Source organism: Triturus cristatus, chromosome 4_2 (genome assembly GCF_964204655.1).
Source record: "Triturus cristatus chromosome 4_2, aTriCri1.1, whole genome shotgun sequence".
Lineage (NCBI taxonomy): Eukaryota > Metazoa > Chordata > Amphibia > Caudata > Salamandridae > Triturus > Triturus cristatus.
In genome coordinates, this window is record NC_140586.1 from 801,385,149 (window position 1) to 801,510,595 (window position 125,447).

At 45.2% G+C, this 125,447-nt stretch overlaps 1 protein-coding gene across 2 annotated transcripts; it reads right to left on the reverse strand.

Annotated features, from left to right (window-relative positions):
• Positions 1 to 11,355: 11,355 nt before the first annotated feature.
• NSUN4 (NOP2/Sun RNA methyltransferase 4) lies at positions 11,356 to 116,375 on the reverse strand. 2 transcript variants are annotated; one of them, XM_085602749.1, is made up of 7 exons: positions 116,250 to 116,375; positions 80,126 to 80,456; positions 78,989 to 79,058; positions 68,601 to 68,755; positions 68,186 to 68,346; positions 21,152 to 21,276; positions 11,356 to 11,873 (listed from the first exon to the last, which is right to left on the reverse strand). In XM_085602749.1, the coding sequence occupies exons 1-7, from the start codon at positions 116,334 to 116,336 to the stop codon at positions 11,597 to 11,599; spliced, it is 1,206 nt and encodes a 401-aa protein (XP_085458875.1). In that variant the 5' UTR covers positions 116,337 to 116,375; the 3' UTR covers positions 11,356 to 11,596. The 2 variants fall into 2 exon arrangements, with proteins under 2 accessions (XP_085458875.1, XP_085458874.1); XM_085602748.1 differs by lacking the exon at positions 78,989 to 79,058 and having other exon boundaries at positions 80,014 to 80,456.
• Positions 116,376 to 125,447: the final 9,072 nt, after the last annotated feature.

Consider the following 125,447-nt stretch of genomic DNA (forward strand, 5'->3'; position numbering starts at 1 on the left):
CCTGGTGGGTTCGTTTGTATTTTGAAAAACGTAACTAACAACATTGAAACAATGTCCATTTCTTTCCAATTTTTAAAGAGGCAGTGAGTACTTTATCTAAAAGTTTGTTTTTATGTAGCAAAGGTGAGTACAACATTTCGTTTTTCATCAGGTTGAATCCTTAGAACAACAGTCTTCATTAAATCCATGTTCCCTTTGTTGCAGCATTAGTTTGTCGTTTTCTATGCGGTAAAAAAACACAAATCCCATAATGCTATGTAACTGCCGCTTTACTTCCTTAATGGCATTCAATGTTGGATTTTGGCAAAACCACCCTTATTTCACTGTGCACCGCTTGCAAACATTGCTTTATATATATATATATATATATATATATATATATATATATATATATATATATATATATATATGTGATGCTCAGCTGCCGGCAAGCAGCAAGGACCAGCACTCGCGTTGATTTTAAACTCAGTTAGGATTTATTCGTGCACAAAGAAATGAAATGACAGACGCGTTTCAGCCTCAGCTTTCGCCAGTGTCAATATATATATATATATATATATATATATATATATATATATATATATATATATATACACAAAGCATGGGTTAAGGCTCAACACCTGTTGGTCAAGGAACAACTAACAAGTCACCAAGTTATTTTAAGGCACACTGGGTTGCCCTTATACCCTTACCGTTAATAGATTAATAGACATGATGCACAAGAGGATATACTCGAGCAAATATCTTACTCTGACTTTTTAAATTAATGGAAACATTCTCCAAATTAATGTAAAGTCAAAAAACTGTCTAATTATTAGAATAGACCACAGTCGCATGCATGGTTACTATTTCAGAAAGAAACAAAATTCCAACCATTTGTAGTGTGGCCTCAGCAACTACAAGACTGGATGACAAGTGAAAGAGCGGCCATTATCCAATCCACTAGACTAACCAACAGTATCTGCATAAAGGAAGACTATAAGGGCAAATACATATTAAAATCAGTAACTAAATGTACAATTGTGTACAAAAGAGCGGGTCTAGCTAGAGTAAGAACTGCAGAGACCTGATATCACAGTTACGATTTCCTTGCAAGTCAAGTACAGCCATGTCACCAAACTCGCCTGGACCGGCTACACCATTGTTCCAATTTTGTTTTTGTGAACAACTTCTGTTGCGGTTTGCACATCAATAACTAATAGCCATGCCGTTCTATGAAATTATACATTGTATTAGATTGTGCTGATATTTCCAAAGGTATTCAATTATCTCACTTCGCTCCCACTCCTCCCTCCTCATGGGATGCCATTGTTCACTTTACCCTCACCAGAGACTCATGCACCACCACCAAGACCACCAAGGTCCACCCACTGCAGCTGGAGCAAAATGACGGAGACCCAATGGAAGGACGCCCTCAACACCACCCATCCCGGTCTCGCAACCACCCTCGAACAGGCCGTCAATAACCTCTCCACCTAGATCACCAAATGCGCTGACAGTCGGCCCTATCAAGCCCTCCAAGACCAGTAGATCCACTAAACAAGTCAACTGGTACACACCAGAACTCAGGACCACGAAATTGCAACTGCAAACGTCTAGAGAAACAATGGCGCACATGCAAAGATCCCAAAGACTGAGCCACCTTTAAATCAGCCCTCAACAAATCGCATCAACGGTTAAAAGACACAAAAAATATGTGCCCTGGCAGACTGCATTGAAGCCTGCTCCAATCACTGCAAGGAACTCTTCACATTGTCAGAGAGTTCTCCTGCCTGTCAGCCACCAAGAAAACAATCTCTCAATTCAAGGAACTTTGCAAAACCCTGGCAGACTACTTCCTTAACAAGATATCCACCATCTACAGTAACTTCAACCCCCTAACCACCGACCTCTACAGCCTCCACAGCTGATGCCACCGAAAACCCTACACTCACCGCATCAGAACAGCTCACCACATATCGCACATATTATCATGAACTCCATCCACTCTGGAGCACCCAGGGGATCCCTGCGCCCACCACTTCTTCAACCTCGGGAGTAAAGAAATCAGCGGCGAACTTGCCTCCATTCTCAATGCATTCACCACCACAGTCACCATCTCTGATCAATGGAAACAAGTATAGGTCAGACCTCCTCCTCAAGAAACCAGACGCCGACCCTAGCAACCTCAAGAGCTGAAGCCCCCATCTCTCTGCTCCCCTTCTTGAGTCCTTGAGAAGGCCATCAACCGACAACTCACCATACACCTGGAGAACAACCACATGCTGGACACCGCCCAGACGGACTTCCGCGTCAACCACAGGTCAAAGACCGCCCTGAACGCTGCCACTGATGACATCAGAACCCTCCTCGACTGGGGAGGCACAGCATTAGACAACGTATCCCACCACACCCTTATGAAGAGACTCCACCACATTGGGATCCAGGGAGACACCCTCAAATAGATCAAATCCTTCCTCACAGGATGAACCCAGAGAATCTGCCTACCCACTTCACATTTTAACCCAAAAGTATCAACTACGGCGTCCCACAAGGTGCCTCCATCAGCCGCACCCTGTTCAAAACCTACATGACACCCCTGGCCAACATAGTCAGTACCCATGGCCACAACATCTTTTTCTACGTAGATGACAACAAGCTTATCCTCTCGCCCTCAGAAGCCCCCTCCACCACACAGACCATGACGAGCGTCGCTGACTGGATGAAGGCCAACTGCCAGAAGCTCAAAAAGGATAAGACTCAAGTGTTGATCTTTGGAAACAACATCTCCTGTAGGGTGAAACCTGGTGGCCCTCCAATCTTTGACCCACACCGACAGACCACGCCCATAACCTTGGCACCTTCCTGGACAGCAAACTCACCATGAAATGCCAGATCAATTCAGTCACATCCGCATGCTTTCACCCCCTTTGCATGCTCTGAAAGATCTTCAGATGGCTCCCAGTCGATACCAGGAAAACCGTCATTCAAGCCCTAGTCACCGCCGACTCCACTACAGCAATACGCTCTATGCAGGAATCACCAAACCCAACTCCTGAAGAGACCTCAGACGATACAGAACTCAGCTGCCAGACTCGTCCTCAATATCCCCAAACAGACCCACATCACCCCCCACCTCAGGAACCCCCTTTGGCTACCCGTCCAGAAAAGATACCAATTTAAGATGCTGATAGCCACCTACAAGGCCCTCCACGACCAAGTATGGTCATATCAACCACCACCTGAACTACCACCAACCCTCCAGACACCTGCGCTCCGCCTCCCTCGCCCACACTCTTCGCACCTGCCAAAGCTACAGCGGCAGACACTCCTCCTAGCTTACCACCAAATCCTGGAACAACCTTCCCTTACACGTCAGAACAGCATCCTCTCTCACGGAAGTCAGAAAGGGATTTGAGGCCTGGCTTTTCGACTGATCACAGCAGGGTCATAGGGCCTGGATACCCTCATGGGTGATTAGTCACGTTCTACAAATCCCGATTGATTTCCATAGTGAAGAGGACTAAATTCCATTTCTGAATGGGCAAAACTCGTGTTTTTATTCTAACCTCAGTTACGAATCACTTCTGTAGTTCCATGTTTACAACCTAATTCTGAAATGGGATTCCAGTCTATTGAAGAAATATATAATCCCACGGATGGCAGATGAATTTGTCAAACAAGGATCATTGATCTTCTGAGACTGCCTGCCTTCCAGTTTACTGTTCGTAGATGGCAGTGCTTTGGTTATGCACATTGCATATATTTCTTGACTCAAGTATTTGAATTTTAATCTAGAAGTTATATTTTGTTTCATCACGTGTTCAGTGTCTACTGGCCAGGTGTTTATGGATCCAGAGGGATTGTGTTTAAACTGTTCCAAAAATTGAATACATCACCTTTGCAAATGTTTTTAAGAACAGGACTAAATAACTTAGTATTTCAGTGTGAAAGAATGCACGCTAAACTGCTTTCCACAACCGAATTTGCGGTCCTTCGGAGCCTGTCCCCATCACGTTGCTCTGTACAGGACAGTTTGGGGTTTTCTTTTAAAGGGTTAATCCATTATCATCAAAGCAGCGCGTGGGCGCAGCTTCTCTCTCAAAAAGTGAAAGGCTTTCCTTTGCTCTGGGTGATGAACACAGCTGGAAAACCTATTATCCCCACAACGCAGTAAGGACGGGCCTCTCTTAGGATCCGGGACAGAGGAACAAATGGGGAGGCAGTGGCTTAACAGAGAACTTTACCTAGCTTTTTGCCCCTAGCTCTGCTCTCAGGGCAGCACTTTCTCCAATTTAAAAATCACTTTTTTCAACCCTTTCTCAAAGTCTGGCTTCTTCAGAGGTAAGTTTGTGTGTGTTTGTGGAGATGCAAAACTGGGTGAATACAAATCAGTCAACGGGTGGAGGCACTGATGGAAGGTGAGTGCATGGACGGGCTATTGACTGAGTGCTCAAAGGATGAAGGGCTCAGAGACCGTGCCTATATGTGAATGCATGAGCAACCTTCTGCCACAAACAGGACCAGGATCACCCCAGCACCATACCATCAGCCATCCACACACGCATTGATTCATTCATTACCTTTGCAGATTCATACACTCCCCAGGCATCTGTGCACTCGATTACTTAACCAGCCATTCGTCCATTTAGTCACTCAAATGTATCCATCCATGCACTCGTCCATGTAGGACGCTCGCACCATGACACAACTCGTCTCCATTCATGCACTCACCAGTCATTCCTTTCATTCCATCCGCCTTTTGACTCATTCTCGCTTTAACCAACTCACCAATCTGTACCACCACACGTGCAATCAATGAAGTTTAACTTGCAAAAATAAAAAGACCAGTCCTTGGTTTTTCGATCTGTTTATCTTTTTAATACCGGGTACACGAGTTCACGTATCACCGGTTGATGTTTCTTCTTTTCTTAGAAACAGATGAGGATCGGTCAGACTGCACCGTGCTAGGACATTTAATTCTGCTCTGCAAAAAGAACACACTTGGGTACATCGTCACTTAATACATACTCTTTGAGCCTGAGCTGGTTAATGGGCAACACAGGTATCAGCAGTGCACGCTCTACTCTTTGACACGGGGTTTGGAACACTCCGATCCACTGCCCACATCACAGACAGACAGACAGACAGACAGACAGACAGACAGACAGACAGACAGACAGACAGACAGACAGACAGACAGACAGACAGACAGACAGACAGACAGACAGACAGACAGACAGACAGACAGACAGACAGACAGACAGACAGACAGACAGACAGACAGACAGACAGACAGACAGACAGACAGACAGACAGACAGACAGACAGACAGACAGACAGACAGACAGACAGACAGACAGACAGACAGACAGACAGACAGACAGACAGACAGACAGACAGACAGACAGACAGACAGACAGACAGACAGACAGACAGACAGACAGACAGACAGACAGACAGACAGACAGACAGACAGACAGACAGACAGACAGACAGACAGACAGACAGACAGACAGACAGACAGACAGACAGACAGACAGACAGACAGACAGACAGACAGACAGACAGACAGACAGACAGACAGACAGACAGACAGACAGACAGACAGACAGACAGACAGACAGACAGACAGACAGACAGACAGACAGACAGACAGACAGACAGACAGACAGACAGACAGACAGACAGACAGACAGACAGACAGACAGACAGACAGACAGACAGACAGACAGACAGACAGACAGACAGACAGACAGACAGACAGACAGACAGACAGACAGACAGACAGACAGACAGACAGACAGACAGACAGACAGACAGACAGACAGACAGACAGACAGACAGACAGACAGACAGACAGACAGACAGACAGACAGACAGACAGACAGACAGACAGACAGACAGACAGACAGACAGACAGACAGACAGACAGACAGACAGACAGACAGACAGACAGACAGACAGACAGACAGACAGACAGACAGACAGACACACACACACACACACACACGGCAGGCTGCAGACACAGAAGCACCTTGAGCAAGCAAGACTAGTGGCATTTGGATGCCGCCCCCTAAAAATTGAGTAAATAGTGAGCTGAATGGTGGAACTTGAATCAAATAGCTGAGAAACAACAAGCACCGGCAAAGCCAAATAGGTCTAGCCTATGCAAGAGCTATTGGCCTTGCCAATGTGTTTTAGCCATGTTATATACCTGCGTGGCTGCCGTTCAGCATGGTTAATTGTTAGTGGCATAGAGACGAGTGGGGTGTCAGACGGGAGGGGAGTGTTGTAGAGTGGAGTGTCGTGTCATGGAGTAGAGTGGAGTAAAGTGTGGTGGCGTAGAGTGTCATGGAGTAGAGCGGTGTACAGTGGCATAAAGTGGAGTAGCGTAGTGTTGTCGAGTGTCATGGAGTATAATGGTGTAAAATGGCATACAGTGAACAGGAATGGAGTGGCAGTGTTGTAGAGTAGTGTCATGGAGTAGAGTGGAGCAGCAAAGACTGTCCTAGAGTGGAGGGTCATAGAGTGGAATAAATTGGCATAGATAGGAGTGGCAGAGTGTGGTGGAGTGGCATAGTGAAGTGATGTAGAATGGAGGGGCGTAGGATTAAGTAAAGTGTTGTAGAATGGAGTGGCATATAATGGAGTGCCATGGAGTAGAGGGGCTTAGATTTGAGCGGCGTTCAGTGGTGCAGAGTGGAGTGGAATAGAATAGAATGTGGTAGTGTGTCAGAGTGGAGTGACGTAGAGTTGAGTGGGGTAAAGTGGCACAGTGTTGAGTGTCGTGGAGTAAAGTATCCGAATGGAGTATTGAGGAGTGGTATAGTATGGAATGTCAGAGTGGAGTGTCACAGAGTAGCGTAAAGTGTCAGAGTGGCGTAGTGTAGAGCTTCATAGAGTAAGGTTGCTTGGAGTGCAATAGAGTGGAGTGTTGTGGAGTGAAGTGACAGAGTGGAGCAGGGTGGAGTGGAGCAGGGCAGAGTGGAGCAGGGCGGCACAGAGTGGAGCGACAGAGTGCCATAGAGTGGAGCATGCATGGTGTGGTAATGCACTCCCATTACAGACAACAGTTTCAATTGAAATTACCATTACATTTGGATAGACATTATTTTACTGATAACTATGTAGCCCACAAACGATAATGTATGGAAATGGCATCACCTAGGGTATTGCTTTTTTTGATCGAAATAAAATACTTTCCACCCACTGACAGAATAACAAAAAATGTACTTCATTGCGCTTTCCTAATTCAGATATTTTCTGAAATATTTGTACAGTTCATTTACAGGCATTTACATTTTGTTGTGTGCTAAAAAAAAAAAAATATATCATTTCGCACACCCAGATTGTTAGATACAAAGGTTGAAGTATGAGAAAGAAAAGCAAACACCAAGCTACCTCAGAAGACACAGCTTGACAGTTGAACTCAGTTTTTGAAAGCACAGCAAGCGTGGCAAAATAATAATATTTAAAGGCCTGTTTCCAGAAAGCAAGAACTTGTGGAAGAATACAGTAAAATAGGCAATGCTTCAAGGAGGGACACAGACATTCTGAACAGCCTAAAAAAAAGTAAGCAAATAGAAAGCAAGCACATGAGTGTTACAAACCACAAAGCCAGTCAATAGTAAGCTATAGGAAGAAGACATTCCTATGCCAGCTTTCAGAATGTCCCCCAGAAGTCTTCAGCAACAAGACAGCTGCGCTGTCTGGTGGGCTGCGACCTAAAAAGGTACAACCTCTAGCTCAAACAAATTGGGTATGCAACTTGACATGGCAGATAATAGTTTGTTCATGTTTTGTAGCCCCTTATTAGCCCTTCAGAGCAGGGCCTATGCCCATGTTCCCTTGGAAGAATCGAAAGAAATGCTGTCACCAATGATGAACAGGCGTGGGAAGTTGAGGTCTTAATGTGGACATGTGTACCATGCATGCCACAAGTGTAGCACCCCTCAATAACCACAAGTACAGTACCCCTGCTTAATGTTTAGACATTTGTAGAACTGCAAATAAATAAGTTTGCGCTAATAAAATAGATAGCGTACCTCACCCCTTTATTGGTAAAAATACAGGAATGTTGGTGCTGACAGCATTCTCTTAGAAGGGTAAACAAGTAGGGGGGCACATTTTGGGCAATAAGGCTAGCCCACAGCCAGTCTGTATTCATAAAATATACACTCTCGCAGAGGGACCACACTCCTAAGCCACAGTGACGCCAAGGGGTATAGACTAGTGTGTTTAGAATTACACCTAGAATCCCTATGTTCTGCATAACGCTAGGCTAATCACTTCTGGTCTCTGTGCTTCCTCTCTATTATGAGCTCCCACAAAAGCTAGAAAAAAATGTAGCTCATGGTTTCAGGTGGGTGGTGCAGGCTTGTGAGAGTAAGGTGAGAGTTGACAAACCATTCCCTTTCAGGGATGATATTTGGGACTGGATTGCAAAGGTTCCGTCCCTGCAGGTTGCTGGCAGATCGCCAGGACAAACTATCATCTCCTAGGGGCAATGGCATGGTTACCCAGCGAAGTGAGGTCGAGTCCTCGTACAAGACAGGTGAGCGCAAACTATTTCTATTCTTTCTATTTTTGCCATAATAATAGGCATTTAAGTCAGTGGGGTTGATAGTGGATATACCCTAATGCATACCTCCTTTCTGTGGACCCTGTATGTGTTCCAGTTGGAGTACTATAATGCTGTGTTTTTTCACAGGTACCATCTATATCCCGTCAATACTGAGGATTCGTTATTGGTACATAAGGTTGTATTGACTCCAACCTTCTTTTCATGTTGCGTTTTCACTGTTTAGCCACTTTCTTTTTAATGCAGTAGCAATAACAATTGTAGACAGGTCCTGAAGAAAGCCAGGGACTATCAGTCCTGAAGGCTGAAACAGGTCGACCTCATTTATAAGCAGCTATTTTTGAAAACTGCTTCTTGCACTGGGTTTTTAACAAGGACCATAAGAGATCTCAATAAAAGTTTTTTCTCTCTTATAGATCCTTTTTTAGATTGCACTTCCACATTGCACTCATTACTCCCACACACTAGCTGTGATCACATCTAGGCACATTAAGAACCTGTTCTATTTCGTTTCTTTGCTCCTCCAACATGACCCGTGCATAATATTATCCACTAGAAATTAGTCTATGATCAAGAGGCACAGTGGATGGTAGGAAGGATACCCAGGTGATGATACTGATCACGTTGGTGCGTGATGGGAATCCGGCTGCTCTCAAGGGTCTTCTTATCCTTTAATTCTTTGCTGTAGTACTCCTGTTGCTATACATGTTCCGAGGTTCTCCCTCAGCGAGGGTCCGGTTTTAAGAGATCTCGGATTTATTGTTTAGTTTTTATTGGCCAAGCATACCCACTGGTTTGGAGGCCTCATGTGGTAACCAATGGTAATTTAAGTGTTGGCTTCGAGTATGTGAGTGGTCCAAAGACCCAGTGGAACACCAACCATAGGCTCCAGACCAGTCTCCTGCCAACTTATATCAATCCCTGGAATTGCAAAATGTATGAACATCTTCCGAGGCTTGTCTTCTCTCCCCTTCGAACCACACCCCTCACGCTCCCACTTGGCCAGTTCCATTCTTTACTCTGTGCACACTGTCATCATGCAGCCTACAACTCTACATGTGAGTCTGCGAGCTATAATACGAAAGTTACAGGGTAAGTAACTGAGGATGTAACCATAATGCATATGCTCATCTGCTTGCATTAACAGGATTTTGTTTTAATACCTGCCTAAAGCACTACCAAAGCATATGCATGATTGCACACTGGAGCACATTTTAAATTAACTTCCATCTTGTATTGCATTGTTGTACAGTGCTCATTTAGCATGACCATTCAAGTAAGTGTAGCCTTGTTCTGAAGCTGGCATAACCAAGGGAGAACTTCAGATTCAGGTAAGTCAGCTTCTTACCCTAGCTTATTGCATCTCAAGGCCTTCTCACATTGTTCAGACAAGAATAGCTAGGCCCCCCATTTGTTAGTATCTACCTTTAGTTTCAATTTGATCATATTCTGTACTCTTTTCTGAAAAAAATGCATAAAAGCAGATGAAAAGGTATAGTATTTAGCATTATCTGCTCCATTTCAACAGAGAAGCCATCGACAATGTGAACAAAACGTAAGCATTTTCTTCATGCTTGCCAGCGCATTTTTGCATTAAACATATGTTCGACATCTCTCAGCTTCCCAGAATGTTGGTTTTCTTTCACACTTACAAGTACAAATCGCAGCCCTCGATACATCTTTTTGTTAGCCATCCTTCTATTGCCAACCAAAATTGGAGGCCACCTTTTTGGTGCTCTACATGATACATCAACTGGAGTCGGACTTATATCCAGTGGCCCAAATGCTATCTGGCTATTGCATAGGTTTACAAATGAGAGGTCATGTATATCTCCGCATCCAGGGAAGTGACGATCGGCATCCTAGATGTTAACTATCGACTTTTATGATCCCCGCCACTCACCTTTAAAGGATCTAGAAAGGGTGGTCCTGATGAAGGTGGACATAATTTGCAAATTCCACTGAAACGTGCGTTGACCTGGTTACAGGGAAATACCAGCTGACAACACAATCACGGATATTCATGAAGGGTTCTCTCTGTGATTCCAACAGTGTATGCTGATAAAGGCTGGGAAGTTTATGCATGTGATGTGTGCGATAGTGTGGTGTTGTGTGATAGGTCAGGATGAGAGTGTGGTTGAATTATGGGGACACACTATATGTTTCAAAGTGCATGCAAATTTTACTGAGGGGAGACAGTCAAACAAACATGACATGTCTGTTGAAATTGCATAATTGCACATTTGCACTTTAAAAATGTTTGGTGGTTACACCAATATGTTTTTAACTTTTGTACAATTGGAAGTAAAAAATATAAAAGTTTTCACAGATGAAAGTTAAGAATGAATTGAATAATATTATAAAATGAACAAAAATATAAATAAATGTTTGACTTGTCTGCACAGCAGTGGGTAGCGCAAAGAGCTAGTACTAGCCTACAGTAAAAGTAGGCAGGTCGGGTGGGAGCTCTTTTCTATATAGTTTATATATTTCCCCCTTGCTCCCAGACATATATATAAACCTTAGATGTGCCAAGAACCAACACAAAAAACCATACTGCACCTCGCCATGCACATTTATTTGCTCATTTTTGGCCCGGCCCACCTACCGATTACACTCAACTTGTCAAACCTGATTAGATCAGTTCTTCTGGCCTTTTATCTTCAAATGTACTAGACTAAATAAAGAGATGCATGTGAAAGTATTTTAAGCTGAATACACCGGTGAATGTAGGTCAAATGAGGACAGGACCATCCAAATGGTATAGGAACATAAAGTCACATATTCTTCAATTTAAGTACACTATTACACTGTTTATTTTATGACTCATGTATTGTACAGTAAGGATTTTCAAGTCAACATGCGAGACGTAACAAAGTCATAATACATTTTTTTTTTAAAGTAATCTCCTGTAATACGAGTGAGTCCTATCAGAATTGTCATCTCTGGTTACCCTGAAGGAGTCTTGTAATAACAGTCTAAAGAATGAGGTTGCCTTCATAAAGTTACTGATCACGCTCTATACCAATAGTTCTACTTTATTCTGCGTAATTTACAGAAATACATGGGCCCGAAGTTTGCTGTGAGGTGAGGCAGGATGAGCTCCCCCACCCTGCTTGTGCTGTGGAAACGAAACGTGTTGCAGTACAGTTTGCGGAAGTGGCTCAGGTCCTCTAGTCCAACATGGACGCCATGGTCGGTGGCTGCCAGCTCTGCAGCTCTCTCGACCACAGACTCGTTCTGCAGCTGGGAAAGGGAGCACGTAGAATAGACAACGCTGCCACCAGGCTTCACAGAGCGGATTCCGGACCTGAAAGTGGAATACAGTAGAAACGGTTAGAAGAATCATTGATAAAACCTTATTAATTGGGATTTTTTTTGTAGCTACATGCACAATTTTGACTTTCAATTACCGGCATTTGACTGAGAAGGAAATGAAGTGTCCCATAAATTAGTGCCTCAGTGTAGAAGATTTGCAGAAAACAAACATTACATTCGTCATCAAGTTTGGTTTTCTTCTGAGTGTGTTCCGGCCCCTTTACAGTTCTTTTCCACAAGCCTGCAGTAACGTGCACTCACAAACACCTAGATATTAAATTGTGAGCCTGCGTTGAGGGTACAGAAGCATACAGAGGACAGAGACGTGTCATGACACTTTTTTTTACCCTCAACTGTCCAGTGTGTCTGCCATAGAATGCTTCCTGCTGGAAAGGACAGGCATTGCCATCCAAAAGCTAGAGTAGTGCGACAGCCCTAATAACTGAACATAATGTTTTATCCTGCCAGCACCTCACAAGCAACTCATCTAAGAGGGATCATGCATACTGCATATCACTGCCTTCAGCCAAGGTGCAGGAAGCAAACTGATAACTAACTCATCAACTTATTCCAAAAGCACTCACTGTCACCCTCATGCCACTGTGGGACTTCAGCACAAATTACAAGGCTTGGTCGAAACAATGTTAAGAAGAAAATACTGACCTCTTGGAGACAACCTCAACAACAAACATGAGCCATTTTGAAAGAGGTCTAATCCTATAGATACATAAATCCCCTTCAACAACTTCTACACCTGTAGAACATACACTAAAGGGGAAAACTATTTGAAATACAACACGGCAGCCTGAAGGTCATAAAGCGCACTTCCAACTGAGAGAACCTTGGCACTAGCCGCTCCAAAAGCAACAAAACACAACCTGGAAATTATCAGAAGACGGTGGTTCGCAACCGCTATTAAAATTGACCAAAGTGAGCCTAAGGAAAGTACAGATGAAAAGGTTCGAGTTACCCTCAACAATTCGCCTTACAGAACATATAAAGTGACTATCACCTGTTCTCTAGGCTTCATCATAAGGCTACCAAACATACGAAGAGCACTTCTCATCTACAAAGTCACTGTGCACTCCATAAACATTCATACATTTGTAATGGAGGTAAACGGATTCTCCTGGAAAAAAGGCAGCACCCCTAGCCAGGGGGAGAACCTGAGCATGTTCTTACTATCGTCAAAGGAAAGCCAAGAAGACAACAAGCAGGATTTTATGACCACAGTATTTTCTTGCAGTCCAGGAAAAGAGTTTTGGTAAATCAAGAATATTTATTACAACGAGGGAGCAGGCTAGCATCTCCACTGTCTCTCTTACTCTTTGTTTTATAAGCTGAACTATTAGTGTGCAAGCTAAGGTAGAAAGAGTGAACCCATCCATTCACATTTGACACACACACTGAGAAGATAACTGCATTGCTACCAACTAACTGTATAACATGAATCTGTGTTTTTTCAATATTTTGGGGGATAAAATTAACAAGGACACGATTAAGTATGTTGAAATAATTGTTCAGAAAGTGGAAAAAAATTGCCCATATCAATCGGGAAAAAAATTAGGAGGTAAAACCTTTGTTTGTAAAGTAGAGGGGCAATTCTCTCATCCTTTTTTGGTAAGGTAAATATACAGAACATTATCTTTTTTCAAGTATGGCTTTATTTTTACACCATTAGACTAAGTTTTGATAAACAGGAAGTATAGAAGCTGCGATAAACACATTTATGTGGTGTGGTGTGGTGTGGTAAGGCCAATCAGTTGGCTTTGAAGCTGAGTCACTCTTTGAAAAAGAGCAAGTGGGCATTACCAAAGTTTCAGCTATACTGTTTGGCCTTTACAGGCAAGCAGGCGAGGTCACTTATTGCGTATTGGAGCAGACAGGACCGATGGACTGGCTTGAGGACATAACTGCACCGGCATCTGGCGGGGTGTTTCATACAAGCGTCATACAAGTATGTGGCACCTGAATATGGTTTAAAATTTCAAGATGAAGGTGCTGCATGCAGCTGCAAAGATCTGGAGGTAGTGACAAAGTTGATATGCATTCCATATCTTTCTACATAGCAATCAATATGGACATCACAGGGCACTCTGGAGAATCTAAATCACAGATTAAGAAGCACGCAAGAAAATGCTGGCATACGCTCGATTGCTGATTTTTTTTAGTACACGGACATTTAAATCTTGGGAGGACTTGAAAGAGCTGTAATGTAGGAGGTTCTCAAGTTTAAAATATTACCAGCTCATTTGACAACAAAAAAAAATCAAAGATTTTTTTAAAACTTCTTAAAACGTAATTAAATGGAAGTAATCTCTGGTGACCAAATTAAAATTTTAAGGCGGCATCAACAGCTTCACCAAATGTGGAATCTGATTAACTTGATGAAATATGGATGGAGAGCTTGCCAAGGCTGAAGAAACAAATATAAGACATGTATACATTACATAAGGTGGAGCAACCAATGGCATGGAAGAGAAGCCAGTTTTTCGTCTAGCAGATTGTATTGGTAACCGCATAAACTTAAGTTCTGCACAAGATTCCCTGTTTAGTGTTTCAAATGTAGCTTGGAGGAAGCGGGTGACATTGACATGTTTTGCAGTTACCTTGAATATACTAGCCAGCAGTAAGTAGGAGGGTGAAATCTGAATCAAATTTCAGGTACAAGAAAATAAAGCAAGGCTTGAAAATGAAAAAATGAAATCTATTCTACATGTACATACTACTACTAGCTTCAGCCCACATTTCTAAGTAGTGGGAGGATGGAAAAAAAAAAACCTTTTAATGAATTGATGTTAGCTCTTTATATAGTGATTATAGTAAACAGGTAAATGGCTTCTGCGACTCCTGGAAATCTAAGGAAATTGTATCCAACATGGCATCAAGAGATCTTTTTTTCAAATACTCCAATGATTATATGGCTACTGCGATCATAAGGGGCGAGGTTGTCTCAGGTGCTTTCTACTTACTGTATATGCCAGACAATAATCCAAAGATGTATTGGTCAGGCTTATAATTCCAGACCAGGCAAATATGAGCATAAAAAAAGCTAGCCAGGATACTCGCTCTGCATGGAAGACATGAAAAGGTGCAATGGGATACAAAGAAGGTATTCAAGAACTGGACATGTACACAATAAAGAAAAAAATCTTTTGTACATTGCTAGCAGAGTACCATTTTGAACCACTGGATGCTCATGAACAACATAAAATGTGATCACCAGGAAAAGGTTATGGAATCTATCCATCTTTAACGGTTGAGCATATCTCGAGTACATACATGATAAACTAGGACGACATACATGTGACAAAATTGATGAAGGGTTTTAATTTTACACTGACGGAGTAAAAGGCAGCTACTAAGGCTCCACAGTGGGAGACACGAGAAGAAGAGTTCAATGTTAGAGTTGAAACCAAGAAAATAGGCCTATGCCCGATCATCACCATGTAAACAGATCTGCTTTCCTCCAGGTAGGTATACGTTTTAGCAGATTCTTACCTTAGATGTACCCGCATACTAAGCACTCTGAGGCTATCGCAAGGCTGCATGCAGTTTAGAATAACTTTAAATAAAATAAGATTAATACAAATGCAAACACTGATGTTTCAATTGTCAGCAGTCCTGAAGGTAAACGGCACAGTGGATGATGAAACCAAGCCTACGCTTCAGTAGGTCACAGTGAGGCAGGCAGAATTAATAAATGTCTTCTACAGGCTGGAAGAAGCAGAAGACCGAATAGGCAGGATGGAAGTTGATTCAGTGAGCATCCCTTATTTGTGCCCAAACATCTTAACAAGCAGCGAGCCAGGCTCTGGTGAGGTTTCCAAATAGAACGATATCCAATTTGCTAAAAATGTAATTCCACTCTTGGCTAGAGCTTCAAAGAGCACGCAAAAGCATTGTTTGGGTCAATTAGGATATTAGATGCTTTCTGTGGTGCAGTCAATTAAGGTAAGGTCTCCTGCAGCATTATCTATTGCTTAAGGAAGGGAACAAATTATTTGCACTTGAGACCCATCAGTACAATGGCAAAGATGAAGGTTTTTTGGGGGAGATGTGCACCAGGAGTTGCAGGACAGGAGATCTGGCATATTTAAACCATGCAGAGTACTGCTAACTAAAGTTCAAAACGTTTGAAAACCAAAACATTCTGTGAACTGGAAGAGGTGGATTAAATTATTACTCCGCATGAACAAAGATTTGAAGACTCTGAAAATTGTTTTGCTTAACTTGACTGGTGTCAATCAATCTGTTAAGCTGAAATCGAGGCTACTATATTTAAAAATGTATAAACAAGGTGACGCATTACTGCAAGGAACACACATATTAAGCAAATATGCTAATTTACTGAAAAGCAATTTGATAGAGATTGGAAACATAGGGTAAAGCGAATGGAAAGAAATGTGCAGTGTCTGATCTGAACACTCAAAGAAAATGTCAGAGAGTACATCGATAGTCACAAATATGCATGTCCAAAAACAGACTCTAGCTCTGGTAAGATATACTACTCAATGCTAACAATTTTACCCTTTACTCTGATCTCAATAGGTTGTCGATTAAGATAGGCATTGCATAACAATTAGAGACTGGTATGTAATGTTGCATGTCTTCTAGACAGATCAAGAAGAGTGAAAGTAGGACACTACAAGGCTATGAATGTTCAGAGACGCAATTAAGGAAAATTATTTTATAGAATCATGGAAAACAGGACAACCTACTGAATGGGATGAAACAGATTACGATTATGTGTTTTTAGTATCTACACAGGGATGAAACACCTTTCCCTATCCAACATATTACTCAAGATCAGAAATGGAATGTAAAGGGCAGGAAGCATAGCCAACTATGAAGTGACATACGTAAAATTGAATATGTAAAGGGCCACCCAAAACAAAACTACAGGGACTAAGTTTACTCAAGAACCATGCATGTATGACTAGGCTGTGGAAACTATAAAAGAATATGCTAAACTTAAAAGCAGGTTGGTTCAAGAAATTGTATGTACAAAGCATTTACGAAAGACAACATTACACGCAATGTAGCTATAGGGAAAAACGAGGAAAGGCTGTTCTAATTATTAACAGAATAATTGATGAAGGACTTTAATACACAGGAAGCTAGCACAGTCTCTTCAGATGTTACAAGGACCAACTGAATAAAAACTACTAGGTCGCTAAAATAGTCACAAATGAAAGTGTCATCAGTAAAAATAAACCTATCCCTAGCAGAGGACACATCTTTTATAAGGTTATGGAATTAGCTTTACACGTTTGTCCAATTGCACCCAAGCAGGGAAGGATTATTTATGGGGCCAGTAAACAGGAAAATGTGTTCAACAGTGTTCGGTGTCTATTATTTTGAGTTACTGCAAATAAATTAACACTGGCACGTCAATGACTGACATGGCAGATATAACAAATCTGATAGAAGTTCTTGCAGGGGATCCCTATGATGTTTAGTACAGTCATACTACCCTACCGCTTGGCTGGACCGAATGTACTGGCAGAAAATGTGAACACTGAGCCTAAATTATTGCTTGAATTCAAAAACTGTTTTTAAACTTTGAACTGACAGTGGTGATCCATTGCTCACTTGTCTCTAAATAAGCAGTCCTTCTATGCAATACCATGATTTATGTATGTATGATCATATCTTACTGGCCCTAGTTTCTGTTGATACCTAAAAGGCCTTTCATCAAATACATCAGATCACCTTTCTCAAAAAACCAAGACCTCTGGCATCAACAGAGCTCTTAGTAGTGACTATTCTTCGCATCAAGACACCCACTTCAGAAAGAAGACCATACTAAAGCAGTCCTCTCAGCAAATGCATCACAAATAAGGAAAGCTCTCATACTAAACTTGACCCTCCTTCAACATCTTAAAAAGTAAGCCAAAAATTCACCTACCAGGTGTGCCCTTTCCCCATCACACAGCCTCTATCGCTCGTTCTTAAGTGAGGCTATAGGTCACTCAGTTTTGACATCACACATCTCCCTCCATCTTCTCCCCTATCTTTAATTGCCTATCATCTCCCCGATCTCATTTGCTAAACGTTCCTTCTTCCTATGCTCATTTTCCTGACCTCTACATGATGTACTTTGATGCTCCTGTCCTGCCTTTTCTCTTGCTTCTTGTGATCTCGTATTTAAATGGAAACATATTTCTTGTGTAAATAAATTAGTTATTTTGTGAATAGGTGCTATTTCCACTATTTTTATTTTCACCGATTACATTACATTATTGCAACTCACACCTGCAAATGGAAGATGTTTAATTCCCTATCTTGTTCATACATGATCATCACTTCTAGCACTGACAGGCTTGCCTTGATTAAGACAACACCAAGTTAAGGGGTAAGAAATAAAATAACATCATGGACTGATCTAGATTTGTACTGAAGTTACTTAATGGGAATCTACTAGATACAGGGAGAGGTAAGGTAATGCTGGCCCGTGCAATCAGGGGGAACAAATCCAAGCCGCGGAACATAAGTTCACCAGTATCCTTTAACATTAGAATTCAGTGGTACGAGGGTGAAGGGGCATAGTTAGGGCTGAAAGGAAGGGAAAGCATGGGATCTGTACATTTGTCTGCTTAAACTACTTGAATGGCGAATATGTAATAACGATGTAATGTATATATTGTATTGAATTTTAATTGCATTTATATAGTGCTTACTACCCCTGACGAGGCGTCAAAGTGCTTTTTCGGCGAGTAGCACGCTACTCCGGAACCCATAAAGGATAAGTGGCGAATTAGTATGGTTAAACACAGAAGTAATTTGAGTGGTGGTATGACTCCATCATTAAAACAAGCATTGGCATAGCCAATAGGTCTCGCCTTTAGGACCTTATAAGTGTTTAGCCACGCAGCACATTATTCTGGGTGTTGTGCCACCAGTGATTAAATAGCTATACAATGAGGTCAAAAACCAGTGTGGAATGAAACAAAGCTAGCTTGAGCAATTGGATGACCAGGAATGCCAAATAATGAGCCAACAGTAGCTAGATAGTAATAGAATGCAGGGGAGAAAGCGAGATACCGCAGGCAGCGAAGGTAGACAGAAGAGGCTGAGACAGGGACAATAGATGCTTTTTAGAACTCAGAGAGGGATGGTTACAGGGATACAAGGTGGAGCTGCATAGAGGAAAAAGGCAGGGCATGCCTTTGGTGGGGAAGTCTGACAATGCAATAGGTCTCGCATTTGCGAGAGTTTAAGCTATTGGCATTGTAAGTGACAATGCCTTTTATTTATCGTTTTTTATAATTAACATAAATAAAAAGCATTGTCATTTACAATGCCAATAGCTCAAACCTTTGCTTAGAGTTCTAAAACACACAAATAGCTTTTACGTGTCGATTGGTTTTAATAATATCTGATTGTAAAAGCATGTTTTGTGTACCAATGTTAGCCACATGTTGTGCCATTATCTGCCATGAACAGAAGCATCCAATAACTAGATCCATGGCAAGAATTGCAATCTAAATTGATTTTGCTCTTTGGAAACCCTCTTTATTTTCTTCCAGTGATAAAAAAAATGTGCCTTGCATTCAAGGAGCTGTTCTGCGTAACTAGAAATAAAGGCAGTTGTCTTTAAAGCCCTGATTGTACATTTGTGGAACCGTTTCTGCAGTCAGCATTATTACAGTGCTAAGTGGTGTGTTCGAAAGCATATCTTATACATGTGACCAGATCATGAGCCTCCTTTTCAATCTTTTTATGAAACATGCATTGCTAACTAAAATGTCATCAGAGTGTAACTTTACTACTCACTATCAGCTTGAAGTGTGAAATTATATTGCAACCGCTCAGTCACAAAAGATTGATGTAGATCACAAGTTGAAACGTTGGCATCATTATCAGGCATTATAAAAGCGTGATAAACAACGGCTGCGAATAGGAATCTTTTGAAAAGGCAAAAAAGTATTATAAAAAGTTTTTATTCGGAGCTATATGAAACCAAATTTGGCAAAACCACTACATTTTCTTCTAATGAAATTAACCTTGAAACTGTAAAGTTCTATACTCTTGTTGTACGCTTAGGCACTACCTTTGGTTAAAAAACAAAGCAGGCTACTCCACTGCTATCCGGAGTTGGAGAAGACAAGCGGTCGGGTGGAGTGTTAACTCCCAGTCAATGCCAATCGCTGCAAACAATCCAGACTTTGTTTAAGAAACTGTAACAAGCAGTTAAGATATTTTCACCGGGATCGAAACTATTTCAGTAACTAGAGAAGTTCAAAAGAAGTTGACAAGATATGTAATTTTTGTTTAGTTTGGTTAGAAAAAGGCAACGTGGGGGGGGTGGGGTTCTCTTAAGTTAGGAGTGAAAGGTTACGTCAGCATTCTCGGGAACTTCTCGAACCGCTCTGGTTTTTGGCAGTGAAGTGGTCTTGGCTGTCTTCCACTCTCCCTATTTGTACTTACATGTTTGAGGCTGGCAGAACTCAACACCGGTCAAGACAGTCAAGAGCAGTTTTCCCAACGTACGCTCTAGTCGCCGTTAGGCAGTTAGTTTCTACGGGCGGGTCTGCGAGATGCTGACGTGAGCAGGAAAGAGTGCAGTTTGAGGCGGATATAGAAGAACCATTTGCAATGCAATAGGCCCTCGCAGAGCAGGTAACGCATGCGCGATGCAACGCCAGGCGAGACCTAAAAAAATGAGTGGGGGACAAAGATACTAGGGAAGGGAGAAACTAAAAGCAAAGTTGGGATGCTGGGAAAACTCTGGGTAATCGAGCAGGAAACAAAGTACATTGAAAGGTGGTAGGTGTGAACCAAAAGGAGTGAGAGACTTAAAACTTGCAGGTAGTGATACCAAAGAACCATCTTTGTGCCTGATGCACCAAAGAGCTTATTCGAATCAGTCTGTGTTTATAGTAGGTATATTCATTAACAATCTTGTGACTGGGAGCGGGAAACAGTGCAGAAGCCCTCACATTCACAATGATTCTACACTGATAGAAGATAGTTCTATGTTGGGCAGTTGACAGTAGATGCTTATCTCTCGAATAAGATAAGGTGTGTAATGAAACTACTTAAAACAGAATTATGGCCTTATCTACACATTACTTACAACATTCGGTTGTGTAAGCAAGATGCAGGAATTCTAACTTTAAGAGACTAACTTATGCACTCTTTGCTCAAGAACCATATATTGCTGTTGAAAGTAGAGAGAGAAAGGTATTTAATAGCTTTCAGTGCCACCATACATGCTGATCCTGGCTTTGTTCAAATTAACACCATATAAATTGCCATACTTACACAAGCAACTCAACCTGAAGTAATGGCAACATCTGCCGCTCTTTCGTTCTCAACTTGTGGAAAATGTTATTGTCTTCTTCCATGAGGGAGTGTCTGTCATTGGTACAAGGGACATCAACCAGCACCTGTGAAACAGGGCAAAAGGGACGTTGTTACACTTTCTATATACATTAGGAAACTCATAAATAAGCTTAATGAGGTAGAAAGAATGACCGTACTATTTCATAGTCATTGCTAGGGCGATGGTCCAGAAGACCCAGGCCAGTCCACACTTTTGACTGGTCAACAAACCTTCAGTGTTTATTTAAACTATCCTAAACATTGGCACACTTCAGAATCCAATGCTTTAAATGTCACTTGTTGCCTCAGGAATTCAGTATCAAAAGAACTGGTACCCACACAACCGGTTTTTGTTCCATTTACAAATATCAACATTTAACATAGCGGTAATGAGAAAACAATCAGTAGACCGCCTTTTACTAATCTTTAACTAAACCTATAAAAAGCTGTAGCACATCAAATGCTTGTGCTCTTTAGCCACTGTCTATCCAGCACAAACCTTGCATATTATTATTTTCCCCCTTTTCGCTCATATTTAATATTTGCAGAAAGTCCTACTAGATCCATCCAGTTATTGCTGTTCATACATGCAGCATTAAACAGAACCCTCCCACTTCCATGCATCCTTTAAGCCTGTGTCAGGGGCTCAAAGTGCCATGAACACGAGAGTCATCCTATATAAATGAACAACCTTCAAAGATGCTTTTCCCTTGGGCAACTCTGCGATTGTGAACTGATCTAATTTCCCCAGATAATTGGACTTTAACAAATGTCTTCTTCCCCTTATGAGAAATCCTGTGAATGTATACATCATGCTGGCTGGTAAATGTATTCTGCAAGTGACATGAGTATGTACCCTGCTGCAATGAAAGACTTGAGTGAGAAGCTTTACATAAATCATTCAAGGAATTGCTAACCAATTATGTTTTCTCAGTTGTTGGATCAGCAACAGGCTCATGGTAAAGACATCCAAAAGTGAAGTCAGGGAGCAAATGCGCATTCCTCCCATGCACCATGAATTTTCACACTATGTTCCCGTACAACCACCATCAGTAGTCTGGGGTGGAACTGCATGTATAGTCAGTGGGACAGAAGTAATGCAGAAAGCAAAGAGCTAATGGAAGATATATTTCTCAGAGAACAGCAAGTTGGTTGTATACAAGTTGGAAGTCAGTCCCGCTAAAAACATTTCACCTTGATAAACAGGATACTTTCTGGGAAAAAATCTCCAGGAAGGCATGCTGTGTGTCAAAAAAATCTAAGGAGAAAATTACAGCGAATTTGAAACCTATCAGGCTCCCCCTTTTTCAGTGAGTTTGCAGGTCCTCAGTAGAAGGTTTTCAGGGGCTCCAGCATACATTTTTCAGCTGTAGTGGGTCCAATAACACAGCTTTCAGTTCAACAAGAAACAACCAGTACAAAGTGGTAAGACTGAATCCTTCCGGGTGAGGGTGCTTTGTCTCAGGACCCGATATGTGGCCTGACATCTGGAAGGATGTTCCACACGGGCAAGTAGGCTACATTAGACCTCAGCCCACTTTAGGTCAGCAGAAGATGGTCATTTGCACTGTAGAAAAATGCTGGAAGCAGAGGTTCATGCAGAGCTGGAGGGAACTCACATTATCTCTGGCAGGAAGGCAGAAATTCTTCGGATTATCAGCCAAAGGATCCAGGCAGCTTTCGCTTCTCAGAGATCATCAAACTGAGCTTTTAAAAAGGCTACACCATTTGGTCAGTGGTTGAGGGATTTAGTAAATTTTTTCTGAAATTTCCCAAGTTCTTACTCCTAGGTGTTCACTAACGCAGTGCACTTCATGACTGGAGCACATGAAATATGGAATGGTGATTTGTCTTCACTGTGCAGAGCTGATCCATGCATTAGAATTCCATTATCAGTCCCCCACTGGAAGTTCTTAGCTTAGGCTTATGGCATGGTAGGCTTCGACGGATTCTCAGGGGCTTCACTTCTGAACAGGAAAGAGACTACAGATTCTATTTAAACAAGTGCTTTCCAAACGTTTTAGAACCACAACCCACTTTTTAGAACAAACTTTTGTGACCCACCCAGCTGTAATGGCCATGAGACTGGCAATTTTTTAACGTAACTAACGCATCTTGTGGCAGCACACTATCAGTTACAGGCAGCACATTTTCTATTGAAATGACAACTAAATGTGCACAGACACAGTTTTGCGTATACACATGATAATATGTGGAAATTGTGTTTCAATTAACATTTATCGTTCGTGCAGCACCACGCAATGTGCCTTGCTCCTATTCAAATCTTTCTTTCCAGCACACTTAGGAAAGCAAAAATTAAGCAAATTTCTGTAATTCTGAACTGCTGAATGTGAACAGTTCATTTACAGGTATTTACATTTTGTGTGTTACGAAAAAATGACATTCTGCGGACTTTCCGTTCACACTCACTGCACCCCCCCCTCAAGATTGCCACATAATCCACTTTACTTTTCTGTCTCTGCCTGCAAAGTGAGAGGAGTTTATAAACACTAATTCCTGTGTTAAAAAAAACATATAATTGTTTGGTTGGATAGATGCACAGCAGATTTGTTGTACCTTTGGTTATGTTAGGTTTAGTTGATTTTTATGGTGCACCAAAAGGTGGCGCCGAGGGTCCAACGGCGTCTAGAACATAAGTTGAAAAAGTGATACTAGAGGTTCTCTAGAGTCATCCCTTTATGGTCACACATTTTGTTGTCTTTTCCACAGAAAGAAAGACTTCCACTCTGTTAATTCAATGGTTTGCATGTAATTTATTTCATTAGCAATTTAGCTTAATTTCGAGCATAATTTGTTATCCTTTCACATATTCTCAAACGTTTTTATCCCAGGCAATGTCATCATCATTTATCCTATCCAATGCATTTCGGGCATTAGGGTCATGCCTTTCATCAGGGAGTTGACACTGTAAAACGGAATGGGATACCGTAAATGTAGTATGAAACAATTTGTATCATAAGTAATATCATTGTGGTGTGACATCATGCAAATTAAATAAGGCAATACGAGCAAAAAACGTGAGCAAGCTTACAAGCAGACATGATAATGGTGTACACTCAAGGTGAACATTGACATGAGAATGAAAACGTCACTTACATGCCTTTCTGTGTGTTGTTTTTAAGATCTGTAAAAGAATGGTAGGGTTCGGTTAAACTATGGGTGTTGGGAGCTACGGCATTGCGCTGAATAAATATGGGTCTATCCTAGCTGATGGACTAACCTGAAAAGGAACTCGAACGTGCTCGAGTCTGTTACTCGTCTTCCGTAGCGACGGCACGAAGATTATAAGCCGCGCTTTGCTATTTTGAAATGATTCCGATCATGTGGTATGTCACATGACCATTGACGGGAAAGAAAGACTACAGCTAATCGGTATTCTACGGCCGGTGGGTCAAACTTAATTGCGGGAATCACCCGTTAGATGAGAAAGTGGACACATTAAACAGGTGGAGGGTATGTGAAATTAATTTGAGTGGTCATCTGCTTCCAAAAAAAAAAAAAAAAAAAGGTGGTATGAAAATAAAGGAAACGAAAAGATGAAAAGGTGTTGAGAACCCATATCTACACAGGTTCTCGCCCCGATGGGTTTTGGAAGCAGATGACCACTCAAATTAATTTCACATACCCTCCACCTGTTTAATGTGTCCACTTTCTCATCTAACGGGTGATTCCCGCAATTAAGTTTGACCCCCCGGCCGTAGAATACAGATTAGCTGTAGTCTTTCTTTCCCGTCAATGGTCATGTGACATACCACATGATCGGAATCATTTCAAAATGGCAAAGCGCGGCTGATAATCTTCGTGCCGTCGCTACGGAAGACGAGTAACGGACTCGAGCACGTTCGAGTTCCTTTTCAGGTTAGTCCATCAGCTAGGATAGACCCATATTTATTCAGCGCAATGCCGTAGCTCCCAACACCCATAGTTTAACCGAACCCTACCATTCTTTTACAGATCTTAAAAACAACACACAGAAAGGCATGGAAGTGACGTTTTCATTCTCATGTCAATGTTCACCTTGAGTGTACACCATTATCATGTCTGCTTGTAAGCTTGCTCACGTTTTTTGCTCGTATTGCCTTATTTAATTTTCATGATGTCACACCACAATGATATTACTTATGATACAAATTGTTTCATACTACATTTACGGTATCCCATTCCGTTTTACAGTGTCAACTCCCTGATGAAGGGCATGACCCTAATGCCCGAAATGCATTGGATAGGATAAATGATGATGACATTGCCTGGGATAAAAACGTTTGAGAATATGTGAAAGGATAACAAATTATGCTCGAAATTAAGCTAAATTGCTAATGAAATAAATTACCTGCAAACCATTGAATTAACAGAGTGGAAGTCTTTCTTTCTGTGGAAAAGACAACAAAATGTGTGACCATAAAGGGATGACTCTAGAGAACCTCTAGTATCACTTTTTCAACTTAAAAAAAACATAAGCAGCACTGACAATTTCCCGGTCTTTGAAGCGCAGCAAACGTGACACGTTAAATACTAATTCATGGACATCTTTTTTATTTCTTGCACGTTCCCGTCCCATCAAAAGTCGCAACCACCAGTCTGAGAAACTCTGAATTTGGCACAAATGTTCACTTGGTAGACTCCAGGGGATTCCTCCCTCTCTTTTTGGTCAATGGATAAGGAATCCTTTAAAGTAGCCGCGGGGGAGTAGGGCCATCAAACAATAACAAGATTGATTCTAGGCAAAAGTGTACATTATAGCAATGTGATGAGTTCAAGCAAAATACATTTCAACTCATAACTTATGTAAAGGAATTGAACTAACTGGAATTTGAATTCACCACTGAGCTTTTCAACACACTCTACCTAGGCACTAAGTGTTAAATGTTTTGCGGGAACATGGTGTCACCCACAACTGCCTACTGTTTCTAAACAACACCGAGATTTGGTAGGTGTACGAAAATCTAACTTTTGGCTTAAACTTGCTGGCACATTCTACATGCTTGCATTCTGACTCCTTAACATTCTGAACTGGTTAACCTTAACTAGTATAGGTGACCACAGTAATATGGCACAAAACGTGGGCCGCAGTGTGCTGTAAACCCCCCCCCCCACCCACACACACACACAGGAGTACATATTTAAAAAAAACATGGGTTCAGCACAGCCGCAGCACCCCGGGAGTATTGTAGCTAAAATCTACTATTCGCACATGCCAGCGTAAACCCTTTTGACATGTTGTAAAACCTACTTTTAACATTTGCAAAGTTATTTATAAGTAGACCTTGGAGTACACAAACCCTGGATTCAAAACATACCAGTAAGGCATGCGAAGATTGAAATTAGAATGCCTCCACACGCATTTCCCCACTGTGAAGGCTAGGTCAAGATTCAGAGTAATTTTCTAAAAATTGGCTTTTGGATTAGAAAAATAAGTCATCTGTGCTCTGCTGGAATACTCAAAAAAATGTAATTCAATAACAAGCATGTATTTTGATAAACATGCCCTATAGAGGATTCTAAAAAGCTGTACATCTCTGCAGAACCTCGGACTGGTTTCAATAGGATCCCTCTCCTACTCTGAAAATAATTAGATTTTCCGAGCAGGGCATAGTTGGGAAGTGGTTCCCATCAGACAATAAAGGCCCTCTGAGCAGGTGGCATGACAGCAGATCTCTGGCAGGAAGGTAGGGTGAGTGAATTGTTAGCTGTGCACCCCTTCTTATCTTTAATGGGAGGATATGAGTGAACAAGTAGACCAAGAACAGACAAGAACACTTTCCGAAATTGGGCTATTGCTTTAAACTAGTCTTTGATGATGGCCTACTACCAAACATGCTGACTCATCACACCAAGCAGTGGCGTGACCAAAGAACCGTCCGGAGATAGTTTGTGCCATCATAAGAGGAGTTTTTCCTCATTTTAGTACAAAACCCCCTGGATGAGAATAGGGAGCTTCAAAGAGTAGCACTAGGAAATACCATTGTATAAGACCCCAAGAATACCTCCTGCGAGGGCAGTTTTACATTCAGTCCAAGGAAGAGCTTCAAACGCTTCCTAGGAGCTAGTGTAGGAACGTTTCGGGATAGGCTGAAAGCCCACTGTTGTAGCTTAAAGCGGCCTCAGAAGGTCAGCTGATAGAATACTATGGCATGAACTCCGGTGGATCCTGGAGTCATCTGAAACCAGCTGGCCTCTGGAAAGCACAGAGAGCCTGCTTCAATAAAGTATGAAGAAATCTCCATGGGGCTCCAACCCATTACTACTATGGCCTCAGAAGACGATTTCCTGAGGCCAGACAAGCTGAAGGAGGCTCGAATAGTGCTACAAGAACCCCCAAATTACTGCAACTCCCTTCTAAACTGCGCTGCCGCAAAATATCCTCAGCCACTTCTCTCCACCTGTGAGTCTGTGACACAACATAAGTCAACTTCAGGAGCTTTTGTTTGCTGACATTTGGCTAGCTTTTTCACCCGACAAAAACTGTGTACGAGCTGTTTACACGTACAGGGTTTTCTTTTCTCAAGCACCTCTCTGAGGCAAAAGCGGGTGTGGAATATTCATGATAAACACCACTGAAAGAGCGTAACTTAACAAACCATATGTACTTAACCCGCAGTGAACTTCTCCTATGCTTTTCATCACGTCTACTTGTGCGCATAGCTCATAATAAGTACACAAAACGTATCTCTTCTCTAACTGGCAAAACATTGTTTCACCTCCTTCTGAGAACACCTATCGGATCTGATAATGCACTGCTCACTCTGCAATGACAACATATTCCTAGGCGGTTTCAACTTGCACTGGAATGATGAGAATGACACACGTATCCAATCCTTAAAAGATCTCCTGTTCAGCAACAACTTCATCCAGCACTGCAAAGGTCAAACACACCAGAGGCGCAACCATAGATGCCATCATAGCACTCAAAGACGCAGTAAGCATCGATAACATCCTGACTGGTTGGACCACCACATTATCCTCTTCCATATCAATCAGTAGGAACTACAACCCACTCGCACTCAAAATAACATACAAGGGTCCCACAGCTTGAGTCAGATTCCCCTCAACAATCTGAAAGACAAAATGAGGTCTACTTCATTCCCCTACCAACCTCTCTACAGATGATCTTACTCGCTACTATAACTCTACAATCTCTTTCATCCTAGACCAACTAGAGCCTCAGAAACTTTAAAAATAAATCAGAGACACTCACTCGAGAGGCTGGTTCAACACAGACGTCAACAGAGAAAGAAGAAAACTGAGAGCGACAGACTCTGGAGAATAAACCCCTTCTCCACCAACAACTTAGAATGGACCACAGACAATATAAAAAACACATTGTAAAGGAAAACGGCACATTCTTCCACAAAGCGCTTAATAAAGCAAAAAAACACCCCAAAAAACTTTTCAATATCATAATACAGAAAACTTCAAAATCAGCTAAACCTAATCCCCAATTCCCCAAAGAACAATGTGACAAATTCGCAAACTTCTTCGATAACCAAATCTTAAACATCAAACTCTCCATAGACCCCACACTTCACCTCCCACTGGAAACTGCCCCTCAGAATGGAGGAAAACGACTCTGGTCACTCTCGCCTCCCAAGGAGTGGCCACCCACCCGACCCCTCTGGATGCAATATATAACCAGGATCCCCCCTCAACTCTCAAGAGCTAAAGGACATTTAGCCTGCTCACGGAGGAAAACATATCAAAGATGATTGTAAATTCGAAGCTCACCTCGCAACTAGCAGATACTCTTCAAGCCACCCTAACGAAGAACCTCAAACACGCCCTAACATCCCTCTAGACGAAAATAATAAACAACTCCCTGAACAAAAAACACATCGACTCCAACAATCTTGACTTTTTTCAATCGCGTTTTAGAAACAGATGTAGCGTGGAAACAGCCCTACTTAACATAGCTGATGACATCCACAAGTTGCTGGATTCCGAAAAATGCTGCCTACTCTTCCTCCTTGACCTAATTGGTGGCCTAAAACACGGTCGATCACAAGATGCTTCTTGAATCCCTTCAAAAGCGAATTGGAGCGAATGCCTGGTCTTGAAATGGTTCACGTCATATCTTCATAATCGTTCCCAACAAATAAAAATAAACAACTCAACCTCTGACACATCCACTATAACCAAGGGTGTCTCCCAAGGATCAGTCCTGTCACCTGTTCTCTTCAATATTTACATGGAACCCCTCACTACTATACTGAAACAAGCAAACAACCTCTACCGCCTCTATGCAGAGGACACCCAACTCTACCTAGAAGTTTCCTCACTACAAGATGTACAACAAATGAACTCAACCCTCAAAAAAGTCGAAAACTGGCTTTCCCAACCACCTGAAACTCAACCAAGATAAAAGGTAAATCCTGCTCCTAACCAAAAATGGACAGACAACAGCCAGGGATGTTGAATTCCTATAGCCCGACGCCCGGGACCTATTGTTTGGGGTCAATCACTCAGTCAATCAATCAATCAGGGGTTTATAGTGCACGCTACTCACCCGTGAGGGTCTCAAGGCGCCAAGGGTGGGGAGGGGCAGCTCCGGATCAGTCGAAGAGCAAGGTCTTGAGGTCCTTCCTGAACGTGTGCAGGGTCGGGCAGAGTCATGTTCACAGGGAGCTCGTTCCAGGTCTTGGCTGCGATGTAGGAAAAGGCTCTCCCGCCTGTTCTGTTTCTGCGGATGTGGGGGACCTTTGCCAGGGCGAGGTCGGCAGAGGTTCCTCTTGGGTACATGGAAGGATACTCTTTCGTTGAGGTATTTGGGTCCGATGTTGAGGGATTTGTAGGCATGGGTGAGGAGTTTGAAAGTGATTCTCTTCTTAACCGGGAGCCAGTGGAGGTCTCTTAGGTGTTGGGTCATGTGTTCGTGATGCAGTGTCCCGAGGACGAGTCTGGCTGCGGCGTTCTGGATGATTTGTAGTTTGTGTAGAAGGGTTCTGTTGATTCCGGCGTATAGGGCGATGCCGTAGTCCAGTCTGCTGGTTAGGAGCGTGTGGGTGATGGTCCTTCTGCAGTCGGGGGGGATCCTTTGAAGGCCTTGCAGAGGATGCGCAGGCAGTTGAAACTGGTGGAGGCGAAGGCGTTGATCTGGCGGTTCATGGAGAGGGAGGAGTCTAGGATGATGCCGAGGTTTTGTGCGTGGTCTGTAGGGGTGAGTGGGTTCCCGAGGACAGAGGGCCACCAGGTGTTGTCCCAGGCGGAGGTGCAGGGTCAGAGGATGAGGACCTCGGTCTTCTCTGAGTTGAGTTTCAAACAGCTGTCTTTCATCCAGTCTGCCACATTCTTCATTCCTTCCTGGAAGCAGAGTCTGGTGTCTTCGGGATTTTTCATGAGTGAGAGGATGAGATGGGTGTCGTCGGCGTAGGATACAATGCTGAGCCCACGCTGTCTGACGATGGCGGCGAGGGGGCCATGTAGATGTTGAAGAGCATGGGGCTGAGCATTGATCCTTGGGGTACTCCTCAGTTAATATCGGTGGGTTGGGAGAGGAAGGGAGGGAGTCTGATTCTCTGGGTTCGACTGGAGAGAAAAGATTGGATCCAGTCAAGGGCGGCTCCTTGTATCCCCACGTCATGAAGTCTGGCTGCGAGTGTGCGATGTGAAATGGTGTCCCTGGTCGAGTAGCATGCGGATGTCGTCAGTGGTGCCGAGGAGGGCAGTCTCGGTGCTGTGGTTGCTGCGGAATCCAGACTGGGAGGCGTCCAGGATGGAGTTCTCTTCGATGAAGGCTGTCAGTTGGGCGTTTACGAGTCTCTTGGTGACTTTGGCCGCAAAAGGGAGGAGAGAGATGGGCCGGTAGTTTTTCAGGTCTGTTGGGCTGTTGGTTTCTTGAGGAGGGGTTTTACCTCCGCCCGCTTCCAGTCATCTGGGAAGATGCCGGACATGAAGGAGGCGTTGATGATCCATCCTAGTTTGGGTGCGATGGCGGCGGCAGCCCTGTGGAATATGTGCAGTGGGCAGGGGTCCGTTGGGGCTCCTGAGTGGGTTTTCCTCATGGTCACGGTGATGTGTTCTACGGTGGTGGGATTCCAGGTCTTGATGGTTGGTTTATTGGCGTGGGGTGGGGGGTGGTGTCTGGCGTCAGTTCACTGAAGTGGTCGTAGAGGACCTTGATCTTCAGATGGAAGTAGGAGCTGAGCTTGTCGCAGAGTTCCTGGGAAGGTGTGCCGTCCGTGGATTCGCTAGGGGGTTTTGTGAACTACTGTATGATGTTGAACAGTTCCTTGGCGTTGGTCGCGATGGTCTGGACTTTGACTCTTATGAAGGTCCGTTTTGGGTCTCTTATGCGCTGGTGGTAGTCCTTCAGGGCGTCCCTGTTGTTGTTCCGTGCTTCCGTGAATTTATGGTTTCGCCAAGTTTTCTCTAGACGTCTGCAGGAGCGTCTGGCTTCTTGTAGTTCTGTGGTGAACCAGGCGGCCTTCAGAGAGTTGTTTGGCGGGGAGGCGGAGGGGTGCTAGCTTGTCGGCGCAGTGGGAGATCCAGTGGTGAAATTCCATAGCTGCGGAATTGGTGACGGGCCTGGCGTGGGGGGGGGGGGGGGCTTGGAGGAGGGTGGTGTTGAGGTGTTCCTCTGTGACCTTGCTCCAGTTCCTTCGTGGCAGGCGCGGGTGCAGTGTTGGTGTTGAAGGTGAAGTGGACGCAGTGGCGGTCCGTCCAGAGAGGCTGGGTGGTGTGGCTGAAGCGGATATTGGTTCCTCCCGCAAAGAATGGGTCGAGGGTGTGTTCATCTTTGTGGGTGGGCATGTTGACCAGCTGCTTCAGTCCTAGTTTGGCAAGGTTGTCGATGAGAGTGGTGGAGTCGGGGTCGTCGCAGTTGTCGAGGTGGAAGTTCAGGTCCCCGAGTAATATGTAGTCAGTGGAGGTGATGGCGTGTGGTGCGGCGAGCTCGGCATGGTGGAAGCAGACTGGGTGCGAGGTCCCGGCGGTCTGTAGATGAGGGTGCAATGTAGCGTGGTCCTGGGGCTGGTCTGGATCTGGAAGTTGAGGTGTTCTGTGTTGGAGTGGGGGGGTCGCTCGTGCTGGATGTGGAGAGTCGGATGGGGGTTTTGTGTGCGATAGAGAGTCCTCCACCTGGGCGGTCCTTTCTCTGGATCTTGTATCCATCGGGGATGGCAGTGGCGATGTCTGGGACGGAGGTGGCATTGGTCTAGGTTTGCATGAAGAAGGCGATGTCGGGCGAGAGGGTGTCGATCCTGTCCCAGATCTCTACGGCGTGTCGGTGCAGGGAGTGCATGTTGAGGAGAATGCATGTCAGGGTTTCGGCGATGCGTGCATCAGGCGGGCCATCGGAGGTAGTGGTGGTATTTTAGATTGTGAAAGATCTGTAGCAGCGTCTGCACGAGAACTTTCCATGGGTGGTGTTAGGCGAGGATCTTTCGCAGTCGGTGCGTCTTCCTGGGTTGAGTGCGTGGAATGTTGCAGGGTTTATCGGCGGGGCTGAGTCGGGGGCAGGGCCGCAGGGGCAGCAGCGGCGGGAAAGAAATGAACAAGTATATGAACTTCGGAAGAAAACTAAAAGATGATCTCCTCAGTCGACACCCCAACCCTCTGGACTCTATCACCTATCTTACTATTTACTGTAGGCTCGCTCCTCTACAGACCTTCTGTGAACCAACGCTGAACAAGTCTGATTTCTGCAACTCATGTTTCCAGAAAACTGTTTCGATCAGGTATGTCAAGTGCTCCGATACCCCTAGGTCATGCCAGCGCTATATAAAACTCTTTAAATAAAATAAGCATCACATCCTGCTGTTTTTAAAGCAACAGTGCCATCCAGTGGATTTCCCTGCAATATTTCAACCTCCTACAACAATACTTAAAAGTATACACAACGCTTCAACCAGATTAAATTAATTGCAATCTGGAAGCAAACAAATCTACAAAGGAAGGCAAAATAACATTTTATTCTATTTCAACCTCAGTCTGTCAAACACTGAGCAATGGCCTCCTCCTCACAAGCAATAATTATCCCGCCTACCTTCCTCGAACATTCTCGTGTACCTATATTATATTTTTGTTTGGAGTTATATTTCTTCTTTGCCCGTTACCTCCTATTAGTGGTTAAAATTATTGTTTTTGTATGTCCAAAGTATAGCTTTATGTGATAGTTTTAACTTTATATGTAATATGTACCTGCAGTTTATAGAGACATGTTTAATGTTTTTGGTTTATCAGAAAGGGAGATATTTTGTAGCTTTAATCTGACTCAGAAGGTCAGCTAATAGAATGTTATGGCATGAACTCCGGTGGTTCCTGGAGAAAGCTGAAACCAGCTGGCCTCTGGGAAGCAAAGAGAGCCTGCCTTCAATAAAGTCTGAAGAAATCTCCATCTGACTCCAGCGTGTTATTACTACACCCACGATCATGCCTTTTCCATAAAGTGAAGACATATATATGCACACATATTACAGTATTTTACACACTAGGGGTGTTTTACTGTACACTTCAAAGTCATGTTTTTCTAGTGTATTTCTAGAACAACCATCTCTAAAACCTATTTTCCATTTTTGCGGTGATGCCTGATATCGCAATGATGTTGGTCATAGCGATCCCCGCGGTTACTTCGCGAAAACAAAAGCAGGAATTCAATGGCCACCAACACATCCCAAAATTATAACTATATAATTAATTCTAACCATCACAGTAGATAACTCACTATATAAATAACTCTATAAAACAAGCATTGGCATAGCCAATAGGTCTCGCCTTTGGGACCTTATAAGTGTTTAGCCATGCAACAGTTGATTCTGTTGTACAATGATATTGTGCTGCATAACTAAATACTTATAAGGTCCCAAAGGCGAGACCTATTGGCTATGCAAATGTTTGTTATAATAGGTTGGTATAACTTGGACAAGGAGACGCATTGCTGACAATTTAGAAACACAGAGAAGTAGGCTTGGCGTTCCTTGCTACACAGTAATCTTTGTGTTTCATTAATCATTCCATCATTGAAGTTTAATGCGGTCATGTCAGTATCAGTCTAACAACTAACAAGGGGCACAAAACGTCACATGAAAGAGTGTTATACATGGCTCTGTGGCATCTCAGGACAAACCCAATAGTTGTAGGGTGTTTCAGAATATGGAAACGTCAGTTGTAATGGAAGATTTTTTTAAATTGTAATTACACTTAAAGTGTTTACTACCCCTGACGATGTGTTTAATCTCTTCTTCAATGAAGTATGCCAGTTGGACCTCTTGGCTTTGAGAGCACAGACCCACAGCATTGTTAGTGAGTAGTGACCTATTACCTCCTAAAAGTAGCAGAAGTCGCCTGTCTCCATTGAAAGTCACTGAATTATGCGGTTTAGATCAGAGGTTTTGTAAAGAACTCAAACAGCCAGCCGGCTCATCAATGCTGTCCCCAAACTACAGTCACAGGATCTTAACTTTATACTTGCTGTCAACCATGCAAAGGGACGCTTCGTGGCTTCGACAGAAGAGTGAAGCGTTAAATTATAACATACAGTGATTAACACAGCCCAGGATCAGTTTACTGCCCGCATGCCACTTTCTAAAGTCCTACACGCACCACAAGGAATGCCGCTCTAACACGGACGGTGTGCGGGAATAAGACGACAAGTGCCTGAATAACCCACATGCACTACTTCAATGAACTACAGCTGTGCCCAGTCCTTTGTTTACCCGGTTCCCTGCCCACCCCTGTCCTTACACTGTGATGCGGGTGGCATAGCGGTGCTGCCCGTGCCCAGGCAGAGATGGTAGCAGAGAAGCAGAAGGAGGCCTGGGCTGTGGGGCAGCAGCAGCAAAGCCCATGGGCCGGAGAGTCCTTGCATCTCCAAGGCCAGGAGCACTCACACTGGGCTACATCCCCCTGTCTGTAAACACGGGCAGCTAAGGACAACAAATTCCCCCCAGGAAGCAGTAGCGACAGAACAGTACTGCTTCCTGTCTTCTGTCAGGCACAGAGGAACACAGCAGCCCAGCAGAGATGACAGGCAGGCGAGGAGGAGGGGCTACGGAATTAGAAAGAAGGAACTAGAGGTACAGAGCAAGAGTAGAGCAGTACAGCAGGAGACAGCGAGGTTGGCAGGGCTTTAAGTGGTCCGGGTTTTGTGCTCCCCACGCGGTAGAGAGCGAGGTACAGAACCAAGAGCGAGGGGGTGGCGGGGGAGGAGAGCGAGGGGGGGGGAAGAAATAGGGGGGGGAGGCACAGAAAGGATGCGTGTGGGGGAGAAGGACGCAGAGAGGAGCCGCGGCGGAGGAGGAGTACTCTAATCATGTTATCTAAATGCTTTCTAAATGATTAACACTGAAAGAAAAGGCAAAGCAGAAGTGCAGGATTTTCCTCTTTCAACACCTATATGTTCAAGTCAGAATATGTGTAAATGAAGACTACGCCTTCATTTTGTGCTGGAACAAATAATTGAATAAGGAGCCGTGCATGACTGAATAACTAATGATAATATTTTAAAGCACACCCAAAATAAAAGCCAAGCAGGAGTGAATAACTAATGCTGATTTTTTTAAAGCACACGCCACACACGTGCTTGTAAAAGTTAAAGAAAAACACACTGCTGGGACTGCAATCATAAGGGTGCCCGCGAGCGATGCGCTTCATGAGCCATGACGAGAGAGGAAAGCCAGATGGCGCCTGTGCGGGTAACAGTGCGCGTAACCGCACGCTTTAGGTCAAACAAAAAGCGTGTGGTCAGCTTTTTCAAGCCCCCTTACTAAAAGTCTCGCCAGAGCAGCACATGCGCTGGCTCAGGCGAGACCTAAACCTTTAGCAAGATCTCAATATCTCTTAAACAAGCATTTACAATGCAATGGTCTCGGCATTGGTAAAGTTAGAGCTATTGGCAATGCTCATGACATTATTTTTGTTTATGTTTTTGTTTTTTAAAAATGTAAAGAAACGGCATTGTCCTGAGCAATGCCAATAGCTCTAACTATACCAATGCCGAGACCATTGCATTGTAAATGCTTGTTTTAAGGGTATTATCAGTACCACTGCAAATTCGTTCACACTGTGCTGACTGTTCGAGGTGCGTTTTTCGTACCCGAGCGTTGGCGTAGTAATGTAAAACATGTTTTAAGACTGCTCCGATGATCTGTTTTGATCAGAATTAAAGAGACAGAAAGTGGACTTCCGCCTCAGACTACATAAGAATAAAGCAGCCATCTTGCAAATGGCATTCTTCAAACATATCACAATTGGAAAAAAGACTTTGGACTCAAATCGATCAAAAAAACACAGTCAAATACTATTGAAAATATGTCCCATTTTTGCCTTTTATGCAAGATTATAAAACATTATTAAATACTGTATCTATAAGTTTGTATAATATTCTGGGGGGAAAATAACAAAGCACCCGTATTTACTCTTAGCCTGCATAGGTCTGATAAAATGAGCGTTTCATTTCGATTTAGCCTTCGCATTTGCAAGAGTTCTGTTATACATAAAGATGTGACTTTGCATTTAACAGGAAGTAATCTCTAACTGAGCACTTGAAAATGTACCCCTCTGTCCATTGCAAAAGAAATGGCAATAGCTCTAACTTTAACAATGCAGAGACCGTTGCATTGTAAATGCTTGTTGAAAGGTGGCTCTGTAACGTCCCAAGTGCACCAATGATGCCTCCACATACATACAAACACAGTGCAGCGACAGCCATTGAAGAACATCCCTCTGTCACAGACGAGCCGAGTCAGTCAGGCGGCAGCAGCATCCAGACACACATACATGCAGATGTAGCGCTAGTCTATCCTGAATGCAGATCGAGTGTATAATGAGTGTGTTTTGTCTAATAATGGCTCATCGAGGGGAGAGGGTCAGAGTTCCCTACCTCACGTGCCTAATGAGGGAGGTGACGGGCAGCGAAGCAATTCACACTTGGCTGATTTGCTCGCCGTCAGCAAGTTCCGCGAACCCACCAGCAGGCCTTTAAGGGGAAGCCACGAAAATAATAAATACGGACTGGCTCTTCAGGCCTGAAGAAGTTATCACTAGAATGGAAGTCTGGGGTGTTGATCCCCTAGGAAATTAAAACACAAAGAGTCACTCCGAAGCGTGCGGATTTGCTCGCCGTCAGCAAGTTCCGCGAACCCACCAGCAGGCCTTTAAGGGGAAGCCACGAAAATAATAAATACGGACTGGCTCTTCAGGCCTGAAGAAGTTATCACTAGAATGGAAGTCTGGGGTGTTGATCCCCTAGGAAATTAAAACACAAAGAGTCACTCCGAAGCGGCGCTAGCAGTGCGCCTTTCTCCGAGGCAGAGCAGAAATACCTCGGAGAAAGGCAGCGTCGTTTTCGGATTCGGGGGCGTGTTTTGCTGTTGTCTCCTCCTTGAGACTTCTTGCAAAAAACACGCCCCCCCGATCCGAAAAGGACGGGGCCTAATCTGAATGACTGACCTCTTCTCCAATGGCTGGCCAGCATTCAAGAGGCCAGCCAATGGAGAACAGGGGAGAAGAGGGGCGGGTTCAAGCCCCTCTTCTCCAAGTCATTAAATCTCGGAGCGAGACTGCGCAAGCGCAGCCTTCGCAGCCGAGACCTAAAAATGTGTATTAATGATTCACAGATCAATTTTATTATATATTCATTAATATTTAAGACAATGTCCCCACGACGGAACACAGGGGTTGAGCTGAGATTTGCTGCCTCGTCGTAAATATCACACGCAATAAGAAAAATCTATTTTGGACTAATAACTTGTGTCACTAACACCTATATTTCTCAACCATGGGGTCAGAGTATCTCCACCCTGACCCCTTATGTGGGCTTTTAGCACAGACTCCCAGCCCCGGGAAAAGTTCCCGATAGATAAAATGGTAGCCGCAACTTTCTGTTCAGGTTACGTTCAGCCAATCAGAGCATTCCCGTTGGCACGTGCATTTGTGATTCATCGCCAAACCACCACGAAATATCCGCGGCCAGGGATACCACTATCATTTTCGGCTTGAAATCTCAAAAACTACTGAACTGATTTACACCAAATAAGCAGAAGGCACTTCCTTGACCCAACGTCTGCCTCCATGACAAATTTGGTTTAAGTCTGTTCAGCGGTTCAGGCTGTAGGTGTGGCTAAAGGTTCCTATGGGAATTAACATTACAAATGCAACCTTATTTTGAGCCCTAAATTCTTGGTCTCCACTGCACAGATCACCCCCAAACTTTCCATGACAACCAGAACCTACCTTGACACTTTTGGGAAAACGTCATGAAAATTGGTGAAACAAAGCCAAAGTTATAGCCAGGTCAAAAAATGCTTTGGCTGTGGAAACTAGGTCTAAACTATAACTACCTACTGACAACTACCAGTAGGAAGGATAGAAAATATATATATATATATATATATATATATATATATATATATATATATATATATATATATATACACACACACACACACACACACACACACACACACACACACATACACACACACATCAGAAATGGCCCCAATTTTTTTTTTTTTTTTTAAACAGTTAAAATCACATTGTGTGTTCAAAAAACAAGATAAAAAGTGTTTAGAAAGGCAAAAAAAAATAAGCCTGAAATCCATCAGTTAATGTTTACTGGGCTAACTATAACTTTGCATACCCACCATGCACTGGTTATGACCACACATATTGAATTTTCTTATTTTTAAACCCCTTCGGTAGTGGGGGGCTTGAAAGGGGGCCTGGCCCGTGGCCCTTCCGTGCGCCAACCCCACTGTGGCATCCCAACCCATGCTGTGTATGGCCCCCACCTGCAAAGACTGCTGCTCACCAGGGGGTTCAACCCAGGGCCTGGCTTGTGGCCAGTCCCTGCTCCTTACTTCCTGCCTTCCAAGCAAAGCCAGGCACTTATTCAAGTTTTTTGCATTTATAAAAAAAAAAATTTAAAAAGAATTTAAACACTGCTTAAAACTCGCAAGTCGCTTCAAGTACCAAATCGCTACCTGCAAGTCGACTCCTGCACGAGTCATACACTGGTCAATTGCCATTCAGGTCACCACAGCAGATAACAGGGGGCAATGGGTCAATCCAGTTTAGTCAATGCTTATCTTGTATTGTCATGCGCAGCCGAAAGCCAACAGATAACAGAATCAAGATCATTTTAATGACTGTTGAATAGGGCTTTGCCCTGGATAGGAGGAACTCATCTCATACAGTGAATCTAAGGAACTGTCTGTGGGTCTAACAGATGGGAATATTAAAGTAAGTGCCCCCCAGAGCGGTGTCAACTGTTGATCTAGGCTGTTGCCAACACCTGAGCCAGGATTTGCATTCTTCTGAAGATGGAGAAACTGGTTAATATTGTATAAACAAATTGTAATGTTATAGCCATGTTCTTTTTGAATGTCGGAATAGACTGTCCAGCCTCTCAGAGAAGGAACCACTTCCTTCCCTACAGAATTTCACTTCAGACGGATTGAGGCAGTGTCTGCCTTGTGGTTGAAGTTGAGGAAGCTATAGAGCATTGTAGTTTCAAGAGAGTGGATGTAGAGGATAAATTGATAGAGGTGAATGGTGAGAAATCGGGTAGTGCGTTGGAATGAGTAGTAGAATGAGGTTTGAGAGGAGTCCAAGTTGAGGTAGAGGATATATTGAGAGCGGTACAGGCTGAGAAATCAGGTAGTACATTGGATTTGTTGAATTAGAAGAAAAGTAATAAATATATAGAATCATAAGAACATGGAAGATATAGATACACACACACACACACACACATAAGAAAGGTAGTATATGTATAGTTGGACCCCTGTTTCCTGGATTTGAAGATACAACAAAGCCAACAAGAGTGCAATGCACCTACAGGAGACGGAAGAAGCCACTGTCTGAAAACAGAACGGAGCACCACTAAATTGTGTGAAGTGCCAAGGAAATCTCTGCAGAAGTGATGTAAATTCTCCACTGAGCCTTCTTAACTGAACCATAAACTCAACCAAACCAGGGTCAACTAGGTAAAGACCAGGGAAAGGGGTGATTGCACATGCACCTGGATCAAATCCAACTGAGAAAAGAACACATTGAGAGACTATGCAGTACATAGTGACCATGTTGTGCATTTCTAATACCCTCAACTTTGATTTCCAGACCCGCCAAACTCACATGCACCTATCTATTGCCTTTGCCCTTTCCGATGGAAAGTATGCCCAGCTGATGATATGTACAGTTAAGAGTGTTACCAACTATGTTCAGGAATTGCAGATGGGACTTGCATATACTAAGGGAAACACTCAGTAATGAGTGAACCTTATCAAGATAAACTGTGTGAACAATGATATTCAGAAAAATGTAACTTGCATGTCTTTATACATAAAAAGTCTTTGTACCAAACCAAAGAAAAGATGCTTTTTTTTTTTTTAGTCAAGTCAATCCATTGGCGCTACTGTCTGAAAGCCATGCAATATCAGTAGCTGAGTTCTTGGAAAGACTGTGGTTTGCTTTAAAATGGAAGGCATAATTTACTCCTTTTGCGTATGCAGGAAGGGTAGGCCTGACTCAATCAAAAAGCAAGGGTTGACTTGTTCCATTTAAATAAAAGGCTAGGGGAAGAATATTTTGACAGTCGTTAGGGTCAGGCCTCTGACATTTTACACTAATCTTACTTGTCCTGTTTACAGTCAACGTCGTCGGGCATCCAGTACTACTGGTCGACAATGGAACAGCAGAAATTCTAATATCCACTGTGTGTAACAAGGTGGAATCTGACTACATGTTTTCCCCCACTTTTTTTCTAGTGTTTTGATGTTTTTTGACTAGTCTGGCTGGGATCCTGCTATCCAGGACCCCAGCCTATCTGCTTACTCTCTTAAATGACATGGAGTGCATATTAGATGCACTAGTAATTGGATACTGTGGTACCTTATGAGCCCCTAGTATATGGTACCGTAGGTACCAAGGGCATAGGTACTTCACAGGCCTACCAGGGGCTGTGGCATGTAATATGCCACCCCTGGGAACCAGACTAAATCGGACACCTCAGGCCTGCTACTGCAGCCTGGGTGAGGTAGTGTTAGCACTCCTCACTGAGGTATAGGTTCCCTATATCTCACCTTACACACACATATAAACCTATCAGTCACCCCTAAGGCAGGCCCTAACAATTCTGAGGGCAGGGTGCTTGGTTTCCATATGAGGGGGTGCCTCTGCCTGAGCGGGGCCCCTCTGCAGCTCTCAGAGTCCATTCTCTGGGGCTGTTTGTGAATGCGGTCAAACCATATACTCTTAAGTGCATTATAACCTCGCAAAAAATGCTAACTCTGGGATGGCTGCATCGAAACATGTTGTGGTTGGTGTCAAATGCTTTGGAATCATACCCTCACACCAGTAACTGGTGTGGGAGTATGATCCCACCTTTCTAGAGGGATAGACATGTACCCACTGTGGAAACACGGTAGAATCCTGAAGAGCCCTGGCATCACAAAATGGATGCCACAGTCACATGCACTGGGCTGCCCTCCTGCTGCTGACCGAAACTCGCAGTGGAGGAGGCCCAACAATAGGCATCCTGTCACAGGGAGGTGTGGTCACCTCCCAGACAGAGTTTAGTGTATTGGGGCTGGGTGGGTGCACTCCTAGAGTGCTTTGAAGTCCTGCACTGGGGGAGCAGTAGGCTCCTCTGTGCATATGCCAGCTCAAACCGGTTCAGGGGCTACCAGCCCCTGCTCTGGCACGAAACTGGACAAAGGGAAGTGGGTGTAGCCACCCACTCCCCTGACCCTCCCATAGGTGGGGTCATAGAGTTAGTCCCTCCCTTCCTTCTAGTATAAGTTAGGGAACCATTGCCATTGCAAACTAGATATCCCTGGATGACGCTCTGAAGAAGAATCCTGGACCTTCGATGTTCCACTACCTCTGGAAGACTGAAGAATCTCCCTTGGAGTCAAGGAGTGACTCCCCTGCTTGGCAGGCACTGAAACTTTGAATCAACGGTCGCAAAATTTCCCGCTCCCACCGGAGTCCGAAGTCCCTGCAGTCGCGGAAGTGGATTTCCTGACTTCTCCAAGGCCATCGTGAGTCCCCAGAGACGCTGAGGCAAGTGGACCCCACAAGTGACGAGGAACCGCAATACCTGGGTACCGGGCACTATTTTCAAGTGCAACCCCTTCACGATGTTCTACGAAGTTGTGCACTGGACCACGTGTGGTCCAAGCCTCCAGCAGGATTTCCTCCGAAGATCAGAGGCCTACCTCGTCCCGAGTGACCGTGGGCCTCTGGTGAGCGAATCCTCCCGAGGCGTCTTCGCGATCCCTTGCCGGCTGGCTTGAGGTCCCCAGAAGACTTTTCTACGAAACCAAAGAGCTCCCCTGGTTGCTCCAGGCCTGCCCTGACTTACCCTCGCTGGGTGAGTCCCTTAGACCTTGCTGGTCTGCAACGCTGACTTTTTACACTTTACGCAAGACTTGCTGTTGCCAAGGCTTGCTGGCTCCAATCTGGTTGCCGACACCTCATTAAGCTGCAGACTTCGTGGGACATGCCGAATCCAGCTCCTGGTCATCGTCAACACCTCCTGGACCTCGTGGCTGAAGAGTCAAGACACCCGTGATCACCTGAAATCACCAAACGACTGTGGGCATCCATCTTCCTTGCCCCGGGTCACTGCCAAGTGACTTTGAACACTGACCCCTCTGCTTTCAGGTCTTCCTTCTTCTGAATCCAGCCTTGGATTCCACCGGACACTTCTCCTGTCTTCACAAGCAGCAAGTCTTCTTTGGCTCCCATTGAAAACGACGCCGCGACCCGACACCAAAAGACATCTATGCATCCGGCTTCCCAGGGTGAGGTAACTCCACACTATGGTGCTCCTGAGTGTGTTGGCTCTAGAACTACTTACCCTGTAAGTGACTTGCTTGTAGACTCTCCCGAAGTATCCTAAAACTTTAAAATTCCAACCACGACTTGCTCCATTTAAGTCAATTGGGATCCGCGGCTGTGTTCTCACACTGCATGCGTCTCCCGTGGGTCCTTTACTTACCTGCCTAGGGTGGATTAGTGAGGCCCCAGCGCTTCTGAAGGCCCTAGGCCTTGTCCCCTCGCAAGTCGATATTCCTAAGTCTCTTTTTTAGTATATGGTCTGGTACGCTCCTAGGGCCCCAGCCATATAAGTGCTTAATTTGTTGTGAAACGTTGATTTGTGCATATGTTCCTGACTTCTAATCTCATAAAAAGATTAGTAGAGTGTGTTAGGAATAAATACATATATATATATATATATATTCACTGAAAAAACCATAGGTTTCACACACGTTATAGTTAGGAATTAGCATTTAAAAAACCTTGCAAATTCACTGAAAAAACCATAGGTTTCACACATGTTATAGTTAGCGGAAATTTTACTGATAAAAAACCAATGAAATTCCCCCGTTATAGTTAGTGCAGGCAACTATAACTCACGCGACCGCAATCCTCTGCTGATGCTAATACTGTATTTAGACACTTATTTGCCCATGTCTTCTTCCATACATTTTTAGCTATACATATATTACAAATATTTTTTTTTCATAAAGACACATATGTCATCAGCAGAAGATTGCGGTCGCGTGAGTTATAGTTGCCTGCACTAACTATAACGGGGGAATTTCATTGGTTTTTTATCAGTAAAATTTCCGCTAACTATAACATGTGTGAAACCTATGGTTTTTTCAGTGAATTTGCAAGGTTTTTTAAATGCTAATTCCTAACTATAACGTGTGTGAAACCTATGGTTTTTTCAGTGAATTTGTACGGTTTTTTAAATGCTAAGTTACTTTACGCCATTCGTGGCGTGCGCGCCCACTTAACGCAGTTCGTTCCCTGCGCGCACGGTGCGCTTCGCGCACCGCGCGCCCACTTTACGCAGTTAGTGCCGTGCACGCACGGTGGGCACGCGGTGCGATGACAAAGCAAGAAAGCACGTCAACAAATCTGTTTCTGCTTTCCTCCGTGACTATGGTATGGGTGCCATTTACCACAACAACTTGCGTTATGACATGCAAGACATTTATAGAGGAGATGGTGTGCACTTCAATGATGAAGGGAACAGAGTCTTCCTCTTGAACCTTAGACTCTGCATCGGTACTTACTTGTAGGTACCACTAAAAAATCATTTCATAAACAACGGCTCTTTTTAAACCCCCTAATATCTAAACACTTAAATCTGAATTTCATTTATTTTTTTATTTTTTTTTCTACCGTACGCTTACCGTAAGCTTACCGTACGCGTACCCCGTGATTTTTTTTAAAATCAATAAATGTTTTCTTTGTACTTTACAGTCCTTCTTTGACCCCCTCACAAATGTAAGGGGGTCTGTAACTCTCCTCATTGCCCCCTTTTCTTGTTTTCACTCTTTTTTTTCTGAGTGAAACACACAAAATGGCGGCCGCCGCTTCCTGGTTTCGGCCGATTCGAATGTTTACTAAGATCTAACAGCCAATCAGAATCGCGCTCGCGCACGCCACCGTACGCGTACCGTAAGCTTACCGTAAGCGTACGGTAAGCGTACCGTAAGCGGGCTCAGATATATATATTGATTTAAAGGCTATTTTCTCAGAATCTACTGAACAGATTTACACCAAACCTACAAAAGGCACTTCCTTGACATAGGGACTACCTCTCTGCCAAATTTCTAGTAATTCTGTTCAGCCGTTCGGGCTGTAGCTCGTTCTAAAGGTCCTATGGAAAAATGCATGGGAAAAACGCGTTTTGGGACCCCCCTTTTATCTCAGCCCCCGCTTGACGTATCCCCCCGAGACTTTCAGGGTAGGAGCGGAGCGTAGCGCCCCACCTATTTTGAGAAATTCGCGAGGATTCTTCAACCGGCGCCAAAGTTATTCAAAATAGAATGTTGCGGATTTCCTATGGAAAAGGGGTCCTAACTATAACTACCTACTGGCGACCGCCAGTAGGTAATATACACACACACACATATATATATATATATATATATATATAAACACACACACACACACACACACACCTGTGTGGTGTCCTTTCATTTAGTAATTCAAGAGATTAGAAGGTAAAACCAGCTGCTTTACATTCCTCTAAAGACTTAGCCTGAAGGCTGCTCTCCACAGCTACCACTAGGATAGCTTTCTTTAAAAGGTTGTCTTAAACCTATCTACCATAAGAGTCGAATTGTACTGGTGCAAGGTGGCCACTTTAACTAGTGACCAGCTTATACCAGGCCAACTTATCACACACTGTTAGGACAATGCAGGTTTACAAATCACTGAAGGAAGAAAAGTTCAAGGAAGCATGGAAGTCTCGGCTGTATGACGTTACAACGCATGCCATTACCCCGCATGCCGTTGCAATGCAAATCTTTATCCCAACTTGTTGTCGGGAGGTGTGCTGAAAGTTGGAATAGTTTAATTTACTATTCCAACTCCAGTGTGTGCAATAGTAGGGAAGGTGTTGGAGTTAAAACCAACACCTTCTACCCCCTGCTATACACCTTTCGGGATGCAACGGCATGCGGGGTAATGGCATGCGTTGTAACGCTTATGATGTTCTCACATAGACAAATTTCATTTGACGATATGAACCAATAATGCCCTTCTGCACATTAGCCTGCACCTCATGCTGCACAGGTTCCCTATCAGTGTTGGAAACTGTACAGTAATGTTAGTAGGTCTGCTGACCTAATGAGAAAATGTGTCCTTCAGCGTATAGGGCAGTCAGCATGCTCTGTGTGTTTCTGTGTATGCACACTAAACAAATGTAAGCATATTGGATGTGTCTAGTGTCAAACTTTAATTATTCGTTTAATGTTTATTAAAATGTTGCTCAGTATACAAGAAGCGTGAATACTTTTACATCCAGCAAGTGACTGCATTTTAGAGCATAACCACATACATAGGACTGTCACCATGAAGCATGAAAGGACAGTGTCGTAGCAGGCCATACCTGCACTTAGCGTTAGAATTTCTATGTCTCAAATCTCGAGGAATGGGATTTAAACACCTCACCTCACCCCACCCTATCCCTCATCCGCCTCTCTATATCCACGCCAACCATCCAATATTTTCTCCCACTTCTTAGGGCTTCCTTTACTCTGGTAGACCAACTGCTCGGTTCTCTGACATCAGTCTGCATCTGTCTCTCAATCTAAAAACTTTAACAGCTAAGCTGTAAGGGAAGAGGATGTAGCCTTACAGCTAGAGCAGTCAACCTTGAAGCTGGGGAACCGGGTTCGAGTCTCGGCAACGACGCTCAACATCCTGTGAGTTTGGGCAAATCACTTAATCTTCCCAGGCCTAACAAAAATGAATGTGTCCAGCTATAACAAAACTGGTGCTCATGTAAAGCGTGCTGATATTTTCGGTCCAAGTTCACACTATATATAAATATAATTTTTTTTTGTTTTTAAAAAGACACCAGTGTACCCAAGTAGGTCAGTCACTGAATATTACAACAGGTTGGCGTTTAAGTGGCCACCACAAGCTGAACCCTCACCTGTACTGCTTTTGCTTGTATCCTAGGAAGGACAGTCCTAGTTTGGTTACCAGTAGTCCTATTTTGGCGTTTTACAAAAAAGTGCTGTAAAGATGAAGTGCATTGTTCGGTGTCACCGCTGACAGAGAGGCCACTTGACCAACTGTTTGAACGGGACAGCGTGTTTCTCTTTGGTGTGGTATAGACAGCCCAGGAATAGCTTGTACAGGTCTGCTCTGTGCACACCAAGGCTCACATATTATGCGTCACATGGAGAGAACTACATTTGTCATTAAAGAAATACTGGTCTTCCCAAAAAGTAGATCAGTGAACTGGGGAATATAATGAACGATTGATGAAAACAAAATATGGTGAAGAGCAGAATTTTGGATTAGGTTTTGGCGTGTCCTGACCTCAGTCAACCGCTAGAATGTACAGGAGAGACTGGGCCAAAAATATGTTTACCCACAAAAAAGTAGTTCGGATGGTACATAGTACATGTTTGGAACATCTGTGACTAATGTATTTTAAATCCTGCTGGGCATATGTCACAAACATTTCTAAACAACAGACAAGTCTACAATATCGCATAAAGTAACAACTAACTCCTTACTTTTCCTTTTGACATGTGTCATGGAATGGCAAGGAGGGAGAAAGATGGTGGCTATTGTGTTAACGTTCCACTGTTAAGGCGGGGAAAAGTGACTGAAGAAACATTCTGACATTTTACAGTGCAGGGGAATCCCATAAATGTGTTTGGTCAAACTTCTCTTTTTAAAATCAACAAAAACTGCACCTTGGAGGTGTCAAAACCTAATACTCTGTTTAAATATTGTCTTTTTGCAACTGTAACCTATCACAATAATGAACAAAAACTCTCTCCACTACAGTTACAAAGAACTGGTTTCATCAGAAAAAAAATGTTCATGAAAATAAATCTACACCGACTCTTTAATGAACTCTAGTAATGTTATGCCTACAAATGTGTTTCAATGCAAGTGGAAAAAAATGCAAACCACAATCTCCAGCAATTTTTTCAAAGTTTTTCTTATACAATCTAGAAAAAATACATTCAAATAAATACATTAGCCCTGTCAAAAAAGACCATCAGTGCACCAGTACAATGGCAAACCATTCAGTGTGTCCTTATGGCTTCCCCTTGCATGTGACTTTTTGTTCCATGCGTTCCGCTTGTCTACATGCCTTTTCTGAATGATTTCACCTGAAAGGTTACACTGAATGCTGAATTTCCTAGAGGAGCTCCTAAAAGAACAATGGAACAAAGACACCAAGAGATAATGTGTTCGTCCCAACATCACAAGATGGATAAGTGGAGGAAGCCAGGATTAAAAATAAGTAATCGTAGGCTGAAGTCTGCATTTCAGCTAAACCAGTGAAAGCTAGCTACCAAATGCATCAGGGCTCTGCCCTTCCTATTTTTAGCATCATGCTACTTGCATTAAATTGCCAGGAGCCAGGACCCCTGGCTCTTCCAAGGTAAAAAAAATAGGACCATTCACCGCCGTTTTTACTCCGCATCGTCCGCACAGGGCGAAAATGTACGCAGTGCCGAAGCGGTTAATATATAGCCCCCCTGGGTCTAAGACCCACTTTAGTCAACAGCTGGTGGAAAAGATAGCCACATATGTCCTACCCTCAAAGAAATTACTTCTCCTTGGCGATTTTAATTTCCATGGGGAACACCTCGCCAACCTGGAAGTAACGAAATTACTAACGGACCTAGAGACTCTAGGACTCTCCCAAAGAATTAGAGGTCCCACTCACACCGCTGGCCACACACTTGATCTACTATTCTCCAACTTTGATGGTTTGGACTGTAAGGCTCCACTACCTCTCACGTTGACAGATCATTAATCCTTTTTGATGTACTGTCCTCTCATCCCCGGTCTAATACCAGGAACAGTAGACTAGCATGTGACACCTATAGGCCATGGCATAAACTCCATCTGAACCTGAAACAAAATAATAAAACTGTCACGGAGCTATAGGAGTCTTTTAACTCTGCTCTGACGGCTGCATTAGATATAACCGTCCCTCATAAAACCTGCCGTTCCACCCATCATCGACCCTCGGCCCCCTGGCACACACCAGAATTAAAAACAGAAAAAATCTAAATGCAAGAATCTAGAGCGGTGCTGGCATAAGAGCAAGAGCCCCCGAGACAGGGATTTGTACAGACACACAATGACCTGCTACCACCACAACATCAAAACAGCCAGGCGTGGCTTTATTATCAAGCAAATCGATCTGGCGGGTAACTCTTCCAAAGCCCTTTTTAATATGGTCCATGACTTTCTCGCCCCCGGCGTGCTCCCAGTATTTGCCCAAATCCAAGAATTTCTACGACTCGTTGGCCAATTTCTTTCAGGACAAAAATTTCCAATATTTATTCAAAACTTCATATTGTCCCTCATCAAGACCCAGGGACCTCTACTTTTAAGCCTAAGCAGCCAACAACTACCTCTCACACTTTAGAGAGTTTTGAGCCTTTCTCACTGGAAGAAATCTATAGCTCCTTGGTATCTGCGAAGTCTGGTTCCCCGTTGGATACCTGTCCACCCAAAACAATGTCTTTGTTGGCCACTCTTTGTGCCCCAGGAATCTCAGAGATTTTTAACAGTTCAATCAAAACAGGTACCATCCCGCCAGAATGGAAGACGGCCTGCGTACGTCCCATTCTAAAAAAAACTTCATTGGATCATAAACCGCTAAGCAACTATCGCCCTATATCCTTATTACCTCTTTTGGGTAAACAGCTCGAAGGTCTTATTAATTAGCAACTCAGCGCTTATCTTAAACTTTACCATATCCTTGACCCTTCCCAATTTGGCTTCCGTCCATGCCACAGCACCGAGACAGTGCTCCTGGCAGTAATTGATTCTCTGCGTTGGGGAGTGGATGCAGGAAACCCAATGATACTTGTATTATTCGACCTCTCCTCAGCCTTTGACACAATTTCTCATATGAGGCTGATGGATAGGCTACTAGAAATTGGCATTCAGGGTCTGGCATTAAAATGGCTCCAAACATTTCCTGACTGATAGACATCAAACTGTAATCTTGGGTCCTTATTTCTCACGAAAAGTAATCCTAGATAAGGGCGTACCACAGGGCTCATGTCTGAGCGCCACCTTGTTTAATATCTCTATGGCTCCTTTGGGTGGGATCGCAGAGCGCTTTGGCTTGGATATCCTCTCATACGCAGACGATACCCAGCTGTTTACGCCGGGCCACGACTTGGTGGCAGAAAAAGAATGGTTTTCCTCATGCATGGTAGCCATCTCAGACTGGATGAATGAGAACTATCTCCAGCTGAATGTAGAGAAGACCGAGATCATGCTGTTCAGTAAAGCCCCTTCCATCTGGGCTGATGATTGGTGGCCACAGCAACTGGGTGCCTCCCCTGTGCCCAATCAAGCAGTAAAGAATCTGGGGATAAATTTGGACCATGCCTTAACTATGAGAGAGCACATTCTGGCCACCACCGGTTTATGCTACCATTACCAACACCTATTGCGCAGAATCTTCCCTCACCTTCCTATCTCCACCCGGAGAACGTTGGTTCAGGCCATAGGAACAAGCAGACTGGATTATGGCAGCACCCTGATAGCAAATGTCAGTGAAACACGGATCTCTGAACTTCAGGTTGTTAAAAATGCGGCAGCAAGGCGTGTGCTCAACTGCCCTTCTGGCACCTCTTCAGCGCCTCTGCTGAAAGAACTACACTGGTTGCCTCTGAAGAAACACTTTTTTTTATTTTTTTTTTTAAACAATTTTTATTAGTTTTTCCCAACGTAGAACAACATGAAGTCCACATTACATTCAGTATTCCTGTGAAGGATAACCAGGCCAGTGGGAACAATAACAAAGACAATAAGCTCGCAACAAAACCAGTCTAAACCCCCCACCCCACTCCCTCTCTACCCCCACCCCCCCTTGCCAGTGTGCCCGCCACGGGTTCTCCATCCAGTGGGGTGTAAGGTGCCCCACGCAACTAGGGAGCTAAACGCGGAATCAGAGGGCGAACCCCACCCACGTTTCCAAAAGTACCAAAGGCTGTACTCTACCCCTCACATGCATACCACCCCGAAGCCGGACCACCGTGCACAACATGATAAATTTGCACAAATAGCGATAGCCCCCGTGGAATATTCAGGCAGTCCCCTCCTGGGCAGTCTCCCCGGGAGTCCCAGCAGGTCCCTCCACACTCCTCCCAGGCCGGGCCGCGCCCGCCTGGCCCTCACCCCCCTCCTCTCGGTCCCCCAGGCGGCGAAGCTCCTCCACCAGCGCCCCCCACGCCCCGGCAGCCTCTTGCGCTTTGTCATTGGAAGTACGTCTAGCCAGCTGTAGGCGAAGCGTCCCTTCAGTCCCCGCCCAGGCCAGGAAGCTCACCCTCCACCTCCGAACACTCGGCCCCGTTCTTGCCTTCCAGTGCATGGTAAGCTCCCTCTTCGCCATTATCAGCCCCAGATCGATAAATTTGCTCGTGATTTTTGTACGGGGGGTATGTGGGAACCAAAGCAGAAGGCAAGTTCCCATGTCCACTGTCAACACTCGGTCAGTCACGCGATTCAGGCACGCCACCACATCCGTCCAGTAAGAGCCCAACCCCGGGCAGGACCAGAACATATGGCCGAAATCAGCCCCCTCCGCGTGGCACCGGGGGCAGCCCGACGAGGAGCCCCCAAAATATTGCAGAATCTTCACCGGGGTTAAGTAGGCCCTGTGAAGAGTATAGAATTGAACCAATTGAAATCTAGCGTTGCGTGTGCCCTTCCAAGGTCGTTGCAGCAACTGCGACCACGTCGTCTCCGAGATAGGCCTGGCAAGGTCTCCCTCCCACCGCTCCCGCAGGGTCGTCAGGGGCGCGAGCCTCTCCGTGGACAGCCGCCCATAGAGGCAGGTGATGGCCTTCACGGTACCCGCCGCCATGTTATGTTATGTTATGTTATATAATTTTATATAGCGCACGGATGCCGCAGCAAAGTGGCGTCCCGGCGCTTTGGAGAATAGTAAACACAACACAACAGAAAAAATGGAAAAGATGGGCCTAGATTGTGGTGAAAAGGAAAGTTTTAAGTGCCTTTCTAAAAGGAAGCAACTCAGAGATGGAACGCAAAGGGGCAGGCAGAGAATTCCACAGAGTAGCCGCCAGCACTGAGAAAGAGCGTCCGCCCATCCTAGATTTTTGGAAACGTGGCACAATGGCCAAATTAGATCCAGCAGAGCGAAGAGCTCTGGCAGGAACATAGTGCTGGATAGTCTGTGCAAGGATGGGAGGGGAGGCTGCTTTGAGAATCTTAAAAGTTAATCAGAGAGCTTTAAACTTAATTCTCTGCCCCACCGGCAACCAATGAAGATCCTGAATAGTCCGACGGGCCGAGACAAACTTCGGAAGGCCAACAAGCATCCTAGCTGCCGCATTCTGAACTCTCTGGAGACGAGATAACTCGGCCTGATTAAGACCCAGAAACAGGGAGCTAGCATAATCTAGTCTGGTGAGAACCAGGGCTTGGACAATAATCTGTCTGGTCTCCGCATCAAAGAACTTGAAAATTGGTCGGAGACACTGCAGGGTACCAAAACAGGTACCGGCCACACGTTTTGTGTGGGAAGTAAAAGAAAGCTTATGGTCGAACCACACCCCAAGGTTTCTAACCTCAGTTACAGGGGAGGGAACGGGGCCAAGATCGGAAGGCCACCACTGATCTCCCCATAATTCACTATCCCTACCAAAAATAATAACCTCGGTCTTAGAGGCATTCAGTTGGAGTCGATTGTTCGCCATCCAGCCAGCCACAGCTTTTAGAGCTGACTGAAAGGTGGGGGCATCCATGTTGTGGTCACCATCACGACGTACTGGCATCCCAGGGACGTCGGGGGTTCCGACAGCCCCGTCCGCCAGTGTTTCCGAATCCCAGCCACCAGAGCCGAGTGGAGGAGATAATCCCCCCTGGGCAAATCAAAATCCCTCTACAACTCGTGGAACGGCAACAAAGCTCCGTCACAATAGAGATCGCCAAGCATGTGAACCCCTCGGTCCTCCCAACCTGCCAACGCCGACCAGTCTCCGCCATGAGGGAGAGCCGTGCACATGCCCAACGGAATCTCCGGGGCATATGGGGTCGCAAAGCCCGCTCGTCTCTGGCTACGGAGCCAGCAGAGCCGAAGCGTGCGCTCCTCTAGCGTGAGTTGATCCAACCGGAGCCTTTGCTGCAATAGTATGAATGACAGTACATGCCGAGGGATAATCCTACCCTGCGGGCCCTCCGGGCCTCTGAACTCGCGTGCCACAGCCTGTGTGAGGCACTGCAATTGCGCCGCCAGGTAGTACCATTCGAAGTCCGGGACCGCCAGCCCCCCCTCCACCCTCGGTCTCATCAAGGTGTTCAACGCCACCCGACGTCTGCCCGCGCCCCAAAGAAACCCCGTTATCAGCGCCCGAAGCGTCTTAAAAAAAGGAGGCCGGGATCCAGATCGGCAAGGTGCGGAAGAAATAGAGCAATCGCGGTAGCGCCACCATTTTCAGCAGCGCTATTCGGCCGGCCACCGACAACGGGAGGGTGCTCCAAAACGCCATACTCCCCTTGAGTCCCCTTAGCGCTCCACCCACATTGCCATCGAAGAGATCAGCAGGAGCGTGAAAGATGCGGACACCCAGGTAAGGCAGGCAAGCAGGTTCCCAGCGGAGGTCCGCAAGGGCCGCAGGGGCCCGGGTCCCAGGAGACAGAGGAAACAGGCAAGTCTTGGCCCAATTAACACGCAGCCCTGAAAAGGAGCCGAACTCCCGAAGCAGGAGTCTGGCGCCACGCAGAGAACCCCGCGCATCCGCCAAATACAGCAAGAGGTCATCCGCGTATAAGGAGATGTAGTGTGGCTCTCCACGCAACTGAACCCCCTCGTAAGACCGCCCCTGACGGGCATGCGCTGCCAAGGGCTCTATCGCCAGGGCAAACAAAAGAGGGGATAACGAACAGCCCTGCCGAGTGCCTCTCTCCACCCGACAGGCAGCCGAGATGGTACGCCCCGTGCGGACTCTAGCCACGGCAGATCGGTATAACAATCTGGTCCAGCGCACGAAGTGGTCCCCCAGGCCGAACCCCCTCAGCACCCGAAACAGATACGGCCACTCCACGCTATCGAATGCCTTTTCGATATCCACCGACAGTACCACGGCGTCCGAAGAGCCCTCCCCCTGGTCACCCATGATCCGCACTAGCCTGCGAATACCCGCCGTGGTGTTCCTCGCGGGGATAAAACCAGATTGGTCCGGGTGCACCAGCGCGCCCATGTGGACCATGAGTCGTGTGGCCAAGATCTTACTAAGGATCTTATAATCCACCGAGAGCATTGAAAGCGGACGGTACGCCGATCTGGAGGTTGGGGCCCCACCTTTCTTCAGTAACGGTACTATGATCGCCTCCCTCAAGGTACCCGGCAGCTCGCACACGTCCCACGCCTCCCTGTACATCGCCTGCAGCCGCGGAGCCAAGACGTCCAAGTAAGCAGCATAGAACTCCACTGGGAGACCGTCCGCCCCCGGGGTCTTCTTCCGGGCCATGTGCTTAACCGCCACTCTGATCTCTCCAAGGGAGATCTCCGCCCCCAGCGCCGATCCCTGTTCTGGGTCCAATTGTGGCAACCCAGCAGCTTCTAAATAGGCGTCCAGCCCATCAGGCAGGTCCCGCATTCTGCTCCGATATAACTGCGAGTAATAGTCCCAGAATTGGCCATTGATCTCCCGTTGGGAATAAACCAAGTCCCCCGCGGGGGTAGCTAACGACAATATAGGGGTGCCCCTAAGAGCCGGATTTGCCAACCAGGCTAATAAGGACCCAACCTTATCTCGCTCAGCGTGCGCACGGACCAAATACTCTTTATAGTCATAGCAGCGAAGCCGCTCCACCTGTGCGGCCACCTCCTCCCGCGCCGCCAAGACCTCTCCCTGATAGTCCCCGGCAGCGTGACCGGCAAGTTCCGCCCGGCGTAGTCGCGTCTCCGCTCGGTCAACGTCCCGCGACAGCACCTGGCGTGTCCCAGCGACAGCCGAGATACAAATCCCCCGTACCACCGCCTTGAGCGCATCCCATTCGAGGGCCCTGCTTGTCGCCGTCCCCGCATTACCCGCAAAGTAGCGCTCCACACCCTCCCCAAGCTCCGCATGAAACACAGGATCCTCCAGCAGCGCCTGACTCAAACGCCAAGTCGGGATCGCCTGCCGCTGCCGGGACCAGAGGACCGATATCAAGCAGGGGTTATGGTCCGAGAGTGTCCTTGCCAAATATTCGCTATGACACGTCAGCTCCAGGGCTCCCGGGGTGCACAAGAAGCCATCCAGCCGAACATGGAGGTCGTGCGGCACAGAATAGAAGGAATAATCCCTATCCGACGGGTGGTGCACCCGCCACGCATCCACAAGTCCCCAGGCTGCCTGCCAATCGCGCCTCGCCTTGGCCACCCTGTGTACCGCCGATTGAGCTAGCGGGGGATGAGAGCGATCTAAGTCCACATCAGTGAGCGAGTTAAAGTCCCCCCCTAGAAACACCGTGCCCACCAGAAAGGACGCCAGCTTCCCAGATAGTCGCGCAAAGAAAGCAGTGTAGTCAGAGTTCGGGGCGTAAATACTGCAGAAGGTCACATCTCTGCCGTCCAGTCGACCAGACACCGCCACAAACCTCCCCTCCGGGTCCACCAGCGTGGTCGTGGGTTGAAAAGGAACCCCGGATCAGACCCAGATCAAAGCCCCCCTAGCAAAAGCCGAAAAGGTAGTGTAAAACAGCTGTCCCCTCCATCGCTTCTGCAGCGCCAGCCCCTCAGCCCGATCCACATGTGTTTCCTGCAAGAAGGCCACCTGGATCCCCCTGCGAACCAAGTATGCATGTACCTTATAGCGTTTTCTCATGGAGTTCAGCCCCCGCACATTCCAAGTGATGCACTTCAATTCAGGGCGGGTCGCCATAGGAACATATACCATAAGTAACATCCCAAGGCAACCGAGCGGGCACACCGACACAACCCCCCCAAATTAACCACCCCCAACAAACCCAAATCCCTCCCAACCCCAGAACAGGCTCTAAACCACAGTTACCCATCCAAACAGCCCCTGAACAAAAGGAAAAGCACCCTGGTAGCCACCAGAGTCTCACAATACTTGTGAGAAAGAGGGGGTGACCCAACACCAGCACGGGCCGGACAGCAGTCCAAAAGGCCAGTCCGTGTATCGGCATCAGGAATCAGAGTCCCCTCCGTCCGGCAGCGCCCCACCCCCAGCGGCTCCCCCAAAGCAAAGCGCCCCAGCCTCACACGGATCCCAGGAGCGACACCCCACAGCAATAGGAACAGAACCATACTCGCCCCTCACTGGTCCACAAGGCAGCTCCAGGCACGCCACTCGGCACAGCACACAGTTTCCAGGGGGGCTGTCTCAAGCGTCCAGCATTCCATCCGCCGTGGCCGGGGTGACCACCGGCAAGTGTCCACCGGCACTCTCCAAGTTCACCGACTCCTCCGACGTCCCCGACTCCTCCGCCGCAGAACCCCGCCGGGACCCCGAATCCGCAGGCGAGGCCGCAGCTGCCGCTCCAGAGATGACGGAGACCGCCTTCAGAGCCGCCTGTCTCTCCAACTCCGTCTGTGAGCGCGGGGGAGATCGGTGATCCCCCACACGCCTCCTGTGGCGGCGGACCCGACGGGGCCCCGGCGAGGTCCGGGTCTCCGAGTCCCGCCCTCCGGCACCACTCCGGCCCCCGCGGTGCCGCTCTAGCCAGCTCCATGCGTCATCGGGTGCATCGAAGAAATGAGCAGTCCCGTCCACCATCACCTTCAAGCGGGCCGGGAAGAACAGGGCATACTGGATCCCCTCCGCTCGAAGGGCCTTCTTAACTGCCATGAAAGAAAAGCGATTCCGCTGGACCTCCTGAGAATAATCGGGGTAAAGCAAGACGAGGGCATTGTCAACCTTGTACGGGCCAGATGTCCTGGCCTTCCGCAGAATGAGGTCGCGATCTTTGAAATGAAGCAGGCGTGCGACCACCGGTCGTGGGGGGCGACCTGCAGCCGGTGGGCGGGCCGGCACCCGGTGGGCCCTCTCAAGGGTGTAAAACTGCGACAGGCCCTCCGGTGCCACCACCTCCCGCATCCACTTTTCAAGGTAGCCGATCATGTCGTCCCCTTCAATTCTCTCGGGCAGGCCTACCACCCGAACATTGTTGCGTCTGTTGCGCCCTTCTGCCTCCTCGGCCCTCCTCTCGAGTAGGTGTACTCTACGCGATAAATCCCCCAGCGATGCCTCCGTCGCCTTCTGGGCCGGCTCCAACGCGACCAGCTTGAGTTCCGCGGATTCAACGCGGTCGGACAACTTGCCGTGGTCCGCTCGCAGGAGCCCGAGGCTAGTGGACACCTGCGCTATGTCCCGGCGTAGCGCCTCCCCCGAATCAGAAATGGCCTGGAGGATCCGGTCCATCTGCTGCTGTCGCAGTCCCGCCGCAAGTGCTCCAGCCGGGTCCTGGTCCTGCGGGTCCGGCGAGGGCTCCGCTCGTTCCAGCGGGGCCGCCCCCCCCGCCGCGCCGCGGCTTCCCCATGCTTCAACCACCAGAGCACGCCCCGGTCGCGAGGAGCCTCTCACGTCGGCCTCGCGGGAGCCACCAGCCGTCCGCCTCAGTCAGGTCTCGGGCACCGCCACACCACTAGTAGTCGCCTCACCGGGCGCGCCTCGGTCCCCCACCAGGGCCCGTCGCCTCCACAGAGGAATCCAGCCAGCACCCAAATACCTTGCTCAGTGTTCTCCGTCGGGCAGCAGCACGGCCGGGGGACAGCCCTCACCCCGCCTCCAGAAAAGTCGCGGCGTCCCCGGGGTAGGCAGCACAGGGCACTCCGCAGGGGCCGGTCCCGCAAAGAAACGCGGGCCAGATGTCCCGTGATGCAAGATCCCCCGCAGCAGCACACTCTCCAGCGCCAAATCGTTTCACAGCCAGGTCTCCTCCGAGGCCAGAACATCAGGAGCAGGGGGGCGAGGAGGGAGAAGCCCACAGAGCAGGAGCCCAGGCGCGCCCGCCGAGTACCTCCTGCGCCGGTCCCACAGCAGGCCGCCGTCCGCTCACCAGGGCAATCGGGCTTCCGCAGCCGGCACACGTAGCGGTGCCAGCAGTCCGCCAGCAGCTCCCACCGGCCTCAGGCGTCCACCTCGGTCACTCCGCCGGTCTCCGCAGTTGGGCACCGCAGCGCGGGCCGGGCTCCATCACAGCCGGGGTAATGGTCACCCCCACCGGTGTACGCAAGGCCGCGGCGTGCAGGCCTCACACAGGCCCAAAGCAAGATGGCCGGGTCTCTCCCAGCCGGACCCGCCTCCAGCGCCGATCGATTCCGCTTCCCGGGGCCGACACCCCGCGCGATCCGCAGGCGGGCGACCCACAGGCACATAGGAGCCGCCGCGGAGTCCTCAGCGCCGCCGGGGAGGAAGAAATACAGGAGAAATACCGAGGCCGACACGGAGCTCTCAGCTCACGCGTCCATGCTCGGCCGAGTCCAAGCCACGCCCCCGCCTCTGAAGAAACACTTATTTTAAAATCTGCTTTCTCACATATAATGCCTTAAAGGGCAAAGGCCCACTTTATCATCAGAAAAGTATAAAAGCGTATGCACCCTGCCGTAATCGAAGATCTCGCTCGAAAGCACTGCTGTGTGTCCCTCGCATCTGTCTAACACGCAGCAGTGGAAAGGCTTTTTCCTATCTCGCCCCGTGTACTGGAACAAGCTCCCTCTTCACGTACGTTCTTGCCCAAACTACCGTAAATTTAGGAAACAACTCAAAGCCCACCTATTTTAAAACACCCTCATTGATTCCTGTCTTTGATCCCCAAGCAGCGCCGAGATGCACTAGGGTGATTTGTGCGCTATATCAAGTCGATTTAACATAACACATAACATCTTTAACACAAACTAGCAATGGTACTTTTGTAATTGTTATATTGAAATAGAGTGGTGTACTGCTATGTCAGTCCCTGGCTTGCTGGTGCTCTGACCCCCCGAGGATCAGGCAGCCAGGCCCGTTTGACAAGCAAATCTGCACTTGTGCACAGGTTTGCTTTTGTGTAGTCTTGATAAGCCAAGGGTTCACTCTATTCAAGGGTTTTCGTCAGGGATCACGGAGTATCATCACTTTCTGACGCAGCCCCAGGCACTTTGGGCTCAAGCCCTGCACTGCCAAGGGCTGCATGCCAATTTTAGAGGCTTCTACACCACCACCACATCTTTCCAAATCGTCATTTGGTGAGTTAAGGGGTCAGCAAACCTTGCAGACCTCAACGAGTTGTGAAAGAATGGGATTTTAGAAGCAGGTGTTTGTGAGCATGTGAACAGAGCTTAATACTGCACGCATAGAATTCTATGTCAGGACCGGAGGCTCAGATTATGCTTTACTCTTCCTTTACTTTCCCGCTCAGCAGCCTTATCAACATAACAGATGCAAAAGACTACAAATCCCATGAGTCTTTGAACTAGAAACAGCAAGAACCATAGAGGCAGCAAGAACCATAGAGGCAGCCCCATAAAAACAATAGCAAGGAACAGCACTTCCTTCTTTCTTCGCTGCTCAGCAGCCAATTAAGTGCCTTTCCTTGCTACTGCTTATTTCTGTATGTGTGTATTTCTTGCCTACCTTGTTGGACGGTGTTAGTTGGGGCCGTTTTATCACATAAGTGCTATCTCTGCTAATGCGGTATTCTACTCTGTCGCGCGATGGAGAGAGGAATCCCTGACATTCTTTGGCGTTTCGCAGGGCTGCTTCCGCCTTCTGCGGTGACCGCACATCAGAGGCAGCATAATTTTCATTGTTCTCAGTGTTTTATCATTGCCATTAAGGCACCTAGTGACCTCATCGGCTCCAGAGGGCGGTTCTTCTGCGGAACGTTATTCTTTTTTAGTCCAGCCCCCACATGTAGTGAGTGTGCATACACCTCCCCAAACAAGCTTTAGCTAGTCCAAGGGGTTTTAGCTACATTTCTCCTGTCCGGTGCTCAATATCTCTCTTCCTTTACATAACCTGACCCCCGTGGATGAGGAGCATTCCCCGCTCCCTTTCCATGTGGAACTTGTGGATGTGTTTGATGCATCCCTAACGAGGGCGGTCTCCTCGGCACTTGAACCCTTGAGCCGAAGTATTAATGAACTTACAGTCAAGAGAACCGTGGTACCTTCGCCGGAGGGAACCCCCTTATGGCACAAGAGGCCCCTCCAAGGAATGGGCAAAGTATGTGCCGAAGCTCCCAAGACCGCCTCTTCCCTAGATGCTTTTGATAGGCTGCGCCAGGACTTCCTAAAGAGGCGCCATGATGATGCTTTTGAGGATTCCCATCCGGGCAATACCCCCGCTCCGGACGAAGATTCCTACCCCCAGGATAAGGCAGAGGACAATAGCGGTGTTGATACAGACCCAAATGGTGACTCGGACAATGAGCCAGGTCCGAGCAGATCCTGGTGCCCGGAAGGGGATGCCAAGAAACCCCGGCTCGAGGCACCTCAAACTAACAACACCCCAGATACATCAGGGATGCCGATTTCGGAGGACATCTATCATCCCCACTCTGCGGAATGGGTACCGGGGCTCTCGGTGGCATGTTACGCGGCCAGCCGCATCAGAAAGCCTATGGATCTAGAGGTCCGCGGCCGACTGAAGGCAGAGTGTACTCGACCCGCCCTAGCGGATAAATTGGCTCTCACCCCAGAAATGTAAGCCAGAATGGCAACATTTGTTACGAAGTTTATCAAAGACCCTAAAAAGGGTCTAGACTGCTCTTGGCGGTCTTGCCAAGATAAGGTGCTGGACGTCCTGGGGCCAATTCTGGACATGATGGAGCATGCCAGAGAGACTAGCCACTTGATTGATCCAGTGATTCTCGCGGGTTGGGCCCAAAGAGACCTTTGTTTCCTTGCAAACGCAAATTGTGAGCTATCAACAGAGCATAGACGTTCTCTTTGATAATGATTGAGCCCAGCCACCACGGAGGCTGGCCCGATGGCGAATGGAGGACTTTCTCCTCTCTAGATAAGGCACAGCAGTCTAGCAAGTAAGTTTTCAGTCCAAAACTTTTTTGACGGGCCAGAAGAGGTATGGGGCGCTCATCTAGCCGTGCATTCAATTCCAACCCCTACAGACTCCAGTCTAAACGTCCCATGCAGTGGCAGGACCAGAAGAAGTTCGGGGATGTCTACCCCTCGAGAGGCCGCAGCAATGGACATGGCAGAAAGGGTGACTTCCGCATAGCCAACAATGCACCTGGTGGTGTCACTGGTAAGGAATACCCCTTTTTTCCTACCAAAGGTGGGGGGACGGCAGCAGTGGTTCAGGCAAAGGCGGACAGCGGTTACACAGGATACTTGGGTACTATAGACTGTCACCGGGTTTCACATAGAATTCCACGGTACACTGGATCAACTGTCCCGACCACGACCACTGGTCATCTCATGGGAAGGAGTGCAGGTGGTAGACAGGGAGGTAGCAGATCTCCAAGAATAGGACATCGCACCCATATCTCTTCATCCCAGAGGCTTCATCAGGAACCTCTTCCTGGTCGAAAAGAAAGACAAAGGGTTAAGGCAGTTGGGTGGTGAGATAGGACTTGGGCTCTGCTGTCTGGGGGGTGAGGTGTCATGATATGTCTGTTCCGGAGTCTGCGTACTGCCAGGCGCCCACTCGCGCCTCTCACACCGAACGGCTGCCCGCACCATAGGTGTATTTGGTTGTTTTTTCTTTTCTTCTTTCATCTCTCTCCTTTCTTGTTTTTAATTTGCTGTTATCTGTGAACACTGCCTGTGCGTTGTTTCCTTTGCAGGTCTTGCTTCTCCATTGCCAGAGACGTACGTTTTCCCTAATTTGCTACTTTCCGTTTGTACCACCGTTTGTTTTGTTCAGGTTGGTAGAAAAAGGGATTTTGAGGTTAAACGAAAATCGAAATTCGTTATAATGTTGCTTACAGTGCCTTGATTCTATCTGGTTTTTGTTGCTGATATGTATGTCCATCACTGTACTGTCATTGACTTGCTGATTTGAATAAACAAATTAAAAAAAAAAAAAGGGGGTTAAGGCCAGTGATCAACATTTGGGATTTCAATCGATGGGTGGTTTACCACCACTTTAAAATGGAGGGTGTACACCTTCTCAGAGATGTCCTACTACCAGGCGACTGGATGGTACAGCTCGGCCTGAAAGACGCCTACCTGAAAGTACCAATATTCACCCCCCCCCCCACCCCTTGCCCCCCCACAGGCGCTTTCTTCAATTTCAGTGGAACAGGCTTTTATGGGTTCACCAGTCTACCGTTCAGCATGTCCTCAGCACCCTGGTGATTAACAAAGCTATTGAGACCAGTCATGGTATGGCTCCAACCACTGGGTGTACGCCTCATAGTCTAACTGGAAGACATACTTCTGATGCACGAAGAAAAGGAGGTGTTACTTACCCAACTTCAATTGACTCAAGCCCTTCTGAAAGACCTAGGGTTTATCTGGAGTAACCTGAAATCGATGTACAAATGGGTGCATTGCATGACGTTCCTGAGGTTCGAAGTGGATACCATGCAGCAATGCCTGTGATTACCTCAGCTGAATAAATGCTTGATTCGCAGGGCACTGCGCTGTACGTTGGCAAAGGAAATGTTCTCCCTGTGGCACTTGGCTTGGATTTTCGGCCTCTTGTCGTCCTCGATCCAGGTTATTTTCCCTAGCCCTTTTCATTTTCAAGCTTTACAACGCCTAAAAACGCAGCACCTACATCAGGGTCTGACATATACCCAACCGATTGCCCTTCTCCGGAGGCCCGCTCAGAACTGCTTTGGTGGCTAGCTCAAATATAAGCCTGGGACAGGAGAACCATCGTCGGCTCGGCTCTGGAACTAGTGATCGGTCGGATGACAATCGCCTCGACTGGGGAGCCCAATGCGGGGACATTACCACGGGCGGGCACTAGTCAGAGCACGAGGAGTCTCTCCATAGCAATTGTTTGGAGTTCCTGGCCAGTTCTTTAGTGATTCAGAGTCTGGCGCTACAAAGTATCCTGCGGCATCCTACTGAAGATGGACAATATCTCCGCAGTGAGATCTCAATCGTCAGGGGGCATGAGATCCAAGGTTCTGGTGGACCTAGCCAAATATTTCTGGAACTATTGCTTCAGTCAAATCCTGTCCGACACAGTGGAATATCTTCCGGGGAGTCTCAGACAGCGACTGGCACTCCAGACACCGGCAGAATTTCAGAGCCTGGAAGTTGGATCCCTTGATCTTTCAGAGCCTCATGGTAACATTGGAGTCCCTGTCAGGTGGACCTCTTTGCCTTGCTTCTCAATTACCAACCACCTTGTTTCTTCAGCTGGAGACCAGATCCACTCATGGAAGCGACTGATGCATTCCTGCAGGACTGGTCTCCATTTCAGGGGTATGCGTTTCCACCCTTCCCCATGATTCCCAGGCTCAGTGCATTAATCAGGCGGCAGAAAGTGGAAGTGATTCCTCGGATTTTCCAGACTACCCCAGACTCCTCCTCTGTTGACTAACTCAAGCGGCAAGTTGCACCCTCTGAGTCAATAGGGAACACTCATGGCCTGGAGGATTACAGGAGTCATTGGGAAATCCCAGGCCTTTTGTCGGGGGCTTCCTCTTATCAGAAAGGCATGGGCAGACTCTACAGTCAAACGTACAAATCAGCATGGCGAAGGTGGTCACGTTGTTGTCTGCGACAGGGTTTGGATCCTGTGGGGTCAGATATAGTTCACATAGTGAATTACTTGATAATTGATAGATAAGGGCCTAGCCTACTGGTCAATTAACGCCAGTCGTTCTGCAATCTCGACAGGGCATGTTCCCATTCATGAGATCCAGGCGGGGGAACATCCCCCGATTTGTAAATTGATGAGGGTTATTCAGTTGTCTCTTCCCCCACGTTCAAAATATTCTCCTCAGACTGCTTCAATCTGACAGGATAACCGTTATCTTTCACGAAAGGAGCTAACAGGAAAACTAGGCATACTTCTGTGCCTGATCCCTTGTAAACGAGTATCAGATGTATGAGCGCTGGAAATCTCTTCTCATATCTTTACGCCAGAAGGTGTGTCTTTTAGGAGTGGCCGAAGTCCATTACCAGGGTAGTTCATTTTCCGGCATTCCCGGATCACCCAAAGTTGTGTGTGGTACATGGTCTCAGGGCTCATGAGTCAATGATGGAAGAGTATCATCCCCCTGGTACCTCACAACATTTTCTGTCATTAAGTCAACCTTTCAATCCTATCTCGTCCACTATGATCGCCCGATGGATGAGATGGATACTTCAAGAAGCAGGGGTGGATGCCTCAACCTTTGGCGCACACTCCACCAGGATGCCATGGCTTTGAAAGCTTTTCACTAGGGTGTCATCTAAAGGACATGCTTAGAGCAGCAGATTGGTCCTCGAACTCTACTTTTAAGGCCTTCTGTTTCAAGCATATCTCGAGCATGGCCTCGCTAGTGGTCGTTCAGCTTTGAACTAGCATAATCTGATCCTCCAGTCCTGACATACAATATTACATTTCCTAGTTGTCTTGAAGAACAGTTTCAATTCTATTAAGGACGTGGAGGTGAGGATAATCCCCCTAGTTGGTCATACATGTTTGTACCCTCCCTGGATGTACACACCATTAGCTGTTGGATAAGTAGAACTGCTTTTCTAAAGTTAATCATGTTGAGGTCTGTCATTTACCGTGGTACATTGATAAATCTATGAGTTATTGGATGTGTTTCTTCGAAACATTTTTCACTAAAGTATATTCTAGTCTTATAAGTAGTGTGGTTTGACGTTTTATTTGATGTTAGTTTTACCTGATACGGGTTCCCTTTGTTCTTCGAAGGGTCGTATCAGAAGAAAGACTATTAAACTAAAAGTGGGATACCATCTGTTTCACCCGAAGAAAGAGGAAGTTCTGTTAGGACTCACTGTGAGCACACAACCAGCGGCACAATGGGCACACAAAACATGCTGTGAGAAGATGGTGTGTGTGTTTAGGGCATCTAAAGAGCTCCCAATCACGTTCTGTTTATTGAAAAGAAATTTAAGATGCTTCTTGTCACATGGACACATGGTGTTTACAATGGAAAGAGGGCCCTTCAGCTGTATGCCCTGTGTATCCTATACAGAGACCCTTGTGCCCTACAAATGCAAGCATGCTATTCTGAATGGAGACAACCTATTCTCTCATACACAAAAGTTATGTAGGAACTTCATATGCTCTTCCATTCATACACACTCCTCCAATGTGAGCATCTGCGGTGCTCTTTCAAAGCAAACATCCCCAATTCTAAAACATTTCGGCCCACTTTCTTTGTGTACCCACACACAATTCCCAGATCAGAGAACCTTTTGTTCTTTTTCCCAGTACCCCATTTTAATACCTTAGAGAAGCCCCTGTTTCATGCATGTATGCAATGTTTCTCATACAGCAAATGGCAAGTACAATACTCTATAAATATGGTTTGTGGAAACAGGGAAAAATGTGGGCACCGGAATGTATTTCTTTGTTTTACAAATGAAACATTGGTGCTGTTAAGCCGCGGGCCGACTCTCGACCCGCAGCGCTACCAGTTCGCCGGCCGTGGTGCAACCTGCGGAACCCATCCCTCCTCTTCGGGGGTGCCGTGGTACAGCATAGCAGGCGGTGTGGCTATGTCAACAGCATTGCGGAAAGCACCCTCGACGCATGTTGGTTTTCGGGCATGCCGCATACTTGCGCCGCAGTCCATCCGCTTACTGAGGCACTGTTGGACATTACACTCATCTGATGTGGGCGTCTGGTGATCCACCTTCCTTGGGGGCCATATTGCTGCTCTCCTCTTCACCTTGCCCCCAGAAGGCACTAGGGGAGGGTTACTTACCTTCCTAACATGGCGATTTTTCTGTAATGCACTTCACTCTTTTCCCTATCCAAGATGGCGACACCTCTCCTTCCTGTTTTGTCACTTTCTGTTCCTGTATGTCACTTCTTGTTTTTCTGTATATAAGGGATCAGAACCTTTCCTTCCTTGCGTTGTAACACTCCTTGTTCCTGCTGGTGTGTCTTCGCTCCTGTTGGTTCCATGGCTCCTCTTTCGGCGATTCCTTCCATCAGCATTTTTTTCCCCCCTGTGCCTTCTGCTCCAGCTTGTCTTCCAGTCTTCTCCTGGTTCCTTTTCGGCTCCTGGTCTTCCAGTGTTTTCTGGCTCCTGGTCTTCTCCTTCATTTCTGGAATTTCATAATCACATCAGAGGTTTTTACCCTCCGGGGTTTTCCTCTTGGGACTCCTTCTGGAGGGCACCAGCTGTTTTGGCTTTCATTGTCGGTAGAACCGTGGCTACCGGAAGGGGTCGCCCCTATCTCAGCCAAACCAGTACTTACAAGAACCGAAGCCGGGAACCGTCCAAACACCTAAAGACTGGTAAGAAAGACCCTAAAACCGACTGGTGCATTCTAAACTAAACTATTTCAAGGTGGTCTATCAATCCCAACTTCCCCTATTGACCAAATTTCTTGATCGTAGGCAACGGTCTCATTGAACTGTGCCCCTTAGTCCTTGATCATTACAACAGATGTGATGATAAAGGACAAACGTACAGGAAATTAAGGTAACTGCCTATGATCAGATAATTTGAAGATTAGGACAAAGAAGCAAAGTTAGAAAAAGAAAATTGCCTCGGATCACACAATTTAGTCAAGAGGGGAAGCACGAATAAATCACATATTTCCTGGTTTCACATTGTGGAATTCAGACACTAGATGTGCATTTTTAAACATAAAAATATTCATGACCCTCGTTGTCCACATATTTCCACACAAAGTTGTGCATAGAAGTTAGAAATACAAGTCACCACCTCAGCTGTGAGTTAGAAGTCTCACAAAGTATCGCAATGTAATGGTAGGCACAATGTAATCCAACACGTTTTATCAACTGACATTTGCCTGGAGTGTGTATGGAAGAGCAGAAGACAACATTATTCTTCAGGGCATTTTGGATGGCTATACCAATGAATAAGTAATGTACCTTTGGTAATTATCTTTCTGGTGGCTAAATAATTCACCTCCAGATTTATCACCTCATAAATCTCCTCAGACAGGGGTCGGGATACAGAACGGTTTACGTAACTCTACAGCACAGACGTGATGCCCAAAACTCCGATCGGTTCTAGTGCCTCGACATCCCTCCCGCCCCACACCAGATGTAATATTGCAAAATCGTATATTGCGCTATTCCATTGCTCAGGCGTCAGTTCCTATAATTTTTTCGATGACCTTAAAAGCAGGGATGAGACCGACAAAACAGTATGAATGTAGTGGAGAAAACTAACTTGAACAAAATTAAATGTGTAACCCCACTCCTCAGACCGGGGAGGCAGGGGATCAGCAAGGAACCTTCTTCAGATGGATACTTTTACGTGCACATTCCTCACCTCATGAATCAATGCCAAAGCAGTACTCCTAGGAGGTAGGTCTGCGGCGATAATGCAAAGCATCGGCTTAGCTATAACCAATCATCAAGAGTCTCTCTCTGCAGCCCATGCGCACAGAATCTGGTAAGGGTGTGAACCAAGTCCTGTGTTAACGTCTGACCACATTTGTGCCAATAACCCTCCTAGATATTGCCAAAGAAAGAGCCTTTGCTCCGGTGACATGGGTCAAAATTCCCCATAAGCAATGTACACTTTTTTTTATTGAAAAGTACGCACCAGGATAACAATGTAAAACCAAGTAAAAGATATAGGAGTAGAGGGAGCCCACTACAGGACAGTCAGCATGACAAAACGAATGAACAATGACACTGAGCAGAGAGCAACTCCAGATCCACGTGAAATAAAAAGGAATGGATTTCAGAGAGCCAGGGTGGCCATATACGGGCTCTGTGACAGCACACCCGTGCAATACCAGAGTCAAGCTGGATTCATAACTCCACGTCTGCGCAAGAAAGATATTTTAACTTTTCCAAATACATTCTGCCACCAGGGCAGATTCATGAGGTGAGGAATCTGTAAATATAAGTATCTATACAATGCACGATGAGAGCACATGGATGTTCTGCTAAGGGTTTGAGCGTTCTACAAAGTAAAATAGAAAGGCCATACCGAACAAAGGCAACAGGTCTCTCATAAGTGAATGCACCAAGTCCGACACAGAGAGCCCGTATCCCTGCCAGGAGTGCGATGGCGCCGCCATAGACAATACGAGTATCTGTGTGAAGGGAACATTTTATCCATCTGACAGACCATGCATGATCATTTGACAGACCTAGGAAAGCCTGCTAGCAGACCATCATTTATTTCTAGTGCGCACAGGTGACAAATTATAATCTGAAAAGTACATATAGAACGTTTTCCAAAAACATTTGTTCTTTGATCACTGCAAGTGAGAGAATAGTCAGAACTTAAGTGGAGGAGAGACCAAAGAGTCGCTTTGCACTGGATTTAAACTTGCTGTGGTCAAGTCAACCGATGTAGCCCGCTGTTTTAGTATAAACAACACAGACACTTGTATAAATTAGTGACCGGTTTTCTTAAATGCAATGCAGTACATACCTTGTCATATCGGCTACTCTCGACTTCACCAATCCTTCTCCCATCCCATGAAGTAATGCGGACACTCTCTGAATTGCTGTAGTTTTCGGGGATGTAGCTGTGGAGAACTCTTTGGAGTCGTGAGGTGCGGGAAGCAGAGATGTCATTGGCTGCAAGGTAATCTGCCAAGTCAATATAATTAGAGCTCTAAAATGTGTGGAGGGAGGTTCCAGTAACACTAACGATAACAAGAATGATAAGCATAACAACAATGGCCGCGGATAAACATCTGAGAAGAACAAACTAAGACATCATTCAGTTGGAACACAAACCTATAAACTAAGTTAATCTACTTTACTAGATTAATACTGGATAAAATGTGTCATTGCACATGTAGAATTTCTGTCATAGACTATGCACAAATATCTTAACTTACAACACATAAGAGTCTGAAGAAGGGCGAGTGTTTTTCCGCCTGGTGCTGCACACATGTCCAGGACAACATCACCTGGTCGCACACCAAGAGCCAAGACAGGCATGACCGATGCAGCATCCATCAGATAATATGAAAGAATTCCAGTAATATCTGGTCTAGAAGGAATAAAAAATAAGATGATAATGGTAATATGTTAAACACAAACAACTGTAAAATGAAAGAACTTCTATGTCGAGGTTTGCTGAATACATTTGCTATTTATTCAGCCTTAATTCACATATTTGGATTCCAACAAATGTATGTACCTTTTAGCCCTTTGAAAAAGTATACTTTAAACCCCTGCTGTAGTTCTGGACAAACCGATGCACTCTCACACATTCAAAGCTCCTGTTATTTTTAAGCAACGCAGAATGTGCCTCACTAATAGCTTGGTTATGCTGTCTGGTTCTCATTCAAGTGCATAACAAGATATACTTTATAATTAAATGTTTTCTTATAACAGTCAATCATGCAGTCTATATTACTCCACTTCCTGGTACCCAATTTCTCAACCTAGGAAAGATGAACGGTAAACTGAGAATGTGAGAATTAGAGTTTGCAACGTGCATGTTACACCAGGTATCCGTAACAAGAGCCCCACCCCCATCAGCTAATCAGCAGTTAGTTCATAAATCGTATAACATTTTAGTACATGAGGCAAACAGCTACAAACTTCAAATAAAACGTGTATTTGCAGACAAGGTATATATTTCTCATAGTAAACTGAGGCAGATTCCAGGAGTCATGGCAGTGTCACAGTTGGACATTTAAGAGTCATGGGTAATTATTTGACTGTGGGGATCTATCTGGAAACATAGCTCAATGTCAAGCAGAAACAGGAGTGCTTGAAGGAGCAACTGCTCAAGTAAATGGAAGAAGTTACGGGAATCTCTGGTGAAGAAATTTCAGACGGATGGGAACAAAAGCACCCAATGGGTGATACAAATGAAATAATCAGACAGAGGAGTAGGATAAAAGCGGAGTTGGGTACTGAGAAGGAGGCTAGACCAAAGGACGCAAGAGCATATTAGCCTATGGGGCAACAATCACAAGGCCAAAAAGTGCATAGTCAACAGATTCAGGCGGCAGCAGCAGGAGTAAGGAATACATAAAGACAACTATCACATAATACTACAGAAGAGGCTGCTGTGCAATCCCATCCTTCACGCCACAGATTGTTCAAGCAGCGGAGCTGAATCTCCAAGTGAGTCCGAGCCCGATCGTGAAACGTCTTTAAGGTGCCCAATACAAGGAAAGGGAACAATCTCAGCTAAGATGAAAGACAGGAGGAGGCAGTCACAGGAGAAACAGCCACATTATTTAAAATTAAAAAAAAAAACTTTTTATTGAAACCATGCTCATCATATAGTGTATACTGTCAAGAAATGCCGAATATTGTGGTACATACATGGCAGTTAAGAAGGGACAACATCCAAAAATAGAACATGAAACACAGTCAGTAGGGGTGCTTTTATGGTCCATCACACTTTATACGGCAGCTGTCCACCTCCCATCAACAGCCACATTCTTAACCATGGAGAAGACAACCTCCTTGAACCATAGGAAGAGCGAGGCACAGCTAACAACTTGGCCTCTTGTTTAACAGAAGAAAGTTCAACATTCATAGCATACATAGCAGTAGGAGAAGTGGTAATGAAAAGGGCGAAGACAAATATAAATAAAGCTGTTCCACAGTCGCTAAATAACGTAGACAAGAGTAGCACAGCTGCAAGCGTTTGCAATACAGTGTGAATCAATGTTACATTGAAAGAATGCGATTATTTTGAGGTTACAATAATAAGTCAATAGGGAATAATACCAACCTCATGGACTTGGGGGCAGGGTCATTGAGACCCATGTAGGATGGCATACCGGCCCACCAGATCAGACTATTGCCACTGTTCTTCCAGCAGACGGCGGACTGTCGTATTTGCAGACCTGTACTTATGTAATGATGCAATATTCTAGAATGTGTGGATGGTTGCTATGATGGAATTACAGATGTGGGGATTCTTACTCAGTTGGATGTGGCTGGGGCCTCTGTTACCTATATCCTAATAAAATAGTTTACTACAATCCATTTGACAAAATGCAAGCTTTCTTCAGGGAACATAACTCTGGCAACAAGCTGCCTGCAAGGTTATATGCTGATGAAGCTGAAGAGATCCATTCCCAGACCCCACCACTACGATCTATACAATACTTCAATTTCAGGTGACTGGCACCCGCAATTCAAGTCTTAAGGAGGGGTTCCTAAATGCAAGGTGGTATTTTTAAACTTTTTGGGCTGTTTTTGTCTACACGGCCGCGGCCCCTCGCGCTATCCCATGGTTGCCTGGTGGCTTGAGCATCTGGGAAGCTCAAGAGTGCACCATGTGACACTGCAGAGAAGGGTGAGTGATGTCTCCAGGCAACCGAACGAAACAATGCGCGCCTTGGTAGGAATAAGATTGCACCAGGAAGCAGTTACACGCTGCAGCGGCAAGGCCTGTGTGGAATGCCTCGACGTTGCTAGGCAATGCCCCGTCAGCACAGAGAAAGCATTGGCGTTGCTGGGCAATGTTATATGCACACCAGGAAACAATCAAACGTGCTGGTGTTGCTGCGTCATGCCATGTACCAAGTTGCACACCCTCAGTGGTGCGTCAGGGCGGATGGATACGGCATAATTGTTTGAAACTTGACATTGTGCACCAGGAAATGGTTGCTCTTCCTCAGGGCGCTTCCTCAGCGACATATGGAGTGGTAGAGGCGCAAAAAACTCTCCTCTCCAACATCGCATTCGCCATACAAGTAGAGCACAGTGATTCAGCCTTCTCCTTTCATCTACAGCAATTAAGCGGTATTTACAGATCTTGTGTGTTGTGCTAGGTGTGGGGAAAGACGGCAACATTTTCACATTGAAAGCACGGACACCTATGACGTGTAACTTGTTAAATAAGTACTGCATTGGGTTTCAATTTATTGGTTATTTTGGATATCTATATTTCAGGTATGGAGGGGGACTACCGATGTTCCTCACTGAAAGTGATCACATTTTGTGCTATTGCTTACTTTATGTGTATTTTCTTGCCCTTTTGCTGTGGTCACACTGTTTGAATGATAATGTATAATGCAAAATGTTTCTGCAACACCATTTTTCCTTAGGACACCTCCCATACAATGGCAAAAATTGAGGAAGGTTTTCAGTCACTATGCAAGGCTTTAGGGCATTTCCCTTGGGGTGTAGCAGAAAATGTCCTTATTGATGCACTGTTTAGGGCCTGAAGGTCAGGAGGTATTTGATCATCTCCGTGACCTATCCGACAGGGATTCTATGAATCTGAAGGCGTTTGAAATTTGCCTAGAAAAACTGGACTTGCATTATCTTCCCAAAAAAAGCACTGTTCTTGTGCACTACCACTTTAGGACAAGAATGCAATGTCAAGGGGAATCTGAGGAACAATACATCACTGCACTGCGTAAATTGGCCTCCACTTGCAGTTCTGGTGTCCCTACTGAGGAACGGGTGAGGGTCCAATTGAAGATGGGATGCGTATGAGATATGGCCAGGGAAAGCTTGTGGCAGAAGGATAATCCAGCCTTACAGGAGGTGCTCACGACAGCCAAGACACACAAGCATTCTAAAGCAGGTGTAGAAGTTATTTGCAAAGATGAGCAGCTTGCTGATGTTAATATGGAAAACGATGTTTACATCGATGGGAATCAAATATCATCTTTATTAACAGATTTGTCCGTTGTGAACTCTAACTACATATTTGCGAGTGGAGGTTGATGTAGACAGACCCAGAGAGCTAGGCCCGGGAATTGCTGAGTGATAGGTCGCAGGTGGGAGGGTGCACAGCTGGCAGGCAAACACTCCGGCAGGAAGCTCTTTCACAATCCCATATAGGCGCAGTGACATTACAATGGTCAGGGCAGATTGTCCCAATAAAGCAAACATGGCCGTGGAGGGGTTACGTGCGCTTCTAAAAGCACCATAAAGTCAGACACCACATGAGTTAGGAACACAACCAATCAGGACCTAGCACACGCAGTGATCACGCGCTCTCTGTGCCAGACATCTGGACACATTCCCCATTGGCAACACTGTCCATGCGAGGTCGAGACCCACCTGTAGTAACCATTGACCATTAATTTATGACTCCAAAGGCAGCAACCAACATTCCTCACCATATATGGTATGCCAGAAACTTTTCATTACTGGTTGCAATTTGGTATAAGAAGGACACAAACCAAATATTGATTGAGACAGTCCTCAGACCTAGCGTCTGAAACTGTTCTCCCTGCCAAACTGTTTAATTAAACAAACTGTTCCTGTTTTGCCAAACGCCTCTTGTATTCTGTTTTTTTATAAGGGATTGTAACTTGAGGAACATTTTAAGTGAGCCAGAAAGGAGGATTGGGACCTCCTGCCCGACTGCAGCCGAAGGAAGGAGACCCAGCCCGGAAGGATTCATGTTTGCGCAACGAGAAATGTGGGCAGACACTGCAATTGATTGGAAGTTCTGCTGAATCCCCTGGGCGGAGGTCTGTTTTGAAGCAGCCGTCACCAATGGGTAAGAGACTACATCTGAACCTCAAACACAGTCTAAAGTATCTGTAGCATTGTAAACTAGGGAGAAGCATAAAACGATAACCTGAGCGCACTGATAGGGTCTGGCATATTACAAATGTTATATGCCCCAATGTTATCAGTTGCGAAGCAGCCTTGGAGGCGTTCCCGCAGAGGTCACCTTTGTTCGATAGCCTGATAGCCAGCTGCTAGTTAGGGTGAATATAGTGTATATTGTGTATAGCCCTTGATAGCTCGCAGGACGCTGATTGTTGAGGCATATATTTATCCTGATTGGGTGGAGCAGACACCCCAGTCTCAGTTTTTTAGTTCAATGGTTTCCCACTGATAAAGAGGTTTCTTAACACCCATAGTATCTGGAAGGAGCATGGGAGGCGCATCTCTAGCTTAACCCAGAGCATTACAGGGCAGAATTCGGATAGGGAAAAACTGGACCCAGGAAACTGGGCACAACGCGTGTTTGGCCAAGAGGGGTTGGTGTTTCCAGAGTTATTACTAAATGATAACCACCTTTGTCTAGGAGCGGATAATGGCCAACTATCCAGTTCACTTTGGAACCTATTCCTCGCTAATATTCTCTTTCTAGAGGATAATATGGGATGACAGTAATAGATTTTTGACAAAGTCTTTTCTGTCAATCTTTGAACTCAATACTGCAAACAATTTTTAACTGGTCAGAAGAGAAACAGCCACCGAAAGGGCACAGATGACTCCCAGGGGGGCCCATACCTCGCAATACAGTACCACGACAAACATTATGTATATTTCTGTGGTTATGTATGCTCTGCCTACTATGGGTAGTCCCAAACTGGAGTACTGCAGAGAAACTGCCAGGCCAACAGAGATTCCCTAATGGGGAGCTACAGCACCTGCAAAGTGACCGCTCGTACGTCACCTACAATTACACTAAACAGAACACCTGCATCCCACATTTACTGCACAGTGACCTTTTACATACATAACACATGGTCTCAGAACACTACTATAGTCAGCTCCCAATCATCAGCCAGGTCATGTGATTTCTGCACATCGATCCCACATGTGGAAGACTATTTGTCCCAAGAAGTAGGCAATTAGAAAGTAGAATGCACTATACACCTCTACCTATGTAGGATAAGGACCAAGATCCAACCCGACAAGATAGGACCACAGAGGGTACTTGTAAACATAACCCAATACAACACCAACCCAACAGCGCCAAACATCTTCCCTGAACCCCCAGTTATCCAAAACTGAGCTGGACAACATGGATAGGAAGGGTACCATAGGGGAGGATATCACCTGGCCCGAGATTTTCCAGAGAAGAGATTTTTTGAGGGAGCCAAAACCCCAAATCAGTGCACAAACACGTCCACTCCAGCATCCACCTGTGGACAGAGTGTGGCTCTTAGTGTGTCCGGGGCAGTTTTCTTAAAACAAGTGGTCTCCGGACATGGAATTCCTGTATAGGGTCATCCAAATTGGGGATAAAAAGTGGAATGGGTCGCATGGGGGAGGGTCTAAAGAAAGTAGGACTAACTCATGTCAGGAAATCTGGGACACTGAAGTGGGTGGATACAGTTGGATAGAAGGGAAAGGTCAAGCCCTGATTGTACGGAAACTTACACAGTATTCCTTGTTTTTCCGGCAGGGATGAATACTAACTGCGGACTGATACAACATATTACGGATATGCAGTGGGGCACCTCCTAGCTCAGAGATTTTTATTGGCAGTGCGGCGAACATGCCTATACTCCGCTGGTTCACGGATAGAGAGGACTGTGTTCCCTGGTCACTCTGCACAGCCCGACCCTGGTCATTCCTGGAGAACAGACTTATACCTGCACCCGGTAAAGAAAAATTACCATGATGCATCAAGCTTGTGAAAGGAGAGTGGCAGACTATTTGGCTGGGCTCAGTTCAAAGACATTCCAGAATAATTTATGCTGTTCACAAAAGCACAGAGAGGGGGGGGACCCTTATTAACTAGACTTAATGACCACAATGGATGGTGGGGTATGTGCCAAGATCTCCAGAGCCTGCGGTAGGTTCATCCCAGGGAATGACATGGACAATGGAACACAGACGCTTGCCATTCATCATCATCATCATATCTCTTTATTTCGGTTATACACCATAAAAGAACAAGCACAGGTATATACAAAACAAGCTAAAACAGTTAAAAAAAGATTAAAACAATTTAAATTGAAGATGATGCTTGAGTTAAAAACAATGAGGAGGTCGATCACATTGCCATTCAAGCACTGCATAATCTACAAAGAAGCATGCATGAAGAGGGAGGTGCAAATATGTAGTTAGACAGGCCCTGAGACCTAGGCCCGGGAATTGTTGATTGATGGGTCACAGGTGGGAGGGCGCATTGCCAGGAGCAAACACTCAGGCAGGAAACTCTTGATCAATCCAACAGACAGGCGCAGCAACATTACAATGGTATGGAGTGATTGCCCCAATAAAGCACACATGGCCGGAGGGGCTACGTGCACTCATAAAAATACCATAAAGTCAGATACCCAATGAGTTAGGAACACATAGCCAACCAGGATCTAGCACACGTAGTGATCACATGCTCCCCATGCCAGACATCTGGACACATACACCACTGGCCACACTGAGCCCACGCGAGGTTGAGACCCACCTGCAGTAACCATGGACCATTCATTTAGGACTCCAAAGGCAGCAACCAACATTACTCACCATATATGGTACGCCAGAAACTTTTTGCATTTTGTGTAGAAGGACACAAACCAAATATTAATCGAGACAGGTCTTCAGACCTAGTGTCTGTAACTGTTCTCCCGGACTAACTGTTTATTTAAACAAGCTGTTCCTGTTTTGCCCAACGCCTCTGGTCTTCTGTTTTCACTAAGAAATTCTAACTCAAGCAACACTGAGAAAGGAGAAACCACAACTGTTACAGTAATACAAGACAAATCAGTCTGTGATAAGCCCTCATCAAATACCAAAGCTGATACCACTATGAAGCCTTTTCAGGAAAAATGCTTCCGTTGTGGCAACTTGGGTCATATAGCAAATAAAGATGGTCTGAGGTGGAAATGGTTTGCAAGAACTGTGGACGCAAGGGTGACTTTGCAAAGTGTTGTAGGTCTAAGGGAGATGGAGTGTGATGATGAGGACACCATTGAGGAAGTCATGATTCTTCAGGTGAAAGAGCGTTCCTCAGAGGGCCCTTTGGAGGTGGTTCAGGTTAATGATGAACCCATCAAAAAGCTGGTTGACTCTGGTGCCAAGGTGACACTCGTACCAAAAGACTTTTATGAACAGCATTTAAAGGGGAAGGTGAAGTTATTGAGATCTGACATAAGGCTTAAGGGTTACGGTGGAGAACCCATTGGAGCGGCTTGTATAGTTGAGAAGCACCATTGATTTAAAGACAGGACTATACAGGGTAAAATGTGTGTCTCCAAAAAGGGATTCGCTCTTCAGCTGGTTCCCTCAATGGGTTCGGTGTGTGAATATTTAGATCCCAATGAGAATCACCCTGTACGAGTTAAGGAGAGGCAGTCTGTTAGAAGCATCCTAGGTGGGTGTTGTGAATTGATGAAGGAATTCCCTGAGGTATTAGCAAATAAGGTGGGGTGTCTTAAAGATTACCTGCATTTAATTAGACTCAAATCTGATGTGCAACCCAAGGTGAGGAAGGTTCCTTTGATAGTAAAGAACAGTAGGAGACTTGAATTGAACAAGCTAATAATGGCAGAATACAGGAGGTGGAGGATACAGAGTGGTTGGCCCCCGCATTTACAGCCCGAAAAAGCCAATGAGAATGCCAGGCTTTGTGTGAAGCCAAGAGAACTCAACAAAGCAGTGGTGGTGGATTGTTTTACACTGCGAAACATCAATGAAATGTTGAGTTCTCTTAATGGTGCCAAACACTGTTCCTCACTTGACCTAACTTCTGCATACCATCAGATAAAGTTGTATCCCTCAAGTCAAGAATTGACAACCTTTGTTACGCCCTTTGGCACCATCAAGTTTTAGAGGATGCCCTTTGCACTAATCTGTGGTTTTTCAAAGGGCAATGGAGAAGATTCTTAAGGGGACTGAAGGTGGCACGGTCTACAAGGACAATGTGTGGGTGTTCAGGTCTCATCTGGATGCAGGTCTCATCTGGATGAACACAGGGGTAGACTACAGGAGGTTCTGACACCACTGCAAGGTACTGGACTGACTTTGAAGTAAAAAAATGTAAATTCAACGTGATCAAAATAGAATATTTCGGTCATTTGGTTACAGCATCTGGTATCAAGCCTTAAACTGGTTTAGTGAAGGCTATCAAGAATCTGTGTTCCCTTTAAAATAATGAGGTGCTGGTAAACTTTCTGGGCCTGGCTGAGTTTTATAATAGGTTTGTGCCACAGTTCACTGAGAAAACAATGTACGAGAAGCTTGCTGACAAAGGGCAGAGAGTTTCTCTGGTGGCAGTTGTGTGAGAAGGAATTTGAAAGTTTGAAGACCTGTATAGATAAGGCTTCAAATTTGGGACGTTTTGAGCCCAGGGAAGAAACTTATGTGATGACCGATGCCAGCTCAAAAGGACTGGGAACAGTTTGAATGCAGAGATCCAAGGGGCAGGACAGGACTATATTGTTTATATCAAGAGAGTTGAGAGGAGCACAGCTTAACTACTCCGTAATAGAGAAAGAGGCATTAGGAGTCTTCTAGGCGGTGAGAAAGTTAAAGAATTATCTTTGGGGGTGCAGGTTCGAGATTAAGGCAGATCACAAGCCCCTCAGAGAGGTATTGTGGAAGAAAGGAGTGGATTTTATAACCTGTTGGATTCCCAAATGGGTGGTTGACCTATAAGAATTTGGCACATTTTATGTGCCTGGTGCCAATAATGTGTTGGCAGATTGCTTTTCAAGGTTGTGTGACACCAAGGATGAGAATCGAGAGAAAGGAGATTTATCTGGTGGTGAGGAGTATGAAGAAAAGGTAAATGTTGGTCTAATTACTGATAGGATTATTCATGAAGCAGGGTTGAGTAAACAATTAATGGATGGCATGGTGTTGCAGGAAATTACTAGGATGATTTCTGGAGGTTAGTGTGATAAGAATTTGTGAGCAAGCTCTTAAATTATTTTGGCAAATTACGGATGCTCCAGTTGTTGATGAGAGGAAATAAACTGGCACCCTCAAAAAATCTGAGGAAGTAGTTGGTGGATAATGCACATGGCAGTCATATTGATATAGCCAGTTCCAAAGAAAGGATCAGAGAGGGCTATTGGTAGCCGGCGATAGGTTTGATTAACGAGAGGGAGGTGAGGAAATGCATAGAGTGTTGGTGCAGTGATAAGTTGTTAAAGTGCAGGACCTAACCCATGGTCTTGAGAGAACAAGCTTCTGGTCAATGGGTAGATAGAGAGTTGGACATTCTTAGTCCTATGAAGATCATAAATTGGGACAGTCACATCCTGGTCTGCATTGACATGTTATCACAGTGGCCTGAAATAAAAATGGTGAACTATGTGGAACCTGGGGTAGTGATACATTTTCCGGAAGAGTTTTTTGAGAGGGGGTGTTTGCCTTCGATGCTCCTTCTAGCTGATGGAGTGCAGTTCACTTCCAGTGTGGTGGAGGAGTTCTTGAAGTCAAGGAGCATAAATCACAAAAAAGCAGTGCTGAACCTCCCCGAGAGTAATGGTGTTGGTGAACGGTTTATAAAAGTGTTAAAGGAGAGTTTGCAACAAGTTGTGGAGAAGGGTGTGAATTGGGAGAGTGAACTCAGGAAGGAGCTTTGTGAATATCGCCTCACCTCACACTCTTCAACAGGGGTTTCACCTTTTCAACTGTTATGGGGTTGGTTTCCCATTGGTGACGTGGTCCTAGTGTGGGTGAATGAGAAAAAAGCAGAGGTTGATGATCAAGTAGGCAGGGCGGAAGGAGAGATAATGAGAGAAAATGGTGAAAAGGAAAAATCTTTATGATTTGCGAAAAGCAGTCAAATGAACAATTGTGCAGGTTGGTGACTGAATAAAAGTATAATCTCTAAGAAAGGAGAGCAAGTTCTCCAAGTTTAGCCAGCCCTCAAAAGTTATGAAACTGTTTATAACTCTGTGAAAATGAGTGATCATAGAATGTGGGACCTGAAAAGAGTGGCCAAATATCATCCGGGGGTGGTGTGTGTCCTCGTGATGCACAATGAGGGGGAAATTGTATGACGAGACCACAACACATCAAGAGGGTGCCTCTTAGGCTACATGTCTGTTTAAAGCTTTGAGTCTGTTTGTTCTTGAGCCTGTATACTAACTATGTATATTCCCTTTGTATTATTGTTACATTTGAATTTTAGACTTGGTTTCCATTCTGCTGTGTAACGTTGGGTGAGGAGGTGATGGGGAGTTCTGTACTTATGTAATGATGTCATGTTCTGGATTGTGTAGATGGTTGCTATGATAGAATTACAGGACTGGGGATTCTTACTCAGCTGGCTGTAGTCTCTGTTACCTATATCCTAATAAAATAGTTTACTACAATCTATTTGAAGACCTGCAAGCTTTCTGCAGTGGGTCCATTGAAGACACTACATTTTGCAGAGCAGGCACCATGAAGAAAGTGGGAGAGAGAGAAAGAGGAAAAGAGAGAAAGAAAAACATCCACAGCTGGATGTTGAGGTTAGAAACACTATATCAAATATTATGTAGATGGGATCACAGGTTACAACGCTGACTGCAGAGCAAGTAGGTTTGAAAACAGCAATGACGTCAACATATATACACAAATGTTATGCATTACTACAAATACTAATAAAATTGCAGATCCGTCTAAGCTATACTGCACCTTGCAGGAGGAAATCGGCTGATGTCTCCTTTGGCAAAAGTATAACATTTGATGTTTGAAAAGTTGTATAAGAGATTAGGGTCAAATGATTGCTCCTGGGAAGGGGTCTCACCATCTGAAGACCTTTCCACAGCTACCTGTCTGCCTGGTGCACCAAGGAGTTCAGCGGACGTCCGTTCTGCTTGGGAACTCACACTTTCATCTGGCTCAGAGTTTTGGATTTTCTTGTGAGACTCATAGATGAAATCTTGTGTATTAAGAAGCTCCATCTCCTGCATCACCTTTTCTGCCTCTCCAAAATTGTTGACAAGTGCTCCATATTTCATTTCCGATAAGAGACCGATCCGAATGGAGGGCCACTGGTCTCCAAACTGGACACTGTAGTTCATGTCAAAGTTCTGTAGCGCCATTTTAGTGCATGGAATCTTCGGCATGGTGGCAGCCTGTAACGGATGAAAAAAATCAAAAAGTGCTTGATTCTGTTTGAGTATTTACACACACTGATCCATTTGTAGTCACTTTTAATGGTCACCAAAGAAGAGGTGTCAGACAGTGGATTAATAATTTAGGAAGGCCGTGCCCCAACCAACGTAATATGCACAATCTTGTCAGGCTAAAACACAGTTCTTAAAAATCTTTGCTCAACCCCTGGTAGCAATGGCTCACTAAGCAGCCAATTCCCTGGAGAAATGAGTGATAAGTTCAATAAGTATCAAAAATGTTAATCTCAAGAAAACAAATAAATGTGAAATCCAATACAGAAAATAGGAAAAAAATGTAGTGAGCTAATTGACACCAAAACAATTACAATTTGGTAGTGGGAACCAGAAAGGATATTTTTAAAGCTTTAAAGCAAACTGTGCCTCTAAAAAAACAACAACAAATACTATGATCTGATGGAGTGAAAGTTGGATACACCACGTGGGAAATCCTGATCAAAGTTTTTACCTTGGGACTGTGCCATGCCTTTGGTGCTCACGGTCAAGTGTGTAGTGGTCAAGTGCCAGCCTTATCCTGTACACTACACAGTAATTTTAGAATGTCCCACACCCAATCTTGTCTATGTTCTACCCCAATGCCCACCTCATTCTTCAGCACTTCCTCCTCACTTTAATGTGAAAATTCCAAAGCCCTAAATCCATAAATATGTAACCCATTTTTAAGTCGAGCCTAGCGCAGCGCACATGCGTTAGGAGATGACCTTTCGGAATTGGTCTGCACTTTTGTCACACTCGTGCGTGTGGCGGCCTCCACCTTGCGGGAGCAAGCAGCGTCGCGCAGGGGCCATCTGTTTCGAATTAGCGTGGCCGCAGTCACTTTCACTTTCTTGCCTGTCTCGCGGTCGCTTTCACTTTCCTGTTCCCTCCGGTCGCTTTCACTTTCCTGTTCCCTCCACTCTTTTTTTATACACGCAACACTTTAAACAAAACAACATTTGCAAGTTAAGAGTGCTTTAAATGGGCCGTTAACGGCATTTTCTTTTATTCTGCGAGGGAGTGTACCTGCATTTATCAAGAAAAACGTAATAGTTTTAATTGGAGAGTACCGGCACGTCTCAAAACAAGCAGGTACTCTGGTACAGCAGTTCTATTTTTCCATTTCAAGCATTGCCCGCGGGCATGCACACCAATGTCTACTCGTGCACGCGCTTTCCTTGAACACGCACACTTTTCCTCGAGCTGGCTGTTCTTGATACTGTAAACTGCTCCCACGCGCGCACAGTGCACTGGTTTGTATTTCTACAATCATTTGTGCAGACAACACATGCAAAGCCAAGTGCATTTCAAGTTGTGTGATTCAAGGATATTTTGATTGTAGCAACGGACAAATGCTTTACTTACATTTATTCCAGTGGAAAGAACACGAAATCATCGATTTGACAAAAATTGTAACAGTTCTATATATGACAACGAGTCTGCTTGTGCCAAAGCAAACGTGCGAGTTGAGGGTCCCGAACCAGTTTCTTAATTAAATCTCCTTAATCCTTATGTAAGCTGAACACAAGACAGGGTTTTTTTACGTTTCTAGTGCTACGTGTACCTTTAACACCAACCCAGTTTCCTTGCATGGAGCCCACGCTATACAAACACAACACGGGCACTCCATCCCGGATAACTTACAAATCCATTTGAAACTAGTTTGAGCTGGTATGAGGCCTAGTTCCGGGAACCAGCGTGCTCGAACCGGGAGGAGGACGGGGAGGAAGGAGGGTTGCGCTCAGTCCTGGCTGCCCGGCAGAAAAGGGGACACGCTGTCGTACTTTAATATTCGGGACCGCGTAGGGGACAGGGCCCTACCCCTGTCTATCTTGGTATTAGCAAACCGCAAATGGTAAATGCGGCATGTACGAGTGCTTTATATATCGTTCTAGCTATAAATGCACTGTGTACACGTTATTCTGCTTCACTACGCGGGTTCCATTTTGTCATTGCCCTCACATAGGCTATAATGGAGTAAATACGGGCCTCACAGTACATGGGCTTCTCCTCTGACTTCTCTGTGACCTGGGCAGCTGGCTCTGCTGCCCCAGGTCAAACCGGTCTCACGAGCTCCCCTTCCTCAGTCCACCTGTGATTAGCATCAGGGCTTGACCCGTCATAAAACCCTTTCATTCTACACAATCCTCCGGCTAATCTCTTCCACACCTGCTTGTTCCTGCTTTATGACTTGTTTCCCAAAACAGGAGATGCTCATGTTTATTGGGGGGTCTATTGACATCAAATGTGGGATCTGAACCTTACTGTATAAATCATTGTGGGCTGGCCGAACTGGAATGTGGGATGGTCATCATGACTCTGCTTTTTCGTTTGTAATGTATACTTATAATGGCCATATCGTAAACCAAGGAATGTGTGCCTGGAGCATGATATTTTGTACTTAAGGAGAAGCCCGTTCCTATGATTTTCAGCAGTCTCCTGAGAACATACACGCTGTTGTACTTCTAGGATACCTGTCATTGGTCTGCAGCCAATAAACGAATCTTTGACTTCACCCAGAAGACTGTGTGTTTCTGTAGGTCCGGAACAGGGTGAAACCCAGAAGTCATAGGGTGTGTGCCCCTGCACCGCTGGGACTAAAATACCCAGTACTTCAATTTGGCGCCCAACTCGGGACGATTTCAGCGGTACCAGTCCAAGCCAGAGGTTCGTGAGGAGCTTCGTGTGGAAATTCCGGAGGAAGGCCGCCACTTCATCGACCCCTGCATGTCGACGTGGTCCGAAAGTCTTTTCTGCGAGGTTCTCCGCGTCCCGACGGCTACGAAGGACTGCTGCCCTGATTAATCGACCTGTTTTGGACCCTTGACGAATCTGAGAGAGCGAAACAATCGAGAGAGTCTTCTGGTGACGCCATCGATCAACAATACTCAGTTAAGTATAAGTGGAGCGTCTCCTATTTGTTTTTGGTATCCTTCGGGATCGTTTGATTTGGTAATTTGGTACTTTGGAGTTTGCAAACGCCAAAGCCAGAGGACTCGTGTATTCACGAGACTATCGTAATCGATAATCCTTTGACGGTTGGATCTAGACTAGTGAGCAAAGATGCCTGGTTCTGGACTATTTGGTAGATTATTCTGTTTGGGTTGTGGAAAAGATTTCCAGCTAGAGGAATCATGTCCGGTTCCTCCGGTTGGAACTCCAACTTATGAGCTCTATGTAAAACATGGCGTAGGCCCCATTGCATACAACGAAGTATGGATCCACTACACCAGGAAAGATGGGGTTTTAAAATGGCCCCAAAATGGTCGTTTTGATACCGATATTTTAGATAATTTGGAAATTAAATTGTTTAAGAAGAAAGCCCGGCCGGCGATGTTTGACTCTTTCCGCTTATGGCGAAAGGAAGCCAAACAAAAGGAAATTAAGTTAGCGAAAAAGAATAAGAGAGAGAAAGGTATGACAGTAATGCAAGCAGCTGTACAATTTAAAGACAATGAGGAGGAGCAGATGAGTGAGCAATTGCATAGGCAGCGCAAGTTAGGGATTGACAAATGTTACCCAGCTTTACCACATTCTAAGCAGAATGAGTTAGAAGAAAAGGAGAAAGATCCCCTGATGTCACATTTGTTGAGTTCGCCACCCCCGTATGCTCAAAATGCCACGGCGCCTCCCCAGCTTGTAAATATGCCACCTCCAGTGAATATACTGCAAGCCTTGCCGCTACCGCCAGCTGCTTTGCAGCCGGTTCCTATCCCTGTAGCGCAGCCCTCTCAAGGGCCGCCAGTTGTGCTTCCAACTGCCCCCGCACTTCCTGCGACTTTGCCTAATACAGCAGCTGCCTCCCCTGACACTCTTCCTTCCACCACTCCAGTACCTGTCTCTACATCCTCTTTTCTTCCCTCTGTTTTTCCCCCTGTTCTCGTCTCAGCTTCTCCTTCAGCGCGACAGCGCTTAGCTAATGTGGTTACTACATTAATGTCGCCCCTCTTTGAGTCATCTGGTGCGACTCCTGGTTTACAGCGTAAGCAATTGCGTAGCCAATTGCCTAACCCCGATGAGAAAAAGGTCATAGATAACATGGCGCGTAGATGGATTGTTTTCCCTTCACTGTACGATGTGGAATCAGTTGTCAACGTTTTCCATCAATGGGATGCCCCAAAACAGAGATATGTGTTTGAGAAAATGTGCGAAATTCTCTGTGAAGAATTGGAGGATAGTGGTAAAAATCCGAACCCGCAAGAATTGTGTAGAGTGAGATTCGATTTTGGAACTGGTATAATTGTGGACCGTGGAGTAGATAAAGCAGTTGCGGTTGTATTGTCCTTTAGGAATGATGATTGCCAACAATCATTGTTTGAACAAGATGTCCTTGTGGGGAAAAAGGTAAAAGCGCGACAATACCCTATGAGAGAAGTTCCCCCGGTATGGAAGGAAGCGGTTGCAGCTGCCGGTGGTAACCCCGCTGTGGCAGCGCATTTCCAGCATGTTTGGGTGCATGTTCCATGGAAGCGCTCTGAGGTGTTAGCGCTTAAGCAGTCCTTGCCTGATCCCCGTAAAAACCCAGCAGGTTATTATAAAGAGTTGTCGCAGACGGCAGGGTCATGCGTTATGAATCTGGCCGACATAGACATGTTGTTTGGTAATGTTGTTCCACAGCCTCTATGGGGGTCAATTCGTAATGTAGATCACAATGCAGAACTAGGGGATACATGGGCTAACATTGTTGCTGCTGATGCTAGACAAACTGGTGGTGCGAAACCAGAACCTTTAGTAGCTGAACTGCCTGGTAGAATCATCACGTATATGAAGACGATAATGCCTGCGATGCGCGTAAATTGGGACAAGTTATCTGCATGCAAGCAGAAGAAAGATGAGACAGTGTCAGACTTCTTTACTAGGTTTGAAGAAACGTTTATTGATCACAGTGGGCAGGATATGAGTACTGAGGGTGGCCAACGGCTGTTTGTGGATAAGTTTGTGCAGAATTTACTTCCTGACCTGTGTAAAAAGTTAAAAGATTCAGAAAGTTCTTGGGCTGTTTCTTCTTCAGCGCAAATACTGGCTACTGCACAGTATTATGAAAATAGAGATAAAGACGAGAAAGATAGAACAGAAAAGAAAACGAAGGAACTAAAGACAAAGGTCCTTTTACAGCAGGCCTATCCGCCACGTGGAGGTCAGAATAATTATAGGCAACCCCAAGGTGTCTATCACCAACCCCAACAGTTTCAGAACAACCAGCAAATGAACGGGTATTATCAACCACGTGTCCCTGTAGGTCCCAACCAATGTTCATACTGCAAAGAGGAAGGTCATTTTAAATACAGTTGCCCTAAATTGCTGCAGCGTAACGGCAATATGTATGGCGCCAGAGGAAGGGGTGGTCAGCAAGCTCCTAGAGGCAGAGGGCGTGGAAATGCTCCCCAGAACGCGCGTCCTCTGCCGCCTCAAAATACCATCAATAGCTTTGATCAGCAGTCTCACGCGATTAGTAATACGGCCCAGTATTACAATAATGATTATTATGCAGAGGACGGTGATGCAGAAAGTAATGATTACTAGGACAGCCATAGACAGAGAGAGGGAGTTGTTTCAGTGCCAGTGGATCAGAGCGGACCATATGTTGAGGTAACTACAGCAAATGTAACGGAGCCTTTTCTGCTAGACACTGGTGCTGCAAAGAGTTCAATCATGCATTCAAAACTCCCTGGCGCACCTTTGTCTGGCGATATCAATGTTTCGGTAGGTTTTTCTGGCGCCCCAGTTAGGAACCCGATTTCTAGTCCCATGTCACTTTCTGTTGGACCTTGCGAGCTGAAAGCACCCCTGATTCTGACAACAGGTTGTGGTGAGAATTTACTGGGATTAGATTTGTTGAAAAGATTGCATGCTACACTGTATTGTTCTCCTTCAGGAGTACAACTTACATTAGGCAAGAAAGTGATTTCCCCAATGTATTTGTCTAAAAATACAATGCCACCTGAATTGTCATCCCTTCCGGATGCCCTTTGGGCTACTGGTCCCAATGATGTGGGCCTCTTGGAGATACCGCCATATGTGGTGACTTTAAAGGCTAATGTCAGACTGCCACGTATTCCCCAGTACAAGATCTCTAATGAAGGGCAGAAAGCATTGTTAGACATTGTCAGCGACTTGATTAATAAGGGTGTGATTGAAGAGACAAGAGGCAACGTTTGCAATAGTCCGATTTTACCTGTCTTAAAACGAACGGACCCTTCACAGCCACCTGTTTACAGATTTGTGATCGATCTCAGAGAGGTTAATAAGATTGTTGTGCCACAGTTTCCGGTTGTCCCTGATATAACCACCTTGTTAACGATGATTCCAGCCTCTGCTGCATGGTTTTCAGTGATTGATTTAAAGAATGCTTTCTTTAGTATCCCAATTGCAGAAGAGAGCAGAGACATTTTTGGTTTTAGTCTGGGAGGCCGAAGCTTCCGCTTCAAACGCGCTCCCCAGGGCTATTGTGAAAGTCCATCAATATATAGTCAAGCTTTAAAAGCGCAGCTTGATGCACTTGTTTTACCTAGTGGCGCTATCCTGATTCAGTACGTGGACGATTTACTGATCGCTGCGGATACTGAAAAGATTTGTAAAGAAGCCACATTGTCACTGTTGCGCCATTTATCCGCTTTCCATCATAAAGTGTCTCTCTCTAAGCTGCAATATTGTCGACAAGAAGTGACCTACTTAGGTCATCTCTTATCGAAGGAGGGAAGGAAACTGGCCCCAGAAAGAATTCAAGCCATTGCACAGTTGAGTGTGCCAAGAACACAGAGAGAAGTGCGTGCTTTCTTGGGCATCACTTCATACTGTAGGCATTGGATCCCTAGTTTTTCTTTGTTGGCAAAACCTTTAGTAGCCTTAACATGCAAAGACACACCGAATCCTATCCCATGGTCTGAAGAGTGCCAGAAAAGTTTTGTGGAATTGCGTAATGCGTTATGTTCAGCACCTGTGTTGGGTACCCCTGACTACAGTAAGCCTTTTACATTGTATGTTCACGAGAAAGATGGTTGTGCGTTATCAGTGTTAACACAGCCTTTTGGCGACAGACCGCGCCCATGCGCATATTTTTCATCCACCTTGGACCCTGTAGCGAGGGCATTGCCAAGCTGTCTGAGAGCGACAGCTGCTGCAGCGAGGTCTATCCGACAATCTGCTGGTTTGGTAATGGACAACACATTGATTGTTATGGTTCCACACGCTGTAGACACATTATTAAATAGGACCAAGACACAACACTTGACTAGTGCGCGATTATCAGGTTATGAACTTACACTGTTAGCAAATCACATACACATAAAAAGATGCAATACGCTGAATCCAGCCACATTGTTGCCAATTCCAGCAGACTCAGATGAGATTGAGCAACATGACTGTCTGTTCAGAACAGAAGAAGAGACGAAAGGGAGAGTAGATCTAAAAGATACTCCCCTGACTGAGTTTGATGGCACTTTATGGGTAGATGGTTCATGTTTCAAGCTCCCTAATGGTGACACGACTGCTGCATATGCTATCACGACTTTGCACACGGTCGTGGAAACTGCACGAGTGCCACATAATTCGGCCCAAGCAGCAGAATTAATCGCCCTCACGAGAGCATGTGTGTTGTCTGAAGGAATGAGAGTGAATATATACACAGATAGCCAGTACGCCTTTGGCGTGGCTCATAATTTTGGGCGTTTGTGGAAGGAGCGTGGGTTCCTGACGTCGCATGGAGCCAAAATTCAGAATGGCAAGTTGGTGAATGATCTCCTTGAGTCACTGACCCTACCGTTGCAAGTTGCGATCATGAAATGCAGTGCGCACAGGAAAGTCACAGATGATGTTGGACGTGGGAATGCGTTTGCTGATGAGACCGCGAAAGAAACAGCACAGAATGTGAAGACTAGAATGTATGTTGCAGGCCCCGCAAGATGGGTTAATGATGTGGGAATGTGTGAGAACACAATAGAGAGTGTGAAGTCGCTTCAAGCTGAAGCCACAGAGGAAGAGTTAAGCAAGTGGAGAGAAAGTATGGGTAAGTTGGATGAGAATGGTTGTTGGATTGATCTGACAGAACATAGGCGATGGTTGTTGCCTGATGCATATGTGCTTCCAGTGGTTACTATGGCACATGGAATGGCACATATCAGTACGAAAGGTATATGCAAGTTGTTGGCTCCAGTATGGCAGAATGCTGGGATTCCCAAGTGTGCAGAGAATGTGGTTAAGAATTGCATGGTATGCTTGAAGTACAACCCTGGTAGGGGAACCCCAACTCCAGCTGGTCACTTTGCACCCCCATCATGTCCATTCGAAGTTTTGCAGCTGGACTTTATTCACATGGAAAGATGCAACAACCTGAAATATGTACTGGTGGTTGTTTGTGCTTTCTCAAAATGGATAGAGGCTTACCCTCTGAAAGATAACACTGCCCTATCCACAGCCAAAGCCCTTGTGAAGGAATTTTTCCCTAGGTTTGGGATGCCAAGAATGGTGTGGTGTGATAATGGAAGTGAGTTTGTGGGTAAAGTGATGAAGAACGTATGTGAAGGGCTAGGGATAAAGCAGAAGTTCCACGCTGCAAATCACCCCCAATCAGCTGGATTAGTAGAACGCTACAATGGAGCCTTAAAGCTCAAGCTGGCCAAAATCCAGGCGAGCACCGGTCTTAAATGGCCTGACGCTCTGCCTTTAGCACTCCTGTCCACCAGAATGACCATACACTCACGAGTGGGACTTAGCCCTTACGAGGTTGTTTTTGGCCGTCCGGCCAACGTATGGGGTGTACCGAGGCCTACGAAGTTCAGTGAGATAGAGCATCCAGTACTGCTCGATTACCTGTATGATTTGACTGTTAAACTGCGTGTTTTGCACCAACAGGTACATGATACTCTCCCTCAAGCTTCTGAACCTCCTGGACACCCTATCAACCCTGGTACGTGGGTGCTAGTCCGAAATTTCCAGCGCAAGAGCAACGACGAGCCTCGCTGGATCGGCCCTCATCTTGTTCTTCTTTCAACAAGATCAGCAGTGCGAGTGAAAGGGAAGAAACACTGGATCCATGGTACCCACTGTAAAGTAGTCCCCTTGCCTCTGCCATATGACCAGTGGGTCAAGGAGGGTATCGCCGACTCTGAGACAGACACTGTACCTCGTTTTGTACCATTCAGTGACGCACGCATAAAAGACACAGTTTCAGACCAAGAGAGTGACAATATTCTGCAGGAAGCTGTGCCACCATCAAATCGACTGGACACCATTGAGCCTGAACTCTTGTTTCAAGACCAAACAGCACCTGGCCGTCTCCGCTATAATTTGAGACCTAGGCCCATGGACAAATAAAGATTTCCTCACTATTTCCTTTTTAACATTTTTGCTCTCCCATCTGAAAGACTTTCTTGATTTTTGTTTTTCGAACCACCATCCGGGTTCTGCCGCAGGGTCGCGGTGCCAAGACTTTGGGGTACAGGCCGAAGACGCTAGGTCAACGGTTCTGGTTGGTCTAGGGCGTTTCCCTGGACTGACAGGCGTACTCCTTAGCAGAAGACACTCATCCGCCGCGAGCGGCCCGAGTAGAGGATGGAGTTTAAGATGGAGAGACCGATTGAGGAAATGAACTTTAACGCAAGGATGTGTAGAATTGTAAAAAGTAAATGTTTTGTCTTTTTGTGCCTTTTTACACTGTGTAGTATCATAATGTTTATTGTAGGATTTGTGTTTTTCTCCGCTCAAAAGTCCATTGAACCCACTGAACAGCCTATACCTCTTTCTACCGCCTCCTCTCACTCTTTTCACCCTTTGCCTGAGCACGAACAGACCAGACGATCAGAGTTCGTAAATAACTCGTTTATCCAACTCTTGCACCAGCACCAACTGGTAATGAATACGACCAATTGCTGGGTGTGTGGGTTAATGCCACATACCATTAACAAGGGTATTCCCTACCTGGTGCTGCCGTATAGTTACAATGGATCGTCATGGGCATTCCAAACCATGTTTCTCTATGCTCTAGATACATATTCCCCTCGCCAACCGCGTTCCATCAGACCTATCACCAATAATAAGGCTTTGATGAAAGGAGTTGCCGATATGAGTAGGGATATCGATGCATACTCATCCATTCCCAAAGAAGAGTTGAGACCTTATGTAGGATGGAACGCGACGGGGTATAGTATTAGTCTGGGTGAAAGACAGCGAAAAATCTCATCTCCAATCTGGGTCGTACCCCACATGGGTCGGTTCTGCTTACAGGGTAATGGTCAGAATCCTAGAGCTCAACTGGGAAGAAGTGACTGTACTGAAACGTACACCTTCCCGTCACAGTTTCCCCCTGCGTTTTTGGCTGCCAAGGGCACATATTTCATCTGTAATGACCGAGCATATACATGGCTGCCCCCTGATTTCTCGGTCACATGTTATATTGCGAACTTGCTACCGCCGACATTTACTGCTGCCTCTGACTATCACAAGACCAGAGTTGTGAGAGGTGTGATTAGTAAGGAGGATACTGCGGGTCAGGAAGCGGGAGACTTCTTCTTGGGTTTCCTGCCGTTTTGGGGACCTATGGTCAATAGTAGGAACCTGAGACAACTGACTCGTGTGGTTGAATCCACTGTCAATGTAACGGCTGGTGCCCTTAGTAATCTGACAGCTGAGCTCCAAGCGGATCGCCTTATGACTCTGCAGAACCGCATGGTTCTAGACGTTATTCTTGCAGACCGCGGTGGGGTATGCAAGGTCATCCAATCCAGTTGCTGCATTTTCATACCAGATAATGCTCCAACAGTGTATCAAGCCATCTCCAAACTCCATAAAATATCTGAATCCATACACGTGGATAAGGGAGATTGGTCACTGGTGGGGTGGTTCTGGGAATTGATATCTGCCTGGGGTTGGAAAGTTCTGATGGTCATTGGAATGATCTTAGCCATTCTTTTCCTGTTCTGTCTGTGTATACAGTGTGCTCCTACGATATGTGGCCTCTGTGCTACCTTATGTATAAGGAAACCTGTATCGAGGGACGAGCTAAGTAATAGGATGATGCTACAGCAACATCTCCATGACTTTGTGAACATTGACCTAGACTCGGATTAAGATGAGTATAGTGATTGCCTATGTAAGGGCAAAAGGAGGGTCTGTCGTACTTTAATATTCGGGACCGCGTAGGGGACAGGGCCCTACCCCTGTCTATCTTGGTATTAGCAAACCGCAAATGGTAAATGCGGCATGTACGAGTGCTTTATATATCGTTCTAGCTATAAATGCACTGTGTACACGTTATTCTGCTTCACTACGCGGGTTCCATTTTGGAAGCAGTGGCCATCTTGTCATTGCCCTCACATAGGCTATAATGGAGTAAATACGGGCCTCACAGTACATGACTTCTCTGTGACCTGGGCAGCTGGCTCTGCTGCCCCAGGTCAAACCGGTCTCACGAGCTCCCCTTCCTCCGTCCACCTGTGATTAGCATCAGGGCTTGACCCGTCATAAAACCCTTTCATTCTACACAATCCTCCGGCTAATCTCTTCCACACCTGCTTGTTCCTGCTTTATGACTTGTTTCCCAAAACAGGAGATGCTCATGTTTATTGGGGGGTCTATTGACATCAAATGTGGGATCTGAACCTTACTGTATAAATCATTGTGGGCTGGCCGAACTGGAATGTGGGATGGTCATCATGACTCTGCTTTTTCGTTTGTAATGTATACTTATAATGGCCATATCGTAAACCAAGGAATGTGTGCCTGGAGCATGATATTTTGTACTTAAGGAGAAGCCCGTTCCTATGATTTTCAGCAGTCTCCTGAGAACATACACGCTGTTGTACTTCTAGGATACCTGTCATTGGTCTGCAGCCAATAAACGAATCTTTGACTTCACCCAGAAGACTCTGTGTTTCTGTAGGTCCGGAACAGGGTGAAACCCAGAAGTCATAGGGTGTGTGCCCCTGCACCGCTGGGACTAAAATACCCAGTACTTCAACGCATACCTGCCCTTGCCGTCCCACAGACAGGGTTGATGTATACTCAGATTGTGTCGTTTATTGGCCAACCTGCGCTGTCTAAATCGAGGAGCCTCTGTTTTCATAATCCCGGCTTTCCTACTCTGCAGTGTGATCATGGGCGGATAGTTATATCTACCGCAGCATTGGTTTCCTTTTAGCAGAAAATGGGGACCACTTTCAGATTGGTGTTCTATGCTGTGCCTGGACGTTCGCTTTGTCCTGCTTTCAAAAAGCGACCCTCCCGCATGTCAAATAAGCTATGAAAGCGCCTCTCCCTGATCTTACAGTATTGGAGTTTTCTAAAGTGGCAGGACTGTGCGTTTAGTTTTAAAGTTGATACATGGCCTGTCTGTGTTTGTAAATAAACTGACGGACTTTAAGTGGGATGAAAAAACTGGGGCGTCTAGAGTCAGAGAGCATGTGCTGCTCGGCGAGGCATGCTATATTCTGTGAGGTTTGAACTCGCCAACTTAACAATCAAGCATTGACAAAACCAATAGCTCTAGCTAAACACTTATAAAGCCCCTAAGGCAAGACCTATTGGCTATGCCAATGCTTGTTCCATCTGGAGCAGCTCTGGCTCTTCCTTAGACACTATTATTTACATGACATTTCCTCCCACTGTTAGTCAAAAACAGGTTCCCACTGCTCCTGGGGTTGGAGCCACAAAGTCTAGGATGGTCCTGGGAAAGAATGGGAGTAGGTCCTTTTAACATAATTTGGCCTTGCCAAGTCCAAAAGAGGATGTGTGAAATCTGGCCTTTGTACTGCCATCTGCTGCCCCTCTAAGAAGGCTAATCCTTGTTAAGTGGCCAGTTGTTCAAAACCCCTGATTTCCTGGGCCCAGGTTCTTGTCATTGTTCTCAGTCAGCAGGATCATTAACTCCCAGTCAGGAACGTGCATTAAGCTCTCTGAAGTGGGCTTACAGGCAAAATTAGTTCTAAACCAATTTTGTCTCAGCCAGCACAACGCAAAGTACACTTTTAAAAATTTACATTTCCACTAAAGTTTTAAAAAATCTTTCACTGTTACATTAGATGTTTTAATCGAAGTGGGGAAAAACTGAATCATTTTGCTTGCGTTTGCCTAAGCAAATATATGACATAAGGATTTTAAATCACTTCTGTCCTGGGAAATCTTGTTTTACAGAACTTGTGAAAACACTGCTTGGGTATTTACTGAGTGTGAGCGTACACTAGTCACCAAAAGGTGGTAATCCACATTTTTTAAAGCATTAAGCAACCAGCCCTACGGGCTTACAAGGCACGCTTCAGGGGTTACTTAATATACAAATACATGCAAACCGCAGCACAGCAAGAGCACCAAGTCATTCTTATGGGTGGTGTATGTACGCACTGCAGCACATTTGACATTAACTGATACCCTGTTTTGGGATTGCCGCAGGAAGAAGATCTCCAATAGTGATCCACCCCGTAGCCACAAGGGCTGCCTGTAAGGGTATGAGGGGGTGCAGTACAGGTATGGCAAACTTCTCCCCCAAGTCTTTATGTCCCCACCACCCATGAAGGGAGAGTGACAGACTGGAGCACTAGAAGCAATGGATTTAATAAAAAATAAATTAAAAAAGTGCTGGGACCTGCCTGTCCTGGCAAGAGGCCGGACCCCCCCTCAGCTACCCCCCCCCCAAATGTCTGTGGTCCACCTGCCCCCATGATGAATTTACCCTCAATCTACCACCACTTGGTGCAAAATATCCACTCGATAGCGGATATATATTTAAAACAAATAAAAATAGAATGCTCTCCTTATCCTCTGAAGATAAGATTGGGGATTTACCCCAAATCTTCTCCTCCAGGAGGGCCAGCATGCCCAGCCAGGCATTGGGCCATACCCACCACACATTAAGCCCAAACCATCTTTCTGTCCCCCTCACTACTGCAGCCATCCTCAAGGAAAGCAAAAGGAAATTTGGGTCCTTGTTAGTGTAATTTTGACATGTGTTCAGAAAGGGGCACATTTTTAAGAATGCATAGGTTTCCTTCATACACTTTTTTTATTAATTGAATTTTACAATATGGACTGATGCATGTTTTTATTTATGAGTTTCTTGTTTTTTTTGCTGTGCTTTTATGCTACATAAATCTATTTTTTTTACTTGACTGATGCATGGTCTGTGGACAATAAAATATTCTAAGCTGTAACTCAGGTGATGGCTCTGGGAATTGTGTGCTTTTGAAAACCCTACATACTCTATATATAGTCCTGTGACCATAAAAGTTTGACAGATATAACGGTGTATTCATTTTGTAAATTGGCCATCGGGGGCGGGGGGGGGGGCTAATTACATATGAAACCACTATCTCAGATTTCATTTTTTTCCTATTTAGTTGCATTAGCGTTTGGTTTCCATAATTAGATGCTTCCGGAAAATCTTGAGCAATCTACATAAACTACCACTAGCCGAAATCAGCATATTGTCTATATTTAGAAATGTATAGATTTCTAGGTTCACTTATGGGTTTCACACCTATTTCCAGCACAAACTGCAAGCAAGTAGAAAAAACAAAACTAGGAAAAATTAAGTACTACTTAGAAAACTGCAAAATCTGAGTACAAAAGTGTCCCCCCCTTTACAGCTCTGCCTGATCCTGAAAGCTGGAAAGAGATCACCATCGCAAACCTTTTGTCCTTAGAAAAGAAAACTTTTCTCCACAGCACATTTACACCATTTGACCAAAAAACGAAACTCAAATTAGGTATAATATGGTTATTTCCTCACTTCTCCAGGAGACTCCACAAGCCCCGTGTACCTTTAGAATCCCCAGCATCTGGGGAAGGGGGGGGGGTGGGGGGGGGGGGACACCAAATATATCCTGGATACACCTTTTGTGAAATAAAGTTTCTGGACGTTTAGCTGTTCAAAGATGTGAGCATTTTCACAGAGGTATTCTTCAAAGATGTAAGCATTATATCAGATGATATTCAGATTTATATAAAGGATGCCACAATGGATCGCTCCTGAACCACTCAAACACTGGCAGACTGAGCGTTTATCTGGACTCAGAGTAAAACAAGACCAAATCCCACATTTTTAGGTTTCACCTGCGCAGCGCTTGAAAAGTCGTTAGTATTTAAAAACAAAAAACAACATCTTAATAGGGGCTTAAAACCCGCCCCTTACTTACCTGAACTTATAATTGCTCTAATTTACTTGCTTCACATTTGGCCAACACGTCGTCTGTTTTCACTTCCTGCTCTGCTTTTGCAGTCGCTGAAGTTCGGACCAAGTACAACTTCCAGTCACTGGCCACTAGCTGTCATCCTTCCACTGGCTACCTCACTCTGCAGGTATTATTTTTAGGTCAAGCATGCGCTGCTCTAGGAAATCGGCCTCTTGGAATTACTTCAGCTTTTCTACAAGCTTGTGCATGTGGTGCTCACACGCTATTGGCCTTTGCGTCTGCCTTTAGCACGCAATTGGCCAAAGGACTGTGGATATCCCAGCTTTTCGGGAAATGTTTACTCCCAAAGCGTTTTGCTCTCGAGAGGCAGCAGTGACGCGCAGGGGCCATCTGTCTTGGGTCAAAATTTCCTTGCTGCTTTCATTAGAAGGTGCATCCCCTCCACCCCGGGCAAGGGACACACCCCACCTCCACAAGAGTGCTCTTTCATGGACACGCTTGTTTTTCAGGCAACGAGCGATTTGCCCAGAATCACAGAATGTCGAAACCGGTGGCAATGCAAATATGTCTCGCTTTTGCCAGTTCTTTTGAGTTTGTCAGTGTTTTTTTTTTTAAAGTTTTATTTATCCAGGTTATACACCAGCGCAGAGGCTCTGTAGTATGGTTCAAAGTGAATTAAAACAAGGATATATGTTGTGGTCAATGCTGGTCGCATCATAATGCTTTCATTTATTTTCCTTTCAACCATGCTCCACACTTGCCTACAACAGGCCTAAAAACATTGACAGAGGCAACAGATCTAAATAGGCGATACCTATTGGCTTTGGCAGTGCTGTTTTTTTTTTTGGCCAGCAGATCTACCTCTTTCACGGCTCGTTGCTCACTCGCCACATCTCCAGACAATGCTTGGCTGTACCACAAAGTCATTCAGGCACTTTCTTTCTGTGGGTTTTAGAGGATGCTTCGGGGTAATCCAGGGTCCTGGTGGAGCTCATTACTAGCTCGTCCTGTTACCAGGTATTGCAAGCAAAAATACGGGAAGCTGCGACACCGTTTTATTACATAGTTTTAACATTTTTCGAATTAGTCTGTACAGGCTTGCCTTTTCAAAGGTAATTGAGGAAAAAACAAAACTGAAAAACTAGTCATGTAATCTTAATTTAATGCCTTCTAAAAAGATTAATTTTGTGGTTTGAAAGTCTTCCACTGTTAAAGAGCAGAGTTCGTGTGGATGCGAGGTTCTTCATAATCCCTCCCAGAAATAAAATACCGACCCCCATGTGGAGAGCAGCAGTGGGAATCACTCCAAACTCTTAGCTTGAATTACGCTAATGGGTTTGAGGCATCGTGCAGGTTGATTGCGCCCTGTGCGAAGATGACAGGCAGATAGTTGATCCCTTTGTTGTCTACCTGGAACAGGGTGTGTGAAAAATTTGTTAATGCAGCTTTTATTTCAATTTTAAAAGCTGAGCTGCTCGGTTGATGATAGGGAGCGTGCCCAAACCTTCATGTCATAGCAGCTACTTTAACAAGCATTGACAAAAGCCAATAGGTCTTCCCTATGCAAGACCTATTGGCTTTGCCAATGTTTTTCAGCCGTGTTGCAGATGGCTGGGGAAAAAAAGAAAAAAAAGCTTTATGACAAAGTCAGTGTTGACTGCATAATAGCTTTTTTATTTTGGTAGACTTGTAGCTGTGCAGCATCGAAACCAGCGCTGTTGAATAACATCTACTTGGGCCACTGGAATTGTGATTGTGCGTCTGTGGCGATTTTTGCATGACAATAGCTTTGCCACATAATCCATCTGCTGCATAATCGGAGCTTGAAACAAAATATATTTTGTTAAAATCTGCAAACGGTTCAAAGGTGACTAAATATGCAGCGAGACGTGTTGCTGCGCGGTGCAAGGTCCTTTGTTAAGCTGGACTGGTCACCTCTTTTTTACTTAATACAGAGCTATTGATCCTACAGCCGACTAGAAGTTGAGCACTTCAATCTCAAAGTCCCATAAATAATCAAGTCCTGTGCCAATCGCCTCAGAGACCTACTGCAGTTAGGTCCCGCTGGACATCCAGAGATAAACTTCAAAAGAGGGTGGAGGCAGCACCAGGGGTGAAGTCACAAATCGGCCAAAGTTGTCTTTTCAAAATTCTTTATTAGTCTTCGTATAAAAACACAGGACAACAGCCAACGCGTTTCGTTCCTTTTAAGGAACTTCATCAGGGCTGTGAACAACACGAAACAACATACAAATAACCACATTAATAATCAAGAACACATAAAAATATATACAAAACCCACATCACATATATACATATGGTGTTTTTTTGTTTTGTACAAGGAACGAAACGTGTTGGCTGTTGTCCTGTGTTTTTATACGAAGACTAATAAAGAATTTTGAAAAGACAACTTTAGCCGATTTGTGACTTCACCCCTGGTGCTGCCTCCCTCTTTTGAACCTCTTTTTTACTTATTGCTATATTTGAGTGTTAAACTGGTACTAATGAGGGTCAACCAATGCCCAGACAGTGTTACCAAGTTTAACAAGCATTGGCATAGCCAATAGGTCTCGCTTTTGGGACCTTATAAGTATTTAGTAATGCAGCACAATATCCTTGGTGCAACATCATCAACTGTTGCATGGCTAAACACTTAAAAGGTCCCAAAGGTGAGACCTATTGGCTATGCCAATGCTTGTTTTACATTTACAATCAAGCACTCACTGGAATGTTGCTTTCACGATATCTAGTTGTTCCCTTTACCGTTCCACCTGTACGGCGCGATTTACTGCTCCCTTGACTTGCTCGCCTTCCTTGATGACAGTTGCACATGTGAGGGGGCCATGACAGCGCTATCCCTCAGGAACACAAGATGATGCCACTCCAGCAGGCCATTTAAATATCTATGCGTAGGTAAGTTGTTTTTACACAGCGTGTCCTTGAGGTCATGGTTACTTCTTATAAACAATAGTGACCATGGCCATATGTGTTTCACTGGAACATTTGTGGCATCACCTGTGGGAATTACATTCATTTCAGAAAGCATGAAGGATAAGACTTCTGTGGCAGGCAAACTATAATCTTTAAGTTGATGCTGTAATCATATGTAAATGGTGACAAGTCATGTAAAGCTGAATTATGGTTTTAATTTCACTGTTGCAGAAAATGTGTTTGGCAGCATCAGAAGCCATGAAAATATGGACATGTTATGTGCAATAGCTGAGAGGTTGTAATGTCAACTGCCTGCAAAATACTTTTTGCATGTGATATTAATGCAATGGCGGATAAGGGGGGGGGGGGGGCGGAGGGGGGCACACAAACTTTACAACGCATGTGGAGTGACAAGAATAATGTGTAATGAAAGGGAGGGACCAGCGCTTGCCAGACATGCCCTCTCAATTACCTAGATTCCATATATTAGCAAGCCACTAACTTTTTATTTTATTTGCCCTTCATAAACCTAAAGGCATCTTTTTGGTGAGCGTTTCTTTTCAGGTATTTAGGATGGTAAGCTGGGTGTGTGTTGGTGTACACGTCAGGAGGTACAGACAGTAGTCAATGGACTGAGTAACACCACACCATTAGAAAGGGCTAGCTCACGTAGATCAGCTCACGTGCACCTCGAAGGACATCTTCCCTTTTTTAAATGCACACTGATGTATCCTTAGCATTTCCATTAACATGAAATACAACAGAATATTACAATGCCTCGCCATTATGAATAGAAATACAGTTCAGGAGTGCAATGCTTTATGCGTGGCACGGTCCGCCTTTTAACGTGCAACTTACAGTCACAGCGCACACACAATGGTGGAACAGGCTTATGAAGCCGCTGGCCAAGGATCAGACTAGATATGTGTGACGCAGTCAAGAGAACTGCAAGGGATATGTTCCTCCTTCTACTCCATAAAGATGATACTTTGGATGAAGCGGAGCCCCATAACTGAGACCCAAGGGCTTAATTATTTCAACTTTGAACTGGGACAAAACCCGGCCAAATCTATTGAACACTGCATTTATGCAGTTTATGCCAAGTTATTGAGGCTGGTAGTGGAAGCCTTGGGAATCGGGGGTGTGTGTACATGACTATTTACTTAAATGATAGGTTGTTCATGGTACAGGATGAATGGAGTCTGAGGGAACAGGTGTTGGTGTCTATAACTCAGTCCAAGGGTCTGTGTTTCCAGACCTCTGGGGGACTTTGAGGAGGCAGTGGGTCATTGAAAGCCCACAATCACAGGATGTTGAGCCGATGCCAAGTCTCTTTGCCCCCTTTATTGAGTTTATTGTCCTGCCCCTCCTAACACAAAAAGCACTACGAAGTGGCTTGCACTGACCACATCAGGGCGCTTTAGTTGCTTTCAGCCTTGGACAGCAGATGTCCTGCAAGACAACATGGCTAAAAGGCATTCACATTGACAAGGCCAATAGTTCAGGAATTGCCGAGATCCAGTGGCTCTGTCAATGCTTGTCCAGAGTGGATGGTGTCTTGCTGATCAAATGTGGAATTGATAGTGTGAAACAGGTGAGGAGCTGTGAAGTGAAGCAAGAATGTGGCATAATGGCCAGATCAGCCGACAGGGGAACTGGGGAACCAGGTTCAAGTTTTGGGGTTGGCTGAACAGTCGTGACTCTGGGCAAATCACACATGCTTCACCCCAGTGCCCCACCCAGTACGACAATGAATGAGTCGTGCAATATTACGGGGGAGTACTTGAAGAGCTCCAATACCATTGACTGGTGTCAACACTATGGCAAGATGGAGGAAGAACAAAAACTCCAAAACCATCGTTCGTGCAAAACAAAAATAAAAGCAGCAGTGACAAGGAGGGTAGTGGAGGGGGCCGGCTGGTCCAGTAGGGGGTCCGGAGGGGATTAGGAGATGGGCAAGCAATGGCGAGAGGAAGCAGGATCAGCCACAAAAACGAAATTGTCATTGTGAAATGTAGCTATTGAGCACTTAAAGCACTCCAATTTAACTTTTTTAAGAAATGCATTCCTTTATGTAAACGCACATGCATTTTAGTGGTATGTATCTATGTATGTATGCATGCATGTATGTATGTGTACAAGGCCTGAAAACTCAAGTACTTCAATGGAGTGCTTGGAAACAAAGAAAAAGGAGCTGCGCAAAGCAGGAGCAGTGTAAGGAGACATGTACTTGATCCATGCCCTATGAGAGGGCTAAACACAGGAAAAGGGCATGACACCATAATGCCATGACGAATGACAAAGAAAATCAGTGTGACGCTGAAGTTTACTAATGGTAGGAGGTGGGCAGCCTGTAAGCCCACCGATAGCGCACGCGCTGTCTAGCAGAGCAGTGCATGCGTTTTCTAGCCGAGACCTAAAACATTAGATTTCGCACAGGTGAAACCTACTGACTTTGCCAATGCTTGTGTTTAGAAACAGGGAGAATAAGCAATTTTTCCGTAATCACAAAATGTGGAACTGAGGCTGAGGCTAGGGAGATGATATGGTGTCCTTTCGGGGGAGAATGTAGCGTAAGGGCAAGAGCTGCAGACTACGGAGCTGGTAAACCGGGTTCTATTTTTGGCGTCGGCTTAACAGCCTTGATTTTGGACAAATCACGTAATCGCTGTCTATATAAAAATTAATGTGTCCTTATGTAAAGTAACTGGTGCTAATGTAAAGTACTGAAAATGTCTTCGGGGGTGTTGGCGCTACCTAAAACTGAACAAAACAAACAAACGTGAAAAGCAGAGTCAGGGGAAGAGGGGATCTGTGCAACAGGAGTTCAGCGGGGCAAGCAGCGACGGTAAGGAGGTTGACAGGCAACCAACAGCAAATGCAGGCTGCCACGGGGAGATCAAGTTATTTGGCTGTAAACACAAAATGTGGAACTGAGGTCGAGGCTAGGGAGATGATGTGGTGTCCCCTTGGGAGAGGATGTGGAGTATTGGCTAATTAACAGAAGAGGCATGAAAAATTACCTGTCAGAAAGTTGAAAGGAGTTTACGAAGCAGAGAGAAAGAAAAATAAAAGGAGAGGAAAAGAGGAGAAATCTATGGATAATGGAGAAAGTATGAAAGGAGAAAACAATGTAAAGCAGCAATAAGGCGAGAAACAAGGATGAAGAAAAAGACAAACATTCCTTTAACGAAAAGAGGAATAATAAAGAAAAAAGTCTAAGGGGAATTTAAGAGAAAAGATTCAGGGGATGGAAAAACTATGGAAGTTGGAAGAATGAATGAGGAAAAAAAAAAAAAATCACATTGATAAAATTGAAATGAAAGTCAAAATGAAATCAATACCGAAAGAACCAGAGGAGACATTGAACAAAGGATCACGTCTAATGAGAAATACATTGGGAGACAGATCAGAATGAGGTGGTATGGGTGTAAGAAGCTCTTGCGTGTATGACCCTAGGTACAGCCTTTGTTGCAGCATCCAGGTCTCAGGGAGATACCACAAGGAGCTCGTTTCGGGACCTACATTTGTTCCATAGGGTGCTCAAAGGAGCTCAGTAAGGTGTCAGGATGAGTTCATTTGGTTGCCTAAAGGTGCTCTATGCAGTGCCCTCTAGGGTTAAGTGGTTCGCATACTAGGATTGTGAAGGAGTAAAACCAGTTTAGCTTTATTACAGTTAACCTATCATAGGCCTATTTCCAGCCAGTTTTACAACATGCAAGTACCGCCATTTGAGCATGAGCGCCATCATTAGATGAAATACCCCAGTTTGGAACTCACTTCTGTTTTCTTCTGGTAGCTTGATTAACTCTAATTTAATTAATGTAGCTACATTTGGACTTTGACCCGATAGCCCTTTCAACTCCCCAGTACATCCATGCACTTAGTCTATTACTGGATTACACAGTACATTGAAAAAGGTTCCAAGCTTAGCAGGTCAAACTGCTGCCTGCTTATAGTGTACCTAGATAGTCTGATGTTTCAGTTTTTAAAAAAAATGCACGTTCACCGTCATGTTCTCTGAAACATCCAGGCTACCTACCGTCAAAACCTCCCCAGCCACTCACCGTCACAGCAGCCCACCAACCACGTGGCACAGAGGAGCTCAAGTGGCACCAACTGCTGCATTATTCAGGCTATTGTTGGGTTTCTTGCTCTGTAAAGTTCTTGAAAGGCTATCTAACTCTGTACCACCATTTTGTTAAGAATTAAGTTTTGACCAATATGCTTCAGTGGAATAATTTAATTACACTACTGTAGCTACTGAAAGCCTGATGCAGCTGTGATGTTTCCAAATATTTGAGGCATAATCCTGAGTGGAAGCAGCTAGATCACCAGTTTCCAAACATCTCATAACCGGCTATGCACAAAGAATATTTTATCATACATTTTTAGATTGAGCCTGGTCAGCGCAAGCGCTCCTCTGCGAGGCATGCTGTATTGGAGTATGGACTTGAAGCCCAACTCACTCCGCCAATATTTGACATTGGCTTGTGGCATTGTCCTTCGTAAATGCTGCCTTCTGATTCATTGATAGGCTTGTTAGTCCCTCCTTAGTATTGCCTTGTCTTTCGTTGAAACCTCCCATGGGGACTGGCCCTTTTACTTCGGTTGTTACAGGATACGTCTTATTTAGTCTTGAAGCACTATTTTCTTTAACGAGTTTCTCCTACTGCAGGCACGAAATGCTTTCCTGCAACATTTAGCGCGCCATGTGAGCTTTCAGGTGGCGCTTTACAAAAAAAAAAAAATGCATTTGTCAACTTGACAAACAAATAACTTTTTTTTTTTCTAAATGAGCCCCATACCGTGCTTTTACTTTAATAGCAGCCGCAGACCTTTCTTTAGACACGTCACATCTAAAGAAAACGACGGGGCTTCAATCAATATCACCTCGGAGCGCTTGTATACAACAAGCTTTTGCAATGAAATAGGTCTCGCATTTGAGAAACTTTGACCTATTGGTATTGTAAATGACAATGCCTTTTATTATTGCAGGTTTTTAAAAAAATAAATAAAAGTCATTGTCATTTACAATGCCAATAGCTCAAAATCTCGCAATTTCAGGACCTATTGCATTGCAAATGCTTGCTATTATTTGGGGTGATAGATCTACATGTATGTTTCTTTGCTAGAACTACATTTTATCCACCTGTGCAAATGTGACAGGAGGTACATTTTTGTATATCCCCAATCAACCTTAAAAGAGGAATTAACTTTGGTACCTTGCCACCCTTATCTAACAATGCTTATACTGGGACAATGCTGTCCCTCTGCATAAGTGATCAATGATGTAGGGCTCTAGTACTTTGAACCTTTCTGCGTTTGGTCAGTCACACATGCATGCTGAGGACTACTGACTTTTGCACTGAGAACCGGAGCGAGGCCCTACAGTAAGTCTACCATGTAAGTGTACCATGGGTGCAGTACTCAGTCAGCGTGACTAGTCTCAGCTCAAGCAGACTACCATAGGTGCACAATGGAAACAGTGTGCTAATGTATAAGTGCAGGACAAGTCTGTTTACCTGTTGCCTGTATGTGTTGGTTGACTTACTGGTACCGTCTGTAAAAATGGTCTGTCCAGTGCTCTACAATAGGATATTTTGCTATATTCAGTGTGCATGAGTAGGTGCCTAAGTGTGAAGAAGGATGTGTGAAGGATGACTGGATGCGTGAAGGATGACGAGGAAGAGTGTGTGTGTATATATATATATATCTCCTGCACAGCAGTGGACGCAGTGCAGTCCATTTTGGCTCTTCACCTAGTGCGGTCCTTACAATCTTGTGGAAACTGTGAGATCCTTTGTTTTCTTGGGATCACGTGGACAGGAGTTTAGCCAACGGGTATTTGGAGAGCACTTAGTGGCCTGGGCCGTGACAGTTGGCACTTAGCTGAAGGACAGGCAAAATCCACCAAGTGATAGTCCCCTTCCTGGAGCTCAACAAGCTTCAGGCCTCTACAAGACTGCGGACAAATGTCCTCGTAAGGAATAGCAATCTCGCCCCGTTTGAGGCTAGTGCAGCTCAAAGCCTTGTCGAGTGGTACCCTGGTCAAGATGGGCTGCAAAGACGACCCCAGGTGTAATAGGGGTTGGGGTCAGGAAGGCACTTTTATTCACACCATCTGGGAGTGTACCCACATCCAACGGTATTGGGCAGAGGTGATTCAGTGTATGACAACAGTGCAGGGGAAACGTGTAGAACCCATGATCAAACTTGGTCTCTTAAATGTGTGGAACCCCACCGACTTGATAGGGGTAGAGAAGTCCTGGGCGATGCTTGGAATGATAGTGGCTAAGAGGAATGTGGAGCAATTGTGGAACTCTTCCGATTCTCTATCACTGGCCACATGGAAGAAAGGCTTGGCCTGGTGCATGGTGAGAGAGAAATCAGTATGAGTCACGTGGCTGCTCCAAGAAATGGTTACATGTAAGGGGTAAATGGAACACGTTTAGAGGGAACATGTGTGAGCGCCCTCAAGTAACAACTGCCTGAAGCTGGGGATTGTCTTCAATGCACGACAATGAGTAGGATTGATATTGTAAGTAATGCTTGAAATTGTACATGAAGTGCTTGAATTGTCATCAATAAAAATCATTTTAAAAATAAAAAAGACTGCGGATAAATAATCCAGTTGTAGTCCCTCCTTCCCCAACGATTCCTCAGGTCAATGTAACAGCGTAGAACCAGCGTGTATTGTTACAATTCTCAAAAGTGTCTCTACTTTCAGAAACCAGAGCCCCAGTAGTTCTACCCACATTGGCCTTTGAAGATTCAAAATGTTCAGAAGGCCACCTTTAAAATGCACAGACCCTCTCTAAATTGTGTCGTGTGACATCCTACCCCGGGAGGTTTAATCACTATCTTTAGTGGGCCCAAGACCCTGCCGTTTGAATGCAGGTGTCAATTCCACCCCCAAGTAACAGTCCCAGAATGGCCCCTCCAAGTCAGAGGTTCGCAGTTTCCCTTGTGACCTAGTTTATGGCCCTCAATCAGGAAGGCACAGATGTAGCTGTCCCCCTAGCACACAGATGTGAATTTGAGGCATGCAGAGCCATGAGCATCGAAATGCCCACTTCCCCAAAGTGACATTTCCAAATATGTAATATCTGATCCACTCACACTACCGGAGAGGATTAGCCATTACAAACTCATCAATATCAAACACTGCATTGCTTCTACTCTGCCCGTAGGAAATACTGCTCGATAGCCTTTCCCTACACTCCCCCATGCTAATCCAATGTTAGAAGCAGGTCCTGTCGTACCGAACACACCATCTGGTGCCATTCATGACCCTTGCCTGTAACGCACACATTCCCTAACTCTTCCCAACACTGCACCCAGTCACCAGGGAGAACTCTGATATAGCAAGAAACATACAGAACCTTGGCATGTAGCTTTTTAAATGCCATGCCGAATAACAGTATCTTGCGCGCACACAGTCCCCACCAGGGCAAACCTGTGGCACGATCGATGAGCTACCTCTGTGGATGGCCCAACCAGTGCTGCAGGCCATCCATGGAGCATTTGAGACATGTCATGGATACATGTCTTACCCCTAGACAAGGGACTTACAGCTAACTCAAATCGGCCATTCATGTATGCACCAATCACCAGTGAGTATATGGCGAGCACAGTGGTTTGGCAAAGATTGGCAGTGTCAACGACGCTCCAAGTCCTAAAGCTACCATCTAGAGTAGCAGAAAACTGGGAGGGGGAAAAGCAAAAAGTCAAGGGAAAGCACCCCAGAAAGGGCAATTTCCAACACCAAGCTTGCAGAACATATCAGGATTAGAAAAAATGCCTAAAAGATACAGTGACTTCATTGAATAAACCATAAGGTGCGGATGTTAAACAAAATCATGCCATTAGTTCTGGTTTGCTATGTAAGGGACATTGCTCTCTGCAGTCCTGTTGGGGTACAAACGTTCGAACATGCTACTGTGTGGTCTATATTGATTTGTTTAAACCTGCTCCTTTTTGACTCCACTAATTTATACAAAAAGTGACGGATGGAGTCCTTGAATTAATCTCCGCCAGTGATAATTACTCAGCCCGCATTACGATTCACTGATAATTTGCACCCCAGGCCATCTCAGTTTGGACCCAGCAACATGCAAATCAGTCCGGACCTTGCTCCAACTACAAACCCAGGTTCACCCTGAACTGAAATACCATCAACCCAGTACCGGTTTGCCTTGGTTATGGGCTCATTAGCCAGGTATAGCTCGGTTCCAGTGACACAGTGTGCAGGGGATGCACATTTAGGCATACCCTTCCCACTAGGGCGACATACAAAAATTGAATGCATGAATTAATCTCAGCCACTGGTAAATACTCGGGCCACATCCTAATCAATTGTTGTTTTTCACACCATGCCACCTCTGTTTGGACCCAGTGGGAAGATGCCTCTGATTGGATGTGTATTCAATTTTGTCACTGGAACAAATACTATATAATGTACAGATGGGGAGCCTGAGTCCTTTGGTATCCATACTCCATGCACCTTTGTTTGCTGCAAAAACTGATTTTGCAACTCACGGACTTCTCTTTATAATTTGCTTCACCAATTCTGCTGGGGAATGCGGGCAGACTAGAAGTAGCTATGTCCCTTTCATAGCACAAGAATTTGGCGACACTGGCGACACAGACATGCTGACAAAAGAAAGATGAGCATGCATTTTCCTTAGCTGTCTATAAGGGTATATCAGGGGCAGCTCCCCCAGTCTTCATGCATACCCCTCTTATAACCACCTTCATTGCTTCCCACTCTGTTGACCTGGTGGCTGTTGACCCTCAGTTTTCTTCAAAATAATGTTGTAGAGCCTCCGATACTGTCGCTGCGTATGGTGGGTCTGTGAGTGCCTCAACTCCAAGCCGCCAGAGAGGGTTGGCCGTGCGGCCCTCCCTGCTCTTCAAAGTAAGCAGCCGTGGTGCATGGTCAGACAGATACCGAGGAAGATAAGAAACTTCCTCCGTCACGGCTGAAAGCCCAGGTGTAAGGCAGCAGCGGTCAATACAACTAAATGTATTGGCAGCCGGAGTAGAACATGAGAACACCCTTTGAAGTGGGTTCCTAGCTCTCCATTCATCCTTAAGTTGCATACCCTGCATTATCATTTTCAATGACTAACATGCGTGGCTTGGTATTATCTCTAAGGGTTCCCTATCTAATACCGCATCAAAGACACAGTTAAAATCCCCCAAGAGGATAATCTCCGCCCCTATATATGGGGTTGCCGCTTTAGGGATTGATGGGAAGAAAACAGGACAGTCCGTTTAATTGTGAAGCCCACTATTGAGCCATATACGGTTTACACAGCTGCCACTCATCACGCCTGACTTTACACCAACTGTTCCCTCTGAAGAGGAGGCAGAAACCTTGCCGCTTTCTCAGTGTCTTGTATGAAGTTTCTATGCCCAGGCACACCCCCCAGATGAATGTCACTTTATGTAGCCATCTATTACTGCATACTACGGCCTAATACGCAATTGACACCCTGTTTTTTCCTTGGCAGCAACCAAATAGTGTGTTTACCGTCCCCTGCGTAATTCATTCCGATCACCAACTTAGTAAATATTAATCCATGTAAAGCTATATTTTATGGATTCAAATGAGACACCATGTTAGCTGCCTTTCTAATCCTTTCAACCCACCCCCCCCCCCCCCTCACAGAATCCAACCTACGGTGGATCAAGCCTTCAAGACTTCCATTGATATCCATTACCTCTCTGGTAGGTTCCTCTGCCATTTGCTTCTTTCCCCTTTTGAACACACCATACTGATGGTAACTTTTTTACCTGCGCAGGCTGTCCCCCGTGTCCTGAAGAAGACCTGCCGTGACTATAATTCCAATCATGCACTCTTCTGGGACAAAACGTCCACATGCTTGTCTAAATCCATACCCTACTTTCTCTACTCTACGTGAAAGGAAAACTAAGTCCCAGTCGGACTGAAGATGCATGTACTTAGGGACGGTTGTCTTTTAAATTAGAATTTTATAAACAATTTGTACGGCACTGTATATATTTCACTCACGGTCAGCACTTTTAGATCACTTAATCACCCTTGTGCTGTTTTTCAAAAGTTCTGTTGATTGCTTGTGACAGCCTTATTGTGTCAATACTACACCACAAAAAAATATGTTAAAAAAAAGGTCATAAGTGATTAAGCTATCATTACATTTTCTTTTGATTCATTCAAAATTGGTGTGTTGTTCCCTTCTTTATTGAATCCTTTATTAAGTATTGGAGTAATTGTCCCTCTCTCCTTGAGGTCTATTATTGATTAAGTGCCGAAGTAATGTTGTAGCCGACAGAACCAACGTTACTTCACATTCTACATACCCAGGTTCTGAGGGGCACTGGGTTACCCCATTATACTTGATGCATGTATGTATTAGGGGCGTAGGTATTAATAATACATAACTCTCTGTCCTCCCATTTCCCATGTAGGATTACATACCCCCCCTCAGGGTCCAGCACGTGGCTCACATGCTGAAAGGAAACCTCGGGTGCCACCAACACAAGGGCCCCTCGTGCGAAGCCCAAATATGAGGTAGCATACATCTGCCCGCTCCATTTTTAGGTCTCGCCTGAGCCAGCGCTTTAGCGCTGCTCTCGCGAGAGCTTTTGTAAATGGGGGATCTGGAAGTGCAAACGAGTGCTTTCAGGCCTCCAAATACAGAGCATGTGCGCCGGGCGAGCGCACCATTTGGCAGCCTGCACACCATTTGCTTTCACTTTCGCGGCCGCTTTGATGTTTGATCGCGATCGCGATCGCTTTCACGGCCGCTTGTTCCACATTAGTTAATCACATGAATGTCAATACTAAGGATCTAAGCGTTTTTTGAGAGCGTTGTGTTTGTCTTTATTTTAATCCGGAGTACATTTTGCAGCATTACTTTAATTCTCTATTGTATGCCACCATGGGATTCTTTCCAAAAACTACGAGGGTGGTCTTTCCTCTCTACTCGTCTCCTTGCAAACTGCAAGGCATTGAGCGCCTGCACGCTCGCTTTTGACAGCTGTGCCCAGCCTTCCGTTTCGCTCTACTCGAACAGAGGCTTTCATCAAGAGCAGAGGTGAGTCTCTGTCTGGCACCGGCCCATCCTTTCAAAGAAACACTTTATTTAGAATATGTGTCATTCGGTATGACTGATTCCCTTTCCCCCGAGTTTATTTATTCTCTAGACGTAAAGATTCATCGGAGCCGAGAGGCCCGTGTCCATTAATCAGGTAATTCCACTTGACATGCCACGTTAGTAGCTGCTGTATTTACACGCTGTCATTGCTTTTTTTAAATTGCATTTTTCTAAATTTATCACAATACCCTTGTTGTTTAAGGCATGTTTCACAGCCGCTTACACTGCTGTGCAACACAAAAAAAAAAAAAAAAACTAACAAGCATTTGCAATAGCTAAAAGTGGTGTGGGCAGCCCCATTTGAAAGTAAAAGCGCGCATGGCGCGCTGCACATCGTGCCTGTAGGACCAGAAACTCGTTTAAACAAGCATTTGCAACGCAATAGGTCTCGCATTTGTGAGAGTTTAAGCTATTGGCATTGTAAATAATAATGCATTTTATTTATGTTTTAAAAATCAACAAGTAAATAAAAGGCATTGTCATTTACAGTGCCAATAGCTCAAACTCTAGTAAATGCGAGACCTATTGCATTGAAAATGCTTGTTTAAGTAGGCTAGTGATAGTGTCGTTTCCCCCCCCCCCCCCCCAAATATGTGTCTCCTGTAATCCGGCTACAGCTATTCTGTATCGTTTCAAAAAGGTGTGCACTCTACGATGTTTTTCCAGGCCTGACCGTCCAGATTAAGACTGACTTGCACTGAAAGCAAGGGGGATGTCTTGAAGGGAGTCTCTTTTCTCAGACTACCCGGAATAGGTAAGGACAACCAACAAAACTGAGAGGGTTTCATTTCTTACTTCCCTCCTGTAGGAAGCTGGCTCTGTATACAATATGCCACTAGGTGGTTATACCTTGCACAGAGTCCAGAAATTGCCCCAGACGTGTACAGGGCTCAATGCAAACCTAAGATGCTCTATTAGTGGTAGTGTGGTCGAGCAACCTTAGGCCTAGCACAGAGGAGTGCAAGACATTTATTGCACACACATGAAAAATAAGCTTTGTGTTTTATTGTAAGACCAAGATCTTCGCAATAAGCCAAGTACGTTTTGTAAATAAAAATACATTTCAGTTTCAAAAGTCGACACTAAACGCAATCTTGAGTGAGTTCAATGTTGTCCGTTGGAGCTCACCAAGAACCAGGAGCTTGGGGTGCAGGGGTGCCTTTAGAAGTCAGAGTCTTCTTACCGGTCAGGGGGAGGCTCTGGATTCAGGCTGCGTTAACAGGGAGTCCAGGAGGGGTCAGCCAACACTTGACTGGAGGTCAGGATCGCTGGGGAGCCTGTTCAGGGTCAGTGTTCCACCTGGACATGGGCCAGAGGAGTTGGGTGCAGAGTAGGCAGGACTCGGAAATCCGATTCTTGGGGACAGAAACACTGTCCTCTGGAGTTCTGGTCTTTGTTAAAGTTCAGGGAGTCTGCCTCAGTTTTCGTATGGCGCTGGCTGAAGGACAGGCGTGGTCTTGTAACAGGGTCTCTGAAACCGGAGACAGGCCGATAAGGCTGGGACCGAGTCAGTAATCATCTTCAGGCTTCACTGCACAGAGTCTTCTTCATCCTTCTTAGGTCACATGGAACTAGTTTCAAAGTCTGAAGGAGCCTTCTAAATACTAGATTTAGGGGGAGTCTTAAGGGAGTAATAGGAAGGGCCAATGGGCACCTCACATGGGTTGACTACACCCTCTATTATGCCACCCTCCTGTGTGAGGGGCCTAGCCTAGCCTTGATTGGAAGGCTCCCCTCATCTTCAAGGTGAAGGGGAGTAAAAAGTGTGCTTAACTTCGCCTCCTCCACCTGAGGGGTGAAGTTGGTAAATGTGGGCACAATTCCTACTTTCTATGTTTTTCTGCTGGGTTTTCCGCCCAAAGAAGGGGTGTAAACTGTGGGCTGCCATCTGCTGCTAGCAGCAGAAGCTGGAGATCGCATTACAAAGGCAGAAGGCCTTTGAAGCTTCCCCTTCGACCACTGTGCTAATCATTGGGGAGGAGATGTGGCAACCCAGCATGTGCATTGTTTCTGGTCTCAGAGAGCAGGTGCTCTCCACCCAGGGGTCCAGAAACATGTCTATGTATGGCAGGCTGCCTAAAACCAGTCAGTGTCCACACCGGGGTGGATAGGTTTTTAGGCGGCACCTCTGAAGTGCCCGTTGGGGACATGGTTCACTAAATCCCACACTGGCATCAGTGTGGGTCTATTGAAAGGGGTAGTTTGGTACCTAACACTCCTGGGTTCAGTGAAGCCATTAAGGTGCTGTGGAACTCGAGTTGTCAAGTTCCAAGCCCATGTACTCTCTATGGCTTCTCTGGCACTTACAATTTTAAGGAATAGACCATAATACTGTTGGGGCATATCTGTTCATGCAGATATGCCCTACTTGTGATACAGTGCACCCTGCCTTAGGGATGGTAAGGCCTGCTAAAGGGGGGACTTACCTATATCTTGGGCAGTGCTAGTTGGCATGCCCTGCCATGTCAACTTGGCTGTTTTGTCTGCACCAGGCCATGCATGTTGCAGTCGGTATGGCCTAGGTGAGGGATTCAGTCCCAATGCCCTAGGTACCCATGTACCTTTTACCAGGGACTTACAGGGGTCCTGAAGGGTCAGTTGTGGATCAGTTTTAGGGAAAGGACACTGGTACTGGGAACCTGGACAGCAGGGACCCAATACTCTCCAGTCAAATTTGCATTAAAAGCAGGCAAAAGGTGCATGTGTGGGGGGGTAGTACAACAGAACCCCATTTTCTCACACTCCCTAACTTTCAACCTTATCCTCCCAATCCTATTTCCTCAAGATGTGCCCTAATGTTACATTGGGAACCCCCTTTGGACTGCATAAGCCCTGGGAGTCTAATAAGGGAAAGTAACTGGACAAAGAACTCCAATACTACATGGGGCTCACCCTCCAATATTGTTTTCTTGGAACAGAGTAATTTCAACAAGTATCCTGTAAATCACGTGGGCGGTGGGGCGGGTGGGGGGGGGGTGGGCGAGTCTTCTCTGATTATATGGTTTTTTTTCTTGGATCCCACCTTTAACATGAAGACTACCATATAATCACCATAAACTTCATAGAAATTGATCCTATGAAGATCAGATCCCACCTATGAAGCCATTTTACCTAGGATGTCCACTACTCTACATTTGGCTAAGAGCAACTACACGTACACAGTGCACAAGGTCCAACCGTTCTACCCAGTTAATCTCCTCTTAGTGACCCATATGCTGGCCTCAGAATCTTCCATGGTTAGGGATCTCGCTTAGGCAAAATCACTTATCTATATTTTGCATTTCATAATAGAAGGACACATAATCTACCTAATGAACACAACAATGATTCAATGACAGTGATTGGCCATTGAAATGTGCACTCAAGAAAAAGAAAAAACACAGACCAAAATTAGATAAATGATTCAAAATGTAATGAAATACCCAACTCCAACACTCTGCACACATTAAACTCTGATGTGTTGAGTTATTTGCCCTACAATCTGAATGCTTTGTCTAAAAGATGAAGATGGGGTCATTTCTCAAAAGAAAATTCGAGTTTTAGACTTGTTTTATTCAATACTATCTGTAACTTGAAGACAGTCAAGACAGATAATCAAAAATGTTTTATATTGCTTGTATTGCTTCCACATGACACTCCCATTACCCAGCATGACACGTTAGGCACGGCACACCACTTAAACCTAACACCGCCTTAATGCATGGGTTACAATATCACTAGCACCCAAGTAACAACAGAACAAATTACATCAGCGCTTCCAAAACAGTGGGTCAAGAACGTCCAAGCAATAAATAAATTAAAATGCCTTTAAATTATGTGTTTATCCGGTCACATTTGCTGTGCTTCAAAGACAGAGGTCAAATGTTAGACTGTGTCTTCTATTACATTGCTGCTTATTTTATTTTTTTAACATGGGGGTTGGTGTTTGCAAACTCCTCTCACTTTGCAGTCAGAGAAAGAAAAGTGAAGTGAACTACATGACAATCTTGCTCGGGTACATGGTGTGTTAAAGGAAAGGCTGCAGCATATCCTTTTTTTTGAAACACAACAAAATGTAAATATCTGTAAATGAACTATACCCATTCAAAAAATAAGCACTTTTTTGTAATTCTGAAGTGTGATGGAAACAAGGATTTTAACAGGATCAAAACAAATCAAGAAAATATTCAATGAAAAAAATGTCCACACATCATCATTTTTGTGTAGTAGTTTGGTCAATAAACGGTTTGCCTGTGCACATTTTGTGACCTTTTCAATAGAAAATGCGCTGTCTGTAAATAAAACTGAGCTATCACAAGATGCTGTACTTGCAATAAAAAACAATTGTCCATCTAATGTCCTTTAGAGCTAGATGGGTTGCGAACGTTTGTGGTTCTAAAAATTGGGTTGTGGTTCTAAAAAAGCTTGGGAAGCACTGAATTAGATAGACTACCTGGCATAAATACTACACAGCACAGATATACTCTAGTTGATTTTTCACTTTGCTCACACTATGATCCAACATTCAACAGTAATATTATTCCAACAAGACCTAATTCGGTTATAGAGATGGGTGGTACTGTACACACCAGGGCACTCCACTAAGACACTCGATACTTAAATTGTGAATGCCGAGCAATGGTTTTGTTTAATACCTGTGCAACTGATAAAAATCTCCAGTGTTATACTTTTGATACCAAAACCATACACCAGAGATTAATAGTACAATATCAGTAATGTATCATTACAACATAAATCATACCCCAATCCGCAATGTTAACCTCGTAATGAGCTGAAAACTTGAAAAACCAACAAAGCTCTACGAAACCATACCAGTAGCAGAATGTTCACCATAAAAATGTTCAAAATGTCCTGCATCAACGAATGGGCTTTGATAGTCGTCTAATCCATAGCTCCCCTCCCATCTCCGCTGCCAGGACTTCCTCCTCCCTGCCTTTTCACTGAATTTCCCTGGCGACCAATTCTCAGCGGATCCTGGCGCAACGCTAGCGATGCCTCTGTATTTTCTCCGGATGGCCACAGAGGAGCCAGCCGAACTGAGGCTCTCTCCCACTGACCCTTCCCCACCTCCGGACTTGACTGCCGCTGCTTTTCCCTACTGCTAGCCCGCCTGCCTCGCCTCCCGTAAGAAGTCTGGAACTATTTGGAGGTTTATTTATTTTATTTGAGCAGAGGTAAGACCTACTCTTTTTGAACTTTTGGACTAGGACTCATATGCACCGCGCCATTTTGGGACCATCTCCTAAAGACACTCTTGTCCTATCCGCCATCTTAGCGACCTTGGTCCGTACCTCAGGTCCCGCCGGTCTCTAGCTGGGAGACCTTTCGAACGTCTTTCTTCTCCACGGATCTACTCATCGTTTGTGAATAATGTTGATGTCCCTGATCACATCACTCATCACCTCTCCCCTACCTCTCTCACTGTCTTTCTACCTCCCCAATTCCTTTCCTCTCTCCCCTGAATTTCTCTCCCCTTGCCTGCTTTTTCCCCTATGCCTGAGACATGCTTCTGTAACTCAAATATATATATATGTCAATATGTAATCTATAATTGTCCAAACCTAATTGCTGTTAAACGTAATCCTGAGTGGATTTACTATTTGTATATATAGAACTCTAACCACTAGTATATGTAGTAGACCTTTGTACTTACTACCATTCCTATGTGACCTTTGATTTTATCCGTTCCTTGAGTGACTTTACAACTTGTACATTTGCAATTTGTTTTCTGTCTAGATCTTCTCCTTGAGTGACTTTACAACTTGTACATTTGATTTTTTTTTTCTGTTTCTATCGCTTATGTAACTCATGTAATCCAAAATCCTTATGTAACGCAACTGATTCTTTTGTAAAGCGTTCTGATACCTTCGGGTAATGTTTGGGCTAAATAAAATCCCTTTAAATATAATAAATAAATATGTATGGAGAGGTCATGTGATTTAGTCATACGTCTGTGAGGACCGGAAAACACCGAGGAGTCCCGTAATTACATAGAGTAACGAGGAGTTTCTATAAAAGACCATAGAATTACGAGGTCACTTGTAATGCACGGCAGGAGAAGTTTCTTCCTAACAATACATGGTCACCCCAGACACCACCAACCTTTCCACAAACTGCTTAAATACTTAGTAGGTTACGTATGAAGCGAGGGTGTCGCGTGCAAGAGAGAGGTCATGACCGACATGGTAGCATGCGGGTGCTTTATAGAACATCCTATAATTCACCAGTTAATCTTGTATTTGTGAAGTTTTTTTTTTTTACTAAAGTAGCCCTTTTTTTTTAGTAATATCTCTAAGTAAGAATTTGACAACAAAACACTCGAATGCAGAAAAAAAGACAATCTCATCAAGCCCTCATTTTCCATTTACATAGGTTTGCTCTCACCCTTCTTTAATCTGTTAGAACACACGTTTCTCCCTGCCCACTTCCCTTACAACTTCACTGTCTTGTTTCCATAAACCGTGCATGGATACTTTGTTTGTTTGCTACTAGTTCGCAACCGCAACAGTGCATGGACAGAAGCGTGGGATCCCTTTTAGCACCGGGGTGCAACACCAGCGCCTTACCCATTTCTTCTTGTATTTGTATCGGCAGAATGTCAATACTGGGCCGCGAACCCTCAGCATGCACCGACACCACGCCAGCGCCGCCATTTAAAAGCACCGCCCCCTTTGTCAAAGACTCGACTTTCCCGATAAATGTACCTGGTGTAAACCGTACCGTCACCAAAGAGGCGGCCATCTTGGAACGGTATTATTTCACCGCTAACATTTGGATCACATATTTTTATGTCTAGCGATAGCTGTGTTTCTTTTAATTTAAAAACACATATTTACGAGTTTTCAGTCAGCCTCCTTAATCCATTGGTTTGCTTCTGTCCACTATAGCAAGGGGCACAGGATCAGCCAACTTCAGTCATTCCTACCTGATTGTGAGTTACAGCATTATATTCTTGCACATTGTGCAAATCATCTGCACAATAAGCCGTCCTCATTGCCAGGGACTACTGGTGCAATGTGTGCTTTGACATAAATAAATATATACATTTTGGCTGTGGCAGTTGTCATAAAATGTGTGCCTTCATACAAAAAAAAATCCACTAACCAAACTATCATAGGCAAAACCAAAAGGTAAGCTGAACAAGCATTTACAATGCAACGGTCTCGGCATTGTTAAAGTTAGAGCTATTGGCATTGCTCATGACATTATTTTTGTTTATGTTTTTGTTTTTAAAACATTTAAAGAAACGGCATTGTCATGAGCAATGCCAATAGCTCTAACTTTAACAATGCCGAGACCGTTGCATTGTAATTGCTTGTTATTTGGGGGAGCTGGTATTTTATAATATTTTCGATGTAGATGCAAACAAAATGCGCTACACGCTTCGTCGCCGTCCGGGGTAGTGGGCTCAGGTCACATGGCTCCGTATTTCCTTTTTCGTTCCTCTTAATTTGAACTTCGCTCCTCACCCACCGGTTGGTGAGGTTCCTTGGCTGGGGCGCAGAGGTGTTCCCCGCGCTCGGCATAGAGCACACGGCAGAAGAACGGGTTGCTGGAGTGTATATATTTATTTGCTTGTCCAACACGGTTTTCATCGTCTTCATAATAGAGTTCTTGCCATTTTGTCTGTTCTCATCAGTTTTTTTCTACGATTGGGTGAGCTGCCTTTTGGGGGTAGAGGGGCTAAGTAGAAGTTATCAATCCTTCCGAATAATTTCGAATAGTGCGGCCCCAGAATGTTTGTTGCTTCTTTTCCTTAAAGCAGAAAATGCCCCCCTTCCGCCCCCAGGGTCGTTAATTTGATCTCCGATGTGCCTGTAGGTAAAGTCCGAGCGGCTTGGGTCTGCTCCCTTTGATTCTTTTTTCTTTCTTTCTAATAAACGACAGGAGTCCGTCCGGGTTTGTCCCACCCCACATTGGCAAGCAGGTTGAGGATATATAACGAGCCGGAGACTACTAACCTCGTTATATGTAAGCTTGATTCGACACTGGAGATCGGGGGTCCCGAATTCCGACCGAAACGAAGGGGCGTGTTCAGGGCACGTTCCCGAACGCCCGAACCGGACCTTGAGTCTCCACCGCTGACACAGACTTGTTCTTCACACAGGCCTGCCCCCCCCCCCTTTTATTGGCTAATTTGCCATGCATGAGTGACTTTTAAAAATGTCAGTGTTTGTTTACCCCAAAAAACGCCCACCGCGCCGTTTTCGCACCTTCGTGAAATAAACTGTCTAACAAACACTAGAACAAGCATTTACAAAATCGAGGAAATGTGTCTAGTTTCTCCGTCTAGTGAACCAGGCAGTGTAAAAGAGAAATTCAGTCGAGAACAAGAGGAGAAAAGAACAGAGTCGACAGCTTCTGTGTTGTTTGTGTTGATTGTGAAAATTAAATTTGTGGGGGGCGGGGTTAAATAGAGCCAACTGTCTGTGATGATGTGTTTAATAGAGAGAGCAAGGAGGCAGGGTGGTAGCACAACGTTTTTGTGTGTGTTTTTTAAGGCAAGGCAGCACTCGTACGGTGAAAAACAAGTAAAGAGGGCACCGGAAGACACCACCGCCTTTCTCCGAGGCAGAGCAGAAATGCCTCGGAGAAAGGCAGCGTCCTTTTCGGATTCGGGGGCGTGTTTTGCTGTTGTCTCCTCCATGAGACTTCTCGCAAAAAACACGCCCCCCCGATCCGAAAAGGACGGGGCCTAATAGGAATGACTGACCTCGTCTCCAATGGCTGGCCAGCATTCAAGAGGCCAGCCAATGGAGAACAGGGGAGAAGAGGGGCGGGTTCAAGCCCCTCTTCTCCAAGTCATTAAATTTCGGAGCGAGACTGCGCAAGCGCAGCCTTCGCAGCCGAGACCTAAAAACACAAATCCTATTGGTTTTGACAATTTCTCCCACAGCAATGATAACACTAGCAGCTCACTCACCAGTTAAATAACAAGACGATGTTCAAACACCTATTATTTAGGAAGAAAGATTGAACACCTGCTATGTGCTAGTCCTTCCCTTAATTCAGGACCCCCATCAATTGCAATTTAGATGTCGGCAAGCTCACAAATTCAGTAGAAGAGCCGAGCCATATGTGTGGCTTGGTTCTAAAAGCCAAAGTCCAAATCAAGCTATCAAAACATGCTAAAGATTTTCAATTTAAAAACAGGTTTCTTCATGAATGCCTATTTCATTTCAGTTCATTGCGATTATGTGAATGCATTAACATCTGTTAAAAGTAATGGTTTTTAAAAATTAACTTTATTTATTTTATTTATTTAATGCGATTTTATATAGCGCAAACATTATCCGAAGGTGTCAGAGCGCTTTACAAAAGAACCAGTTGCGTTACATAAGGACTTTGGATTACATGAGTTACATAAGAGATACAAACAGACAAAAATTGCAAATGTACAAGGTTTAAAGTCACTCAAGGAAGAGATACGAACAGATAAACTCTAAAATCCCATAAGAATGGTAGTAAGTACAAAAGTCTACTACATATACTAGTGGTTAGAGTTCTATATATACAAATAGTAAGTTCACACAGGATTACATTTTAACAGCGATTAGGCTTGGACAGTTGTATAATACATATATACATATATATATTTAAGGCAGTCCAGCAAAAAGAGAAAAACGATCAAGGGTCATCAGGGGAAGTCGGAACGGAACATAAGCCAAACAAAATGGCGGGTCCGGGTCGTGGGTATAGACGGAGACCATCTCCAAAAATGGCGGGATGCACAAAAGTCACCAAAGTCAAGAATCCAGAAGAGGAACCCAGAGAGCAGGATTCCAGTGATTGGAATCAGAGGGAAGATGCAGCCACAAAACCAAAGGCAAACGGAAGGCTGTAAGATGCGTGCACAGGCTCTGAGCCACGGGGGCATCGGTGTCGACGATCTGCAAGAAGAAGGTCCAGGGAAGTCAGCATGGGAGTTAGGGAGTAGTCTTGGCAAAAAGGAAGGCAGCAGCGAGGTCCGGGGGACGGGGCACGCCTCCCAGGCTCAGAATGGTACGGAAAAGCCCGGGAGCATCGCACCGCAGCGCCGAGTAGATTCACCACCAAAGCACCCCCATACCTGGATAGGACTCACGGGTCCCAGATGTCCGATCGGAGGTGAAGCTGGAGGGCAGGCAGAAGGGGAAGAAACTGCGGTCACGTCCGGTAGGCCGGGGGATGATCAGGAGGGGTGAGCCTCGTCCACGCTCTTCACCAGCCATCCAGGGAGCTCCGCGAGGGGTAGAACAATGTCGAGACAGGCTCCTACGATAGCCGATATTGGATTATCCAATATAACTGGAGGATTATCCCTCCTCCAGTGCTCTGGCAACATTCTTATGAGTGAAACAGAGATGCTAGCTAATCATACTCACTGTGTATATGGTCAGCATTGATGTTGTATTATTGTGTACAATATTGTCAATTAAACTATGTCAGTTGAATTTCCGAGGTCTTAGATTTGATGTTTAATTAAAATGCGGTACAGAGTAGTAACATAATTTGTGTAAGATCACACAAGATGGCCAACTGTGGAAGCTAAGAATTTGAACACAGTTTTTCCTGTTCACATATTGTGCTAGTTTGCGATAAGATCACCACTTGACCAGTATTTTACCAGTCTGATCAGTGTTTTCATGACAAGAGAGGTAACAAATTAAGATAGCCTTAAATCAACAAATACAAAACCAAAAAAACACATGAGAAGTATCTTTGAGTTTTCTAAACTAGTGTTAAATGTTTTATAGCAAACAGAGGCCGAACTGCAGTTGAGAAAAGAATACATAGGATTTTACAATAACTTAAGTACCATCTCCTGCATACTTACCAACTCTACCTATTTAGGCAGTAGCCTAAGGCTTTTTGGCTAGTCTTACCGCCTACCAATTTCAGTTTCTGATCCTACAGCTGTTCAGGAGTCCTTATTAATCCCCACTAAACCTCATACAATGATGCAAATAAACACAATGACCAGGGACGTTTGCCAGAGATTAAGTGCAGAGGTATTACAGGTAGGTGAAACTAGAAGTGTCTTCACATCTGAGAGAAAAGCAGTGCAGCGAAGGGAGAGGCAGCTTTATAGTGAAAGCACAGTCATTTTTTCTCATTGGATAGTTTGAGCTAAAGGTACCATCACTATGTCTGCAAAATGCTTTGGATCTAATCTTTTGCACATGCACTGTCTGCGTCAGGAACTTGTAGTAATGAGGCGACAAGCAGAGGTTAGAAAAGCGACCTTCTTTATTGTTCTGTACATCAGAATGCCGGTAGCTAATGGCTCCCTCCCGCTCCCAGATGAACGTTCTAACCGCGAGCTGGGAACCATGCGCACAGACACAATAGATAGGACGGGAGCGGGGAAGGGACACAGGCAAGGGTTTATCATGACAGCACATTACATCTTCTCCGGTTTTTTAAGACAACAATGGGGTAACACAGTTTCCAAACAAGCAGACAAAATACTTTTTATTTTCTTAAAGGTGAACTAGTACATTGCATAATCCTTAAATCTTATGGGCGGAACAATTGTTCTCCTGTCCCGAACCGTATCAACCGGACTGGTAGCCAGCTCAGGGGGTGATACATTGGCGAGATCGCTAACAGATGCAGAATCTGTGCTAGCCCCACACACTTCACCTATGCGTGCCTTTGCTGGGATGCCAGAACTTCGCTCTTCAATTCGCAAGGCCTGCTCACAGGCTCGGGGATCCTGCTTCTAGCAACTTTTGAACCATTTCACCACTGGTCATTGTCGAGTAGGACGGCAGTGCCCTTCATTTTGACCACACGCCTAAGTTCACTGTACTTGCTCATGTTAGCTCCTTTCCTAGGATACTTCACTCTCACCACATCACCTGCCTTCATAGACATCTCCTTCACTGCATTGCTTGTGTCGTACTTAATGCGCATGCGCATGCGCATCTGGCGTTTGTCCACCAGACTTCTCATCCTGCTCTCATTTTCTTTGTGGTTCTCGTTTTCCCATTTTTTTCAAGATAATGACCAATGTGGTTGCGAACGTGTAATCGCTGCGCTACCCCTAATTAGTTCAAATGGGGTTCTACTAGTGGTATTGTGGGGGTGGTGCGGTACGACCACAACTTGGTGAGTAGTGCTGCCTTTACTGGAATGTGTGATTTTAAGGCCATTTGGATAGTTTCTTCAATCAAGCGATTGGCCCGTTCTACTTGCCCATTGCGTTGCAGGTGGTATAAAGAGGACCATACATGTTCTATGCCATTCTTTTTAAGGAACAAGACTAACTCGCTAGATACAAACTGTACTCCGTTGTCGGTGACGAGCTGATGAGGGAAACCTTCCCTGCAAAACAATTCCTTCAAGAAGTCAATTACTGCACGCGTGGTGTGTTGAGACACAAATTTGACTTCCACCTGCTTACTGAAGTAATCAATTAACACTATGGCATAGTGTATCTCTAGGTTCAAAACATTCATGGGTCCAATGAAGTTGTTGCCAACTTTGAGCCATGGACCCCCTGGTAGTTCAACAGAGGTCGTGGGGCAATGGTGCGTCGTCATGGTTTTGTCAGCTTCAGCGCAAACTGAACAGTGAGTGACAAATACATCAACGTCACGATCCATGGAGGGCCACCAGTACCTTTCCCTTAATCTTTGTTTGATGCCTGTCATCCCTACATGTCCAAGTTACTAACTTGCTCCTCATGGATACTGGTGCTATCAAAGTCTCACCCCGGAGAATGACATCTTCAACAACACCAATATCTTCCTTAATTTTCCAGTAGGGTATGAGTGCCTCGTCAAGTGCCCTTTCACGTGGCCAACCTTTGATAACATATCTTTTAATTCATTTCAACACTGTGTCATCTTTTATCGCTTCTAACCATTCTGACTTAGTAATGGTACCATTGGATTCGTGAACTTCGAACAAGCATGCAACAAGTAAATCATCTTCCTCATCACATTCAGATTCATCCTCACAGGGGGCACGTGACAAGTGTGGAATATATTCTATTCTAACTTGATACTCCTGCAATTTGCATGCCAACTTCGCAATTCTTGGCGAAAGTCGTCTGGAACCCTTTCCTTCAAGTATACTGACCAACGGTTTGTGATCAGTATGTATGGTAAATTCCTTGCCCCCCAAAAAGTTTTAAACTTTGTAATAGCCCAGACACAAGCCAATAATTCGCACTCAATTACTGAGTACTTCATCTCTGGGTCTCTTAACTTTCGGGATGCGAATGCGATGATTTTCTCCCCTTTCTCAGTCCTTTGGCTGAGCACAGCTCCCAACCCGATCTGGCTGGCATCAATGGTTACAGTGCTTTGCAACTTCTCGTCGAATGACTGGACTGATGGTGCTTGCTCAAGTTCCTTCTTTATGGTCTTTATACTCCGTTCGCATTTTTCATCCCAAATGAATTCTGCATCTTTCTTTATCATTTTCCGAAGTGGTTCGACCTTGGCTGCGTAATGTTGTATGAATATGGAGTGAAACTCACACATGCCTAAGAAAGATGCAAGTTCTTCCTTATTTTTGGGATTCAGTGAACAGGAAATAGCAGATATCAAGGATGGTTTTGGTTGTACTCCATTTTCATCGATGAGGTGACCTAAGTACTCTACAGTTCCTTTTAGGAATTTGCATGTGTCTTTTTGCAATGTGAGACCACTGTCCTGAATCCTTTGAAGAACCTTCCTCAAAACGACTAGGTGTTCTTCTTCCGTCTTGCTGTGAATCAGTACATCGTCCTAGAATGATCTAACTCCTTCCATGCCGCTGAACAACTGATTCATCATGCGCTGGAATACAGCTGGTGCTGAACACAACCCGAAGGGTAACCTGCAGAATTGATATGCACCTTCTGGTGTGATGAACGCTGCATATTTCTTTGACTCATCTTGTAATTGTATTTGAGGGTATGCAGTGCTGAAATCTAGTGTAGTAAAGATCTCTGCTTGACCTAACGTCATCACCATTTCATTAATCAATCAATCAGTGGTTTGTAGAGCGCGCTACTCACACGTGAGGGTCTCAAGGCACTGGGGGGGAGGGAAACTGCTCCGGTTCAGTCGAAGAGCCAGGTCTTGAGGTCTTTCCTGAATGTGTGCAAGGATGGGGAGCGTCTGATGTTGACCGGGAGCGCGTTCCAGGTTTTGGCTGTGATGTAGGAGAAAGCTCTCCCGCCCGTTCTGAGGTAGGGGTTGGTAATCAGCTACTACGTGGCGGTTTAATCCATGAAGGTCTATGTATAAACGGATCTTTCCATTCCTTTTCTTCGCAATAACTATGGGCGACAACCACTCAGATGCATTGATTGGTTCAATTATTCCGCCCTTGCACCAATTCTCTAGAATGGTCTTAACTTCAGCAAGGGCAGATAATGGTATGTTCCGGACCCTTTGTTTCACTGGGTATGCATTACTCTTCAGGACAATCTGATGTTGGAAGTCCTTTAAGCATCCCAATTGCTCGTTGAACACTTCCTTGAATTCCTTCAGAATTGTTTCCAAGTCGTCCTCTTGAATGCTGAATACATACGTTGGTTGGCAAGGGTTGATCATCATCTTGAGTTTTTGTTTTTCCAGCCAACCCAGGATGTTCACATTGTAATCCACTACAAAGACCCTCATGAAAGTGTTCTTTTCCTTGAATGATAAATCCGCCTTGAATACCCCTTCCAATGTTATCTTGTGTCCGCCATATGCACCTGGAACAATTCTGCTGGAGTCCAACGGTGTCTTGCACTTAAGACCATTGTAGGTGTCCTTTGACAAGATTGTAATCCTTGAACCAGTATCCACCAACATCTCGACATTTTCACCATTCACGCCGACATTACATCTAGGTTGGTTTTGCACATCTACACTGTTAGTAATCGCGACCAGCAGTACCAAGTTCTCCAGTAGTTCACTCTCATCTGAGTCTTCTTCGGACTTGGACTCATTCACCGTATAAATCTTTCTAGAATGCGACGTTCTGAAAACTTTAAGGAAATGTCCCATTTTTCCACATCCCTGGCAGACGTTTCCCCATGCAGGACACTCTTTCTTAGTTGCCACATGCGCATTGGATCCGCAACGATAACAGTTAGGCTTTCCGCTGTATGTGCTACGGGTTTTCCTAGTGAAATTCTTGGGTGGTCTGTTGGATGCAGATTCTTCATCCTTACGGACAAGATTGATGCTCACTTGTTGGTTGTCAATTTTGCGCAGTAACTTAACTCCTTTGGCTGATCTTTCTATGCTCTTGATGGTGGAGACCACCTTATCTAGGTTTGGGTTCCTATGGCAGAACAGTTTTTCTTGCGCCTTCACACACGTGGTTCGCATCACCACCTGATCGTGTAGCATCTAATCTGCATCTTTGAATGCACATGTTGTGGCTAACATTTTCAATGTTGCGATGTAAGACTCAATTGCCTCACCTGGTTCTTGGTACCAGTAGTAGAAGTTGTACCTCTCCATTATCACGCTTATGGTGGTATCAAAGTAGTTCTTCATCCTCAATTTGGCTTCTTTAAACACATCCCACATTTCATCCCCCTCTTCTTTTCAATGGGAGTTATATGATCAAATAACCTCCTTCCTTCTGCCCCCAAACAGTTCGACATCATGGCCTGTTTCCTGGCAGGGTTGTATTCAGTTCCATCAATTGCCTCCAGATGTTATTCAAAAATTTAACCCACTGTGTCCAATTTTCTGTAGGTGGCCCAGTGACTTCTAAAAAGGTGCTGGACACTGCCACTGCTTTAATTTTCCCAGTTATGCTGACACAGTACCGGTGTATTAATA

Coding starts and splice junctions, on each gene's coding strand:
- NSUN4 (XM_085602748.1), bottom strand. CDS start 116,336: ATGGCGGCGCTGGCGTGGTGTCGGTGCATGCTGAGGGTTCGCGGCCCA. Junction 80,457..116,249: donor ACAAATACAAGAAGAAATGG/GTAAGGCGCTGG, acceptor CATCCGTTACAG/GCTGCCACCATGCCGAAGAT. Junction 11,874..21,151: donor CTTCAGGTTGAGTTGCTTGT/GTAAGTATGGCA, acceptor TTCCACTTTCAG/GTCCGGAATCCGCTCTGTGA.